This window comes from Labrus bergylta, chromosome 12, assembly GCF_963930695.1.
Source record: "Labrus bergylta chromosome 12, fLabBer1.1, whole genome shotgun sequence".
Taxonomy (NCBI): domain Eukaryota; kingdom Metazoa; phylum Chordata; class Actinopteri; order Labriformes; family Labridae; genus Labrus; species Labrus bergylta.
Window position 1 is genome coordinate 4,298,467 of NC_089206.1, and position 141,528 is coordinate 4,439,994.

Sequence of the window (141,528 nt, forward strand, 5' to 3'; positions counted from 1 at the left end):
ATGTAAAATATTGCAGAAATATAAAATAAATATTGCAAAGTATGAAATGTAAATATTGCAGAAATATAAAATAAATATTGCACAGTATGAAATGTAAAATTATTGCAGAAATATAAAATAAAATAAATATTGCACAGTATGAAATGTAAGATATTGCAGAAATATAAAATAAATATTGCACAGTATGAAATGTAAAATATTGCAGAAATATAAAATAAATATTGCACAGTATGAAATGTAAATATTGCAGAAATATAAAATAAGATAAATATTGCACAGTATGAAATGTAAAATTATTGCAGAAATATAAAATAAAATAAATATTGCACAGTATGAAATGTAAGATATTGCAGAAATATAAAATAAATATTGCACAGTATGTGTGGTGAGGGTGGGACGGTCAACGCATGGCAAAGCATCCCTGCAGAAGATTGCATGCACCTCGTGGAAGTGTTAGAAATGATTAGTTATTTCTTGGGGGCAGATCTGCGATGACAAAGGATGTGAAGTTTATTCTAAATCAATAAAATGTGCAATATTACCCAATTGCTGCTAACTGTTCAATATTACTTGTGCAATAACTTTGTAACTCACTGCTTTATAATTGTCCATTTATTTACTCAGTCACTGCACTTTAACTTTAACTGTCTATTTATTTATTCATTCATCCAGTCACTGCACAATAATAACTGTATATACTCTTTCACTGCACTATAACATCACTTATTTGCACTATATCTCTATATTTATATTTGTTTAATTAATCAGTCACTGCAAAATAATAACTGTATGTATTCTTTCAGGTACCACAACTGTCTATGTATTTATTATTATTATCATTCATTCACTGAACAGCAATTGCTCTGGCCACTTTTTGCATACTTCTCTGTCATATCACCACAAATATATTTTTGTTGTTGTTGTTTTTTTTGTAAACGCTTCTGTTTAAGATTGCTGCTAAAAAAGTTTTGTTGTGTCCTTGTATACAATGATAATAAAGATTCTATCTATCTGTCTATCTAATAAAAGTGTCCTTATTTTTCTGTAGATTTTATATAATAATAATAATAAACTTTACATGTAAAGCACAGGGTAAAAAAGTGCTTCACAAAATGATAATAAAATAAAAGAACTGTGAGGAAGTCAATGATTACAATTAAAAACAAAACAGTGGTAGATTATACAACAGTATTTCCACATTTACATCAGCATGCGTAAATATGGCCGGAAAATTGTGTTTGACTCTGAAGTGTCTGTAAAGTACATTTAAGGGTTAAGGCAAACTTTATGTAGCAGTGTAGAAATTGTGTCTGCCATAATTTGTGCAGCGAGGTGTTTTAGCTTTGCCAGTTGTTGTGATTGTCTGCAGGGATGCATTTCTCGTCATAACACCGACATATGACTGTTCTCAAAATAATAGGCATGATGGGTTTCCCTCTGGAAAATGTCCCTAAACGCATCTTCAAGTAGAAACATGAACGAAGGACAGTAAACGTTGTAAGCGACTGCCTGAAGCCAGATGAACTGGTTTTACCCTCTTTTCCCACCGTACACCACCAGAGGTCTCCCAGGACGAACAAATGTTTAATCCTCCCTTCATTGGTTTTTAATTCATTAATCTTTTAATCGATTACTACTCCTTCATCTGATGTCCTGCTCTAACCTTCCTTCATTGCTTTCTACTAATTTCTTTTATTCATCTGTTTTTACCTTTATTTTGTTTTTATTTTCTTTGATGTGACGTCGTCTTCTTATAATTTGTAAATCTTAGTCATTTTTTTCTGCTTTTATTCTTAGATTCACTTCTTCAGTTGCATTTATTTTACTTTTATGGCATTTTCAGACCTGTTGTTTCTATTTAATCCTCTATTTGCAATTACTCTGTCTTTTGTTTCTCTCTGTTTGGCCTGACTAGTGATGCTTAATAAGTTGATTTTTGCCTTTTCTTGTTTGTCAAAGCACTATATAAACATCTCACTTTAAAGGTGCTATATAAATAAAGTTGCGCACTAAGGTGTGTCATTTTTAAAAAACTATTTTTGTTTTTGATAGGAGTCTTTAAAGAGTTTAATGTCAAAGCTCTAAAGACTTTCAGAGTTTATTTTGATTTTTGTTTCAAAAAATAACTGATCTTCAATCATGATTTCAATCTTCTTGCAATAATCCTCAGAGAAAATTCCAACATTTCAAATAAAAAGTGACCTCCATTAAAGTGTTAAACTTCAAATGTTTGTTGTGTCTCTTGTTTTCTCAAGCCGACATCACAATGATCTACAGGAAACAAAAAAATAAATACAAAAATAAGACAATGCAGATATGAAAAATTTGAAAACAATTTATTATTTAAATCACAAAAAGGTTATAAAATGGATTGAAAACTGAAGCGGTGTTCGAATGATGCACTTAAAAGAGAAGAACAGGCCGTCTGACCACCAACAGTACAATTAAACACACGCAAGCTCAAACCATTCAACCAGAGATCGTAAGAACAAAACGTTTAATATCGTTAAATCAAAAAAACTGAAATACAAAATGGACTCCTCTCTTCAAACTTGAAGACATTTTTAATCCAGTTTAATCTAGAAGTTGTTACTCGGCCCTTATTCTGATTTATTACACATTTTCTGTTTCCACGGCCCAAAGTTTCACTTCTCCTGACTGTACGTTTGATGATTAGGACTTTTTTTAGATGCTGCGTTTAGATCAGAGCGGATTAAACAATAATGACTCTCCCCTGAAAACAAGCGATCCACTGCTTCACTGCTTCGTTATTGAACAGTCTATTCAAAGTTACACACTCAAACGAAGCAGAACCATCACCTAAGCTTTTCATATTCTGTCTGATTCGGGTTATTTCAGGTGGCTTGAAGTTTTATTTTCTTTAGATGACACAGACGTTAATCAGCGGAGACGAAACAGAAGGTTTTTTTCCCGTGAAGCAGCAGCTGTTTGACGTACGACTGACTGACTGCAGCTTTGATGTGATGAAGACTACGTTTAGGAAACAACAACAAAGAAGTGACAGAAATAAAAACTTAACTAAACATGCTTCGGAGGCTACAGAGGATCTGGAAAACAAAGCTCCATTCACTGATGAATAAGATGCTTTAGCAGGGATCGTCTAATTTACACCTTTTTCTAAAAGCTGTTCAAATGATCGGACACACCATCTATTCATCTTTGTGTTTAATTGTACCTTTGATTTACAGAGTCAGTACAAATAAGTGACACGTGAAGTCTTCGGGAACGTCTGTTGTGCAGCCATAAAAACGCTTTACAAAAAAAACAACAACAAAAAAAGAAGAAGAAGAAAAAAAAAAAAAAAAACCCTGAAACTTCATTCAAACATTTCCAAATCTCTCGGCACGCTTCAGTTTCTTCGCCTGCGGAGAAAGACACAAACACATAAAAACATTTAAGATGAGATAATACACGTTGTTGATCTCCAGAGGGGAACGTCGAGCGTTACAGCCGCACGAAGACAAGAAGCAAGTATGTGTACAGAATACACAAGATAAATATTAACAGGAATAAGAGTGAACTACACAGGACAGTAAAGACATTTATAAGCAGCTAAAGACACTGTGGGGAAATATGAGAAGAAATATTAGCTTTAAGTGCTGGGAATCTTTGGGTGACTCATGATTCACTTCTTGGGGTCACGACTCGATTCAGAATCTATTTTAAATTCAAAATGATTCTGGATTCAAAGTCTATTATTGAATGAGGACATACTCGAAGATCTACTCCAGTCATCTGTGAGACCGGCTGAATGTCTTGCTGCTCCATTTGTCTTTCTACTGAGTTAAAGAGCTAGCCTTAGCACTTAGCAGGGAGTGACTGATTAGCAAAAACACAAACAGACTTTTGGAACTAATGAATCGATTTAAAATCTCAGAAGATAAGAATCTCAATTTTTACGTAATTTTTTTCCCCCATCTCTATAAGCTATGGGGAATAAACCCACCTCGACATCAGGAGCTCCGGCTGCAGCTGGAGTTGCTGCGGCTCCAAACCTCTCCTTCCTCTTTTTCAGCTTTTCATCATCCTCGATCTGGAACAACGACAACACGTCAGTGTCACTGTGATGCCAGAATTAGACTCAAAAAGGGGCAGAAATATAGATCCAGGCAGAAAACAAACATAAGGGTGCATAGTGCACAACATGAATCTCTTTTCACACCTTTATCAGAGAGAGAGAGAGAGAGGACAGTGGATAGAGTCTGAAACCAGAAAGCAGGGGATTGGGGAATGACAAACAGCAAAGGAGCAGAGTGGGATTTTAAGGCACGACTTCTCCGACTATCAAGGGGCATGAAGAGGTGAAAACTCTCCAGCAACACTCGTAGTATGAAGATCAACTTTATTAACAAATTAGACCAACGCATTTCGGCTTGTGGCCTTCATCAGGGTCATCTGAAATTAACTAAATCTGGTTGGAGGGGGCGTCACTCATTTAGACCGTCATCCAAATGACCCTGATGGACGCGTCGCTCTAATTTGTTAATAAAGTCGACCTTCATACTAAAAGTGTTGCTGGAGCCTTTTCACCTCTTCACACAGCGAAGGAGCCAAAGGTCAGACTCCAACCCGGGCTGCCCCCTATGAGTTATGTATCCTCTGTACATGGGGCGTGCAAACTAACCGCTTGACCACCGGCGTCCCACAACGTGAATTTCACAAGTGCAAGAAAAAAGGTTACCTTCTGTGAAACGGATGAGACGTTCATGCCAAATCGTTCGGCTCTCTTCTTCAGCTGATCAACATTCACCTTCATAGAACAGAAAACAATCGATCACTCATCATCATCTTGAAGCTGGACGCAGAGTAATGAGGACTTCAGTCAGGAAGATGAATAAACTCAGAGCACAAAGACTTACAGGAGCAGCTTTACTGTTGGCGACGGGACCTGTTTGGACCACAGAGGGATTAAAGTGTTAGAGGCAGCTGATAGAAAACACACCTTTGACCTTTTGAGAGCGACAGGTCTCTCAAATTAAATTCAAAAAACATTATGCAAAAAAAATATCAATTAAAAAACTAGAGCTCAGAACTATTATTTTATTTTCTTCAAACTTTATTTAAAAAGGAGTATAAGTGAAATACTAAATCTTGATGAGACTGGTAAAATGGGGTAGAGTCGGGTTGAAAATATCGCCGTTTGCATTCACACATGCAGCTCACCGTGAACATTTCTGGACATTTTTTTTTACAACTTTTGTGTACAGTGTGTGTGAAGACAGAAAAAAGCCCCAAAGGTTAAAAGGTCTCTTGCCCGTCACTTGAGACTAAGAATAAATATTTTATGATTTGTCATCCAGACTTTTGTTTTTTAGAATATATTTACAGCCTGACGTCAAAGGACAGGAGTGATTTATTTCAGGGGACAAACTCATTTTCACATCAGTTTTCAACATTCAACTCACCTGAGGACGGAGTGGACTCATCGGATGAGCCGAACCTGAGGATAAGAAGGGGCATCATTAGTTCAACATCAACTTTGAAATAATCACAAACTTTAAATACAATTTCTCATTTTATTCTGTTCGGTTTAAACATTTAAAAAAGCTACAAATTAAAAGTAAAGAAAGTACAAAATGTGTTTGTGTGTAAGGTGCTGTCTTCCTATCTTGACCTCGACTCTGTCATAAAGGTTTTAACTGAATGGACAAATTAAAATTAAAAATACACATGCTTTCTGTAAACACTGAAGTAAATGGACTTTCCTTTAAAAGGTAGAGAGAGACTCAAATTTGATTTACTGAATGTTTTCTTTCCTTTTCAGTGTAAACTCTCAATAACATGTTTCCCAAGTTTTTACTGGAATCAACTTTAATGCTTTAATGCTTTAGTGCTTTAATCTGGAATTTAAGAAGGTATGAGGTTTTTTTGCGCGGTTTGTTTCACACTTTTATTCTCGACTCTCACCCAGAGGAGGGGGTGAATTATTTCTGTGTTTCTGTTGAACAAGTCCGGCTGAGTTTCTTAAATAAAATGCTAACCTCATGTCGTTATTCTCCACATGATGGTGCAACGTTTTTAAATTGTTTCCTACAGGAAACTGTCACTTAGAGAAGATGGGTGGTAAATCATAAAGTCTTACCTTGCAGCGCGTATGGCCTTTTTGCTCTCAGCTGTTGCGGGTAGGTTGAATCGTTGAGCTCTCTGCTGTAGTCTCTGTTTAACAAAAGTTTGAATTAAACCTCAGAGCACATGATTAGGAGCTTTTGATGATTTATGAGTGGATGCAGGCGAGTCATACGTACTTCAGTGGCAGTTGATGGAGGCGTTATTTTCACCACCTTCTTCTCTTCAGGTCTGAAAGAAAAATATGTTAATGACAGATTAAATATCTGTAAAAATCAATGTGGGACATTTCAGCATCAAATCTGGTGACGTCCACAACACACCAAGTGGTAAGAAATAAGCCGCTAAGTCTTGGCCTCGAGGATGAGTTTCAGGCGGTGGTTTACAGCGTGGACATGAGAACGATACTTCCCCCAAATTAAATAAACAAACATGATGACATTTTGGGAAATAAACTTAAGATTGGCAGATATCCAATTTTTGCAGCAGTAAGAAGAAGAAGAAGAAGAGCATGCATATTAGTGCAAATAAAATGTCTAGCTCAGCATAAGCAGGGAAAAACTGCAAGCCAGGCTTCTTTTCTACTTTGACATTTGAGCCAATCAGTCGCCCCAAAGCGAACTCGTGTTATTTGGTGTTTGTTTAAATAGCGTGCGAACTGTACGACAATGAACTCACGGCTCGCTCTCAGACTCCTCAGAATCCTTGATGACTTTCACGTTGTTGGCACTCTCAACTTTTGTGAAGTCCTGAAAGGAAAAGCGTAAACATTAAGCTCTTCTTTGTGGTTTGCTGTGATGAGATCCGAGACTGAAGACAAAGCGAATTAAACATTACCTCTGTGTCCTCTGCCAGAACATCATCAACATCCACGTCTTCTTCTGTGGTGGAATGAGGAGAATTCAAACAAGACATGAAAACACAAACAAGGCGAGCTCGCAGCATCTTTTATCAGAACTTGATCAATGCAGAGACGGGAGTAATTTAAGTGTTTGGCCTCACCATGCTCTTCCAGATAGGCCTGCAGCCGGGCGATGAGTTCTCCTTTGTTTCCCTTGGTGTCCAGACCTCGGGCCTCGCACTCCTGCCTCAGCTCGGCAAGCTGAAACAACAAGACAGAAACTTTTACTACAAAAGCTAATAAATTAATTGACACAAATTGTGTCAATACATAGTAGTCCAAGGGAAGTCTGTGGATTATTCACAGTTCACAACCATCAGCATCAGAGTTTTTTCCGTCAGCCTGAAGATGCCGCTCACATTTTAGAATAAATCTTTGCAGCATTATTCTTTTTTCTTTTTTTAAAGACACAGCAGCCTCTTTGTATTTTAACTACTGACAAACTTTGAACTGTACTGACATTATCAAAGTCAAAGTCAACTTTATTGTCAATATCAAAATATGCCAGACATACAGTTTGTCTCCATCCCGCGGTGCAATACAACCAAAATAAGGTAAAATAAGATAAATAATATTACAGTAATAAATTCTAATTTGTGCAAAAGGTACAAAACAAAATGGTAAATAAAATAAAACAAAATGGTGAATAAAATAAAATAAATGGTAAATAAAATAAAATAAAATGGTAAATAAAACAAAATAAAATGGTGAATAAAATAAAACAAAATGGTGAATAAAATAAAATAAATGGTAAATAAAATAAAATAAAATGGTAAATAAAACAAAATAAAATGGTGAATAAAATAAAACAAAATGGTGAATAAAATAAAATAAATGGTAAATAAAACAAAATAAAATGGTAAATAAAATAAAATGATAAATAAAATGGTAAATCAAATAAAATGGTAAATAAAATAAAATAAAATGGTGAATAAAATAAAATAAAATGGTAAATAAAATAAAATAAAATGGTAAATAAAATAAAATAAAATGGTAAATAAAATAAAATAAACATATTCGATTCATTTAATTCCTGTATTTATATTTTATTGTGCTTTTTTATGATTGATGATGTGGTCCTATGGATCTGAAAAACAAAGTATAACGTAAATAAACATTTTGTTTGCAAAGAGAAGCTTCTCTAAATATATTAAAATCCGGAAGTGGATAAATTAAATTAAATTAAATTCCCGGAGTGTGTTTTTCGGCGCTAACATGAGTTTAAAGGAGGATGTAGATCAAACAGGCTAAAACAAATAAAACACACTGTACCAAACAGTGTGAGCTTTCTTTTAGAGCTCAAACTGAACCGTATTTTATCCTAAAGTTAGTATTTTAACTTTAAATCTCTTTTTTTATCTCCGTTGAATGAACAACGTGAACACCCGGAGCTTCACACCTGGCGGACACATTTCATCAATCAACCCGTTCAGCTGTCCGTTCACCTGCTCTGCGCTTTGGCGGTAACCATAACGACCGTTGCTAAGTTATTTCTACTCGTAAGTGCGTCTAAATGTGCGCATTAAAAGCATATTTAAGGAACCACAAACCTTCAGTTTCTGTAGCTCTATTACTTCGGCCATCTTTCGTCGTCGTTTTAGCACTTCCGGTAATCAAAGGGTAGCGGATCTCCACTGCTGAATGATGTTATTTCACAGCGCCGCCCGGTGGACACTTTGTGGAACTGCAGGAGGAAAGAGCGACACACTGCACCCAACAGGAGGTAGAATTTTTGGACCGTGGACTTCTGGTTAAAAAGTGCAGCTCTGTTTCTACCATAGACTGTAAAAATAATTAAAAATAAATATAATATATATATATATATATATATATATATATATATATATATATATATATGTGTATGTTTTTATTTATTTAGTTATTTTTTTTATTAATTATTTTAGACTGTAAAAATAATTGAAAAATAAATATAATAAATATATATATTTATTTTATTTTATTTTTTAAATGTTTTAATTAATTATTTTAGACTGTAAAAATAATTTAAAAATAAATATAATAAATATATATATATATATATATATATATATATATATATATATTTTTATTTTTTTTAAATTATTTTTACAGTCTATGGTAGAAATAGAGCTGCACTTTTTAACCACCTGTCCACGGTACCAGGACATCAGAGACGATTCCTTCCCTCTCATCACAAACACGCAAAAGTTAGTTGAACTTGATGAACAACGACCAGAAACTTGTGTAACCTGCTGGGTGAGGTATACGTCAATGTGCAAACACACTACCTGTGAGCTGTTGTGACTGGAAGAGAGCTCTAAACCACCATGAACAATTCAGTCTAACCATCTGTGTATGACTGCAACATCATCTGCAAAACTTATCTCTGTACACACAAACAATAGAGCTGTTAATATAGTTTACTTAAAAAAAAAAAGAAGATCTATTATTGGGTTAGAATGCCTTTATTAAGAGATATGACAGTGGATTATTGCAACTCTCTACTGGCAGGTCTTCCTACATGCACTATCAAACCTCTGCAAATGATACAAAATGCAGCAGCACGACTGGTCTTCAACCTTCCTAAAAGAGCACATGTCACTCCGCTGTTCATCTCCTCACACTGGCTCCCAGTTACTGCTCGCATCAAATTTAAAACTCTGCTGCTCGCTTACAAAACAGCGACAAAAACAGCTCCTCCTTTAACTCTCTGATCCAGGTTTACACTCCCTCCTGCGTAGTGACGCTCTGCCAATGAAAGGCGTCTGATCCAACCTTCACACCAGGCTCCTAAGTCTCTGACTAGACTCTTCTCCTCTGTCGCCCCCCGGTGGTGGAATGAACTTCCAAACTCCATACGATCTGCAGAGTCTCTCTGCACCTTTAAGAAAAAGCTAAAGACCCAGCTCTTTCATGAATACCTACTAACTTAATGATGATGGTCTCCATATTATTGATGATGATGATGGTAATGACGATGGTTTTTGTTTGATAACGAGGACTTATAAGATGGTTTCTATACTGATTAGAGCTCTCAAGAACTGCCCTCAATGTTGTGCTTTGCCTCTGGTCACTTCCTGTCAGCACCTGTGTGTCCAATCAGACTCAAAGCTGATCGTTTGCTCTTACTGACATTGTTCCCTTTTTTCTAGATCCTTCCTTGTGTTGTTCTTACTCTCTGATGTACGTCGCTTTGGATAAAAGTGTCTGCTAAGTGAATTGTAGAATTGTAGAATATAGTCAGAAATCAAGGAGAGAGAGAATGGGGAATTAAATGCAGGAAAGGAGCCACAGGTTGGACCCGAACCCGGGCCTCTATCCTTCTCCTTCTTGCATCTCCCTGTATCACTCTTTTCAAGCCCCCTGGTTCTTATCGAGGTTTCTGTCTCTTAAAGGAAGTTTTTTCTTGCCACTGTAACCTCTGTTGTCATGTAACACTAATAAATGGCAAGGTACGCGAGGAGGTAGTGTAATGCTAACGCTAGCTGTTGTCTAACAAAATCTGATAAATATCAAATATCTTGTTTTATCTTTAAATAAGACCCTTTACTTCAGATTTTAACAACTGTCTTTTAAGTAGCTGATCAACTTGGGAAATAAATGTAGATATTGTCGAATTAGCTGCATTTATAAACACGATTAGCATCCAGAACAACGTAACAGTATCTTAGCTTTCCAACTAGAGAGGAAAATTAAACAATTAATAAAATATTGTTCTGTTTAAATAAACTCAAAACTAAGGGGTATGGTTAGCCTACTGTTTTGTTAAACTTCTACTTTTAAATTAGTAACTAGTCAATTTTAAGTTGTTAATCTGTTTGGTACATTTACAGAGCTGGGCTAGTTTAGCATCCTGTGTTTATGCTAAGCTAAGCTAACAGTCGCCAGGCTTTTCTTTCATATAAAACGTGGTTAATGAGATGTGAGCATTGCAGCAAACATCTTAAATAACTCTTAGCAACACTCCAATAATTTCATGAAATGTATTTATTGATTTTTTTTAGCTGCGTTTGCTTTCAGTAACTTTTTTAAATCTGGTTTATTACGACATTTTCTGCTGCATCAGTCTTTTTTAAAAAACTGTACTGAGTGCATTCATTTTACTTCGATGCTTACACTTCTACTTTCTCTGTTGTTCACTCGTGTGGAGGTCTGAAAGGAGTGAAAGGGTCCACGGTGACCACAAGATGAAACAGGTTTTAAGGGGGATTTGCTGTGAATGCTGACATTGTTTAAAAAAAAAAGAGGTTTAACTAGTGTCACATTTCGGCATATGATAAGGAGACAAAAAATGTTTTAACAAAGTCACTTTATAGTTCTCGGGGTACAAAGACAAAGCCGGATGAATTTAGGGAGTCACAAGCATTTCAATAATCCTCATTATCGTTGCATTCCTCTTTTTTTCCTGCGAGCACGGCCTCTCCTGGCAGCCGGAGTGACCCCTGATAACGACACAGAAATATAAAACTCTTATTTACAGTTAAATGTTTTTATCATTATTACAGCAGCAAATTCAGCACGACCAATTAGAGGTAACTTTCCTGAGACAAATAAAAAGCTGTTTTTCATGATGCAGATTGACTCAGAGAGATTTTCATCAGTAACAGCATCAATTTCTGAGTAAATCCGCACCGAGTCACGAATAATTAGACGTGCTGCCAAAAAATGAGTCAGATGACCGAAGCAGAGCTTTCAGTAACGACTCATATTGTATCTGAGAGCACATGCTTTGAGGAAACGACTCCAAACTCAACAGCACCCTCATGATCTAGAACAGATTCTATTGTTTTATATCTTTAAAAAAACATTTTTACACATTTTTATTTTTTATTATAATCACAGAGGCTTAAAATATCATCAAGTTATTTACACAGCACCTGTCACTTTTTTTTTTACTACAATTCATGTATCAGACACTTTTATCCAAAGCGACAAACATCAGAGAGTAAATAAAACACAATCAAGGAGAAAACAACGTCAGGAAGTGTAAACAAACAGCTTTAAGTCCGATCAGACACACAGCAGGTGCTGACAGGAAGTGACCAGAGGCAAAGCACGACATCGACACCTGACTTTATTGTGTATTATATTAAATTATTTAACTGTTTTCTTATGAACATTTGTACACTTGTATACTGGCAGGATTAGTATTTTGTATATTTCCATATTTATCTGATATTAGGCATTGACAGGTTTGCTACCAAATACAGGAGCGGAGTCAAGCATTGATTATTTCAACCCGCTCTTTTTTTCTTCTTTTATTGTAAAGGTTTATTTTTTTGGGCTTTTTATGGTTTTATGTAGAGGCAGGGCAGTGGACAGAGTCAGGAACCAGGGAGCGAGAGAGAGGAATGACCGTTCTGTGTCTGAAGGTTTCCTGGCATTTCTTGTTTATTTCTACTAAAGTATAAATGCAAGAGTTTCATTCATAACAGAGCACTTGTGTTGGAAGAGGGATGCAAGTTGTTGCAGTAGTTAGCGCTGTTGCCTCCCAGTGAATCCCCAAAAGGACAGGAGCCTCTCTGTGTGGTGTCTGCATGTTCTCCCCGTGCATGTGTGGGTTCTCTCCAGGTACTCCAGCTTCCTCCCACAGTCCAAAGACATGCTCGTTAGGTTAACTGCTGACTCTAAATTGCCCATAGCGGTGAATTTGACTGGTTGTCTGTCTCTATATGTCAGCCCTGTGATTGACAGGCGACCAGTCCAGGGTGTACCCCTGCCTCTCGCCCAATGGCAGCTAGGAATCATCTCCAGCCCCCCCACGGCCCGAACAGGAAAAGCAGAATAGATAATGGATGGATGGTGCTGGAAGAAGTACAAAATTTTTTTAAGTACAAGTCACCTCAGTGAGACTCATTCAGTATCGTACTTCTAATGAACGACTTCAGTAAAGATTTGTCTGCAGGACTTTTACCTGTAACAGCATCATGTCTGATGAACAGCCCGAAACGTCACATGTGGTGATAAGTTCCATTAAATGTGGATTCAAGAGGGGCGCGCTGGTGGCACAATGGTTAGGGCGCGCGTCCCATGTATTGAGACTCTCGTCTCGAGCGGTAGGCCTGGGTTCACTTCCACCCGTGGCCCCTTTCTGCATGTCACTCCCCGCTCTCTCTCCCTGGTTTCCGACTCTGTCCACTGTCCTCTCTCTGCATTAAAGGCATGAAAAGCCCAAAATAAATCTTTAAAAAAGTGGATTCGAGGAGGTGCCAGTGGCCTAGTGCTTAGTTTGCACACCCCATGTACAGAGGCTGTTGTCCTTGAAGTGGGCGGCTTAGGTTCAAATCTGACCTGTGGCTCCCTTCCTGCAGGTCATTCCTCACTCTCTCTCTCTCCTTAACTCTATCCACAGTCCTGTATCTAATTGAAGGCATGAAAAGCCCAAAAATAAATCTTCAGAAAATAAAGAAACTAAATATTCCTTTGTTCAACGTGCTGTTTCAGTGAAATTAAGAACTATGACGTGCATAATGGGCCTGCAGTGTCCTTAACTCAACAAGTCATGATCGTTATAATATACCGTTTGAGGACATTTTAATTTGACGTCTATCCTGTCGACGTCTTTGTTCAATATCTGATGTGTTCGCCAATCATGGTCTGCACATTAATGATCTCTAAACACCCCTCCCGCCCCCTGCTTCTTTACATTATGTGCATTTAACTATATGTGCATGTATTGTCAAAATCGTTGTGTAATATGGGCTGTGAAACGGATGTAAACAAAGGCTCTTTTGTTTGCATACTGTAAATGGCTTTGTCCTCTAATCTGACCCCGTGTCCGCTGTGACAGGCATTAAGTGAACAACATACATGTAGTCATGTTTTAGCTGATCTTATTTGCTTTTGTGGGTCACATCGATATTAAAATGAGACATTTATAAACTCCTTAAAGAAGCTTTAATTCATGACACCCACATTGTTATATTTGTTTAAACTTATATATTGATGTATTTTTATCTGAAACATTAACATCCGATGGTTTTCCCCCTTGCAGGTTAATTAATCAAGTGTTGCAAATGGTCTTAAATTGCACTTCTTGGGTGAATGCACTTGTTATTTCTTCCCCTGACTAAATTAATACTTAATAAAAGCTTAATACAGTTCACACTTACAGGATAATTTATTTCTTTTGTCCGCTTAATGCACACTCGAGCTCTTCTCGTGATTCCTTTCTGTTACTTTGCAAGAAGAACATGTGGAGTTTTTTTTTTGCATATCTTATGTGACTATGAAGTGCTTTGTCTACTGTATGTGTGACTGTAATCCTCAAGGCGTGCTCCTGCTGTAAATACACAAATTACAATTATTCCTGGAGCCCCCCTAAATCTCAGTGAAGGAGGGTTCTGTCTGCAGGGCCGTGCAAGGGGGCGTTTTCAAGCCTCATGCACACTTGTGAGGTCAAACGTTGGGGAGTTTATAAAGCCGGTTTTCTGTTCCCCTGTGCTCACAAAAGGGATTTTTTTCTTAAAGAAGAAGGGGCAGTAACAATGTGGACGTCTCTCGTGCTTTTGGTGTTGCTGGCTGCAGCTTCACAGACGGCAGCAAGTAAGTAGACACGTTGCATTTCTGATCTGAGCTTTTAGTTTATCTGTGTCTACAGAGGCCTGACAGAATATTACAGAGGTCAGAGGGAGCGGGGAGCGGATCCTTTATGCAACATTTAGAGCAGATTTTGACTGATGAGAAAAAGACAAAAATCTGGACAAGAAGTCGTTCAAACCGTGGTGCATGAAGTACTCAGATCCTAAACTGAAGGAAAAAAAGAAAAACTGGCAACAGAAAAACTTTAAAGTTAAAGTCTGACATTCAAACAGAGTTATTAATGTAGATATGGTTCAATTACATTTAAAGGTTTTCATTTTGGGGCTTGGAGAGAAGGAAATCAGGGAGAGAGAGAGAGGGGGGAAGGGAGCTACAGGTTGGATTCGAACCCGGGTCGTCAGCTTGGAGGACTGCAGCCTCCGCACACGAGGCACGCTGCACCACCAGCGCCACAAACTTAAATAGTGCAGGTTCATCAAATGTAGGATGATGATGTATTGGATGGATTCTCACTAGTGATGCATTATTTTGAAAGAAGCATTTTACTGATGCAGTTTGTGGATGTAGAGCAAATTTAAAATGGAGCTTTACCTTTAATTAGACGATGCTTTGTTTTGTATAAGCTTAATCTAACTAGAGACTTTTGATTTAAGCTGTTGAGTGAGTAAAGAGGTTTAATATTTCTATACAAATTTTAAAATGTGGCCTGAAACAGAAATACTCACAGGAAGTATCTTGGATAGTTACTAAGGTGTGACAGATGGGTAAATGTCACACAATGCTTTTTAAAATTCTGAACAGACAAGAAAACAAATCTTTATATCCCATAATATCACAGAGTTCATGTTTAGGCAGAGGCAGAAAGAGCACTAAAATATTCTACTCAAATAGTAAGAACAATACTTAAAACAAAACCAACTGAAGTAAAAGTCAAATTACAGATTTTAAAAACTACTTTAAAAAGTTTATAAAAACGTCATGTTCCTTCTTCTTACCTGGACCCTGAAATAAGACAAATAAGGGCTGATTTTTCAAAATAAAAGAGCTGGCCTGTAAAGTAAAGTACCATTCAGCTAAATGCTGAATATTTACTTCAGGCAATTGACTTTCCACCTCCGAGTTTAGGACAGAAATGACGGAAATAAGAAGCTGAATTTAAAGGATTTTCTAGATAAGGAAGCTGAGGAACGACAACAAAATGAGGAGTGAGAGGAAGGAGAAACATCAAATCAAAGGACTACAAAGTCAAGAATTAAACAGAAAGAGACAATTGTTGTAAAGATATGAAATATATCAGCTTGTTTAAGATGAAAAGAGCCGTACAGTGTTTGTCACCATGGAGGAGGGAATGTGCTCATGATCATGGATTAAGAAAATGTGCAGCCAAAATAATCCACGTCATGTGAGTTAATGTAAAGCCTGGTGGTCTTACACTGAGAGGCTTCAGGAGAAAGTCTCAAAGTTTTCAAAACATGGTTAAAAGTGCTTTACAAACTGAAAGTAAAATAGAGAAAGACAATGATTTATAATAAGAGGAAAAATAGTGAGAGAGATTATACAACCGGAGCTCCAGAAATTATAGAAATAAAAAAGGAAATAAAACAATTTAAAAGCAGAAAGGAATCAAATAAGAAAAGGAAAAAGTCAAAGTAAAAACCACCAAAAGATTCAAACAAAGGAAGTTGATTAAAAACCATGAAAGGGTTAAAGATCAGGGAGATAAAAGGTCAAAGAGATTAACGATAACGCCTTGATTAGGAATAAAAGCATTATCTAAGGAACTCCTTGAGTAACTTAGAGTAAACCTTCATAACACAGTTTAAAGTATCCTCTGTTCATTATAAGGTCTCATGTTTCAGTGATTGTTTGTATAGATGTGTGAGTGAGGCTACCTTTACCTTAGCTTACATAAATACGAATGATAAAATAAAGTTGTTTTTTATTTAAGATATGTTGACCCAGTTGTTCTCAGAAAGATCATCACATGTTCTGGTCTTTAGGATTTGAGTCTAGACTGTTTTTTTTTCTTCCCATGACCTCTTTGGTCAACCACGCATGAAATCAAGGTGTGATGTGACCTTTGAGAAGAAACCGGGTTATGTATCTCAATCCTTCAGATTTTCAAATTTTTTTTAAAAGCCTGTTTTAATCACATTAGCACATGACACAGAGGAGGTAAGACACAATGAAGGAGGATAATGTGAAGAAGTCGTCACACATGAACATTTTTCAGAAGGATTCTCCTCAAGGCCATTAAGGACAGAGAGGGATTTCTACAACAACCAATCAGCATATTTTTACACATTCTTAAAGGATGTAAACTTAACCTTGAACATGCAGGGGAGCGGGATGATATAGAAATGTGTTTGCATGTATATGAAACATGCAAACAGACTGACTTTGCAGGGGTTTGCGTTTATAATTCTCCGTTCACTTTTTCTGCAGCATCAAGATGTTAAAACGATTCAAAGGAGAGTAGAAGAAAAGCTTAATTAGTATAAATCAAGCCGCAATCAAAAGATTTATCTGATAAACCAGCGTGTTGTGTAAACCCTGATGCAGCCCTGTGACAGTTAATCTGTGACTGACTCATGCAAAACGCTCAGCTGAACATCACATGAGAGGGATTGGAGGGATGAGAGAGGTACACTGGCAGTGATTTGGGCTCTGGTCGGGCATCTTAAATCATCAGAGTATTAAATACATGTTTGAAAATGTGAAATATAATGAGTTTGATTTGGGTAAATGTTAAACACAGAGATTAAATGAATGTCACTTTTTTGAAATACAGTCTTCAGCTCGACAGTTTTCGCACCTTATTTTGCAAAAATAATAATTAGACTTATGTAGCACTAAGATGCTATAACAAGGAATAACAACAACAAACAAAACAAAACAATACAACGAAGAAGTCATGGAAAGGAAGGAGGATGAGAGATAGTGGTTGTAGGCGATGTTGAAGAGGTGAGATTTTAGGGATTTCTTGAAGAAGTGAGTGTGGGGGAGTCTCTGATGTTTTTTGGGAGTGAGTTCCAGAGAGTAGGAGCGGCAATGGAGAAGACCCTGTCTTACTGGAAAACTATTGGGAATTTCAACTTCTACATAACACATTGCAGAAAAATAAGTGTATTTTGACAAAGTGTTTTGAATACAATTTAGATCAACTTTGTGTTTTCAGAGCCCAAAAACCGTTTCACCCGCTACCCATCATGGAACAATAAGATGTACCCGGTCTGGAAAGAAGGAGACGCACGATACAAAGAGGCCTGGAAAGGTACACCTGTTGATGCATTGTTTGCGAATTAAAAGGAATCGTATCATAGCACATCAGTTTGTTTTATGCAAAGTCGTTTTTGGGACATTTTTTGGTAGACAGGATATAGCTTATTGAGAGTTTTTTATTTTGTTTTTGGATTTCATCATGTTATGTTCTTCTTAAACCTCTGAGCCATCATCTTTTTTTACACCCTGAAAATGGCAAAATCATACATTTAAGCATTAATAAAGAAGTTTTGAGAATCCAGAAACATTTGTGTCCTTTGCTCAGTGTGTTTTTTTTTTCTGTCCTCTTTTAGGTGGAAGAGTGACTTTCAATGTGGGCAACGATTCACCAACACTGACAGGAGCCAAAGTTACCTTCACCATTGAGCTAGAGTTCCCGAAGAACCAGAAGGTCATGCCAGATGGAGACGTTGTTTGGGCTGAAGACTGCGTTGTCAACGGTAACACACTGCGTACACAAACAAACACAAACTCAAACACAAACTCAAACACAATGCTATATCACACATTTTAAGCCATAGTATTGTCATTGGTGGATGGCAATTGTTTTCCCCTGAAATATCTCAACAATTATTGGATATATTGGCATGAAGTTGGTGCAGAGATTCTTGGACCCCAGACGATAAACATTAGCGTGCCATTATTAGCCCATTATTTTAATAGTTTGGTAAAATGTCTCAGCAGCTACAGGAGGAAGTTAAATGAAGTGTGGTACATAGTGATTCATGTTTCCTTCAGGTTGAATCCTGATGTTTTTGTTTTGATCTCCTGTTTGGTTTCCAACTAGCGCCATCACCAGGTCAAAATGTAACCCAAAAACCCCTAAAGACTTCCTCATCAGCCTCAGTGGCAATTTAGCTTTTTGTGTTTTTTTTTTAAAGCAACGATTTCTTTTTCAAACAAGACAGTAAACCTCCTGCAAATTTGCGCTGGTTTTGCACTGTTAGCAATATTGACTTTAGCTTTAAGCTCAATGAAATGACCACATAAAAAGTAGTGGTTGTTGCAATCATGTCACCCATTGGCTATTGGATATGTATGATAATGACATGTTGAATGGTTTAAACTTGGATGCTAATTTTGGTTAGCATAAAAATGGCTTATAACTACACAGAAAAATCACTGAAAACAGAAATTTGACTACAAATGGCAAAATCAACGACATCTAAGAACAACAACAAAAGTTAATTTTGTCATAGGTTTCTACTTTATCTACCTAATTTCCCGCAAACAGTTGGGTCGCCCCCTGCTGGCCATTAGAGACTAAACGTTGCCTAAAACACATGAATAAAGGCATGGCATTAGTTTTGTCTAAATCTCTTTGTCACAGCCTCTAACAGTCACACTTCTCCGTCTCATGCTTCAGGAACAAAGCACCACGAGTCTGAGCCAGTATACCCAGCCCCCAACGTGGACTGGGAGGCAGTTTTCCCCGATGGAACCCCGATCAAGAAGGACAAGAAGCCAGCTTACGTGTTCGTCTGGAAGACCTGGGGTGAGTGGAGCTGAAAACCCTGATAAAATACCTCAATTATGTTTTCTTTGAAGGTCAAAAGGTTTATTGAGGCCTTGTGCCAGGGCATGAAATGTGACCCTGGATTAAAAATGAGCTTTATCATATGATCAGATTAAGGTACTTACTTTTCCCCACATGTGCAAAGAATTTAAGGCATTACATTTTGAAACCTTTTATATCTTGCCCTATGAGGCTTCAGCTTTATTACATTAGCAAAGTGTCAGATCAAGAAGCCAATGATTGTAGACATTGGATGTGTATGGTGAGGGGTGGGGGGCATCTTGAAAATATATGAATTTGCCTAAGGGGAGACCTGCGGAGAAAGTTTGGGAACCACTGATTTAACATTAATACATATGAACTCATTAATATATATCTGAAGCAAACAGGAAGTAAAGTGTATTTCATATGTTCTCACATGGTCGCGTATTGTTTGCAGGTCAGTACTGGCAGGTAGCAGACGGCCCATCCTCCTCCCTGACCATCAGCACAGACGACATCCCGCTGGGCTCCTACGTCGTGGACATCGTTATCTACCACTTCAGGAGCAAGGAGAAGTTCATTCCTCTGGGATATGCGTCCACCCAGTTTTCCATCACTGGTACGTTGAGGCCTGTAAGCACCTGATAGTAAAATCCAGACAAAACCCCTAATAAGTGTTGTGCCCTTCCAGATCAAATCCCCTTCGCTGTCTCCCTGGACCAAGTGAACGACATCGTCGCCGGAGACATGCGATTCGTCCAGAACAGAGCCATCGCCTTCACCATCAGCCTCCACGATCCCAGTGGTTACCTTAGCAACGCAGACATCACCTTCAACTGGGACTTTGGAGATGAGAGCGGAGCCCTCATATCCAGAGAGTTGACCGTCACCCACACCTACGTCAGCACCGGACACTTCAAGCCCCAGGTGGTGATCCAGGCGATGATCCCAGACAGGGCCTGCGACCCCATCGAGAGCCCGACCAAGGCCCCGGCTCCACCTGCTGATCAGGGCACCACAGGTGAGACACAAACGCTGAAGATGGTCAGAACATAGAAGAGCATTTACAAGGTTTTCCAATCTATATCTGTACATTTCATCAAAGCAAAAAACCTAACTCAGAATCTTTCCTGCGCACAGTGAAAGCGCCGGCGCTGATGTCTGCTGTCCCCTTGATGGTAACCACCAAATCGGCTGGTCTGAATGTCAACATGGTTCCTTCGGACACAGAGGAGGACAACACTGAGGACGAGGCCTCCACCGCCTCAAACGCTCAGCCCGCTCCGGAAGCACCTCCAGTTGCCAAGACTCCCTCGCCCGTCAGCCAAGTCCTGCCAGCTGACAGCGAGGCACAGACCGGACTTGTAGCAGGTAATGTTTTCATTATTATTCTACCTCCAAAAGGGTCACTTGTTCAACCTTGGCAAGATGTAAAACAGCAGCAATATGTCCTGATAACATTCAAGATACTGAGTTGATACTAGCTGATTGACTTCCTGATGACCCAGATACAAGGACGTGCTGATTTCCTAACATGTAAATGTGATGTAAATCTTTGTCATTGTTCAGAGCAAGCAGAGCAGGTTGCCTAGATTGAATCACTTTGTTGAGAGTCTTCATTTGAATCCAGTTTTGCATGTTGATATGGTGCAGGCAGGTCTCCTTTTTTATTCATTACTGGATCAGGAAAACAATCAAATCCAACCGGGTCACATGCTGGAGAAAACGTGTAGCTGGAATATGATTTCATTTCTGTTACCTTAACATGGAAATCAACATCTTTTCCACAGTAGAACAGAACAATAATAATAATAATAGTGTATGGCCCTATTTCCAAGAGATGTTAGCTTGTTTGCTAGCTGATGTATCATTTAAAAAAAATACTAACTTAGCAAAGAAACTATCTTGCCATATTTCTAGCTAATGTGAGCGACTACTCTCATTTGTTCTGACAAGCTGAGGAGGATAGCGCTTCGTATCTAACATATTCAAATGGTGGCAAAAGAAACCAACCAGAGTGTAGGCCTACTTGCTATCACAACATCAGCTTGGGGCTTTTATAGAAATGTCATTTTTTAAAAAATATATTAAAACCCCCTTCTGTTGTTTATTGTCACCAGGTGTAAAACGACCTCTGATCCTGACAGGCCATGCCCAGGTGGTCTTAGTTGCTAAGAGAGATGTTGCAGACAAACCCTCCGACGATGACTGTGTGATTTATCGCTACGGCTCCTTCTGCACCGGCATTGAAGTTTGTGGTGAGTTAACTTTTAATGGAGTTCATCAAGATGAATGAAATACAAATTGGTAACAATAACAATCGTTCCCTTTTTGACTTGTGTTTTCAGAGGGTATCGAGAAGGTAGAGATTGTCCAAATGAGCAATGCCTTGATGGTAGCACCTCACCTGGACAAGAATGTTCTGGATATCACCGTCACCTGCCAGGGAAGGTGAATCCTCCAGCACTTGATCCCAGATTTATAATTTCCTTTTTTGTTATTTTGTGTATTTTAACCCACTGGCGCTTCTTCTTTTTTTCCCAGCCTTCCAAAAGAGGTGTGCAGTGTGATCCTGGATGCACAGTGCTTGAAACCCATTCACACCGTGTGCAACATGGTGGAGCCCTCCGGAGACTGCCAGCTGGTTCTGCGTCACTTCTTCAACGACTCTGGTGTCTACTGCATCAACGTGTCCATGGCTAATGATGTCAGTTTGGCCGCCACCAGTGCCAAAGTCAACGTTGACATGGGTATGCAACAAAAACCGCCAAACATACAGGAATCATGTGTTGTCTGTTTAGGTTTGACAGTATGGTGCATTTTTTCTGTTGTCCCAGTTTCAGATCTGTCTTCTTCCGGCACCATTGCCATGGTCCTGGGCGTCATGTTTCTCGTTCTCGCTGTGGGAGTGGTGGCATATTCTTACAAGTAAGAACCAACCATCAGTTTTCTACTTTAAATGCACAATCTGAATGATTACGCTGAGGGATAAGCGTGTCGATGTCCTGTAACCCAAACCAACAAAAACAAGGCTGTTCCTGATATTTTTGCCCATTCCATTAACATACATGAGCGGAGCAAAATATTAGCAACACCTTTCAATTGATGCACTCTAGTTCCCCAACGACAGTCACTACAACTTCGACAATAAATGTAAGATAGACTTATCACCTTTCTGACCATTCAACAAAAACTGAAGATGTAGAATCAGTGCAAAAGTGGTGGAATTGTTGTATTGGGGGAGCACTGATGGCCTAGCGGTTAGGCCGTGCCTCATGAATGAAGGCTAAAGTCCACCAAGAAGGGTTCAAGTCCAACCTGTGGCTCCTTTCATGTCATTCCCCACTCTCTCTCTCGCGCTCTCTCTCAAGTTTCTTGCTCTATCCACTTTTCTATCCAATGAAGGCATAAAAGCCAAAAAATTAATCTTAAAAAATAAAAACTGTCGCATAGGTGGTCGTAATGTTATGGCTGATTGGTGTAAGTTTGGTGTTGGTCTCTTCATTGGATTTTGTGGAAAATAAAAAGCTATAGAATACTTCAGGCAAGAAAATGAATTCTGAATAACCTTTCTGGATCTTGTGATTTGCTTCACAGGCGCTTCAAGTCCTACGATCCCCTGAAGGAAGACATGATCGTGTCTGCCGTCCCGCAGCCCGGCCGGGCTCACAGCTGCTCCGGAGCCTCTGTGTTCTGGAACCTTCTGAACAGACGGGGAGCTGTCGATAACTGCCCCCTGCTGCAGGAGAGGCCGGTGTGAATCCTCACCGACGTAACACAAGCACAATATTTGCAACATAGTCAGCAAGCAAGCAAGCAACTGGCAACTTTTTGTACTTTTTTTTTTTTTTTTTTAAACATTTTTTCTACAACAAACTTCATGAGTGTGTAATATTTGAATCAATTCAAATCAATCAAAACAAATTCTGGAATCACTCCTTAGACATGCTCTGATCTTTTGTACCAACATTGAAAGAAATCAGGTAGGAAAAAAAATGTACTTTTACTTGGACAAAACTGAATCTGAATGTTTTTCCAATAAACTTTGCTCAGTACAGATGTGTCCTCTGTTTTTCTTTTTTACAGTAGAGCTGCTGACAGCACAGATACAGATGGTGCAGTTGAGACTTCCTGATATTTGACTCATTTATGTTATATAAAACCAAGAGATTGCAGATAGTAACTCGACTCTCTGATACTGACAGGCACGATATTCACTCATCTGTTAAATATACTCATAAGTCATGTTGATTTAGTTGAGTTATTTCGTTATGTATTGATTGGAAATAGCTTGACATCTTTTTTTTTAAATACAAATGTATATGAATCAAGTTGAATTAAATCAGGGACCCATTTCTGGACATATTTTCTCAAAGCCTAAACATGAAATAAGCTTTTACCACATTTTCAATCCATATTTGACATTTTTAAAGTATTTTTTATTGTAACCTGCATAAATTAAGATTTAAATTCTTGGTAATATAGTCTACAATTTAACATTCATGGGATAGCTAAAGAATAAATCTGAATTTCAACATTTTCTAGGACTACTCACAGTAAAGATTTTGTATGGAATAATGAAAGAAGACAGTTCACAGGTGACAGGAATTTTATTTAGAACAGAGCCCAAATTGACATTTCCAGGTTTTTCTTCAGTCCAAACAGCCAAACTGGTGATTGACACACAAACATTTCTGTTTGGAATGTATTCAAGAACACATTGCAATCAATTATTTTCTGTTAAACTTCTGCCTTCATGTTCTATTTAATACTCCTCTCCTTCCTCCTCTCCCTCGCCCTCGATGGAGTCAACACCCACCTCCTCATAATCCTTCTCCAGAGCGGCCATGTCCTCTCTGGCCTCAGAGAACTCTCCCTCCTCCATACCCTCACCTACATACCAGTGAACAAAGGCACGCTTAGCGTACATCAGATCAAACTTGTGGTCAAGACGAGCCCAGGCCTCTGCAATAGCAGTGGTGTTGCTCAGCATGCACACAGCCCTCTGCACCTTGGCCAGGTCACCACCAGGAACTACAGTGGGAGGCTGGTAGTTGATGCCAACCTTGAAACCAGTGGGGCACCAGTCCACAAACTGGATGGTGCGCTTGGTTTTGATGGTAGCGATGGCGGCATTCACATCTTTGGGCACCACATCACCACGGAAGAGCAGGCAGCAGGCCATGTACTTGCCGTGGCGAGGGTCGCATTTGACCATCTGGTTGGCTGGCTCAAAGCAAGCGTTGGTGATCTCAGACACTGAGAGCTGCTCATGGTACGCCTTCTCTGCAGAGATGACGGGGGCGTAGGTGGCCAGAGGGAAGTGGATACGGGGATATGGCACCAAGTTGGTCTGGAACTCTGTCAGATCAACATTGAGGGCGCCATCAAAACGAAGGGAAGCTGTGATGGAGGACACGATCTGACTGATCAACCTGTTCAGGTTGGTGTAGGTGGGACGCTCGATATCGAGGTTTCTACGGCAGATATCGTAGATGGCCTCGTTGTCGACCATGAAGGCACAGTCAGAGTGCTCCAGGGTGGTGTGGGTGGTCAGGATGGAGTTGTAGGGCTCCACCACAGCGGTGGACACCTGGGGAGCTGGGTAGATGGAGAACTCCAGCTTGGACTTCTTGCCGTAGTCGACGGACAGACGCTCCATCAGCAGGGAGGTGAAACCAGAGCCAGTACCACCTCCGAAGCTGTGGAAGACCAGGAAGCCCTGAAGACCGGTGCACTGGTCAGCCTGAAGAGAGAGAGGGACAGACAGTCAGCACTTTTGTGATAGAGATATGTCTTTCAATTTGATATTTCTTATCTAAATTAGGAGTGAATACCTCCTGACATCAAGTTACCCACCAGTTTGCGGATCCTGTCCAGCACCAGGTCGATGATCTCTTTTCCGATAGTGTAGTGTCCACGGGCGTAGTTGTTGGCAGCATCCTCCTTACCAGTGATCAGCTGCTCAGGGTGGAACAGCTGGCGGTAGGTACCAGTGCGAACTTCATCTAAGGAGATAAAAACAAATATTTAATTCAAGGTGGTTGGAACATTCTCATATTTCAACATTATTTCCCCAAATGAATGTTAATCCAGTAGAGCTGACACTAACCGATGACAGTGGGCTCCAGGTCCACAAAAACAGCTCTGGGGACGTGCTTTCCAGCTCCAGTCTCACTGAAGAAGGTGTTGAAGGAATCGTCTCCTCCTCCGAGAGTCTTGTCACTGGGCATCTGTCCGTCCGGCTGGATCCCATGCTCCAGGCAGTAAAGCTCCCAGCAGGCATTGCCGATCTGGACGCCAGCCTGACCAACGTGGATGGAGATACACTCACGCTGTGGGAAAAGAGAACCAAAATCAAGAGAGGTTAATTTCGACCTGTGTTCATTTTTGTCTAAATTCTACATGCATTTCTTTTCTGTTCCTGCAAGTCTTTATTGCACACATGAATGCATCTAAAAATAGGGAACGTGCAGTTGCTCCCACTGTCTTGGATAAAGAAGCAGTGCAGCAGGAGGCACCTCCCTCCCTGCACCACAAACCCGCAGGGGGGGGGACAGAAATGCCTGACAGCAGCCCCCCCACCGAGGCAGGACGCTGTTCTTCTCTTTCCTCCAGTCTCTCTTTTTGTGTGTGTGTCCCCTTGTCTTTTCATCCCACTCTCTCCCTCTTTTGCAAGCCTAAGCACGAATGCAAATTCAGTTGCGCGTGCACATCGGCAGTCTGGAATATTCCACCTGCTCTCGTGCCAGCAGGAAGATGCACGATTACATTCATTTTACCAAAATAAAATGTCATTTTATGAGATTGAAATCCGCATATAATCCAAAATAAATCAGTAACGATGACAACAGATTCACTCAATAGTAATATGAACCCTTTATATGCAATGCGATGTTTAAAACAGAAGCTGCGTGATACACCGATGTTTACTTTAAACCTGAATAAATGCATTTGCTTCTTGATCTAATGAATTAAAAATGATATAGCTGTGCAGGCTTCATCCCCACCCAATCTGCACCTCCCCGCATTGAAACAAGGTAGGGCATAGTCAAGGTGTTCGATGTTTTTGACGTATTGACATTTAAAATATGCTAAAAAAATAATAAAATTATGAGTAAACAGTTCCGCTGCTTTGTCGAGAATGACATAATGTATTCTCACGAAAGTCTTTCGGCTGAATTAAGCCAATCAGTGCATTGTTCTCATCTCTACACAATGACAATCACTTCGTGCCAATGCTGCAGAACAATCGGTGTCAACGACAAGATCAACGATTCACTTTCCCCCTAATCACAACCTTTTGATATTATCACACAAAGATACAGCTGTAATATGTTATAATTAATAATGATATTAAACATGTAGTGATGGAGGACCCTGGACGACGCCGGCTCATTCTTAACCTTCACTTTCACCTCGTTAAATCATCATACACATGAAGACGAGAGGAGTTCATTTAACTTACCATGCTTTTCGTTTGAGGTTCAAAGAGGGAGAGGAGAAAAATATGAAGAAAAAAGCTTTTAAAAAGCAGGGGGGTTTGCGTCGCGTGTTGTACCCAACGGGGTCGATGCAACAACTGCTGAATGAGAGGGCGGCGCTTTCAGATTTATACACGCAGGGCAGGCTTTGCTTCTGTGCGTTGGGGAGGGAAAAAAACTTTACTACCACCATTTGGCATTGCTGTTAAATCCTGTTTTTTTGCATTCAAATTTAAACAAATAAATATTGTGAAACATGCTCTCAAAATGCTCTGCAATAATATGAATATTACTGCACTATATGGCTTTTTGATAATGTAATCAATGTGATTATTGCATGTTCTATTTATAGCTTTGAGCCAATTAGCAACATAATATTTCAGATTTTTTTATTTTATGCAGTCATGTGAAGATTTCTGACGTCATAATCAAGCTGATGAACATAATTACTAAACCAGATTGACAATAAAATAAGACTGGTTGCATTGTAGGTATCTTTATCATTGATGTGATTAGGAATATGATTGTCCAAAACTGTTACTGTATGCATTAATTTGAAGCCTTTATAAAGTGGATGAATGGCAACTGCAAACAAAGCTAATTTATTATGCATGCAGAAGGATGATTCATCCATTATTCAGGTGTGGCAGACTGAAAAATCAATAAAAAGGTGCTCTAATTGCAAGCTTTACATACTGGTGAATACAAGTAAATTCTGTGTGAAAATCAATTCTTTTTTTTTGCAAGAGTTCAGTGCATCTGATGAATTATCGATGATGCAAAATGGCTGCATGCTTCTGCAGTACAGGATGCCTCCATCAGCTGGGAGTCCATGTTGCAGCTCAGACCTGCCATGATGGTATACGCCCGCCCGCCCGAGCATGCCAGCTCTCTCCAGCTCTCCTCCCTCTTTGTCCCAGATTCCCTGCAATGATGTCATTCAGTGGGCCGATCACGTGGCTGCATGTCTGCCTGTCACTGACTGCCTCTGCTGTTCAGCTGCACCGAGGGCTGGGGTGTGTTCCCTCTGCTTAGGTCTTGTTTGAGGAAGTGAAATTAACTGAATGACCAATTTTCACACAGTGGCCATTTTATTGTGTGATGTAACCCTCAAAATGGGAAGCAGTTTTATGTTTTAGTGCTGTGCTGCTTCAGGTTTTTTAAATCATTTACGCTGGGAACTTGACAAATCATTCTCATATCAGTGTTTTTAAATCGATAAGCAGCTAAAAAGATAATGGATGTACTGTACCTACTGTAAACATTGGATAGGCAGTTGCTAAATGATGTCCTACATTACCCACTAGGTTTTTAAATATGATGTTTTTAGCTTGAAATATGGCCCCTTTGATTTTCACTCATTGTCTTTTCAGTTACTGAAAAGCAGCAAAATTATAATATGGACCAAACTAGTACAACATTAAAACAGCATTTGAGGTTCCCACTCTGAGTGAGGACTACATCAGAGTCAGTGTGAATATGGCTGAATGTAGTTTATGTGATAAAATAAGTGCTCTTTGGCACTTGAACTGGATGAGGGCCTTAATTCCCAACATTAAATCCCGGCCCTTGGACATGTTTAAAATCCTGCAGGGATTGACAGAAATAATTAAGAGGTTCCCAAAGTATCTCAACTGTCAGACTTGAAAAATCCTCAATTTAGTATGAACCTAAAAGTTCCCCTTTTGTCACAAAACCAACCGCTTTGTGTAAGTTAGCGTCATTTATCCCGCACTGAAGTCCGGATGCATGATTTACGAGCAGCTTTTTGTGGTTGTTGTACTTAATGTGAACTGCAGGGGATGAAAGAGGACGACAGGAAGCAGCCAGGGATTCCAGCCAGGGCTTCTTCAGAGAAAATTCTCCAAAACCCTGCTCCCCCTCCTTCCCCTCCTTCCCCTGTTTCTCCTCCTCCAGCAGCTGTGAGACAGACGGGCTGTGAGCAGCTGCACACCAAGAGGAGAGAGGGAGGGAGGCTGGGAATGCTAGAGAGATGGGAGTGGTCCTCAATGGCATGAAACTGACACACTGCATCCTGAAAAGAGAGAATATGAGACCCAACAAAGTGATAAAGCATGTTTTCCATCTGCCACCGGGGAGTCCCTATGTTGTCAGATAAAAGAACAAGGGTTTGCTGCCTTGAGCTAAAACACAAATAAGATGTTGATGTAATTATATGTTCTGGGCTGGTGAAGTAACAAGCTAATGTGGGACACAGGTTAAAGACAGTTGAGTCAAAAGGAAATGACCAGATAATAATGAAAAAAAGTTTTTGCTAAACACTTTCAGTGCAGCTCTTATTGTTGTCTTCATGTTTTGATGGTGCATGTTAATGCAAACTCAAATGTACAGATGAAGATCATGGGAACATTACAATTAAATAATATATCTACATGTGACAAGATTGGTAAGTGTGGTGTCATGTTTGCTTTGCATGTGGGTAGACGGAACAGAAGAGAACGATAGAGGGCGAGGAGCTGAACGTGTGCAAACAGGAAAAGGAAATAGCACATTATCAACCAACAGAATCAAGGATGAAAGTGGCTGCTGACTGAGTCATCAGGGGAGACAAAACAGGAACACACATAAAAGCTCAGAAATACATTTATATTGTTCAGTACTTTCATTCTTACACAATAATATATGGCTCTTTAAAAATATGTAATGACTGTTTCATATAATTGTGTGATCAGCTGCCCAAGTGGGTGAGATTACAGACTTAGAGGCATCAGACATCAGATCAGAAGAATAATAAAAAAGACACTGAGGGCATTCATTATTATAAGAAATGTCTAGATCGTTTCATGGTACCCAAAATTATTGTCCAAAAATAACTGATTGCATTTTCTGCAAGTAACAAACTGAATCAGTATCTATAAAGAGTATCTGGCTGTTTTTAAGCAGCCCAACATTCAATAAAGCTTCATTCCTGTCGTTGTCACAGTGTTTCCTCTTGTTGTTAGCAACCAAGCTGCTTAACTGTCTGCATTCCCCGGGCTATTCTTTAGGACGGCTGTAGAATAATTTATAGCCTCTGTTACTGAACTTTAAAGTTTGAGACACAAACAAAGCTGCTGCTGCACACACACCAGTTACATTACTGTCTGAATGCTTTTAGAGCTGACCCACAATGATGGATCTCGGCTGCCGCAGAGCCACACCCCATCATCCTTATTATATTGTGTTTTTCTTTCAGTCATCAGTTCATGCATTTGAAGGTGAGAGCAAGTGTTTTCCATGTAGGCCTTAAGGGCATCATGGGGGAAGATTTTGGAAAAGAGGAGGCTGAGGAGCCCCCCCCACACACACACACAGAGACAGCTGTCCTGCAGCTCCCTGTTAATGCTGCCATTTAAGCTAGGTCATGTGACCACCAGATAAAGGCGGTCTATGTGGATACTAGGCTGTATCCAGGCAACTCCGTTTTTCATTTCCTAGCAACGGTTAAACCTTGGGAGGAGAGCTGGGGGTTGGGTGTCTGCGGCTCTCCGCGGCCTACATGCCCCTCAGATATGACTGGTGGGCACTGTGGGCACATTGACCTCTTTTATCTTCACTGGACTCAAAATGAAATCATGATACAGACTTTTCAATAAACTGCTACCAGTGTCCATCGATGAACAGATATTTATAAAAAATATGAAATAAGATGCACTGCATGGTGTAGCCTATAGGCTGTGACAGATGAACAATTTTGAAGAGGAAAAATGTTCAGCACAAGATCATAAATTATCTTTAAAAAATGTCGATCTGTAAATATGGTATAAACTATTTTCGACTTCTTGTATAAACCGCTGAGAAATTATCGCTTGATTTTGTCTTCAGGCAGTTTAAAATGACAGGTAGGGTACTCGTGTGTTTGTTATTGAGGTAAATAATTGCCATTTTTCATGCAAAGATTTAAAAGGAAGATAAGCTGAGTGACCGCCTGATTGAATTTCTACTAACAGATACTCAGTCATCAAAGTATGCATGCGGCCTGACCCAAAAAAAATGTTATTTTAGTTGAGATTGTGCATTTAACTGCAATGGACTGTATTCTGTTATATTCTCACCAGTTCTGTCTTATTACAGTAAATTCTTCAAATAATTCTGGTTATATTTAGCAGGTTTATCTACATTTTTTTTTTTTTTACAGTGGATGGTTATGCAAAGGGGGGGGGGGGGTGACTTGGTCTGTCGTGTCTGGTACCAGCATGCTAGAAATTACGCAGCACTTTCCTCTGATGAGTGACGCCATGCTTGCAGCACAGTACCGGAGGATGTCGGGATTTTGGGTGGGGTCTTGAAGGCGGGGATTGTAACAACTGAGCCACTTTGTCCAATAGAAAGCAGCGAGCGTCAGATTGACAAGGAGTTTGACCAACAGCGTCTCGGCTGCCACTGTCTCCAGTTCTGCACTTGCATATAAACCACTATCCATCCTCCAGAGTGCCATTGTGTCTTACATCGACCCCATAACTGTCGACTTGTAAGACCCCCCCCTGTTAAGGAGCTCCTGCAACCCTCAACCGCGTCCATAAAATAACAAAATGGTAAGGCATTTTAAATATTCTTGGTAAACAGCCATAGTTGAGATTATGTCAGTGTTCATCTGCTTTTTTTAAGGATGAGATTTATGGGGATGAGTAGGGGATGAGGTAACGTTGCAGAGCCGGATTGGGAGGTTGAAGGATTATAAAGTTATTGTAACGGTCTTAAATTAGTAAATTGTATATTCCTTTGACGTTATAAACTTGATTTGATGAGAGGGGGAGTTCTTGCAATAATATTGTGTTGGAATATTTCTTTATAAAAATGGTAAATTGGCTCCCTCATGCGGGAACAATAACATGGAAACTCTTGGAGTAGATTTTGGTACCCGGCTGGCTGGCTTGACAGACCTGACGTCATATTTAATAGTAATAAGGAGGACCAGAGGAAATGTTGGCTTGATGCTCATAGTAATAATAAATAAAATGATAACATTTAACACATATTATTTTTTTTTTAGCGTGCATATTGTTTACAAAAGTTTTAAGAATGACTTTACTGGAGTTGTTGGCGCATCCGAGGGACAAGTGAACGCAGCATTAAATGTGACGTGCTGACTGAACGATGTTTCCAGAATTAATAATGTCAGCTTCGGTCCAACTACAAACTCGAGGCTGAGTCATGCCGGGGGAGAGCAGAATTTCACTTTTCGTGACAGTGGCTGCCTGGTAACTTAAAGCTGATTCAATTTAGAGACAGGGAGGATGGAGAGCAGCACTTTGTCCCACACCCACAGAAACCCTATCCGCCCGAGGAGTGGATTAACTGCACTGTTAGATCCACGCAAGGCATTAAAGATTCATGTTAGGAATGGACACTGCATTACACGCATTCATTTTTCCTCAAAGACTTACCTGAACTTTACCTCGGTGTGTTGAGATTCTCCATTTAACGGTTTTAACTGTTTAAAAAAATTCCCTGAGTGAATGGCCTCGTCGCTTAGCAACGGAAAGAAAGTTGAGACCGTTACTCAGACGGCCCCTGATTGGTTGTCGCAGCAGTCAATCAAGATTTCGAACGCCATTAAAACGGAAACAACTAAATAACCGTTGATATTTCAGAAACACATACCGGTACCGATTCCACAATACAGATGTGATGTTTTATTTTAATTGAGTCAATATGAAACTGTCTGTTTTGCTTAGATTATTACAAAACTATTTAATACCTAATACAATTAAAAAACATTTTTAATCATTGTTCTGTGTTGTTATCTATCCTAAAAAAAAGGAGGACTGATTTATGTGTTGTATTTTCTTTTCTTTTCTTTTTATACATATTTTTTAAATTCTTATTGGTGTGCATTAGTCTCTCAATGATTTTATAAACTACTTTTTGTCAACAACTTTTCTGCACTCTTGTTAAGCACTTTGAACTGCAATTTCATTGTCTGAAAGGTGCTATATAAATAAAGTTTGATTGATTGATTGATGACTAACATTTCTTATTTTTTTGTGTTTCCACAGCGTGAGTGTATCTCCATCCACGTTGGTCAGGCCGGCGTCCAGATCGGCAATGCCTGCTGGGAGCTTTACTGCCTGGAGCATGGGATCCAGCCGGACGGACAGATGCCCAGTGACAAGACTCTCGGAGGAGGAGACGATTCCTTCAACACCTTCTTCAGTGAGACTGGAGCTGGAAAGCACGTCCCCAGAGCTGTTTTTGTGGACCTGGAGCCCACTGTCATCGGTTAGTGTCAGCTCTACTGGATAAACATTCATTTGGGGAAATAATGTTGAAATATGAGAATGTTCCAACCAATTTGAGTTCAATATTTATTTTTATCTCCTTAGATGAGGTGCGCTCTGGTACCTACCGCCAGCTGTTCCACCCTGAGCAGCTGATCACTGGTAAGGAGGATGCTGCCAACAACTACGCCCGTGGACACTACACCATCGGAAAAGAGATCATCGACCTGGTGCTGGACAGGATCCGCAAACTGGTGGGTAACTTGATGTCAGGAGGTATTCACTCCTAATTTAGATAAGAAATATTAAATTGAAAGACATATCTCTATCACAAAAGTGCTGACTGTCTGTCCCTCTCTCTCTTCAGGCTGACCAGTGCACCGGTCTTCAGGGCTTCCTGGTCTTCCACAGCTTCGGAGGTGGTACCGGCTCTGGTTTCACCTCCCTGCTGATGGAGCGTCTGTCCGTCGACTACGGCAAGAAGTCCAAGCTGGAGTTCTCCATCTACCCAGCTCCCCAGGTGTCCACCGCTGTGGTGGAGCCCTACAACTCCATCCTGACCACCCACACCACCCTGGAGCACTCTGACTGTGCCTTCATGGTCGACAACGAGGCCATCTACGATATCTGCCGTAGAAACCTCGATATCGAGCGTCCAAGTTACACAAACCTCAACAGGCTTATTGGTCAGATCGTGTCCTCCATCACAGCTTCCCTTCGTTTTGATGGCGCCCTCAATGTTGATCTGACAGAGTTCCAGACCAACTTGGTGCCATATCCCCGTATCCACTTCCCTCTGGCCACATACGCCCCCGTCATCTCTGCAGAGAAGGCGTACCATGAGCAGCTCTCAGTGTCTGAGATCACCAACGCTTGCTTTGAGCCAGCCAACCAGATGGTCAAATGCGACCCTCGCCACGGCAAGTACATGGCCTGCTGCCTTCTGTACCGTGGCGATGTGGTGCCCAAAGATGTAAACGCTGCCATCGCCACCATCAAAACCAAGCGCACCATCCAGTTTGTGGACTGGTGCCCCACTGGTTTCAAGGTTGGCATCAACTACCAGCCTCCCACTGTAGTTCCTGGTGGTGACCTGGCCAAGGTGCAGAGGGCTGTGTGCATGCTGAGCAACACCACTGCTATTGCAGAGGCCTGGGCTCGTCTTGACCACAAGTTTGATCTGATGTACGCTAAGCGTGCCTTTGTTCACTGGTATGTAGGTGAGGGTATGGAGGAGGGAGAGTTCTCTGAGGCCAGAGAGGACATGGCCGCTCTGGAGAAGGATTACGAGGAGGTGGGTGTTGACTCCATCGAGGGCGAGGGAGAGGAGGAAGGAGAGGAGTATTAAATAGAACATGAAGGCAGAAGTTTAACAAGTGTTCTTGAATACATTCCTATGAAAAAATGTTTGTATTAATTTCGCTGTCCAGACTAAAGAAACACCTGAATGTCAAGTTTGGATTTGTTCTAAATAAAATCCCTTTCACAAGTTAACTGGTTTGTCTTTTATTGATCCATACTGAGAATATATTGTGTCTATAAGCCTATTAAATGTTAAAGTTGTTAAGTTTGAGTTATCCTATAATCCCCCTGGACTTGTAACTCTTAGCTATTAAATCTTAATATATGTTGCCTTCATAAGGAACATAATCATACTTAAATGAAACCTAGAAAAAATGTAGTTTATTGACTTATATAATTTCAGGTCATCAACACCTACCAAATGATTATTTAAATTTTTATTTATAGGATTCATAATTAAAATAATCTTTGTCATCTGAACTCTGAAGCTGTACATTAATGCTCATCATGCATATCCCATAAATCCCAACATGACTTGGGAGGATTATTTTTGACTAAATGTTTGAGCATCATAAGCCTGTGCGGACCACAGAGCATTTCTTTAATTGTTCCATCCAACTCATAGATGGATGTCAGACCTGTGAGGGAATGTATGCGCTGGTTAATGGAAAATAAAATGTCAACAGACTTCGACAGTTACAAGGCAGAAAACCTCAAACAGGTGCTGCGGTGACTCATGCGGCCTCGCTCGCTTGTCTCACATCACCATCAATGGAAATGTTCACTTTAATGTGGATCTAAACTGCTAAGTAGACATTTAAAGTATGCTGCAGAGTTCATGTTGCTACATGGAAGAAGTCAAACCACAGACCTCACTCAACACATGTAATAAGAGGGGTTTCTGCATCACCAGTTTCTGTGACATGTATGCTATAACAACCATCTCACTGTGCATCCCTTATAGTATAATAATAATAATCTATTTTATTTAAGGGCGCCTTTCAAAGCAGAGTTAAAAACAGCAATACATCGATAAAAATAAACATTAAAAAGACAAATTATCAGGATGAAGAGGATTTTTGAGACCGGATGGAGAATGATCAGACTGAATGTTTAAAAAGGTGAGTTATGAGATGAGATTTAAAAATGGAGAGCGAGAGTCAATATTACGGATGTGTGGTGGGAGGGAGTTCCAGAGGCTGGGGGGGCAGAGCGACTGAAGACCCTGCACCCCATGGTGGACAAGTGAGAGGCTGATGCAGTGAGTTGAATGGAGGAACCTCCTGAGAGTGAGGGGTGGGTGTGTTATTGTGCAGGAGTTCAGAGAGGAACAGCTGAGCGAGGTGATGGACGGCCTTAGCGGTGATTATAAACTCACATAGCTCTTAAGAACATTACTACACCAACAGCTTCCCACTAACTTTGTTCTTTGATTTGATTTTGCTCTTGTAATGTGGGTCCATTTCTTCGAAAAATGGATTTGATGTTAAATTAAACATCCCACTGACTGTCTTCAAAATCAAACCTTTCTTCCAAAATCCATATTGACTGTAAACAAATGTGAAAAGTCATGGGAGAATTATTTCACTTGTGGGAAAACGTTGAAGTGGCATTTCTTAGAGACAGCAAACGCAGACATGTCTGACCTAGATACCCCCCCGTCTACTCGAGTTAATCCAATATATGCAGTGTGGCTATGGTGTCAAATCACAGCAGAGAGCAGCACAAATGAAAGAGGGTCATTCATGCTATCATCAAACAGACTGTACTGATAATAAAGGTTTTTTTGTTATGCAAGGATCAGGAGAATCCATAGACACATGCAGCGATGCCCTCGTGTTCTGCAGTTCATTTAAAGGGGATCCAACAAAAATCCTGTTCTATCTTTGGAGAGCTTGCACCCTGGTTTGAATGGCCCACTTGTTAGAACTTTTTCCATTTCAAAGTGTGTGTTTCTATTTCAACAACGAGAGCTGTTGTTTTAAGTGTGCAGATGGCTCGAGGTTGAAAACAAATCTGTAATCCAAATCTGCTTTGCCTGCCCGCCCCCCCCGCTGTGAATGTATCTCTCCATCCACTTTGGTTAGGCCGGTGTCCAGATTGGGGTTGACTGATGAGCTTTACTGCCTATATTAGACCTAAGGATTCAAATAGCATTTCCAGTTACATGGAGACCTCTTGTGGCAGTGATGGGAGAGAGGAAAGGAAGGGGAAAATGGAGTCAGGGGAGGGTTGTGACCACTTCTGTGCTCATGCATGATGCAGCAGCTGGGGTGGTAGATAGGCCTTGATATAACTCTCTAAGAGTGGTAATAAATATAAGAAAAATAAACAATAGTTACAGGGCAAGACTAACTACAGTGAGATACACAAACATCCATTTGACATCAGTGTGTTTGATATGAATTTGTAATATTCTAAGAGCATATTGTTTTTAACTCTTTCTTCATCTGCGTCTATCGTGTACACATCTTTTTAAGACTTTATTTCACAAAAATAAATAAATATTTATTACGTCAGGCACAAACAAGTAGCCTACATTAGACTATATGTATATAACACCATAAATCTAAATGGTCTGACACAAAAAGTTGCCTTTTCTTTTTTAAAAGCGAACTCAAACAATATATTTTATCAATTCAATTTCTAATCAAATAAAAAAGCTACTTACTTTGAATCTGTGTGTTCAATGTTTGATGTTTCTGTGAGCTGAAGTTGTGGCCGTCTTTTGTTCTTATTGTTAATTTGTGATGTCTGGCTGTCTCTGGTTTCCCCTGGCATTGTTGTTGTTCCTGTTTAAGTTTGTGGACATTTGTGGAGAAGTTATGAATAAATAATGATTTAAAAACACATCTGTTTTAACGACAGGGCGTCTGATATGACTAAGTGTATAGGCCTACATCTTGTTCACTTAATAATGTCGCTATTCTGTATTATGTTGCCCTTAATACCATGCACTGCGTATTATTGTCCACCTGTTATTGATGTGTAAGGATACATGCAACCGATCATTAGGCAATTTAATGTTTATTATACTTTATACCAAGCAGGATATAGTTTTCTTCAGTGTTAATAACGTTTTATAATGTAGTATATGTAGGCTACTTAGTGGTGTCAGGTGTGCCTCCTTTGTTTAGTTTTGAGTTTTATAGTAACCTTATGTGGGACTAACCTACAGATGGGAATTGAGTCTGGCGCAACCATCTTTTCATTTTTCTTTGTATTAAATGATCAATGTCGCTGCACACTGTCCCCGGGTAGACAAATTAATAAATAAAAAAAGACCAGTGTTTGGGAAGACAAATGGGAAGAGAGCTCGTGTGGCTCTCGACGAATGAGACGCGGCTGCGCGTGCCCCCACCCGTTAGTCGAGTATAAAAGCTTCAGTCGGAGGATTTTTTTGGGAGTAGCTTCTCACACAGGACTCCTTGATAGCCGCGTGTGAGAGTTCAATTGTTCCTCTGCAGTCTTTGTCTCATCCTCTTCGGACACAGCACCAGGAATCATGGTAAGATTCACCGTATTACATTGGGTTGGGTTTTTTTTTTTTTTACTCGCTGTTTTCGCGCATTATTTCCTCTGCGCAGTTTGCAGGCTGGGCAGATCGGATTTATCCGTAGTCTCGTCACGTTCCTCTGATCCACCATCATTGAAGGGGCCTGGCTCCCCACCCATCCACCCCAGGGTTTTTCTTAATAAGATCTATGAATCAAACACGACCTGTTCTTTGGGTTGCTCTTGTTTTTTTGTTTTTTTTATAAAGCACATATCTCTGGATAAATATATTCGGTTTGGCTTATGTAGGATTTTATATATTTTAAATTTTTTAATTATTTTTATTTTTATCTTTAACTCTTAATCTTTTTATACAATACTCATTTTTCATCGCTATTTTAAATGCTTTTATTTATCTTTTAACTCCATCTTTAATTTGTTATAATAAAAGGATTATAATTTGTTTTAATTAAACATTTTTTTGCTATTGTTGTGCATTAGTCTCTACATCTGAATCCATTTTTGTTTGCACCATTTTTGTCTTTTTTTAAATTCCTAGAACGCACTTCGAATTGCATTGGATTTGAATGAAATGTGATTTATAGATGACGCTGTATTTTTTTTTCTTAATTGTGACGCATGCGCCTGGTGACTTGGTTATGATGCTGTGGTGTCTGCGTCTTCACAATGACCTCATTATTCCCTCTTTCCTTTTATTACTCGGCTTTAGAGCTGGCATTAACACATGATAAGTAACCTGAATCATTAAATTAGACAAGGGAGGTATTATGTAGACATGTTTGAATTTTGACCACTTGCCTTTGTTTCCACAGCGTGAGTGTATCTCAGTGCACGTTGGTCAGGCCGGCGTCCAGATCGGCAATGCCTGCTGGGAGCTTTACTGCCTGGAGCATGGGATCCAGCCGGACGGACAGATGCCCAGTGACAAGACCATTGGAGGAGGAGATGATTCCTTCAACACCTTCTTCAGTGAGACTGGAGCTGGAAAGCACGTCCCCAGAGCTGTTTTTGTGGACCTGGAGCCCACTGTCATCGGTTAGTGTCAGCTCTACTGGATTAACATTCATTTGGGGAAATAATGTTGAAATATGAGAATGTTCCAACCAATTTGAGTTCAATATTTATTTTTATCTCCTTAGATGAGGTGCGCACTGGTACCTACCGCCAGCTGTTCCACCCTGAGCAGCTGATCACTGGTAAGGAGGATGCTGCCAACAACTACGCCCGTGGACACTACACTATCGGAAAAGAGATCATCGACCTGGTGCTGGACAGGATCCGCAAACTGGTGGGTAATTTGTCAGGAAGAATTCATTCCTAATTTTGATTAAAAAAATATCAGATTGAAAGACATATCTCTATCACAAAAGTGCTGACTGTCTGTCCCTCTCTCTCTTCAGGCTGACCAGTGCACCGGTCTCCAGGGCTTCCTGGTCTTCCACAGCTTCGGAGGTGGTACCGGCTCTGGTTTCACCTCCCTGCTGATGGAGCGTCTGTCCGTCGACTACGGCAAGAAGTCCAAGCTGGAATTTTCAGTTTACCCAGCTCCCCAGGTGTCCACCGCTGTGGTGGAGCCCTACAACTCCATCCTGACCACCCACACCACCCTGGAGCACTCTGACTGTGCCTTCATGGTGGACAATGAGGCCATCTACGATATCTGCCGTAGAAACCTCGATATCGAGCGTCCCAGTTACACCAACCTGAACAGGTTGATCAGTCAGATCGTGTCCTCCATCACAGCTTCCCTTCGTTTTGATGGCGCCCTCAATGTTGATCTGACAGAGTTCCAGACCAACTTGGTGCCATATCCCCGTATCCACTTCCCTCTGGCCACATACGCCCCCGTCATCTCTGCAGAGAAGGCGTACCATGAGCAGTTAACGGTGTCAGAAATCACCAACGCTTGTTTTGAGCCGGCCAACCAGTTGGTGAAATGCGACCCTCGCCACGGCAAGTACATGGCCTGCTGCCTTCTGTACCGTGGTGATGTGGTGCCCAAAGATGTAAACGCTGCCATCGCCACCATCAAAACCAAGCGCTCCATCCAGTTTGTGGACTGGTGCCCCACTGGTTTCAAGGTTGGCATCAACTACCAGCCTCCCACTGTAGTTCCTGGTGGTGACCTGGCCAAGGTGCAGAGGGCTGTGTGCATGCTGAGCAACACCACTGCTATTGCAGAGGCCTGGGCTCGTCTTGACCACAAGTTTGATCTGATGTACGCTAAGCGTGCCTTTGTTCACTGGTATGTAGGTGAGGGTATGGAGGAGGGAGAGTTCTCTGAGGCCAGAGAGGACATGGCCGCTCTGGAGAAGGATTACGAGGAGGTGGGAGCCGACAGTCTGGGGGAGGAAGAGGAGGATGAGGGAGAGGAATACTAAAGCAGCATGCGTCCCCTTCTTTAACTGTAACCTGCAGTGTGCTTAAATGTCAAGAATAAAAATCCATCATGACTGCATTTTTGTTTGGGTTCCATTATTGCTCTCTGAAGTTAATGATTGTATCGATAATAGATTATATCAGAAATACTTTATTATTAATCCCATTGGGAATTTGGTCATTACAGTTGCTCTAAACACGATATAGCAGTAGAAATATAGTTAAATACAAATCAAATATTGATAAAATAGAATAGGAATTTAAGATATCAACCAATAAGTACAATAAATATTTACTGAAAAATGTTGAAACCTCATCAGTTTTAAGATATGTTGACTGTCCCATTGATTTTAAGGGCGTGTCCAAGAGGATCTAAAATGTAATTATTCTAGATATACTGCTGAATCACTTCAACAAGCCATTACTCTAACATTCAATAATTGCAGATGGTTTGTTAATACCTGAAGTGACACGTAAAGCTTCAGTTTTTCCATGATTACTTGGAATATTACTCACTTTTACCATGTAAAATGTGAGTCATGTTAGGTAATGCAAGACTACATGTAACACACTAAAAACATCAGTCATGCAGTCAGTTACTCTACACCCTATGAACAACTTTTTAGCCAATCATTTAAAAATGTAGGATGCAGTTTTAAAAATTCATTACATGCAACAAATTCAGACTAGGCTAATTTCTCAATAACTGGGATCCTCTGATGGTGGAAGTCAAGAGTGTTAATATCGAATGCAGAGGTAAGATGTTGGACGATAAAACCACTAGATGTCATATTTTTTGTTTGAGACTGGTGACTGCAAATAAATGTTTAGTTTTCCTGATAGAAGAAATGTCATTGCAAGATTTTCAAGAAACAAAGAAATCAAAGTCAATTAAAAGAATCTGATATTTACATGTTTTCCATTAATGATCTTTATATAATAAAGCAATACCACATGAGAGGGAGGGGTGTTGTACTTCTTTATATCAGCACTCATGGGATGCCTTTTGTCCAATCAAATGACTTGATTATATATTCACTAAATGATCCCTCGGCTGTTAATTGAAACCCTTTGGCTCCAACATGAACCAACAGACTACTTAGTTGGTTAAAAATGAAGTTCCATCTGGATTACATGTATCTGCAGCTAAATGAAACAATACAATATAAACTCAAGGCCTGATGAAATATCAGTCTGAGGAGCCATTTCTCTGGAGTACTTGTACTTTATCTACCTTTAGATGATATCACTTTGTAACTTTAACTTTAGTATACACCTGTATGTATAGTTTTACAACATTATATTGTATCCCAAAAGTATAAGATGCAAGCACCATCAATGAAACAAGTTGAAGAGAAAGAAGAAGTAGCAAAACCACGCCTTAGAAATACTCCGTTATCAGATAACTAAAGGGAAGTAGAGAAAAGACTAAAATATTTCCCTATGAGTTGGAGTTGAATTAGGTAGAAAGTAGCGGAAAACTCTACTTCAGAACTGAACTTATAGGCTATCTAGTTACTCTTCTCACCTCTGTTAACTTCCCCCTCCTCCCCTGTGTGTTGGGTGAGAGATAAAGTAAACGAGACGGTTTAAATAACACGCCTAACTCTGTCACAGTTGAGTTATTGTTGTTTTGATGGGTGCTATGTGAAACAAAAGTCCATAGATTAAAAAAAAAAAACACCTTAGTCACCACCCAGTATGACTCAACGTGTGTGTATCAGGTAACAGGTGTTTCTATCGTGATGTGCTGCTCTGTGTCTCTGTGCAGTACGGGAAGCTTCACTTGATATGGGGCTATTCGTCTTACGAGATACGCTTCCTCTAAAAATCTTAAATATTTAATGAGGGGACTATTAAATTTCACTTCCTGTTTTCCTTGGCGTGCAAATGCAGTGGGGGGTAGTGGTATGTTTTAAGTGATTCTGTACTGGGAGCACTGGGCTATCTGATGGGCGTGGGGGAGGTTATTGTCCTTCGAGATCAATCAATAAATCTTTGTTTGTAAAGCACCAAATGTTAATAAATGTTATCTCAAGACACTTTAGAAAAGAGCAGGGAAAAGACCTTACTCATTGGTATATTAGCGCCTAACACTTTTTATAACCTTATTGTACATTTTATTATAAACATTTGTACATCTGTATATTAGCACGGTTAGTATTTTGTATATTTATATATATAACTACTGATATAAGGCTTCTAGACCGACAGTATTTTTCTGTACTTGTACAGTGACGATAAAGATATCTTATCTCATTATTATAATCTACAAAGACACAACATTAACCCATAATGAGCACAGCCCAGAGCAACATTTAGCACAGTTAAATCCTGGTTGTTTATATTCCCATTCTTAGTTTTGATATTTTTAGTGCTTATTTACTTTGTATTTAATATCATATTGTGTTTAAATTTGCTCATATTGTGTGTTTGGACAACCTGCTGCTGCAGCGCCACAATTTCCCAGTTTGGGATCAATAAAGTAATTCTATTCTATTCTAGTTACAGTGGCAAGGAAACATTTTCATTTTAACAGGCAGAAACCTCGAGGAGAAGCAGAGTCATGATGAAGGACCATCTGCTGTGTTGGGCTTGGAGAAGTGGGACAGAGGGAGAAGAATAGACAAAAACAGAGCAACAAAAACAACAATATATAAGATATATGCATAGCTACAATGTCAGAGATAATAATAAGAGTTTGTGTAATATTAGCAGAGACAGCTCAGTGTGATAATAGGCTGATGAGTCTACACGGGGAGGACTGATTTTCTTAATTATAGAGGTTGAAGTTGAGCAGCTCTAAAGGGGGAATAGAGAATAATAGAGTACCAAAACGTGCTCCTTATACTCTGACAATTGTGTATGGAGTGAGTAGTGACTTAATATAGAGATATTTGTCCTGTTAGCATTATATCAGGGGGGCTACTGATAGCCTCTGCTATCCTTTTGTGCTCTGGTAGCATTTTTCGACAAGGCAGCCCATCCACCGGCACACTCATCCCATCGTTGCCCCACTTTCCTGCATAAGGCAAAGCTCCTTCCACGTCATTGCGAAATGGAACGGTTTGATTTTAACCAATGGGAGCGCTGCCCACCATGTGACCCCGGGTGAACCAATCAGATTCCGCGACACTTGTCCTCGCGCGGAGAAAGTATAAATAGCCCCGCCTAGAAAAAAGTCGGCAGTTACTTCTCACACAGGATTCATAACGGCCCAGCTGTGAGAGATAACTTTGTCTCTTCCTCTTCTTTTGTCTTAACCCCCCTCCGACTTTACACATCCGGGAAACATGGTGAGCATGAAATAATTCGTTATTCCTCCCTGTTCGTGAAATAATTCGACAAATGTCCGAGCAAATGTGAGTCAGCTGTACGTCATTTAATTTAATTTGACTGTTTAGCATTTTTTTTTTTCAGTGGGTGGTTTTAATTATATATTTTTGGTGGATTTCAGGTTGATATAAATATATATAAAAAATAAATAAATAACTGATTCCAGTCGAGTCCAGTTTCCGGTTTTTTCCAGTCTGCACATTGACCCACTTGGCAAAGACCAACGTGCTCTCAGCCTGAGGCATTCCTCTTTTACCGCCTGTTTGTCTAAAAGGGCTTGGCCTTTTTTTTTTTTTAAACCAAAATCTCTCCACTGAAAGATTTGAATTAATCTTTCATGTTCTCATTGTGGGCCCACGCCTTGTTTTTCTTCTATTACAATCGCTATCTGCAGCTGTGTTTGGTCTGTGTGACCACATTATACTTTGATTCGGTTTTGTTTTCAATACATTACTTTCTGCCTTTTAGTAGATTGTGTGTGTGAGCTTTACCTTTTTTGAAAGGCGGTTTCTGTCAAGAGGGTGACTGTGAAATGAACATGTCATCAGGTGACCTTAATCATGAAGCTCTGGTGTCTGAGTCCTGACAAAGAGCCTTTTCTCCTCCTCCTCCTCCTCCTCTTCCTCCTCCTCCTCGTGTCTTCCATTAGCTATATGACAAACCTCAACATGTGATGGGTCGCCTTAAGCGTCTATTTAGTCACACTTTGTACCATAATTCAAAATAAGAATTTTTCAGTCCAGAAATTATTTTCATTAATAATTCCTTAACACATTTTTTTTGTGTTTCCACAGCGTGAGTGTATCTCCATCCACGTTGGTCAGGCCGGCGTCCAGATCGGCAATGCCTGCTGGGAGCTTTACTGCCTGGAGCATGGGATCCAGCCGGACGGACAGATGCCCAGTGACAAGACCATCGGAGGAGGAGATGATTCCTTCAACACCTTCTTCAGTGAGACTGGAGCTGGAAAGCACGTCCCCAGAGCTGTTTTTGTGGACCTGGAGCCCACTGTCATCGGTTAGTGTCAGCTCTACTGGATTAACATTCATTCAGGAAATATGTGATGATTTCAACCCCCTTGACGTCATTTTATTTTTTCCTCTCCTTAGATGAGGTGCGCTCTGGTACCTACCGCCAGCTGTTCCACCCTGAGCAGCTGATCACTGGTAAGGAGGATGCTGCCAACAACTACGCCCGTGGACACTACACCATCGGAAAAGAGATCATCGACCTGGTGCTGGACAGGATCCGCAAACTGGTGGGTAACTTGATGTCAGGAGGGATGCATTTGTAATTTTGATGAAAAATTTTGACGGAAATGACAAAGTGCTGACTGCCTGTCCCTCTCTCTCTCCAGTCTGACCAGTGCACCGGTCTTCAGGGCTTCCTGGTCTTCCACAGCTTCGGAGGTGGTACCGGCTCTGGTTTCACCTCCCTGCTGATGGAGCGTCTGTCCGTCGACTACGGCAAGAAGTCCAAGCTGGAGTTCTCCATCTACCCAGCTCCCCAGGTGTCCACCGCTGTGGTGGAGCCCTACAACTCCATCCTGACCACCCACACCACCCTGGAGCACTCTGACTGTGCCTTCATGGTGGACAACGAGGCCATCTACGATATCTGCCGTAGAAACCTCGATATCGAGCGTCCAAGTTACACCAACCTGAACAGGTTGATCAGTCAGATCGTGTCCTCCATCACAGCTTCCCTTCGTTTTGATGGCGCCCTCAATGTTGATCTGACAGAGTTCCAGACCAACTTGGTGCCATATCCCCGTATCCACTTCCCTCTGGCCACATACGCCCCCGTCATCTCTGCAGAGAAGGCGTACCATGAGCAGTTAACGGTGTCAGAAATCACCAGCGCCTGCTTTGAGCCAGCCAACCAGTTGGTCAAATGCGACCCTCGCCACGGCAAGTACATGGCCTGCTGCCTTCTGTACCGTGGTGATGTGGTGCCCAAAGATGTAAACGCTGCCATCGCAGCAATCAAAACCAAGCGCTCCATCCAGTTTGTGGACTGGTGCCCCACTGGTTTCAAGGTTGGCATCAACTACCAGCCTCCCACTGTAGTTCCTGGTGGTGACCTGGCCAAGGTCCAGAGGGCTGTGTGCATGCTGAGCAACACCACTGCTATTGCAGAGGCCTGGGCTCGTCTTGACCACAAGTTTGATCTGATGTACGCTAAGCGTGCCTTTGTTCACTGGTATGTAGGTGAGGGTATGGAGGAGGGAGAGTTCTCTGAGGCCAGAGAGGACATGGCCGCTCTGGAGAAGGATTACGAGGAGGTGGGAGCAGACAGTGTGGGGGATGAAGATGAAGGAGAGGAATATTAAGTTACTTTGATTCCAATGTACTGATCTCTGGTCTGTGCCTTTTTGTACACATAAAGAATAAAGTGTGTTCATAACTGCATTCTGTTTGTTTTAATTTTAATGTTGCCCATCTCAGAGGTCATAAGAACAGCATTAACTGCTTAACAGCTCAACTGTGTAGGAAAGCTTTGGATGCATGTTTATAATGATTAAAAGGCCCAAAGGTAAATTTTAACTAATATATCCATAGTATAAGAAGATAAAGGAATATTAATAGTGTTGGAAAAAACATAGGCACCACATGTGACCTATAGAATGACATAAAATAGTGATGGAGTCATGAAGTGAGCAAAAAACCAAACGAGCAGACAGACAAAAGACCAGATGGGATAATGCATTTAAAAGGCGGGGCAGGAAGGGTGGGGGTGAGGCGGGGGGTCCAGCTGCACACTAAAGAAAATGTCAGCCAAAGCATGTCGGGGGAAAATGAATCTGGTGGATGATCCTCTCATCACTTCAGAAAATGAATAATACTGGAAACATAGGCACTCTGTCTATAGATAAGAAAAAAACATTCAATAAACAAAAATGTCAACAACAAATATTTAACTTTTTCCAATCAGAGGAAGAATGAAACAGAAGAGATTTTTACCTACTTCTTTAGAAACACAGGGAACTATAAAGTGTCAGATCGGAGCGTCTGAGTGAATCATTTGTTGTATAAGGACTAAAAATGTTTTTAGACAGTAAGGATAATTAACACATCTGACAACAAACATCAGGGAGCCAACTGAGTTCATCTAACACTGAACAGTGATGATGTGTAGAAGAGAGAATAACCTAGTATGAGCAGTGTTAGCGTCTGCAGAGTCTCTTAGATATAACATTAAGGGGATGAAGTTTGAGAGTTTTAGATGCATTTTTGTTAATAATGTCAATAAAGTCTTTTATTGGTCAGATGAGTTGTGAGAAAAGTTTCTTTTTAACGTTCGGTGTGAAACAATGGAGCGATTTAGAGCGCCAGCACTGAAATGTACTTTTTGGATGACATCATCAATGTTTGGTTTTTAAAGAGTCGAGCCACACCGAGATATTTCACATGTTCTACCTTCTGAAGAGCTCCACCATCAGTACAAGATCAAACCAAAGCATACGTTTCAGAGTTGAGGTTCTGTCTCACAACAAAAAGCTTTGAGCAGACATTTGTTTGCTGTCCGATTTTATTTTGAAAGCTTAGACCTAAATAAGAAAGAAAGGTTTATTTCACTTTCACTAAACATTTTCAAACATGGATTATAGTTTAAAAAAACAACAAATGTAGAAATTACAGAAAGATTGCTCTCATTGTTTTTGCTTTGTTTGACTGTATATTATAATTATTTTCTTAAACATAAAAAATTAATAAAAATGAATGAACTCTGTTTAAGTGTTTAAACTTTCTACACGCTTACAAGCTGTGAAATTCTGTGGATTTATTTTAGTTGGTGTAGTTCCTCACTTTAGTCACACGGGGGCAGTGCTGCAACACAGATGTTTCAGCTCCACATTAATGCTGAAATGGCAAAAAACTCTAATTTCAAATACTTGCTGTTGTCGTTAAACTGCTTAATAACCTGTAACAGCACCACATATTTTTAGTACATAATTTTTAAGTCATTTACTCTGTTAATGGTTCTCTTACATCAGAACAGCCCGAGAAGAACCGGGGCCTAACTCCGGCCTGGTTTTAAAATAGGGTGTGGTATTCAGTCGGGCCCAGGGGAGGGATGGTGGGAGTCTCATGCTGGCAAACAGGTGCAGTTTAAAAATACTTAGTTCTGCCGTGACTAGACTGGATTGTTCTGAATAATAATGAAAGTCAGGAGCGGCTGGATGAGTTCACTAAATCATAACACGTTCACAAGTGTTGTAAAAGTCTTTATTCCATTTTTAGTGTGGTGATTTTTTTAACCAGATTTGGCGACACAAAGGCATTTACTCAAACACTGTAGATTTCATTAAATGCACTTAAAGAGACAGAACACAAATGCTTCAACATGACCGACTACATGAATACTGTTTAACTGCACCGACCTTTGAACTCGTTCATCGGTTCGACTACTAATGGATGCATCGGTGGAAAGAAGAAACCGCCCCTATGAGATAATGGGAGATTTATTTGACAGATTTTTCCTTTTTTGTGCTCTGAAACGATGCACGACAACTTGTCTGTGTGTTTTCATTTGCAAACTTCAAAGGCAAAACCTCTTCATCTAAAAACCTATTTTTCCTCCTTTTTATTTAAACCAACACATTCTCAGTGTAAGACATGGAGTTAAGAACAATTCACTTTTTTTTCCTCCAATCTCACAATCACGAGGTAACTGGACGTTTGGGAAAAAATAACTTCATTTTGGGGTTGTGTTGTTCTTGACAAAACAACCTTTGACAGATAATCTTTGAATGCTTTGAAAGACGTGCTCTTCAAAATGGTACAAAAACACAGACACAAACACACAAAGTGCCCTCATGCGTACAAAAGTTGAACTCGTATTTTTGGCTCTGAAGCACAGCAGGCCCTGAATGTAACGCAGGTGAACAGTGGTGATTAATATCCTCCCAAAACAAACCTCTGCCCCGCTGCTTTTTGTTTGCATATACATAAACTGTACCACTAATACAGTGATTGTCTTAAACCAGATGAAGCCCAGCCTTCATTTCATGCTAGCTCAGACTCAACTCTCTGCTACACGGTACACAGACAGAACATTAACATCAGCAGTGACACTCATAAGCCTCCTAATCTTATATTTGGTTCATCAGCTCCCAAAACCAAAGCAGCAGATTGACAATAAACGCACACACATCCCAGTGAATATAGAATATTTCACAGTGTAGTACAACACAGTCTCAAATACACATTCTGATGGATACGTTTAGCTGAAAAAAATAAAATAAAAAGCAGTGTGTGATGCTCTGAAGTCCTTTTTTTTTCTTTAAGAGACTGGAGAGCAACAAGATGCGAAGCGGGCTTATCAGCAGAAGCGTTTGAGTTTATTTTAGCTCTATGTTCTAGCAGACTTCCTGGTACACACATATCAGGTTATTAAAGCAACGCGCATGACGGTTAACACCCCGCATCTGCTGCAGAAATCCAAACATTCAAGTTTAAGGCGTAGTGGAGAGATTCTTCATGTTTTCAACATTCCTTCAGCCGGCGATCGCTTTATACAAACTAAAACATTTAGTGACTAAACACAATCATCTAACCGTCTAATCTGGCAAGTTTGCTGTTTAATCCAATTAAGGTTTGAATTAAAAGCCTCCTTTTTTAGCTAAACGTTGACACACTTGTGACACACTGTGACAAAGCAGGAACAGACATCTTCCAGTGCCAACAACATGCTCCATCACATCCAGCCCCCGACCCTCTAACACACAACCATCTTCATATCCAGACGCTCTGAATCTTTCCCTCATTCATTGTCCTTCTTTTTATGTCAAAACCCTCTGGAAAAAGAGAGGAGCTTCACAGAGCCTCACACAGTCACACCAACACAAAACCTTTAGAGGAGCTGCAGCTGAGTGTGTGAAGCTTCTTTTTCTCCTCAGCGGTTTCTCTTTGATCTCTGCTCCAAAACTGAGGAGGAGGAGGAGGCAGGCCGTCTCTCTCCAGCACTGCTGGTGACCTGCAGCAACACAACATTGGACTTTAATGGACTCCTCTTGCTCACCTGCGGCCATGCTGATACAATGTTTAGTTTAATTTTTCATTGCAGCACTTTTTTGTGGCATGCTCCAACATAATAACGACCATATTGTCATGGCAGTAACGTTTCTCTGATATCACACTCTGGGCAGGAGTGCCGCAATAACGTCGTACTCCTGAACAGGTTTCATAAAAATAATCGATTTTTTTGGGGCAATTTGTGCCTCTATTGGAGACGACAGCTGGAGACAAACAGGAATTATTGGGAGCCAGTGGCCTAGTGAGAGTATAGTCCTCCCAGAGGGCGGCTTTTAAAAAAAACCAAGTCGAATCAGACCTGTGGCTCCTCTGTCTCCTGTCCTATCTCTAAATAAAGGCATAGAATACCCCAAAAATAAACCTTAAAAAAAGAAAAACAGGAAATGTTGGGGGTGAGAGTGTGGGTTGACATGCAGCAATGGGCCAAGGTTTGATTCCAAATCACGGCCGTTGCCACGAGGAGTATATCTTCAGTACGGGGCCCATCATCACTGCGAGGCTATCAGGCGACCTCAGCATGACCTCAGAGACAACATGGCGGCTGTGTGAGAGCGGTGAAATTCTTACCTGAGGTGGTGGAAACGGTCTCATGACAAGATGTGTACGAAGAGAATGGCCAGGCCGATGTTGAGCAGGATAACCATGCAGATCATGATGGTGTTTGGGCCCTTCAAAAGACGAGAGCAAAGACGATATGAGACCAACGAATGAACCAAATAAACATAATATATCATTCATTTAAGTTTTATAAAGAAGTAATTAGTGGAGGTTTGGGAAAAATAAGTCAGATACCACTAACATCAACCAGCAACTGGGACACAGTTAGCTTAGCTTAGCATAAAGATGTAAGCTAGCCTGTCACAAGGCTCTCTATCACTCTTTTATTCAACATTTAGAAATAAGAAAATGTTTTTGTGAGCTTCAGAGGTGTTGTGGGACTTTTTCTGAAGTTTTTTTGGAACATGTGTATTCTCTGACTGACGAGGAAAAGAGCAACGGGGCCGTTACGACCCTCAACTTTTCCTTCCATAAAATAATATGACGGTGAAGAGAGGCTAAGGTTAGCATAGCTTAGTATAAAGACAGGAAGTGGGAGAAACCTCGAGTTTGGCTCTGACAAAAAATATTTGTGTCTTCTCTGTGAGCTGCTGAGTTTTGTTACATTCACATTGTGTTGAGTGTTGGCGTGCAGCAATTTTATTTTAATTAATGAATCTGTGAAATACGGTTGTCATGGTGATCCGATTGAAATTAGGGATGACTTGGAGGGTGAGGAGGAGCAGATGGATGAGCCAGCTGTTTGGTGTCAGCCGTGCGTTCTTCATGATTACAAATCAGGACTTTGATTTGTAATCATGCTGTGATTTTCCACGAGTGATGATAATTTCATCCATACAACAACAGAATACTGTTCAATTAGCTCTCGTTATAGATGAGCTCGTGACTCGATGTCACCATCGTTCTTATTTTACACGAGCTGTACTTAAAGGCTGCAGCTGTTGTTATCATCCAATCATAAAAAAATACATTTTCATCGCTGTTTGAGGATTAACAGAAGTTAATTTCAGCCGTTAATCTGTTCAGAGACAACAAGGCACGAGAGGCAGCGCTGTCACTGATTGGCCGCAGGAAATGAAAGCATCATATCTGAGAAAATCCTTTGGTTAGTACGGAAGTTACACTTTACTGTGTGTGTATGTGTTTGTGTGTGTGTGTGTGTGTGTGTGTGTGTGTGTGTGTGTGTGTGTGTGTGTGTGTGTGTTTGTGTGTGTGTGTGTGTGTGTGTGTGTGTGTGGGGGGCAAACATTGTATCCCCCCCGCCCACTCACTCCACATTGACCTTCTAAAGGCTTTTTTTTTTTAATTCCAGGGTAGGGTACTACAGCTGAAAATCTGAGGTTTAGTTTCCCTTTAAAATGAACTTTAAGTTTCTGTGATGCAAACAAACAATGACGACTTAAGTCAGGACTTAACTAGTTCCAACGTAGAGTTTAGTGCCGACTTTACACCCACACTTAAGACAGAACTTAACAGGCCACAGCATTTATGAATTAAGAATGTGTAGTTCACTTTCCAGATTTCAATTTCTGTTTAAAAAAATGATGTTTAACAAATATAAAAGGTCGGTTTGATTATTTTTTGTGAGTGTGACTTCTGTTTTGTTTTTTGTTCGTTTCATTTGTTTTGTGTTGAAAGAAATTCTTGGAACAAATTTTGTTCTGATATGTTTTTTTTTGTATCCAAACTAGTTGTGTCTTAAATAATAAGATTTGTAAAAAGGGTAGTTGTAATAAGATAAAGCTTCAGCCTACACCTTTTCAGTCAAAATGTTTTTGTTTTTTCTTGTGACCGAAATAAATGATTACTACTTACTACTAAAATTTATCCTCTGAGGACTTTTACTATATGGACGAAATAGGACTGCAAACAATCAACAATTATTGAATATCATGAACAGTCATGCTGCTGATATCTATTTTCTGTCTTACCTCCAGCTCCAAAGAGTCTGCAGTCCCGTCGCTGCTCGGGCTCGACACCATGGCCTTCAGTCTGGCTTCGGCTTTGGGATCCACTTTCGGTGCTGGTTTGGCAACAACGGCTTTGGCTTCTGCTTGCTTTGGTAGTGTTTTAGGTTCGACAGCGGGCGCAGGTTTCGGGGACGGGGATGGAGCTGGGCTGGGCTGTCGTTTCGGTAAAGGCTTCGTCTCTGCTTTGCTTGACGGCCTGCTCGGCTCTCTGGAATCCACTTTGACCTCGGGGACGGGCGTTGCTCGTTCTTGGACTGATGGAACTCGTTCGGGTTTGACCTCGACGGTTTTGGGCTCGGGGGTGACCGCTTTGGAGGACACTCTGGACGCGGGGCGGGGGGCTTCTTCTTCATCTGGAGCGATGAGGCGATTCCTTATGGGGGCGGCGGGAGGAGCAACTTCTGGAGCTTCTGGCTCGGCGTCAAACTTCTGCAGGGGCTTTATCTCCAGGTCGGACCCCTGCTCGTTCTTGTTGCTCTGACGACTCGAGGAGCGGGAGGGGCCACGACTGCTGGGGGCCCCTCCGCCCTCAGGAGCAGCGACAGAGGTTAAAGGAGTAGTGGGGCGACTATTCGGCTTGCTGTTTGGTTTACTGCCACCACCTTTGCTGCTTTTGTCTTCGTTCCAGTTTCCTGGACTGAGGAGTTTGGGGTCTTCCTTGCTGAAGACGCCGGGGCTTGGGGAGGGGGTGCGGCCCGGAGACGAGCCGGGCATGAGGCTGTCCAGTTCGTTCATGAAGGGGCTCTCGGGCGGCGTGGGCAGGGGCTCCTCCTCGGCTAGAAGCGGCTCATGCATGACGATGTCTGTGTTCTCGCTGCCCTCCGCGACCTCCTGCATCACTCTCTTCTTCAGGTACTCTGGACCTGTGGGACACCAGATCAATCAATAAATGAGGGATTTATTTACGGGTCTTATCCCTACTTAAAATATTCTTCCACTCTTTCCCAGTTATAAGAATTATGGGCTCTACTTTCTTCTAGGTTCTGCTCTATTTATGAGATTTAAAGATTGAAAGAAAATGAGAAAATACAGATAGTAGTTCCTAACATTGGGCACTAAAGTGTAGTGTTTCCCTCTACTGATACACCAGATGGTGCACACACTGACATGGTATGTGTGTGCTGTTGTGTCCTTGGGTGAGAGATCGTTCTTTCATGGAAGAATGCAAAGCAGGGCTGAGCCAGGGATTGTCCATTTGTAGTGTTAGCCAGAGACAATTTGGGCGGCGGCGGTTCAGAAAACTGGATATCTTTCTGTCTGTGTCTGATTCCTGTAATCTCCTCTCTGCTGACGGAGAAATAAAAAAAAGAGGCTCCTGCGTGGCTCGAGAGCTTCTGCGTGAGTGTGAGTGTCTGTGTGTGTGTGTGTGTGTGTGTGTGTGTGTGTGTGTGTGTGTGTGTGTGTGTGTGTGTGTGTGTGTGTGTGTGTGTGTGTGTGTGTGTGTGTGTGGTCGACAGACTCGCAATGAAACTGATACGATCCCCCTCGACCCAGTAAGATGTTCCTTTTTTTAGACATTCAAATCTGACTCCCCTTGTGGGCCTCAGATAAGAGCCTGTAAGATCAAGATGAAGGCATGAACCGGGGCATGTTTTAAATTTACCAATCATCAAATTATATTTAAATAACGGGATTCTGAATGGAGTACAAAACCTAAAGTATGAAATATAGAAGTGGCTTCTGTCCAAAAGATGGGAAAAGGCAGCAAATATCAAATGTAAAGAGTCAAGGAAACAACCCTGATTTAAAAAAGGTTTGGGCATGGTTAAAGTAAACAACATATTTAATCAATGTAGAATATACTTCATAATCAGCAAGTTACTGCATTTACTTTTATATTATATTTTTGTAGTAAGGGTTTGCAGACATGAATGAAAATTTTGAGTTTTATTCCCTTTGGTGTGTTTTTGTATCGTACAGCCTCTAAATACTGATGTGTGTGCAATCAGTGTGGATGACTTTAAAAATGATTATTTAGCAGGAGAAGGTTTTCTTTGGTTTGCATGTTGTGGTGCATTCAAGGCATTTGGGAAAATGGTAAATATCAGCCTTCTACAATAAAAAAACATTCATGATATTCAGTTTCAGGTGCTTGAATACATCTGGCTCAGTTGGTGGAGTTGGTCGTATCTCAACCGTAAGGTCGGGGGTTCGATCCCCAGCTCATGCAGCAACATGTCTGACATGTCTTTGGGAAAGCCTTTACCATCAGTGTGTGAATGTGAAGTTGTGACCTGCGGACTAAAAGCACTTTGAGTAGTCAGAAGACTAGAAAAGCGCTTTACAAGCTTAAGTCCATTCATCCATGACTTTGCTTTGGGTCACAGAGTTTGTCACATAGTCGATCCCATCCTATATTCATTTGTCCTTCTTTACCGCCACAAATAGCCTGAAAGTTTAGAGGCTTTGCATGTACTGATCTGTTTTTAATTTTCCCCCTCAGATGAGACGTTCACTGACCTGGCTGGTAGAAAGAAGGGGAGAGTTCTTTGGCGACGAGTCGTGCGATGCTGGACTCGCTGTTGGACGCCTGAGCCGCCTGTTCAGCCCCGTCTGACTTGGCCTTTGAATGAGTCGTCCTGCAGGAAACAGGGGCAACATGGTTTACAAACCTGTGATTTATATTTACAAAAGCTTCCTGGTCAGTAGAGACACAATGGATATATAAACAAACACTTGTAAGGAAGCGTAAATACAGAAAACATTCACTACTTTCAGCTACTCAAATGTGAGGATTGCACCGTGTCTTTGTGTAAGTTATATGGAATTGGAAATCGTTGAGTTTTGGAGTTTGTTGCAAAAATCTGATGGCTGTAATGGATGTGAAACTGTGATAGAACATTTTATAAACCAAATCATTGATTAACTTACATTGAAACTGATTTTCTGATCAATCAATAAAAGAAGATGATGTTAATTTGAAGCTTTGCTGGTCAATGATAAAGTTGTAAAACAGGAAAAAGCAACATTGAGAAGGCCGCCAGTAGATGAAGGAACATTCAGGAAGAGAGAATTATAATGCATGTGTTTTATTTTTGTACGATCTGTTTTTACATACGTTTGTGTTGGCTTGGTTTTTATGCACTTTGACCCTGATCTTGAGCTTTCTAATCCAGCATAATGTATAAATATCAACCCTGAGAGATGATGGCATGGGGAACTGTTTAACACTGGCCCAGAATACGACAGCACTGGGCGTGTTTATGGTTCTCCATCAATTTGAAATGGCTGGAGGCTGCTGGTCATATGGCTCATTAGTATTATTAGCTATCAACAGAGGGGGTCGTCCTTCTCTGCTGTTGGAACAGGACAGAAATAAATGATTCTTTTCAGCCTTCGGTAAGACGATGAGATACCGCCCTCTTGGGCTATAGGGGCTACATCATGGCACATATTTCTTTGTGAGCGGTCGAGAGAGGAGTGACTAGAGACGGTAAAGGGAGGAGGCACACAGCTTCAGGAGAGTTAAGAAGACAAACAGCTAGAATACATAATGCAACACTTTGGGCCTTTTGTTTCTCAAGTATTCAGTCATCACAGAACAAATCTGGGCACATACAGTAGGCCATACAATCAAAGACAGTTCTAGAGTCTGGTGGGAACCCTGGCAAAAAATGAACAGGTGGCCCCTCCAACCAGCGTTCCTCTCTATGATATTAAAAGTAATCAAATGATTCCTCTTCATTTTCTTTTAGTTACTTTCATTTCGTTGAAGGCAACATGCTGCCCTCAGGGAGGTTTCCTACTGTCATTGCAAACTTTTCATATTTTGTGCCACTGCTGTGGGTGAAAATTTGTCAGCCCTTGGGGGACCCCTACTGGCCTGGGGTCAGTAGAGGTAATGGTTGATACAGCCTACCATGCGTCCTTAACGTTCAGTTCAAACTGTAAAGCTCTGTCCCACCATTGGGAGTTGTATTCTCGGGGAGACTGGCCTGCTCCAAGGCCATTCTTGTTCTGCTCCCACGCTACCTTTGTGTTTTTATCATGCAGAAGTATAGTAGATAGTAGATAGTATACATTGCATCTTGATAAATAGATAACAAATGTGATTCTGTGAGAGCATGTATTATTTTCTTTTTGTTGTTGTTGGGCTTTTGTCTTTATTTTGATAGGACAGTTGATAGAGTAGGAAATCAGGAGAGAGAGAGAGAGAGAGAGAGAGAGAGAGAGAGAGAGAGAGAGAGTGAGGAATGACATACAGGAAAGGAGTCACAGGTCAGACTTGAACCTGGTCCGCCCACTCGAAAATGTTATATAATTTTGAAGGCTTGAAGACATAGAGAGTGAAGTTCATCAAAGTCCATGTATGTGACAATAAGGCTGACTCTGATACATCATGAATATCTGTACCCAACAGTTAAAATCTGACCAGGTAGTAAAAAGTAGGATTACTTCTTGGGTAACTGAAACGATTTGACCCGCTGGTGGTGACATGAAAAGGTCGGGGGGGATCATCAGTATCAGTGGGCTACATCTACAGGGGGCCATGAATAAATGAGCTCTGATAGCTGCAGTGATATTTTAATCTGGTCTGACTTCTAGTTTTTGGCTAAATCTCGTCATCTATGTGCTCACAGATCAAGACTAATGCTGTGACCTGTGAGAATTACTGATTGTGATTACTCTGTGGATACTTGACATACTGTAACTTTACCCTGAGCTGAAAATAGCGTCCTGGTCCTCTTAAAGAAGACTCAGAGGGGAAGCTGCTTCCCGCTGGAACAATCAGAGCCTCCTGAGGATCCCTGTTAGAGATGGATGAGCTCCACCTGTCCACACACCATCAGCACCTCCTCTTAAAACAACCCATCCACCCTGATCTCTATACATATATCATATATTCACAGCTATTTTCAAATATTACGCACACAGTTATAATAAGAACAGCTGACATTTAGCATTGAGCTTTCAGGTGAACGGAGCAATTTAAAGGTACATTTTGTCGTTTTAATAAACACCCACAGACCATCTATGACCAATAACGTAGATGTCTGACTGTGTCAATGTGTAATTTACCATCGTATCTCACACTTGCAGAGCGCCAACATTATAATTTTATACATCCTCCACTGTTGTTAGGTCTGCTAAAATTGGCTAGCATAGCAGCTAATAGTATGCTAGCTGGCAGAGCTAATAAAAGGATTGTTTTGGCTGAACACAGTAAGGCCCGTTGTTCAGCTGTTGGAGATTTCTAATTTGGTTCCAATGGTCAAATTAAAGATGGAAGCCATTTTAAACACTATGATATATCACTATCAGCTACTTTATGAACTGCTGAGACAGCGTTTTAAAAGTCCATACAAAGAATGTCAAAGAGCACAAACATCTGAATCCTTGAGTGCTGAACACAAAATGTATACAAAGGCAAATCAGTCAGTCAATACTGTCCATTTACAACTCTGTTTCACACGTTTACATTTAATCTTCCATATTTAATCTTCCTATTTAAGACTAGTAATGCTTAGTTAAATCATGGTTGTGTATATTCCCATTCTTAGTTTTGATTATTTGCTTATTTACTTTGTATTTAATATTTAATTGTGTTCAGATTTGCTAACATTGTGTTTTTTACTCATATTGTGTGTTGGATAACCTGTTGCTGTAACGCCACAATTTCCCAGTTTGGGATCAATAAAGTAATTCTATTCTATTCTATTCTATTCTATTCTATATAAATGGAAGACCAAGTCCACAGACCAGAAGCTGCTCCAATTCACATTTTTTAAAGGTTTATTTTTGGGCTTTTTATGCCTTTAACTAGAGACAGGATAGTGGGCAGAATCAGAGAGAGAGAGAGAGAGAGAGAGAGAGAGAGAGAGACAGAGAGAGAGAGAGAGAGAGAGAGAGAGAGAGAGAGAGAGAGAGAGAGTGGGGAATGCCATACGAGAAAGGAGCCACAGGTCGGATTCAAACCTGGGCTGCCCACTGTGAGGACTATAGCCTCCGTACATCAGGCTACCAGCGCCCTCTGCAATTCACATTTAACAACTTGTGATGACACATCTTCAAGATCTTCAACCAGTCCAGTTGCCTTTGGATGAACTTCACGACTGAGAACGTCCTACACAAACACCACATGTGACTTTTCAGGCCCTAGCCGGTCATCAGACATGATGCAGTTACAAGTAAAAGTCCTGCAGCCAAATCTTTACTTAAGTCTTTTACTAGAAGTACGATACTATATGTGTCTCATTGACGCATATGGACTTCTTCCAACACCAGTATAAAAAAAGGAAAAAAAAAGTGTATAACTATTATTGCCTCATATATGTTTTCAAATAAAACTTTTCTTAACTGCAGAGGAATAGAAGTGTTAAGAAAGATAAATACGACTACAGCGATGTTCTTGGATGTTTTCCATCACTGCAGACGAGCACACAGAGTTAGTTCTTGAGATACTGTAAACACAGTGAAATGTCTGTCTCATGTTATAAACCCTCCTCCTTCCTCCTCTGCATCAAAACGAAAGGATCCAGGTCAAAATCCACCAGAGTGTTCCTCCAACTGCTGCAGCTCTCCTCTGCAACCACACATGACATCTGACACTGTGACCTAAATACCCCTTTATGCGCTCAGGGCCACCTTAAAGCGACGCTTGTTTGTACTCTGAGAGTAGTGATGAGACGTCAGCTGGAGGAAGAGGCTCAGCTGTGAGGAGAAACTGTTTTTTCAACACCCCAAAACTGTGAGATCCCAGAATAATCTGCACCTTAAATATGAGCACAGAGACAATGCGTAAGAGTCTCTCTGCAAAGGCGTCCTACTTTTTTTTTTGGCTGTTTTGTTGCCCCGCAGGCTGCTGATGGGGACATATATTCTGTCATATGTGCGACTGGATCTGTAAGGAGAATCTTTTGAAACTGTTAACTGAGAGCGTCTGTGATTGAAAGAGGGATTTAGCTGCTATAAAAAGACGACTAAATGTTTCACAGTTTAATTAAATAACCCGGCCAAAACACACATACATTAAGAGCTAATTGCAGCCTCATTATTGCTACATTGCTATGAGGTGACATAAGAAATAGCTGCAATAGTTCTTTAATTACTGCACAGTTATTTTCTCCGCTGTCTGGCTCATTTTAAATGAAAAACGAGCTGAAGTAAGAAGTGCACTGTGTTTACAAATGTCCCCCCCCCCCGCTGATCATTCACAAGCACAAAACGCTCGTCTCAGCAGTACAGTATGTAATCCAAGCTGCACAACTAAAGCTAGGTGTGGTACATGTATACACCGACCCTTTATACCCCGGCAACTTGCTTATGAGCTGTGCCATATTTATATCCGTGGAACCATTTGACACCGCTGCTGACGCAAGAAGGACCCAGATCTGTGAGCCTGGACTGTTGTCGGCTAGTTATAGTGGAGCTAAATCACACAGCGGGTGATAGAAACAATCGGAATCTAGATGAAACACTTCATCGCTAGTATAAAAACTGAAATGAAAAGCTCTGGTTAATGTCCACTTAACTTAGAACTCAATGTGTGGGGTGCAGATGGCCTAGTGGTAGGTCGAGCCCCATGTATGGAGGCTATAGTCCTCCAGGCGGTCGGCCCAGGATTGAATCCGACCTCTGGCTTCTTTCCTGCATGTCATTTCCCACTCTCTCTCTTTCCCAGATTTCTGACTCTATCCACTGTCCTATCTCTCTAATGAAGGTATAATAAGCCCCCCAAAAAATTTGTATGTACAAGTTTGTACAAATGCAATGTCTGGAGCAGAGATTGGTCTAGCTAGCGGCAGGTCCGGCCCCATGTACAGAGGCTGTAGTCCTCCCAGCGTTTGGCCCGGGTTCAAGTCCGGCCTGTGGCTCCTTTTCCCACACACAATTCCCCACTCTCACTCCTGATTTCCTACTCTGACTATATCCACTGTTCTATCTCAAGAAAGGCAAAAAGCCCGAAAATGTATCTAAAAAATAGAAAAAAAAAGCAGAAAGAAATTTTGTATTTGAGCAGAGTCAGGTCATTGCCTCTTGTCCTTCATGTTTTGTTTCCCTTTGTTTACATTTTCTTTAAAAACAGGTTTGCATTTTGACCAGGTTGCCTTAAGAAGTGGATCATCTTAAGGGGCCTCCTGGTTAAATTAGTTTGGATACTTTGATTAAAAATCAGAAGGCAGATTTTTTAATTAAAGTATTTAATTAACTGATGAATAAAAAAGTGAATGAAATGATGTGAAATATTTGAGTAGAAAATGCTCAACACTCTCTCATAAACTGAAAGCACTGAGAGTGAAGGTACTCCTTAAGAATCATGCACAGCGTGTTAACACTGTATTGTAGTTTTTGATTATTATTTGATCACATTTCCAGTGAGTAAAGTTTTGCAGTGGGGGTTAAAACGTACTTTTATGAGACGTTAATGAGGGACAAATGTGAGTAGAATTTGAGTCTGAAATAAACGTGCAGAAACACAAAGAAGCACTTTGATTCAGGCTGAAGAAATCAGGCTGTGTTTGTGTCTGAGAGGGGCAGAAGAGTCTGGGTTTGGACGCGGGGGAGGGGGGGACAATCAGCTGTTGCATTCCCCTGTGATTGTGATACAGCAAGAGTGTGCCTGTCCATATTTAGTCAGGGCTCCTCAGTGACCACAGGGCCCCCCGTGTGTGCGTCATTTACACCCCGTCCTGCCACACAGGTCCTTCTCCAGATGCCCGGCTGCCAGCTCAGGACAAAGAACAATGTGCACAGAGCATCTGAACGTCCATGCGAGCACTCGGCACACCGGACCTGAAGAGGTCAGGTCTGGTCGTCCCGTACAGTGCACAGGTTGTGTGAGTATTTTTAACCGTCGACTTCACTGCTGAAAGATCACAGAGTGAGGATACGGCTGCCAGGAACAGATGTGTCATGTCTCCACTGCTTATATAATCACAGATTTCACATTTCAACACTCAAGAGTGGCTGTAGTTTAGTTTGTGTGATTACAAAAGTATCTGTAACTTACATAAAAGTACCAATATAACAATGACAATACTCTCCTTCACAAGAAAAAACAACAACCCTCTAGTAAAAACAATTAAATAAAATCAACTTATTTAAAGTATCGAAAGTAAAAGTCGTGTTTCTGCAGGAACAGGCCCCTGTGATCAATATCTTATCAGAAATAACATCAGGTTGTTTATTAGTCTGCATTTAAGTGTTAGATAAATCTTACTTGTTAGGGTTGTGAAGGTTCAGCTAGTTTTTACTATTATTTCTTTGTTGTTAGGTAGATTATTCCAATGGTTCCCAACCTGTGGGTTGCGCCCCTCCAAACGGTCCGCAGATACATCTGAAGGGTACGGCCGCCCATAAGGGGGGAAATGGAGAAATCTTTCTTAGGTCCAGGTGCATAGGGCGGAAAGGAACGCATGCTGAGTGAGAATGTTTTTCCTGTTTCTATAAAAATAAATGATCTTATTTATTGCAACAAATTCAGATTTGAAAACAAAATAAAAACTGTACCAAAGTACCAATTTACAGTACATAAGTTATATATTCAGAACTGGTCTTCCAGCAGTTAGGAGTTTAACATAATCTGAAGCAGATAAATAACCATCTGGGCTTTGTTTTAGTTTGTGAAGGTGTTTGTGAACCCAGGCAGACATAAAGTGTTTGCTTCCACTCCGGGCTCAGTGCAGGATTTACTGTGGGTGAACTGAAAGCACTGACACAACAAACAGCGGCCCATTACTCATATATTCTGCTTATCCTCGGAGAACAATATTTAGATTTGGATCTGCTGGGACGGGGGTCTGCAGTCCGTCAGAACGAGTCTCTCTGCTGTAAACACTGAGCTTATTTCAAGGCGACTGCAGACAAAAACACACCAGCACCTTGTACGGTAACAGACACACTCAAGGTAGATGAGTGTACTTATGAACAACAGGCATGAAAACATTATAGATAATAAACAAAGGTCTGTCAAGCAGGTAATGGTGGCTATAACTCACAATCACCTCTTCCATTGAACTGGACTGTCAGGGATTTAAAGAAAAAGAAGGACATTTATTGATACTGCTCTTAGAACTTATAGTTTACCATGAGGCTACAGAAAGCCACTGGGAAGCTTAGCTTAGCTTAGCATAAATACACAAATAGGAAACCGCTAACCTAAAAAGAAATCCCTCCTAACACATTTAAAACGTTACTGCTCGTCATGCTATTTTGAAGTGTCAAAACGTGTCATTTTAACAAGTAAAGTTGTGGATTATGTTTGTGAATATGTATTAGCCTATCAGGTTTGTTTCCCCTGATGAGGGCTAAGCTAACCTTCTTTTTGCGTTAGATTTATATTCAGCATTCAAACAGAACGGTAATATTGATCTTTTTATCTAAAGCGTAAGACTTCATGAAATGACAAGCTATCTCTTTAAGGATAACATCTAGAGTCCGCTGAATCAGGTCGGGTCGACCATAAACATTTTTCTTATGTAGTCTTAGTTTGATGTTGTCATACAGAGGAGAGCCACAGAGGCATTTCAACAAACAATCAAGGTGGCTTCTGCTGATGTGTGATGTTCTACATCGAGTTCTTCAGCATTCTTCAGCGAGTTGACGCTATACAAATAAATTGAATTGTTATCATGTCACAATTTCACAAAATGGACAGTAGTTCATGCTACTATTGTCACATTTTTTGATACTTCAGTACTTTTTTCAGTAAAATGTGTTTTAAAAGGATCCAACTCTGTTATTTTAATGATCGCTAGAATGGAAAATGTACCAAAACTTCCAGAAACTACATCTATTTTCATTGGACAGTTGTGTCAAAGAGGAATGAATGCATCAAAATTTGCCGGCAATATCCTCCACATTGTCTAAATTGCACAAAAACATTGGCAATGTTTCGGTTCTGAAACATTTTTAGTGCAATTTCGACAGTATGCAGAATTCCCCCGCCAGTTTTGATAATTGAAATTAAGAAATTACCCAAAATTGGGTGCCTAGGACTTCTATGTTTGTTATCGTGGTAGCAAAGCAGGAATGTTACTTTGTTTTTACTGGTATGAAATCCAAGTTCAAAATTCTGGTATTGTGACAATCTTAGTTCATTCATGAAAGCTTTAAATGGTTTAAGCTGACCACTAAACAACGCCATGCTACATGCCTGTTTTTTAATGTTGAACTTAAAATCATATAAAAAGGATGTTGGCACTAATGCCAAACTGTTCTTTACTCTGACTGGTTGAAAAACAAAAGTTTCTCCAGAATGGAAGCTAAAACCCCCTTGTGTTTGAAAAAAGTTTCAAACAGAAACTGAGGTGAAAGTCAAACAGAACATTCCTCCAGTCCAGAGACAGAGAGGGGAAAACGGTTGTGATGAAAGTCGATCCTTTGGAAGCATTCTGTTCAAATGGTGCAATCATTGCAAAAGCAAAACTGGGAATAAATAGTTGAGCAACAAAATCAAAATACTTGAGTCCTAACAGCTTCTTTTCAATCCAATAAGCAGAACCAATTTGGAGCTGAGTGTTTGGTTATCTAGAGCGTTTCATGAAATCCTGCGTCCAAACAAAGAAACGCTGCTTTAGCCTCTTCACTCATTACTTGTTATCTGTAATTCTGCATGAAATACCATAATGGCTTTCTGGTTGTGTTTCTATAGTGGAGATTATTGAGACCAGCAGACACTGAGGGAGTCAGAAGCTCTGAAATAATGAAGTGCCTCTTTTACAATTATTGTTTCAATAAAGATATTAAAGGCTTTATATGTGATTTTTCACACTTAAATGTAGAAATCAAGTATATCCTCTGAAAATAACTCTGTGAGTCATGACTGTCTACAATGGGTGTAACACCCGAGTCCCACTGTCTGTGATGTTTTCAGAGTTTTCAGAGTCCTATCTTCAGCTTGTTTACATCGACGGGACGGCTGGCTGGCTGACTCCTCCCCTCGCGTATAAAAGTTGTTTAATTGAGGGACTAGAGAAAAGAAGAATAACATACTGTACTCACTGCTTAACTGTGTTTCTAGATCACGCTCATTTCAGGTAAATTTACATGCAGCGTGAAGATACGAGCATAATAAAGATCGCTAGCATTAGCATGCTAACACAACAATGCAGCGCCAGTTGTTTTGGTTTCATGCTGGTGCTCAAGGGCGACATCTGCTGGATCAAAAAATCGCATATAAAGCCTTTAAGCCTCACACTCCGTCCTTTGAGTAAACCCTATTTATAGCCATTAGATTTGATCGACAGCATTGAGCAACAGTTCCTCTCCAAAATATATTTTCTTTTATGCTTGGAAAGAAAACCAGAAATACATCTTGAACAGTTTGTGTTTAACTTTCTGATGAACTCACCTGGAAGCGGCGATCTCCGCTTTCTGCTTGCCGATGGCCGCAGCTCTCTGAGCGCCCTCCACCGCTCGCTCCACCTTCTGCTTGATCTTGGTTCCCTTCAGCTGGATCATCCTCTTCTTCACGGCCTTCACCAACATGTTGTTCAAGTACTTGCCCTCCTCCTTGCCTCCCTCGGCGAAGGTGGTGCAGCCGTAGCCGTGTCTCTGGTTGTTCAGCCACTCGCCTTCATACTTCAGCCCGCTCGACCTCTCGCTTATTCCGTATCCTGAGCGTTTGTCGTTCTTCCACTCTCCCATGTAAACCTCTGTGGTGGTGGCGTCGATGTCGGCCTCGACCGGGGGGAAGTCCTCGGCTCCGGCCAGGCTTTCGTCCATGCTGATGGTGGAGTTGGTGTCGCTGGCGTTGGAGCTGAGAGCTGATTCCGTCCTCAGGAAGCTGAGCTTGCTCTTCTGGCTGGACAGTGACGTACTTGATTCAGATTTTCTCAGTTTACCCAGCAGGGAGCCTCTGCGAAACAGGCCCTTCTTCTTTGGTTTCACAGCCTCTGGATCCACCTGCAGAGTGAGGGCGAAGCCTCCACGGGACGGTCCCAGCTGGGTAGGTGTGGAGACGGGTGTCTCCTCGCCTGAGGCATTGGTGGTGGTGATGACGGGGATGTCTTGCTGCAGAACGGTGCCATTGCTGTGCTCACTGCGAAGGGAGGTCAAGGATGTACGAAGAGGGGAGCGGACGACTGCTGCCATGCCATAAGGGACACTCTGACGGACACCGTACCCATGTCGCATCCCACCAGTGAACTGACCCTGGAAAGTTCCTGGAAACACCAGAAAACAAGCATTCATTATTTAATAATTCAGCAAAGATCCATCAGATGCTCCTTTTCACCATTACTAGCAGCTTGTTGCTAGGAAATGATATGTCAGTCTGCTGGTTGGTGGGTCCACCACTTCCTCCAACGTCCTCCATGGCCTGAGAATCAATCCTAGAGGTTTAACTGACCTTCTGCTTTTTTGTCTAGCGCCACCTGAAGAATAAAGTTGACTAATCTCCTGAAATATCTAAACTTACCCTGGAAGGATTGGCCAAACTTTAGCTTACAAATATTCATAGTTCATTGATAGCAAATCATACTGTGTTTGGTGCCCGTCTGACTTTCTATTTAGTTCCATAATCACCATATTCCCATTTAGTCCAATGTGACTCTCAGGGTAAGAAGCTCCAAAGCTGATTAAATGATAATGTGCTCCATGTTTGCAAGTCTTATAGATCTAGGGAATCAAACAAATCATATGTACAAAAAGACAAGAGAGTACAAATCTAAAGAGAAGTTGGGCCATATTTCAAAGTATAACAACATTTTTGATAACACATTAGCTACTGTTAGACTGATTTTGTTAGCATTGCTTTGCTGTTGGTGGAAGGAGGGGGCTAAATTTCATGCTCACCTTGGCAAAGTGTGCTGACAACATCACATTTCCTGTAACATATTCAGATGTTGGCTACGTTAGAGTTGGGTGCTTAAAAAATTGTATTCCCCCCCAGAATTACGGCCAAGTGTCCCTCAACATTTTCAACATACATTTTTTTACTTGTAATATGTTGAATCAGGTCAAAATGTTTGTCTTGTACTTTGCATTGATAATGACAAAACTAATGTAAACCTTGTTAGCCTTTGATTCACTTTGTATTTATACAAATAAGAAAATGCTAGAATGCTAACATTCTAAGCTAAAGGTAAATACTTTTCAGATATTAAACATGCTCAAAATTAGCATTATGGCATTGTAATTCTAAGCATGTGGGTGTGCTGATGTTAGCATCTAGCTTGAGCTAACACCAGCATGGATGTACACATTCAAACATGGCTTCTTAAACTATGGATCCAATATACGTGTTTCAAAATAAAACGACCTAAACTAGTATTTCTGCTGGAATGTCACTGATGTCTTTACTGTAAAAACTCACTCGCTTTCCCCCCTTTGACAGGACCTTTTGGTGTCATGCTAAATCTGACATGAGTGTGGATTGTAGTGACAGCTAGCGAGGCCTCAGCCCGTGAGGCCAGGAGGGCATGTGGGCTATTATTACATCCTGACATCTGGTGCGATCTACTCCCCCAACTGCAACTTCCACTTGGCTGATGAGTCAGCTGTCAAAGAGGGAAACCACGGCTATCGTACAAGCAGAGATCACCGCAATCGTTTCTGTTTGTCCCAATAATTCAATTTCCTCGACACGGTGTAATGGATGAGCTCAGGGTCGATATCTTAACACCAGAGGCCTCGTGAGAATACTTTGTGTGTTATTTTTAACCTCATTTTAAAGACCTAATTTCATGCTGCACTTCATGCAATTCCACTGCAAGTAAGAGGGGGTATTGTGTTTTTTACTTTGAAGCATAGTCTGATTTTTTTTCAGCTGAAAGTCGCTTTTTATATTTTAATTTTAATATATACACAAATTGGCTAAGTTTAAAACAGAAGTTGGTTTCAATATTGATCCAGCGTATTCTTCAGGCTTACCCACCTTTGATCAAGAGGGACTATTTTGTCTGCACAATGACATCTCTTACTTTTAAAACTTTACTAAATTCTGCTTGTTTAAATGTTTTTAAGATAAGATTGTTAATGCAGAGCTCTTTGGTTTTCATGCTTACACATCGCTGTAGAGATCTAAGTCCTTCCTCCACCTTGGTGTAGTTAAACAAACTGGAAGGACTCCTGAGGGCTTTGATTTCCAACAGGCTTTGACTGACAGCAGCAGGGTGTTATTTTCTTCTGCTTACACAGACAGACAACATCAGTGAACCCGGAGATAATCAGTCTGTTCTGTTTTGCTTTCCGTCTCGTTGATTTTGTCTCGACGTCACCTGCCATCAATAAATGATCATACTTGACTTTATGCCTGAGGGAAACTCTTGTTTTCTAGTGCTCAAAGGGACCTTGGCAGTGCTCAGCAAACTTCTCCAGCTTCCAACTTCTATATTTGGTTCGCCCCAGGACTTGAACCGTCAACCCTCTAACCCAAGTCCCTGCAGACTAAGCTACTGCTGCCCCCAGTATGTTGAACTGTTGTACATTTTAACAAGTTTCCTTTCATTAAACAGCCTTGTTACAGTGTCTCCTAGTCCTCAAACGTACATCTGTGGATTAATCTGTTTTGTCAGTTCACAGTTTTTGACACGTGTTGCTCTTCTGGTCTGTTTTTAAGAGTTGCTCTGAGAAAATCTTCTATCAACTGCATTTTTTCAATAATAAAAACTCTTTCCACAAGTGGAAGTGTACATACCTGGTATTATTCTATTATTGTATTTTTTCTCCCCTTATTTAACTGATGTACATATGTTTGATTTTTAACTTCTTGTTATTTTTTACAATTATATTCCTGTTTCCTGTTTTCTTGAGCTGTTGTAATGAATTTTTTTCCCCCACGGGGATCAATAAAGTTTATCTTTATCTTTATTGACATGGCAGCAAATTATCTTTATTTCTTATACTTATACATTCTTTAGTTTCCTAACATTCAGGAAACACTGAAATTGTGTTGTGAGGTTTAAAGATGGAATAAGTACTTTTTCTCGAATTTAAGATTCTTTCACTTTCACTATCATTATAATAATAAGGTATTATTATTACAGGTAAAACTACCCAATGGAATATTCAAATGTTTCAATTATCTTCACCTTGACTTGGATATAACCCTTTAAAGTAACGTTTACAATCAAACAATAGTTCAGCTTCTTTTCAATTTGAACTTTTGCTCTTGATATTCAACAAAGTGCTGAGAATAATGAATGTGTGACATTTACAAAAACAGATCTATTCATTGTAGTAAAGGATTTATTTAATCTGCAGTGTCTTGATTTTTTAAAGTCGAGGACTTGAACACTTTCTCCACTGCAGAGCTGCAGTCTTCATACACCATGACATGAGAGGAGGAAAATAACTCCAGTAATGTTCAGTAAGAACTTATTATAATTATGAGATATTTAAACTTTCCTCGAGGACTTTCATTTACTCTTCATACTCCAACTCTCAGCCTACATCTTTTCAGAGGCACATACTGTACCTTTGACTCAACTCTATCCGATGCTTTCTTAATAAGAATGTTTTCAAATATAATTTAAGGTGAAGCTTCCAAAACAGCAAAGACATACATTCAACATTCAAGTGATATTCCTGCATCCAAAGATATTCAACTAACAGATGTGATTAATCTACATTTACCATTGGTGCTTCTATTTTCAGGTTTTGATCTCAGTATGTTTAGTTCATTTAAATTTTGAGATTCCCACACTATTATTCATTTCATTTCAGTAAAGGGTCTGAGTTCTTCTTCTTCAACTACTGGTGTTATTTTAGGAAGTTAATCCAGAGCTCCATAGATAGAATTTAATGAGGAACATTTACTCAAGTAGTGTAACTGTAATCAGTCGTTCAATACTTTCAAGTACTTGAGAATTCCTTAACTTTTGGAGAAAATGGAAAATGTGAAGGTATTGTTATAGATTAAAATAGTTAACTTCCCAACAGTTTCTATAAAAAGGCTTCGATTAGCTTTCCCTAAACCACAAAGACACAGATAGACTGCTTAAACTACAATACTTTTGTAGATTTAATTAATTGGCATTTTCAATGTATGGCTTTGAAATGTAATTAAGCATTTTTATGCTGCAGTAGAGCAACCACCTTAAAGGACCCAAATTCCTTTTTCACTGCTGGTGGAGGCTCAGAAACTCGATACAGAGCTCCAGAGAAGGAACACAGCAGAGTACATCGTGGTACTAACTGCATAAGAATAATGAACTTCCTTACTGAACTGTAACAAAGTCCAGTTAACGTCTGCCTCACTGAAACTCAGAAGGAAATAACTCACAGTATTTCTAGACTTTGGTACTTTTTCGCAGTTCCACAATGAAAAGTAAAAAAGTCTCACTTTGTAACGCTCACCTCCATCAGCATAAGTTTCTGTTCCGTATCCATCCTGAAGCCCATTATTCCACGTGCCTTCATACTTTGCTCCGCTGCCAACACTGATCCGGACCCCGTACCTCCCTTTGAAGCCGTGAGTCCATTCCCCTTTGTAAATCCAGTGTCCTTTGGTCTCTAGTCCCAGACCGTGACGCTTCCCCTGCGACCAGTACCCCTCGTAGGTGTTCCCGCTGGGCCAGGTGTAGACCCCTACCACCTCGAAGCCGTAGTTCCAGGAGCCGGAGAACTCGCCCTGGCCTTTGGGTCCGGTGCAGATGCCGTGGCCGTGGGCTTTGCCCCCCTCCCATCCTCCGCAGTAAGCTCCACCATCGTCAAACTCAAAGCGACCTCCACTCATGCCTCAACGCTGCGCAATTACGCACCGATCAGAAAGTAAAAGCTGTTTTTACCTAGCTAAAGATAAACTCTCCGTCAGCCTGACTTCACCTTCACCTGACATCAAAACTGATTGGAGATATCCTTGGTGCTGAACTTGTTGGGGTTTCTTCTTCTGGAGTTGGTTTGAGGATTTCTCTGCGTGTCCATGAAGCTCCGGAGCCGCACTGCAAACTTTATAGAAACTTTATTTTGTCGTCTTCTACTTTGATTCGTCGATTCCACTCATGAAATCCACCGATGATTTGTCCTCCCAAAATAAACGGCTGTGTGTTACAAATTTGCATTTCAGGTACTTGAATTTGAATTATTTCTGTATTTTCGCCTTGAGAAGCCAGGGGTCTTGCATGGCTTTTTCCAGGCGGCCTCAGAGAAAAGCCCCTCTCCCCCTGTCCATTGCCACCCAGCTATCTCCTGACAGTCGCTGCTGTTGGAAATATTTTCGCAGACCTAACAAGGCGACCAATCCACACACACACACCCTTCCAAAAATACAACCCAATCCTTACTCTGCTGCTGCTGCCTGGCTGCAAGGAGCCATGCCAGAGTCTGAAGAGAACATGCCATTCAGGACTCTGCTTTCCACATAGGTTACAGTTTCAACATCCTCATTCTCTAATAGGACTATTAAACTCAATGGAAGAAATGTCTGACAGAAGATAAATCTCTGTAATGTCCCATTGTTGCTGCTGTGTGGTCTCATTAAGTTAAATGGGAACAGAATAATCTGTCTATAAATGACAGCCTTGGTGTCAAAGGTACAATTTAACAACAAAAGGCACAAAATACACCCACTCAATCATTCTTAGAATTTAAACTGCGACCATTAAATTAACAAGCTGTGTTTCTCATCACGGGAAATTGCAGCGTTGTCTGGGTATGCTTCATTATCTGGACACCCTCTGCTGGCAAATATCAGTTACTGCATCAAAGATAATTAAAATCCCTCAGGAAAAAAATGCTAAACCTTTTGCATACTAATAAAAAGCTGTGGAAGAAGTTATCAACAGCTTTAACTTAACTAAATGAGTGCTTATACATAATTTAACCAATGTTAAAAATACAATATTACAAGTAAAAGTCTTGCCTTCAAATTATCACTTTAAGTGAAATGCTGTCAGGTGGTTTTGGTTTCTTAATAGCTAAAAAAAACACACCGGCTTCACCTTTATTTAAGATATTGTGTTGTGTGATAAAACTGCAGATTTTTAGTGGTCTTACATTGAGCACAGCCCAAGCTACACCTGCGTAATTATCATGCTGTTTAAGTAGCATTATGATTGAGCTTCACCAGTGAAATAAATGGAGTATCTTGGAAAAGACGAAAGGCTCAATATCACTGATTTAAACAAACTGGAAGATTTTAGATCAAAAAGATGTTGGTGTGTGAAATATGATATTCAGATGTTTTATAGAAAGTCATGAAATACAGGAGCCAAAACAAAAATGTTTCAGTTATATATTGTGCATATTATTCTTTGAATATAAACTACTGATGGGGTTTAATCCAGATGTTGTTTCTCAGGATGTTTGGGGTCCCAACTAGCAGGGGCGTGTCCAGATTTTTTTTTTCTGACTGTGGCCCTGACTTGTGCATGGGTGGCATGAAGTTTGTTTAAATACAAACATATGAATGAATAGCATTTACTTTATAACTTCTTAGCTTTAACAAGAGACACAGTAGAGTATTGATGTATAAATAATTCTTTAGGTGCTCAAAAAGAAGATGTATGTCAAAAGTCACAATTTAAACTACTTTTACCCCCCGGGGATTAATTAAGTATTTCTGTTTCTGAGTTGAAAGATTGCAAGCAAACTTCTACAAACTGTCTGACTGTCAAAAATTACATTCATACGCAACATTTCAATATATATAATATTGCCAAATGTTTTTTGCAGATTGCTTTGCTGCCGGAGTTTGCCTGCAAAATTTCACGGACTAATTCCTGTCTCATGAAATAGACAGAGAGTTAAAGTATGTTTCTAAAAAAATTCCAGCATAAAAAGGTGCTCCATTTGAATGCACGTTCTGCCTCTGACAAGGCAATAAACCAATCATTGTTAAGGATTTGAGGGTGGCACCTGGGTTGGCCAATTAGATTTCAAGGTGGGGCCATGCCAACCCCTGGACAAGTCGACACCATATTGAGGGGGACCACATGAAACAAATATTGTAAACTGCTACTTTAATACATAAAAATATATATATAATCACAAAATAATTATGTGAAATCTAAGATGCCCAAATATAGACCATGTGAATAAAAAAGTACAGCACATAAGTACTTAACAATCTAACGATATCTGCTGACACTGTGCTTTTACAGTCAGGTGCAAGTGCATGCATGCATATTGCATATACATTTAGCACGACTGATTCATGACACGAGCCATTTTAGTTTATTGCCTTTATGTCCTTTCAGAGAGCAGCTTGACCTTCCACTGACGCGGCTCTCCAACGCGCATGTTTGCGTGGAGCCCTTCGTGTGATGTAACGCGGTCGCACGTTGGTTTAATTAAAGTGAATCATACATATAAAGGAAGTTATATGTGTGTGTATATGACTGTGTGGGGTTATTGTATTGGCCTGTCGGTTATTATTCGGGCGTGAGGCGGATTTCAGCACCGGGAGCTGTCCGACACATCCGGATGATGCCGCGTAAACCGACGATGCTGAGCTCGATCTGCTGAAATCCTCTCTCTCTCTTTCTCTCTCTCTTTCTCTCTCTCTCTCTCTCTCTCTCTCTCTCTCTCTCCTCTTCTCTCCCTCCTCGCTCCTCTCCTCCACACGCACAAAACGCTCTGTCATGGCGTCTTCCAACAATGTTACCCCCACCAACTGTAGCTGGTGGCCCATCTCAGCCATGGATGAAGACGGCAAAATCACAGACGGGGAGGAGTGCGAAGAACCGACGACGGAGCCCACCAAACCCTTCAACAAAGACAGGCTGGTTTTGTACCACTGGACGCAATCGTTCACCTCCCAAAAGGTAAGGGGGGAGAGGGAAAAAAAAAAACAGACAGCAGGAGGCTGAAAATGGAGGTGGCTCCACGTCTCTCTGCATGATGTGATGCTGAAGCATGGAACTGCCTGTGTTTGTTTGTTATGATCAAAGCATGTTTGTTTGTTGTTGTGCACGTTTACTCGTGCACAAAGCTCCGGAATATGAATCTGATCCTGCAGCTGGGCAGATCTCCCTCATATGAGGCGTTCAGGAACGCTGCAGCATGGGGCTTGTGTTCCTCGTCATATAGCTGGATGGATCTGTGGTCAATATTCTGTTGTGTGTGTCTTTCCTCTCTGCATTCATCATCCCTCACATCTCTTCAGCTTCCATCTTTGATTCACAGGCTTTGTCTTCTTGTGGCTGATTAATGTGGCTACTACCTTAATGTGCTCTGAAACATGACATCTTAAATAATTGATTGAAATGATGAGCAAAACAAACCAAAGGCCATCTTCCCCCCTTCTGCAGCTGATGCCTGACATATGTTGTTATTCTATGGCTCCTTGAAGTCTACCTTTGACTACCTTGGCAGGGACTCACCTGTGCCTGTCCTGTTCAAAACACAGGTGTCAGGAATTATGTGGAATTTCATCATACAAAGCTTTTTAAAACAACCAGAAGTAAGGAGAAAGCTTTGTAGGTAAATGTGTAAAACAATATCTTTCCTTCACAAACAGACTGTAAAATAAAGGAGTAAGCCACCAATCTTACACATCAGAAAAGTTTACCAGTCACCAAGAGAAGCACAATACAGAAGCCAAGAACAGCCAACCCTGCAACCATGTTTTCACACCATCTTCATCCCTTGTGGGACGAATAAAGGAGAATCTTAAATGTCATCTTTAAGCTCTTTTTTTGTGATTACAGAATCATTTCTACCGTAAGAGAACAATCGAGCTACTTTGATGCTTGTATAACTTTTCACAAGGAGAAAACCTAGGTGTACACTCAGGGTGATAAAGGTGCAAAAGAGATGACATATCAGACACAGAGGGTGTAAACTGAAGCAGAAGTCAAGTCCAGGGTAATCTCTGTTCTGCCTCAGCTCATATCACCAGACCATTTCACAAATGTGAGTGATTTATTCAGCCCTTCATTTCATTCTGATTTCATTATCAATGGATGCAGGCAAAAATGCCTCTGAATGACACTGACTGGATAGATTCAAAATCAGTTAAAGCGACAAATTTGCTTGAAGAAGCAGCAGGCTGCGAAGCTAGTCAGCTAGATCCAACATATTCATGTGCCTTTAGTTCAACAATAGAAACAGATGTTTGGCATGACGTGATTTAGTTTATCTGTATGTGATATGAAACACGGTCTAGTTGACGTGATAGCAGAATGAAGAAAGCCGCATTCCTGGTTGTTTATCAAAATGCATCAACCTATAGCTGCACATAAATCATATTATCATATTTATTATTTGATGAATGAATGAATGAATGGGGATTGACCTAACTAGACCAGGACAGCTGGAAAACAACAACAAGAGCTTGCATATTTTTCATGATTTTTAGGCTAATTCTGCTTGATTCTATATCTTATTTTACATTTCTTTCTGTGGTATTTTTGGGGTTAAATGTTCTTATTATTAGACTTAAGTGCACACATGACATCACTTAAACAGAAGCCATTATAATTGAACACAATACTCGTTCAGCTGAACACAGAAAAACTACACCTCTGATTTTAATGTACCAGTGTGGATAATGATGACACTGTAGCTGTGTTTCAGTTAAATATAAAAAATGATTATCATTCCCTTTAGAAGTTTAAAATGTCCTCATTTTTGTCCAGTCTTGATTGTCTACTGTCTGGGAACATCTTCAGTGTTTGGTTCTGTGTGCCCAGCTGTTATCAGATACAGCTGCAAACATCAGCTGGTTAAGCATTTGCATCCAGTTTAATATTTGATACCTGCATAAAATGCAAAAAACCTAAATATTTTCTGGTTCTTTTCTCTTACTTATTGCAATTACCTGCACGCCTTTCAGGTTTAAGGACATCCCTTTAGGCTCTTGGGAGTTTTTGATGGACATGTGTCAGTGCATGTCTTTGACTGAACTAATTAATCATGTCCCCTCGACTCGTCTGTGGACCCGCCTCTTTTGACATGAGCTGATTAATGGGGGTTGTTCAAAGTCCCTAAAAAGCATAAATAAGCGATATTAGACTGTTTAAAAAAGAAATGACCATCCTGATGTAAAGATACGGGATAAACAACGGGACATGCAGCTGAGAAAAGTGTTGTCACTTCTTTCTACAGATTTAGTTTTCTTCACTACATAGACAATCTCATAATAAAGCAAATCTACAGGAGAGTGGCACACAAGCTCCTATTGGTGCACAGAGCAGAAAGAGGCGGGAGTTAGTAGTGTTGTAACTTTAGCAGAAATTCAATCTTCAATGTGATTTAGAAGTTAAAATCAAACAATATTTATACCTGTTACGATACCACGGCCTCAAAAATAAAAGTTCTGGCAAGCAATTGAGAGTGATGATGCTTGTTGTAATCCGTCTAGCACACTTTGCTGGTGACAGCCAGAAAAAGAACTGCTAGTTTAATTCAATGATACTCTAATAAAATGCTATTTGACTGATGGATGAATCTAGTAATATCGGTGCATAGCTGCAGAAAAATTTGGTGATAGCAATAGACACTTAATCGGCTGGCTGATTAATCGGTCAGGCTTTATTTTTGACAACCTTAGGAGTTAAGAAGGGCGAGTATGAAAGTATTAATTAGCCTGTATGAGTTTGACACTATAGGATTAGTTAACTATTCCTCTCATGAGAAGTGGCTAAATGCATCCTCCGGCCCTGCATATTTCCCAGCATGCACTCAGAGCAGCTTCAGCCTCTATGAACTGAAGGCTGCTGTTTCAGTATATTTCTCTCCACTTTAGATCCACATCCTTGAGTTGATGCTCAGCTTGAGGTTGGTATGTCACTTATTAAAGCCTCCATTGTTGGCTCAGGGCCACTCGAGTCTGAGACGCTGATTGTCACTCAGCAGAAGGGTTAACACCGCGCTCACTGTCACGATTATCACTTCAATCCTGAAGCCGCTAAAGTGACTCCACCATCATGTGTGTCTCTGCTGTCAAGGAATTGACTATTTTGGGGCACGCATATTTGGAACAATGCACAAGGAAAGTCGCAGCACTGAAACGCACAGCAATCCCATTAAAGTTATTTTGTAACAACGCCGTATGACAGTTATTGTTATGCAAGCTGATGCGTGCTTTAAATGCCATGCTGGGGATTGCTTTCATGAGATTAAGAGGCCGAGCACCGGGTTTGCCGACTCCGACAGAATTGAACTGAATCCTTTTGTGACTTGGTATAAAGCAAATGCTTGAAACACGACTGGTCACGATGAACACGAAGCATCTTTGCAGCACTTTGACAGACAGTGTTATATTTAGTCGATCTTGTGTAACTTGAAAAACTTGTTTTTTTTCACTTGAAAAGACCAAAATGAATCTGACTGCAAACACTTTGAAAATGAGACATTGAGGAAACGATAACGAGGGAGGAATCACTACTCTTTCTGTAGACGGTATCATCAGTGGGATTATTTACACGTCTGTGTATGCCTCAGCACGTTGGTGAGGAAAGAGGAGAGCCGAGCAGCTGAATTTCTCCTGCACTGCATTTTCAAGACTCACTGTCACTGTGCTACCATTGCCTTAGGTAGGTCACATAGCATAGTCATATAATTCAAGTCAGTAATGTACTGTGAACACATGGTGATATGAAAAAAGATAAGAGACATATGGAGCTTGATACCTGGAGAAGCAGCAGGTTTAGAGGCCAGCTTCACAGATCAATACAGCACTGGCAACCCTGAAGGCCAGCAGGTTAGAGATTTCCTCTTTGAATACACCCGCTGTGACACTGCTGCTGTTTTCTGTGCGTGCAGAGAGGGCAGTGTGTCAGCACGCTAGCAAGAATCTGCTCAGTCATTTAAGAACAAACTTCTTCATGAGATCATTGGAACTATTCATCAGTGGAAAAACACCTAAAAAAGTGGCTTTATGTTCACTTGAGTAGTGACAGTTGTAACAGACTGATATAGTTGAAGTAGGAGGAGTTTGTTTTGTGCTGCCCCAAGCAGCTGAACTACTTGGCAACATTACTGATGGGTGACTAATATTGTTATATAACATAAAGCAGTGAGTGTGTTGTTGTGGGCATCACTGAGGGAGACCTCAGCTGTGTAAGACTGGGACAGAAAACGTTTGACAGTTTGATATAAAAATCTAGGATTAAATGAGCAATATAGAGCCACACTGATGGAGGTGAAAAAATCTATTTAACTTCTCTGCATCATAGAGTTGTCCCTGTTGTCCTCAGCAGTGGTCATTGCTTGTTGTGTCACTAAATCATTCAGTTGTATTTCATAAAGCCTGGTCATGTTCAGCAAAATGCCTGTTTTTTCCTGCTGCTCCCCCCAAAGCATGCCAAATGTAGCACTTTATAGCCCAGGTGTCATCTCCTTTCATTAATCTTGTTCCCGCTAATAGCTCTCTATGGACCTTGGTTTATCCTTCATCCTGCTAGCAATGCATCCCGACTGTCTGGGAAGGATTTTGGTCAAACTAGAGCGCGCTGTAAAGCTTCTCATTATCTTGCAGGACCACCCAAACACTAAGCATATCCATGTAATAATACAGCCGTCTTGGCTGTTTTAGGTAACTTTTCAAATCATTATATTTTCTGTTTTGTGTTTTTTTCAAACTACAATCATACGTCTTCTTTTGTTTTTAAGGGAAAAAGTTCCTAAATTCATCCATTGCATAACAACTGATGCACACATATCTAAGTCTAGCATGCTGTCAGTTTCAGTATTTTGTCTTCATATCCTGTGTCAAAGGGAATACAGTGCATTAAACGACTGCTTTTATATCTCATCCCTCTTCCTCATTAAATGGAGCATCATTTCATGCAGCATATTTTTCTGATTGCAGGTACGTCTTGTCATAAACGAGAAGGGTCTGGTCTGCGAGGAGAGGGATGTGAGCTTGCCCCTGCAGGAGCACAAGGAGCCCTGGTTCATGAGGCTGAACCTGGGAGAGGAGGTTCCTGTCTTCCTCCACGGGGAGACCATCATCAGTGACTACAACCAGATTATAGACTATCTGGAGAAAACCTTTGTGGGAGGTAAGGAGGAGTAAAAAAACAAACTACTACAAACCAGCTCACACACATTTAGCAGAATCTTTTTGAGGCAGTTGTTGCTAATCCAGCATACAGAAAATATCAGGCTGCATTTTTCCAGTTTGGGTTGCAAAGACTATTGGAAGCAGTTCGAGGCCATCTGTCGTTCTTGTGCAATGTGTGTCTGTGTGTATAGTACTGTGAAACTGTGTTACAACATTGTGTCTTTGCAGCAATGTCACCGAGATGGACTCCTATGATTAGATTAGATTAGATGAAACTGGAATGATCTCTTGAGGGGGAAATTCACGGCAATCGAGGACGAGACACAGATACAAACAAGACGAGTGAGGGACTTTATAATCAAACAAGCGATTGTCATTAAATCACCGAGTGCGACAAAGAAAAGATCTGTCAATATGTGAATCCAGCAGTGTGATGAAGTGGCTCAGAAAATGTCGTCTACTGCCTCTGCCAAGAGTAAGGAAGCGCTGAGATGAAACACTTAATCCTGTTATTATCTGTGTGTGTGTGTGATACATTATCTGTGGGCGTTGTGTCATATAGACTTGTCAGCCGAAACATGATGTTATGTAAATGTTCAAAGAGCCTTGAACCAGTGAAGGCCTCAGGGAGAAGTCTTAGTTTTAGTTGTGGTCAGCGACGCTTGAAATCTCTGCAGAAGATCTGGTTCACTGCCTGCTCGATAATAAGAGGCTGAGGAGGCAATAACTGACCCTGGTGTTTGATGTCTTCTTCTTGTCCTGACCCGATAATTTGAGATTGTTTTATAGTGTGCTCTATGCAGGTTAATGCATAAGTTTAAGGTAAAGGATCAATTTATTTTTTGTTTTAGTGTTTTTTTTGTGGTGTGTTTAATGTCAAATAATTGCATCACATGGGTTAAAACCAGAACTCAAGCTAGACATGCTTTTAGCCAGAAGCTAATCTTCAGGATCAAACTTACAGACGTGCTTTTCTTCAGCGTGTAAATGCCTAATGCATGCTGGCGAACTGGGCTGCAGCTGGCCTGGAAAGTGCAGATGCCTCAGAAAACAGACTCCTATACCATTTCAGAGCATGCAGTGTGATGCCAACTCAGAATACTTTACAGTGTTGTTGGAGGTGCCGCAAGAGGCTCCGGTTATGTGAAATTCTATCCTCGACAGTCAGACACACCTCTTAAAGTTGCTCTTATACTTTGAGCATTGTTCTTTACTGTTGGAATTTTGCTGCAGCAGGACACCTACAGGATCTCTGCATGGCATGTCCAGACCGGCATGCTGATCCCGGGTCTGCTTACTCAGCTTTCTGGAGCTCTGCCAGGTGCAGCTCCACCCTTTCACAAGCACCTCTGAACATCCTCAAGCAAGCCAAATGACTATCTCTGTTCTGTCAGGTTCGTCCCTGCGCTGTGCTGGCTGTGACCCTGCACTGAGATAAAAGCTCACTCTGCTCCGTCTCATCCTTAAATACGGAGTCTCAGCAGCAGGTCATTAAGTTGAACACCCGTCCTTCCCCCGGCCGAGCAGCATGCAGCCAGAATGATGAGAGTTAATGGAAGAATTGGACGGCAAAATATTTCAAAGAATATATTTACAACTCTGGTTCCCCAGTATTTTTAAAGGACTAATTCAACACTTTGGAAAATTGGCTGCACAAAAAAAACAAAGTGTGAGGAGAGGTTTAATGCTGAGGAGTTAGATGAGAAGATCGATACTACTCTGACATCTGCCTGCTTGTATCGAGCTTGGTCCAGCAGCTGTAGCTTTCATGCGCTTAACGTAAAGACTGGAAACAGGGAGACAACTAGTCTTAGTCTTGCATCTAACAAAATCCCTAAAAGAGCTTCTCTAAAAACCTCACAGTGTAATGTTTTGAGAGTTGAATCCCTTTGAAATTGATCGTCTATGAGCCGTTACCTGACAATCAGCTGAGGCGGTAGGATGTAGCGACAGAATAATTAACATTTTGACAGTTTTTAAACAAAAAAATGATATGCTAATAATTCTGCTCAGAGCATTTGGTTCCCTTAAGTCCAGCATGTCAGCTGTTTCTACCTGCCTCAGTTTATCTGATAATACTTTCATTAATTAGTGATGAAGAGTGTTACATAGTCTGTTAGCCTGGAAACTTAAAGTTTAGTCGCATGTTACAAAGTAGATGCAGAGATCATCATGTTGAAGTTTACTAGTCAGAAATGATTTATACATATACAGTAATATACCCGCCCTACTGTACTTCCAATGGCTGTTAATACTCTGCTGTGTTGGCTGGAAAGGCCTTTATGGATGAGCCTTTATGAAGCCAGGAGAGGTGGTCTGAAAAAGTGCTGGGCAATAAATCCAGTTTCAATTTCAATTACGATTTTGGCTTCCCACAAACATGAAAATAAGATAATCGAGATTAAAGGGCAAGGCAAGTTATCGCACAATTCAGCAACGAGGCGTTTCATAGTGCTTCACACAAGACAGCAGAGCATCGTCGTTATTTTACAAGTTAAATACTCAACAAACAATGTGCCGCATGTCGTGTTGGGCTCATTTTGTCTGTAGCTTTTGTGATGTGTGGTATTTATTTGATAATTATTGCTTGATTTTTTCAAGTGTTCCGAACGTTTAAGTTTGATAAACCCATAGGATGCAGATCCAAACGTAATGAGTCATTGTGTTTAATTTCAACATCAATCAAAAATAATCGTGATTATGATTTTTGCCCTAATCTGACGCAGGCCGGCACAATATAAGAAAAATATGCAACATGAAGAAGTATGATAAATAAAAAAATATTAACAAAAAGTTTATCTTCAACTCACAGCTCTAGTCTCTCTAATTCTTCCTTTACACATTGCACATGTTTGCAACATATTGCTCCTGAATCTTAAATAGTTGAATTGGCACCAAGTAATCTGAGAGTAGCTGACAGCTAGCCTGAGCTTCATCTGACTGCATCACAATGGTGGGAGAGCTTGGCTATTATGCAAGACTTCATCCAATGGGTGAGATGAACAAATGCTGGGTTGGAAAGCTTGTTGATATAAAATCACTTTTTTAAAATGTAATGCACTTTTGTGATTTATTGTGCAGTGCTAGTATTAAGAGCAGCTGATGTAGGTTACATCTTTGTGACAAAGCATACTTTCACACCACACATACTTTCATTTTCCAACCGAATATATTCTTTAAATATTTAAAGCCTGCAGGAGATATTTTTCTTATCTCCGATTGCTTCAGTATTGTCTAAATGTCATGCTTTGTGAGACAGGGTTTGTGGTGTGTAACCGTAACACAGAGCAGGAGGTGTCATCCGTTACCAGGTTACCGTGCATTGTGTCTGTGTGACAGCTGAAGCACAGAGGATTGAATTATTTTTGGGGAGCAGAGAGCTTTATAACAGTTGCTTAGAAACCTCAGGTGTTCTGTCTGAAATGAGGCAAGAATACCAGTATGCAACATGGCTCTACATTTCTACTCAGTTGCTTAGTTTCAGATCATATAATTATTTTTTCGGTGCAAGTTTGTCCTCATAGTGAGATGAGTTTTCTTTGCTGTTTTTACATCCGTGTCTCTCTCCTGCAGAAACGGTGTCTCAGCTGGTTCCTGACGCAGAATCACCTGTCCACGAGCGCGTGCAGCAGTACCGTCAACTACTCGACGGTCTGCCCATGGACGCTTACACACACGGCTGCATCCTCCATCCAGAGCTCACCACTGACTCCATGATCCCAAAGTACGCCACTGCAGAAATACGGAGTAAGTCCAGCCTGCACAACGTGTTTTACAGGCAACACTGTCCGTCAACAACATGAAGAACACTGATTGTATGTATCTTAGTTCTGAAAATCATATTTATAACATGCTTCACACAAAGCAGCAAACTGATATCAACTTAAAATCAATTATAATATTCAATCAATAGATCCAAATTATAATTATGATAATAAAAAAGATGAGACAGAGCCGTTCAAACATCTCTTATACAAACTCTCATAAAACCACGTTCATACTATAGCCTGACCGATTAAACGGCCAGCAGATAATATCGGAAGATATTTGTTTATCCAGTGACTATCGGTATCGCCTTATTAATCACAGATATAATTAATCACCAATATAACTAGATTTATTTACCTGTCAAATAGCATTTCATTGGAGTTTTACTGTACTACACTAGCAGTTCTGTTTCACCAGCAGAGGGTGCTACATGGATTACAACAAGCATCATCACTCTCCATAGTGTCAAGTGTTGATGCACGTACATGCACAGTTACCTTCCAGTTGAGTGACCATCTTGTCTTCATTATATATCTTTTAAGTGTTTGATCCACATTTGAGTGATCAAGCAATAAATGTGTTTCTATATCTATCTCTACAGATTTCATAATATAATATATCGGGATTCTCTCCCAAATATCAGTGTTGATATTGGCTCCAAAAATCTCATATTAGTTGGGCCCTAGTTCATACTATTGTTCCTAAAAAACACAGAGAGTAAAAAGACTCATAACCATCTGGTCTCTCAGTAAAAGCAAAACAGAAACAGTCTGGACTATAGATAGTCGAAGAGTGTATAAGCAGAAAACTCTTAATTCAGCACATTGTGGTGTCAGATCTATACATCCCAGCAGCTGATAAGAGAACTCACAGTCTGAACTCGAGTCTTCCTCTTTCCATCAAGTAATGGCCTCAGTGTGTAAATCAAAGCAGGGAGATGGACCGAGCAGCAGAACGGCAGGAATTCACAACAAAAAACTGCAAAATCTTTTCAAATATTAGCCGCACACTGTAGTTTTGAGTGTGTTGTTGTTGTTTTAACACACTTTGCTTAACAGGAGTATTTAATGGTTTCAGTGGGGACTATTTTTAGTGGAGAATAAACACTCTTGTGTGTATTTACAGCAGCAGGAGACGTTTGTGGGATTGGCACAAAATACATTAGTGTGTGTTCAAAATAAACTAGAGTGTGTTCAGGTCATGGTAAAGAAGGAACATGCCACCCAGTGCAGGATTATGGCTCATTTATGTGATATATGACAACGTACTTGCTTTCATGAATTACACTGTATTTTGTTCTTGTTCATTCTTTGTTGTAGAATAAACCAGACTTATCACAACTGACTTTTGGTCTACTTAGAACTAGCTTTCTGCACGGTCCATATCTGCTTGAAGAATGAAACCAACTGAACCCTAAAGTGTCTGTTCTCTTCACAGTATGAAACACACATTATGATCAGGAAATGTAGTATCTTACATCTCAAGACTAGCTTCTTTGCATTGCATACAAGTTGTTTTTTATGCAATCAACTTTGTCAAAATAACCTGCTTTAAAGTATACAGACTATAAGACACTTTGTGTGTTTGTGTGTGTGTGTGTGTGTGTGTGTGTGTGTGTGTGTGTGTGTGTGTGTGTGTGTGTTCAGGACACCTTGCCAATGCTGCGACAGAGTTGATGAAGTTGGACCACGAGGAGCCTCAGCTGACAGAACCGTACCTGTCCAAGCAGAAGAAACTCATGGTGAGTCTAAGGATCAATGTTTGTAAGTTAAAATAATTAATAAATCCCCTTACCTGATTACACTGGATATACAATCAATGTGGGAGAACACCCTTTAATCTTTATTTCTTTCATTTTAATTTTGAGTTGATTACATTTGTAATGTTGGGATAATTGTAATTTTAGTATCAACTTTTCAAACTGCCAGGCACCAGCTGATTAGATTATCAAACATTTTAGCCAAGGTACATTTCATCATGAAATGCACATGCAATAAAACATTGCATCAAACACATAGAAAAAAATAAATGAAATAAACTAAAACACAAGATTTAAATCATAGTCAGCAGAAAAAGCGCCTGTTGTTTTATAAAACACTAAAGTAAATAAAAAAGACAAACCACGTATTTGCATTTAATTATTATTATTATTATTATTATTATTATTAATAATAGTAATTAATATTAATTATTTGTATTATTATTATTATTAATAATAATAATTCACATTAATTAATTGTATTATTATTATTTAATTATTTAATAATAACCACATATTTGCATTTAATTATTTAATTATAATTATTATTATTATTAACAACAACAACAACAACAACAACAACAACAACAACAACAACAACAATAATAATAATAATAATATTAGTTAATTTTAATATTATTATTACTATTATTTAATTATTTAATAACGTATTTGCACTGACTAGAATCGAATATGCGGTTTCGTCGAACGTTGTCATGGAAACAGCAACAGACAAGCCAAGCAGCTATGCGCTAGCTAGCTGTAGCTAACTGAGGCACGGGAGGACAAGTAGCTTACACTCAGAATACTGACTTACGGTGTTTATGCAGCTCGTCCAGATCTTCTTCTTCGTTCCTGTCCTCCTCATCGTTTATGTTATCCTCCATGTTTGGTAAAAAAAATATATATATCCACAACGTTAGCATCCCATTAGCTGAAATTAGCGCTTTTGTGACCCGGGGTCGTAATCAACATATTCCAATCTTCTTCTTTGTTTTTCATTGATTACAAAAGAAACAGAGCTCATAGTAAACTGATTGGTACGAAGTTTCTCTATTTCACCGGATCGACTGAACAGTAAAAGTGATTTTTGGGCTTAAAACGTTTGTTTATGTTGTAACAAATTCAAAACAAACGAAAGCGACACGAACTGACCAATCACACCACAGAAGGTCAACGGTCACCGTCACTTGCGTCACTGAAACGTCATCACGTTGGCTAACCTATTTTTTTTTTTTATAAATAATAAATAAAATAATAAATATTTCATTTTAATAGCATTTCGTTTCATATAGATGTAAGCCATTTTATCTTACACGTATTTGTAACTCCAAATCTCTCAATATAATTCATCACAAAATTATTTGGTCTGAATTAAATGATTGAACAGAGTTTTTTAAAGGCCTTCGACAGACAGTGGTGAGCTAAGATCATTTTTATCTTTATTTTCAGAGCATTTCATTCACTGATTGCTGTCAGAATGTGAATGGACTTTTAAAAAAAAATTGTAAACATTTGATCAATAATGTTTTTTTTTAACAATTTTCAGGCAAAAATTTTGGACCACGATAATGTGAATTACCTTAAGAAAATTCTGGGGGAGTTAGCGATGGTACTAGATCAAGTGGAGGCTGAACTGGAGAAAAGAAAACTAGAGTATCAAGGTATGCCAAAAATATTTAATACCATACAATATAACAACACCAATTCTTTCCAGCAATATCTCAACTGAATGTTTGTTCCCTTGCAGGTCAGAAGTGTGAGCTGTGGCTATGTGCACCTGAATTTACACTAGCGGATGTTTGCCTCGGAGCCTTGTTGCACAGGCTCAAGTTCTTGGGACTTTCTAAGAAATACTGGGAGGACGGCAGCCGACCCAACCTGCAGTCCTTTTTTGTGCGTGTGCAAAAACGCTACGCTTTCCGCAAGGTCTTGGGCGACATCCACACGACGCTCCTGTCGGCGGTCCTACCCAACGCCTTCCGGATGGTAAAAAAGAAGCCACCGTCCTTCTTCGGGGCCTCTTTTCTCATGGGCTCCCTGGGAGGGATGGGCTACTTTGCCTACTGGTTTTTAAAAAAGAAATACATGTAGTGAATGCCCTCTTGTTGTGTTAAATGTCTGTGTATTTGTGTGATGTTTCAACTTTTCTGTAATGTTTTATGACTGCAGGAAAACATAATGAATCTATATAGAGAACACTATTACTTACCTGGGTGAACAAAGAATATTAAAACATTCCATAATAAGAAATCCTTGACAGCACATTTTCTGGGAATCAAGGCCTTCATCCACTTTCATTTTCTGGCAACTTGCAGCTCTCAGTGTCGGCAAGTCCTTGTTTTAACTTAAGTTGGAGGCATGCATCAGGTCCACTTTTACTGAAAACTTTTAAGTAGAAACCCAGAAATGTTAAACACAGTAACACCAACAGGGGTTAACTGACCTTCGCATGCCACTATTATAGTCATTACTCATCGTACCTGCTCCTCACTCCTCCCATCAGCCTGAGGTTTAACCAGTAAAACCGCAGGAACACGTTCATGACAAAGACTCTCTGAAAAGTGCTGTGCTGCCAGAAACTGCCAATTATAACCATGAAAGGATGGAGGCAAACTGTAAGGGAGTAGTTTGACATTTTCGGGAAATTATTCTCCTCACTTTTTGCAGAGACTTGCATCTTTGAGTTGATACCATCTCAATTTCTGTCCTTTTTTAAATGAAGCTACAACCAGGGGATGGTTAACTTAGCTGAGGAAAAAGACTGGAATCAGGGGCGATACCTTACCTGGCTCTGCTTATCGCTGCCTAGCTGCATAAGTTTGCTAAAAATGAAGCTTGAGTTGCATTGTAGCATTTTACAACTGCAGAATAAATCAGAATCTAACAGTAATCTGCTGACTGCAACCAATTAATGTCCATTCAGGGCTACTGTAGAAGAAATGGCTGTCAAACATTACATGCTCCAAGACAGATGACCCACTCCCTCTGTAGATATTAAGGGCTTATTCTAAGGACACAATATACAGTTTGTTATAAAACACATGTGAAGATATACTTTGGTAAAGTTTCAGAAATAACTGAATATATGGGCTGGCTGCTGTTTTGATTTCCCCCCTTCAAAGTAGCATATACGTGTAGCTAGGCTAAACATAGCTGAGAACAACACAATGAGTCTCTCTCATAAAATAGCAACTTTATACTCAAAATATTACAACTTGATCCTCCGATGACTTTACTAATGTAATATTAAGGCTTAATTCTCTTAATACTTTGTCTGTTCTAATGACTCGTAATAAGTATTCTTCACATTTTACAAACTGAGAAAGGAGATTAAAGCTACTACGCTTGTTTGCATCTTGGAAAAAGAGCTGCAAGAGAAGCACCACAACGTGAAAGTAACAATTTGTTAGGGTCTGTGGTTTAAGACTTGACCCCTTAATCTGACCCCGATTGGGAGCACATAACCCTCATTTAAAAAGATTTATGCTTTTAGATGTTTTAGTAAAGAAACATCACTCATTCTGTCATTTTGTGAAAGTGTGTCCAGTGTTCATGCTAAGCTAAACCAACAGAGGAAGTAGCTTCATATTTAACAGACAGACAGGAGAGTGGTATCAATCTTGAAATGCATCTTTTTGCAAAATGTGAACATGTGAATTTCCCCAAATATCAGACGATATCTTTATGAAACTGTACACTTACACACACTCACACACACACACGTGCGCTTGGAGTCCGATTATTTAGAGCACCACAGATCACACGGCACACACTGATCCACTCTCACTCTTCTTTGTCGCGGGAGCTGAGGTCCAGGCTGTTTGAAAAGTTACACTTGGCTGATGTGGTAGTAAAAAAAATGATAAATTCTGCATCTTCTTGGCACAACAGTGTAACAGTAGGTTTAGGATGTATATTTCATTGCATGGAGTTATTTCTTATTGTGTAAGCGTTTCGTGACAGGTGGAGGAGTTTTGTGTCGCCCAGAGGCAGAATTTATGATCACTACCGAGCACAGAAGACGCTAACTGTAACCTTTGAATCACCTGCACTGTACAGTGTGTTGCAGACGGCCCCTCAGCCATACTTAAAAAAACCCCACTGCTGTTTGTTTGTGACTCCTCCTGACAGATGCAAGATTGTTTTCACAGATAGATATTTTTAATTAAACAGTGTCTCATTCATTTCATTGAGCTTTTAATGAGCTGAAAGGTTAAATAAGGGGAGCAGGGGAGGAACGCTGACTCATCTGGATGGCTGAAAGGCGAAGGAAAAGCCTTTCACTCCTTGTTGTTTGTTGTGTACTTTTCTCGCTCCTCACTCTGGTCACCCTTAATGGGAGCATTTCAGCTTTTCTTAGTCACTCCTCCGGGGCTTTAAGAAGTTACAATTCAGCTCCTGCAGCGTGCGCTCTCATTCTTGCGAGGTACTGGCTGGAGTTGTAAGCTGCTTTTGTTTTTTTTTGTTTTTTTTACAGCTGCTGATACAAGACATTCTTTCAGTTAAGGACTCAGTCATTAAAGGGGGATAACTGTGTTGAGCCTCGGACAATGTAGGTAGTTTATGTTTCCAGTTAGGAGGTCTTTTCTCCTGCTACATACAGGAACACGTCTCTGCAGGTGGAGTTAAGCAGCAGATGATGCAGAACATGTTGAACCAAAGACGACGATCAATGCTCCTCTAATAGCAGCATGTTGTCGCTGCGTCACATCTGCTAATAAATCAGATTTTATTTCAGAGAACACAAGTGCAGAAGTATCGAGGGTTCACATGGAGCGTGTGTTATAGCCATATAGACTAAACTATTTGATATCAATCCTTTATGCCTGTGAAGAAGAGATTTAAGATATATGCATTCAAGGACACAGTGAGGTTTTTATGGTTTCTGTTCTTGCATGAACAGCGGTGATGATGTACCTGTAAATGGCACAAAAGAGAAGATGTAGAAATGTAAACCTGAATTTTTGCTGAAGAAAGTAAGAGGACATTGAAGTGTAAATTACTCTCTCCTGTTGTGTTTTAACCATCGAAATGTTATTTATGTTGATTTTCAACGCTCAGATATTCATGAATTTTTTGGTTTATTCTTTTGGGAACCGTCAACATATACGTCATAACCAGCTGATCATTGTGGACACTCGGTACATTCTCTGCGAGCACTTCACGTTACAACTCCACCGCTTCTTCTGACCAACACAACGCAACCTGAGGGGGGACGGACGGAGCTGTGACTTCTTGGAACACACCAAGAGTTCAAGTCGAGAAATCCTAGTTGTGATTTGTGGCCATTATATTTCACTATAGTATTTTTTTATTTTTTAACTTTTTATTTTTTATATTTCTATATATGCATTTATTTATGGTGCTTTTTATGATGTTTGTTCATGAGCCTTAATTTATTCAGTTGCCATCAAAGACAAAATAAATAACAAAAATGGAATACACACTTCCTGGTTTTCTCTTTTATTGAAATGTACCAGTTACCTGCCTGTAGTTACTACATTACCTGCTCTGAGGAGCCTGTAGTTACTACATTACCTGCTCTGAGGAGCCTGTAGTTACTACATTACCTGCTCTGAGGAGCCTGTAGTTACTACATTACCTGCTCTGAGGAGCCTGTAGTTACTACATTACCTGCTCTGAGGAGCCTGTAGTTACTACATTACCTGCTCTAAGGACTCAGCTGCAATCTCACTTGTTCCTCCCGGGGAATTAAAAATGAATAAACAAATCAAACTTTATAAAATAAAAAGCAACACACTAAAAGATTAAATCTGTTCTCTGGTGGTTTTTTTTTTGTTGCAAACTTTACTCAAATGATAGATCAACATTTCTTGGGTTCTATTTTCACACATTTGGTAAACGAGTGAGTATCTATGGCAACAGCACAGTATACGTGCGACGGAGAAGGCACTCCATTGTCCTTGTTAATCATGAACACACATTTAACAGATTTTTGAGACACAACGCAGCTCTGTGGCACCGAGGAAAACTACGAACAGGCTTTGGTGATATCTGAAAATACTTCTGACTTCAGGTGTGGTCTTTTCTCTGTGTTGCTGACAAAAGATTACAACTGAAAATAAATTAGCAGATTAATCAATCAGAACACCAACAGAACATTTGGCTAGAAGCATTTTTTTGTTGATTATAATAAATCATAAAAGCTGAACAGGTCTTCTCTGACCTTCTTTGAAAGTCATCTGAAGTTTTTATTCTGGCATTAAGAAAAGTGTGAAGGATATTTTTCACTTTTTTTTAAATAAGCAGCAAACCATTAGGAAGATAATATATTAGAATCCTATTATTCAAACTCTAGTTTTTCTGTTGACACACAATTACATTAACCCCAAACCATGTATAATAAGAGATGCAAAGCACACATCAATCCTACATGTAGGATGAAATGTGGGTCCACTAGAGTCTGACTTTGTTCTGATCTGGTAGTGTAGTAGTTTCCTATAAAAACAATCAGTATCTACTTAACATTGGTCTGAAAGTTTACATATTGTCAGTGCTATCAAATTGGAGCTGTAAACATTCCTAAGTGTTCCCTCACAAACATCTAAAACTGTGATTCCTCTGAGTTAAACACTATAAGGCAACGGACTGGGAGACAAAGGACGGTGTAGCATGCGAGCCTCGGAGGCTGAAGGTGAGAGGCTGAAGCTGGGCAGCAGAGCGGCGTCTTGCTTTTGTCTCAGATTACCAAGAGTCATTTTGGGAGCAGCAGCTGCCAAACACCATGGAGGAACTGCAAGCCGAGTCATCCTGTACAAAATGAGCCCCTCTGGGAGGAGGGAATAACTTAAAATAGCTTCAAATAGCTTTGGCCTGCTTGGACCCGTGGGCAGATAACGTCAACTGTAGTGTGATATTTGGAGGATTGTTGATGCTCTAGCATTGGAATTGTACAGGAAAGTATGGCTGCAGCTCAGGCGTGTTCTTTCTGTTCTTTCGGGTGGCGCTGAGGGGGGAGTCCAGGTGACAAAGGATTCAAATACCAAACCCGATATGTCAGATGCCACCCCAGGAGGCCACAAATGGTCCCAAGCAACTTGTGAGAGGGGTCATGGAAGTACACAGAGGTACAGGCAAACATCCACACCCAAATGATGACGATCAGATTCAAGGCCACGTACAGGAGGTTGAGGACCGTCCTGGGCAGGGAGGACAGGCTGGCTGTCTTCAGGGAGGCCATGGGCGCCGTTTCCTCCACGATAAAGAGAGCCGAGTAGGCCAGGATGAAAGAGTGTCCTGAGATGTCGTAGCCATGCCAACGGAAGCCGGCCCGCCTGCAGCCGGCTTTGCTTGTGAACTCATTCTTGATAACATCCATGGAATCAGTTTCATAACACGAGCCGGTCGCGTCCTCGATGTAGAAGAAGGTCTCGGTGCAGACGTACCAGACGACTGTGGCCACCACCAGAGAGAGCAGCCGCCGGCTGAGGAAGGTCACGCTCCTGCTGAAGGAGGAGTTGGAGAGGAGGAGGAAGGGGGTCAGCAGCAGCAACGTCCATCCCCAGGACACTTTGACAAAATACCTGCAAAAAGGGGCGGGGCATACACATTAAAACTCAGCCATTAGTATTTATCACCAGACCTTTGTTTTAACTTCAGCCTGTCTGCACTTTAATATTGTAGAAAACCAAATCTCCTCTGCACTAGGAACGGGAAATGAATCCAGTTTTTCATTTGCAGTTACGGTTTTGGTTTCCGACAATCAAGATTAATCGATTACTGTGCTGTGATGTTTCGCTCGTTTTGATCATAGATTTGTCATGTGTGTCATTATAATATATTTTAAGTGTTTAGAACGACGTTCAGTAAATGCTTGTGATCCAGATGTTTATGAGTAATCATGTTTAACAATGCTGATCCATCAAAATATTTGTGATAAGGATTTTTGTCATAATCGATCATCCCTACATGGAGTGTGAATTCATTCAAGAATACTGGTTATTCAAGAATACTGGTTATCTGATTGGTTGATTTGAGGCCCAAACAGGCTTACAAGACAAGATTATTAATACACAGAGACCAGAAACCAAAAGTAGACACGCTGAACAATATGGTAACAAAACAAACAATCCTGTCATCATCTGTGCTCCAAAACATTTCAGAAATTTAAACGTACATTTCATTCATCAAAGCTGTTCAAAAGTCAACATAAAGGGGACAATACAATCTTCTCGGCTTCTTCTTAGTCACACAGTTTACACAGTCTGTGTTCCTCCGGCATGCTTTTAAATCAGAGCTGGTTTCAATTTGGAGGTATCACGACATATCCACAAAGATGCCACTGATCTGGCTTTGGAAGGCCAAAAATGCGTCAAGACTATCAATCAATCAATCAATCAATCAATCAATCAATCAATCAATCAATCAATCAATCAATCAGGCTCTGTGTATATATATTTATTTCTCGTTTACTGCACATAGTTCTGTTTACATCTGTTAGTCCGATCACTGTCCACTTATATCTACTCTTTTTATATTTTGTATTTTCAAGTTAAGTTTAAGCTTTAAGTTGTATTTAAATTGACACTTTATATTTAGGTTAAAATGTTTCGTACTTGCACTGTTGTTAATTTACTGCTCTGTGTGACTTTGAATTCCCCCCCGGGGATTTTTTAATTGAATTGAATTGAATTGAATTGAATCAATCAATCTGTATTTGTATAGTGCCAATTCATGACAAATGTTACCTGGAGAAACTTCACAATAAGAGCAGGTCTTACTCTTTTTTTTACGTTATATATTATATGATGCTGATGAGGATGATTTTTATTATTATTATTATTTACAAAGACCCAACCTGAGCACAACACCATGAGCCCAGCACCAAGCAAAAATATCAAACTAACAGAACTGCCTCTGCAAAACCAGACTGATACTGAACAGCCATCTGCTGACTCAGTATTTCTTAAATCATCTTTGACTCTTGTTTGGAACTTTTCGTCTTGATGTGAGTTTAATAACAGAGACATTAATCAGTTTACACCACAGACAACCTTTGACCTACATAACCGCAGCCTTTGTTACCATGACAACACAGTCCCAAAAAGAATCTGAGCTGTTCACTGCGTGTCATCAGCGGCACTCCTCTCAAAGTAAGCTGCAGGTGAACACACAGGTGAACACACAGGTGAACGAGCTTGTAAAGGTGGCAGACCTGAGCTGGCTCACGACACCATCAGCAGTACTCACACGTTCAGGGCGTTTCTGCTGCTGCTGAAATAAGTCTGCGGGACGAGCTCCAGCTCCTTCAGGATCGAGCCCACGGCTGAGATGAGTAGAAATATCCAGGGGAAGTTTTGTTTGACGGCTGGTATCCTCCAGAGAGTCGCCAAGTTGTCCACAATGACATCCACCGCCGCCATGTTGACAACTGACCAGACGAGCCGGACTGGGTGCACGCTGACGTCACCGCGGTTCAGCCAATGAGGCGCCTCGACCGAGTGTTCGTTTGCTTCTTCTTCACTTCTACATGAGGCAGACCGGATGTTAAAAAGACACATTGCTGCTCTCTACTGTTCATTTTGAATCAGAACATTTACACATACAAGAAATGAAAGGTCTTCATTTATATACATATATTATTGAAAAAGATTTATAAGCAATGGGACTATTTAAAAAAAAGTTAAATTACAGAAGCATTTGTGGTAACCTTTTTATCATAGTGTGAGATTCTACTACTAATTTATGAGGGACAAAAAAATGACTAAAGTATAAATAAATAAATAAATGTTGGGAGAAATGCATACAATAATGTATAAATAAATGAATAATTAAATGAATGGATCAATACATATATAAATAAATATATATATGAATAAATGCAACAATTCATATAAAAATTAATATATAAATAAATATATTCATATTTATTTATGTATTTCTGTGTCCATGTTGTACAAGGAAAAGTAAATATGTAAATTAAGTGGGCGGTCCTAACATTACTGATGTAGGATTGGTCAATTTTGAAAAACAGACAGAAGCAAATTTACATATAAATACTTTTCCTCTTACGACCTGGACACAGAAATAAATAGATGTGTAAATGTAAAAATACGGAAATAAATTAATAACTTAATTAATGTGGAAATGTATGCATTGATACATATATAACTGTAGGAATACGCTTATAAATGAATAAATACATGTAAAAATATATAAATAGCCTTTTTCATTAACAAAGTGTATTTATTATTTATTCATTGATGTATTGTTTTCAGCATTTATATATTTATCTATATATTTATTGATGCATTTATTTAATTATTTATTTATTTATACATTATTGTATGCATTTCTCCCAACATTTTTTTATTTATTTATTTATACTTTAGTCATTTTTTGTCCCTCATACTAATTCTACTACTACTGATAATAATAAATAATACTAATAAAGTAATGGAAGCCGAAATGCAAAAAAAAAAAAAAAAAAAAAAAAATCAAACTTTAGTCAATTAATTTTTAAAGGTAATGTTGTTGATCCGTGATAAATATTAATTATTAACAGCAGTTATATTGAAGTTTAGTTTAAAGGTAACATTGACAACATAAAGCTCTTTCAATGGGTCTGGTTCAAAGTGAAGCGATGATGACCGTTGGTCTTACCGTTTGTTGTGTGATTTGAATTATGGGGCAACTTAAACTTACTTTTAATGTTTGTAGTCAAAGAGTTACATCAAGTTTCGACTTGTTTAATTGAAATACAACAAATTCGTGCTAATTAGACGATTATGGACCAACAACTTTACTTTGTTATCGATCAGAAAATACTTAGACAGGACGATGTTATCGATGGTAACAGACTGCTAACTCTAAAAACAACGACGAAGATGATAACTTTGTGGATATATCGTGTTTCCAAACATGGAGAGCAAAGAGGAGGATAAAGAACATGTCTTAACTAAACGAGACGAGCTGCAGAAATGCTGTAAGTTAAGTTAGCTTCGTTAGGTTAAAGTAAATATTAAATAACTTCTGTCATATACTGTGTACCTCAGGCTAATGTTAGCTAGCTAGCTAAACTTTTTTGTTACCAAGGTCTCAAAATGAGATCGTTTGATTAGATAGAAGATACTTTATTGATCCTGAGGGAAATTCATTCAGTTTATTTATTGATTATGACTTTGAGGTTTATTTTTGGGCCTTTATTTAGAGATAAGACAGTAGATAGAGTCAGAAATCAGTGAAGGAGTGGGGAATGACTATATTTAAAGTCTATAGACTGTAATGATGGTCTTTACCCACCAGGGGCGCCGCCAGGAACTCCGGGGCCCCATGAAAAGATATCACATTGGGCCCCTACCACGGTCCAAACTAACCCGGAAAATTTCTATAACCGCACCTCCATCACACAAATGACCCATAAAAACTTTGAACAGCTATGATTTGTTTTACACTCTGAAAATGGAAGATAAATAATCACTGTAATATTTCCTCATAGTTTAAAGATAATTTTAACTTTGTAATATTTGCACCTTTCAGACAGCTGAAGAATTTCCAGCGGCATTATTTAACTTATTAACTTGCTATAGTTAATGTTCTAAAGGCTTTTATTCTATAAATTGATCTTATTGGTTATCTTATTAAATAAAAAATTCTACTGGCATTAATGATAAAATGTAAACATACAATAAATCTGAATTAGATTGACTTTAAAATGAGGCTCTAGTTCTTCGTAGTTCTGACTTCACTTTAATTCTTCTTCACTGCATTATCATTTGTCTCACCTGACGTTAAAATATTGTTTTTTGGGCTGAAGTAGCGGACTCAGTTTTGATGCTAGCGCGACAACATTGGTATCATACGAACTGACAGTTTACAAAGAATCTCTTGATATCAAATATGTTGTAGCTCGCTGGGAAAGATGCTCCAAAGTGGACTCTTTTTACCGCGATGTAATATTTTTACAAAATAGGGTCATATGAAATCGTATCTATGAAGGGGATTCATATAATTAATTTATACATAAAACACAAATTGAACAAAACAATATTCTTGGCTGAATTTCTCTAAAAACAACAGGTTTAATCTGCAGCCTGCCACATCTCTCGCTCTTGACTCGACTGACCGCCCACAGTTCAATCCAGTTGAGAGGCGCGGGGCGGACTAAACCATTCTGCGCATTCAGAAGGGGGGAGAGGGGCCTCGGAGACAGACTCCACATTTTTTCCAGAAAGGAATTCTGAATGTTTGTTTATTTATTCAGACAATTTTAGTTATCTTATAACTTAGAGAAAAAAGCAAATTAACAAACACATTTTTATTTCAGGCCCATGAAGGGCCCCCCTCCCCACTGGGGCCCTGTGTAGTCAGTCCCACTTCTCCCCCCACTACGACGCCCCTGTTTCCCACTCCATCACAGATTTCTGACAATGCTTGGAGGACTACATCTTCTTTACTGACAGCCCTAGTATGAATCTTAACATGCGATGCTTCTCATGAGAAAAGTGTTAGTTTCAACCACAGCTGACACAGTTTTTATCCACTGTTACACTAATAACGAACCTTGCCTTCAAATTTAGAGGGTTGTATGTCATGTGTAAGTACTGCTGTGTATGTTTAGTGGCTCTGACAGACACCAGCTGCTGCTGTGTTGTTACTCAGATGGAGCTGAAAGGCCAGACTAACACCTGAAAAAGCTCCGGCTCAGGATCCTTAAATACTGTTGGTACATGATTGGTTTTATGTTCCCTCTCTGGTAAATACAGGAGGCCTCTGAGTTCCCTTCTTTTCTTCTTTCGGACACGACAAGGTCACAGTTTGCATTCAGCTTTTGTATGCAAGCAACCTGCAGAGTTTCAAACCAGACAGATGATGTCATGCTGCAGGGGGGGAGGGAGGGTCTCGGGGAAAAACTGTCTGGCTGGAGAATCATCTCCTCCCTGATCTAACCCACTTCAGACAGTTCAAAAGTTTCTGTGTTGGGATTCCTTCAGAAATATCTACTTTTACCACAAAGAAACTACATTTTGTTTAATATTTTCTGAGAATTGTATCACAAGCTCTTTAACTCACGACTGACACAAAAACCTGTCCCAGTCATTATATCATTAAAGGTGCTGTCACAAATCCCTGTGATGATATTCACACACCACCACAAATACAGTTTGAGCCTCTGGTTGGCAACAATTGGATTGACAGCCACAGAATCCAGTAGTACAGCTATCCATCCATACTGTAAAGTGGGGCGTATGCTGAGTAATTTGGGGACCTTGTGCCTTTTATTGTAGCGCCTCAAGCTTGTCAGATTATCTATGCAATCTTTTTAGCATAGCTTCATCATCTGTATTGAAGAAGTGGAAAGGGCCATTGTGACTTTGAAGACTTAAATGTGGTCTCTTGGCTGTAGCCTTGCTAGGAGTGACCACATTAGTTGAAGGAGTTGGCAAGCGTTGCTACATGTGTCTCCTGAATGAAAAGTTGCCTGCACTTAGTGAAAGTTCAATTTCAAGGTAACTTTGTCTGAAAGCACCTCAAGCATTTATGTAGTGACTCATATCCAATGTCCAAAATGTTTAAATCAAACTTTTAGTCACCTGCACTGGTGCATAGACTCGTCTTTATCGTGTCTCCAAACATAAACAAATGTCCAAAATGAAATTACTGTGAGTGACAAACCTGTTTATTGCAAGGGGTATGAAGCAGACAAAAAGTTACCATGATGATGAAGATATGAAATGATGCTTGTCCATATTGCTCAATGCTGTTTCTGAGATTAAATTAAGAACCTTGTGTTCCCTCCTCCTATGCCAACAGACTTCCTGTTGAAGCTTGACCCACATTATCAATTATCCCCATCTAGTGTTGAACTGTAAGTTAATCAATAAACAAAAAAAAACCCCAAACATTAATACACAATTATACACACACTAACTTAACTCCTACAGTTTATTTACTTCACATTAAGAGCATGATTAACTGAATGGACATCATGATTTCTAGAGAAGGCTTGAATCTGCAGCTTGAGACCGGTTAATCATGAGGGAAATAGAGAGGTAATCAGTCAAGTGAGAAGAAGGCACATTTTATCCCTTCTGCATTGGCTTCACTTGTCATACTCTGAGGCTTTATCTGTTTTCTTTATTTACTCAACCGTGTCCACATCTACTCAATGAATTGGCTTAAAATGTTCTATTTTGCACAGACATCATCTGTGCTTCCTAAAGACTTTTTGTTGATCCCCTGAATGTTCCTCTAGGTGCACCCTAAGGTTCATATTTGTGGATTTGAATGAAATATCTCCCCAACTATTGGACTAATTGTATCCGTGTCTCCTATAGGATGATTTTTTCTCTGTGAGTGGGAAGCAGCTACTAGCAGCTAAGTTAGTGAGAAAAAATTCCCTTTCTGATTAGACTGCTTACCTTTTCCTTTAGATTTTCATATTCTTTAGCAGTCATGTCCAAAAAGCTTAATTCACAAGCAGCACTCCTCAGTCGAACACACAGCAATCTGTCACTCTGTCTGCAAGCCTTCAACAGTTTGCTGGATCTGTTTAATGTCGCAGCTTAACATTTCTGGCCTCTTTGACCTGCTGTGATGGAAATATTAACTATGTGACAGAACTGACACGCATGTGGCCATTGCTATATTTAAAGGTTTGAATCTGCTGGTACAATGGTTCACTCTCAACAGGGGGAGTGAACTATGACATGAAATCCATATTATTAGTAAATCTAGAATGAAGAGTCACTTCTTTGTTGATCGGGATGAGGTAGTTGAGATAGTTTTTTCTTTTTCTCTTTTGATAACCGGAAAAGTAAACCCCTGAAGTTCATGGTTGCGTCTCTAGCTGTATGCGTTTTTGACCTTCTGTATGCTGAAGACACTCAGAGACTCTTTGATGGATCGTCTGTGAATTTTAGACACAAAGTCACAAAGTCTGACGGCACTCTGCTGACTTTGCTGTAAGTCTTTGAAGAGTCGACTTCAGAGAGCTTACCCGAGAGATCAGGTGACACAGAGAAGTCTTCAGAGCCATATTGTGTTCATTCATATCTCTTTGAAAAAGACCAGAATTCTCACAATTTTATGGGAGGTTTGAATATCTGAATGTCCCATATTAGAGTTCTGCATGAACATGTTCATCACCAATGGCTCTCACCAAGGGTTCACATTTAAAAGTTAACTTTATTTTTCTCTTAACCCCCAATGTAATAATCTTTGAATTTATTGGAGCTCAGGGAGTTGTGGTTGTCCTGCTAGTTTTATAAATTTAAATAGAAAGGAGAGCAGGTAGGTAGGTACACTGAGGTTAAGATCTTTTTTCTTCAGATTCCTATTTCACTTTCATCTTCTTTCTCTCTCTGGTTGTTCGTCCGTCTCAGAGATGAAGGTGGTCCAGAGGGAAAAGGCGCCGGCTGGCCAGGTCAAGATGAAGGACAACCTCAGGTATGTGACAAATGTGTGTGTCTTTACATAAGATAAGATGATACTTTATTGTCAGTGTACACAGAAATGTATCTTGTATCACGTGATGCTCATCACAATCACGTCTCATATAAAAAATTACCTTTAAATTCAACAAAACAATTTCTATTTTTATAGGTTAAGTTTATTTTCGGGCTTGGAGGACTCCAGTTCTATTCATGGGGTCTGCAAACGCAAACTAACCACTAGGCTACTGGCATCCCCCCCCCAGAAAACAATTTCAAACCCAAATTGTATTGAGTACATTTCCATTTTGCAAAGTAACTAACCTCTGAGAAACAAAGAACAGGTTCGTCTAAGAGAGTCGAGTCAGCTGGTTAGACGACTTTTCTGTCCGACTCTGTAATCTTCATCAAAATACTTTTGAGGCAAAATTGTCCAAATTTTAAATCTTTAAAACGGCAACAAGTACGGACTAAGGTACCACTTAGGACTGAGAAGATAATCATGTATTATAAAGGATTATAGAAATTTAAAAGTGGGATGGTACCTCGGGTGGTCAAACAGATTTCAGTTGTTTCATTCACTGAGAAGAAATATGAAACTAAAAAAACATGGACAGTATGTCACAAGCTGAAGTAACCACCGTGAGGATAAAGGTAGTGAAGCCCCTAGAGTTTTTCATTTTGCCCACTTTCAACTTTTATTTAACATCATGCAGTGTTGAAAAAAATATAAAAACAGTGATTGAGACCATAAAGTCGTTAGGAAAACATCGACTGAGGTTATAAATCAACTTAGAAGTAGACACATTTTCTCATATTCTACTATCAGACTTATTTCTGCAACCAGTGGAGTCGTCACCCCGAGGAAGAAGTTCACCACGAGGGGTTTTCCTTTCACCAGGAAGCGTCTCAGCCCAGTTTGAACGCTCCGTCTCCCACACAGAACAGACACTTTTGTTTGCAGTCAGAGCGAGGGTCTGCTCTGTGAAAGGATCCTCTGATGAAGGTAGGAGACACTCTTCTTCTCCTTTTAATGTAAAGACTGCATAGAGGCTGTTCTTTTAAAGTGACAGACATATATTTATGATTAATCGGTTAAAATAGTTAACAGCTCTCATGGTCATGGTGCATGTTACGTTTTGAATGAATCTACACTATGAGGAGGATTTGCTAAAATATTAACTAGAATTAACATTCGCTGTTTGTAAAAAATGTTTTGCTTGAAACTAATCAATAAAACTGATTTTTTTTCACCCTGTTACTGAATCTCAAATGGATTAAAAGTCATTTAATTTTTCTTTATTTGATTTGAATTCCAGATGAAGTGAGTTTGATGTTGTATTTTGAGCTTTAAAGCAGAGATGCATGTGTTAGAGTGCTAGACACGGTCTCAAATATTTTATGTAGCACCTGTAAATCATGCATACATTTCTTAATGAGTAATATTTTTTTTACTTTTTTCATATTTATCCGTTTGTCTTTGTTTGTTTCTCTCTGAATTTTGTTAACCCGTATAAGGTGCTTTACACTTACAGTTATCCTTTGATAATAGAATCACCTGTTGTTTTGTTCTCCATCTTGAATCAGGTGAAATCAGCACAGGCGGTCTGTAATTATCAAACTCATTTCATTCATCTTTATCGTCTCCTCAGAGTTGTGCAGAGAGGCGGTGCAGCTGCAGCCTCTTCCTCCTCCTCAGCTCTCAGATGGGTGCTGCTTGTGTTCAGCTCCTGTTGGCTGCCACCCTGTGGACGACGCCCTGCATGAGAGCCACTGCTGCTGCCCCCTCTGAGCTATCGAGCTCCACAGAGCTGCTCAACACAACTGAGACGCAGACGCAAGCTGTGGGTGCTCCTCTCAGGAGACACAAACGAGCCGTTTCATCCAGAGAGATCAACGCCCTGCTGGATTATCACAACAGAGTCCGCTCTCAGGTTTTCCCGCCTGCAGCCAATATGGAGTTCATGGTGAGGAAACAGAGAGCAAGGAATAAAACAGAGACATAGTGTAGTTAAGAGTTTTATTTTGTTTGTTTTTAAACTAATTATTAGAGGAGATAGCGTTAGATTTGAGGGGTAAAACAATAAACTTAACTTGAGATAATCCACTATTGTCCTGGAGACCTTGATATGATCCTCAACGGGTTTTGAAAAAGGTCTAACTGACCCAAAATATCCATTCACTATGAAGGAGAATTAAAGTTTGTGACTTAAAGTAATAATATTATACATACCTAATATAACACATGACTGTTTTTGGTGTTATTTTAATGCTTTATGGACATTTATATTGTTGAACATCTACATGTGTTGTGTTTGATCACTTGTGTCCAACGAACCCATGATTTGAGTTTTTCACTTACTAAAAAGAATGAAAGAAAAGTCTTGTTTTGTGTCTTTCTCTGTGCTCTTTCTTGGCTCAGCAGCTCTGGGACGAGAGTCTCGCTAAGTCAGCTGACTCTTGGGCGTCCCGATGCGTTTGGGATCACGGACCGACACAAGCCATGAAATACATCGGACAAAACCTGTCAATCACCTCAGGAAGGTAGAACAAAGAATCTGTGACTAACAAAACAACTCGCAGAGAAAGTTTTGGCTGTTTCTTACCACAGCATATGGATCAATTATATTGTCATGTGTGTGATAGGTACCAGTCCATCACTGATCTGGTGCGGACTTGGTACGATGAGAGGAATCACTTCTCCTACCCAAACAGATGCCCAGGATCTGTGTGCTCTCACTACACACAGGTACGGTCACTTTTATTTTCTCCTTGATGAGGGAGTGAGGTGGGATGGAAATGTTTTTATCAAAGGGAATGCAAAGAAGTTAAATGTTCACAGTGATGCTTTGGCTTTGTTGGATTTTATTGCAATGATAGGATAAAAAACTTCTCCGCATGGGCAGATGTGTTCATAAATGCATCAAACTGAACACTGATGATGATGATCAGTGTCCCTTGTATTTAATCTTAATTTTGTAATAACTTTATTTTGGGTGAAAACGATGAAGAGAACAATGAGGGAGGATTACGGTTTCTAAATCCTTAATGGATGAAGAGCTGAATTTTATTTTGTAGGGCTGAGAACTTTCTTTAAGATCTAAAATTAGCATGTTCCTTAGTCATGTTATTCTTTTCCAGCATTAGGGGGTTACATGAAATGAATACCGGCATGTCTTCCTGATTCCTGAAGGTGTGTTTGAAGATATGAATGTGATCTCTGTCTCTGTTTTTGGGTTTTATTCTCCTTGAGAAGATGGTAGCACCAATGTGTCAGTTTTTAGGAACAGAAAAGTTTGTGAAATATAGCATCATCAAAAATAGTAATATTTGAATTCTTTGAAAGTCAGAGTTTGATTCTTAATTTATCCACCGGCTGCCGGAGACCAAAAGTATACTTCTAGTTTGTTTCCATTAATCTAACATTAATATTTAAACTTCTACGTGAAGGAAGCAGTCACAGCAGAATACATGCTATTTATCATGTTTTTAACATTTGTTTTGAATGTCCTCAGATGGTTTGGGCGAGCTCTAACAGAATGGGATGTGCCGTCAGAAGATGCTCAAACATGTTTGTGTTTGGGAAAACTTGGAGGGAGGCGACGCTGCTCGTCTGCAACTACTCCATAAAGTAAGATGAACAAAGTTTCCTGAAAACTACAACTGGAAAAACTACAACATCCAGCTGTTTTTAGGACATTATGGAGATGTATTTTTAAACACAAAAATATGACCCATTTAAAGTTTTACACCTTCAATAGGAAACAAGAGTGCTGCATGTATTGTTGGTTTTGCTCTTTTCACGGGATGTGTGGTGACAATGGTGTCTTATGTAGAAAATAAATGAAAGCAGATCAACGCCTTCTGGCTAACTGTTTGTTTGTTTGTTTGTGTTTCAGAGGAAACTGGGTGGGAGAGGCTCCCTATAAGAGCGGCAGGCCTTGTTCTGTCTGTCCGTCGAGCTATGGCGGCTCCTGCTGGAGAAACCAGTGTTCACCGAACACAAAACACAAAAAACACACGAGATAATAACACAAAAGAGAGATTCAAATGTGCTTTAATGGAAGACAGAAGAAACACTTTAACATAAGGACTTTCAGTTTTAACAAACACTGGGCTGTGCAACAGAATGAAACAGCAGTCCAGTTGCCACTATGACAACAGAAACCTTTATTAATGTGTACAAATGTTTATGTTTTTTTACCTCTGTTGGTCATCAACCTGTCCATTTCTAAGTAATACTTGTTTTAAACTTCTTAAGAGTGTATGCACTGTTATTGTTATTTTATGCTCAAACTGAAGCACTGTTCTTGTACAGATTAAACTTACTGTGACTGTAGACGACTTCTTGATTCTCTTTCTAATCTGACTTAACTTTTTTGTCTCTGTCATTGTGAGCAAACTGTCTGCTTATTACTGTAGTAAACCTGAATGAGTGTATTCCTCAGCTGCCTGATTGAACATTAATGCAGTTATAAATAACCAATGACGCTCGATGTCCCTATAAATATTCAGCTGTCTGTTATTTTGTGTTTACTCACTGCTGCTGCAGGAAATTTTCTGTCCCGCATTTCACCTCATTACGTCTCCCAGCTTTCCCTTCAGAGGCTCTCTGTGCCATAAAACTGGAGGCTAATGCTGCTTTTATGGTGTAAAATACGAGGAATCAGCTGTGCCTCCCAGCAAATGCATGAACACACACACTCACACACACACACACACACACAGCAACATATTTTGATATGGAAAACATTTCTGCCAAGCAAACAAAGAAAGTTCCTCTCAAACAAGCACTAAGAAGCAACGAGCTCAGCACTTCACTGACTGAAACAAAAGTTCATTTTCACAACCTTAAATTAAAAAACCGTCAGAGGATGAAAATTATTTTCTATAAGAGGTTAAGTTTATCATACGCTGCTTTTGTTCAGCTCTTGTTACTTATAAAAAAAGTGCATATTTGTTGTTTTAAAGCATGAACTAATTGCATCATTCAGGTTATCATCAGCAGACAAATAAACTCAGGAGCTGTCTTTTCCACTGAGAGTTAGATAATTATAGTTTACCATGATCATGTCAGTTCATCAAATTTGAAGCTAAAGCCACAAACCCTTAGCTTAGCGTAGCATGAAGACTGAATATAAAGGGAAATGGCTAACATGACTCTGTACAAAGACTAAAATAAATGTGCCTAAAGCTCACTGATGAGCACGCTTTATCTTGTGTTCATCCAAATAGATCATCTAGTGTGTAAGCAGCCTTGGGGAGGAGATGGGATTGGATAGATGGGTTAAAAAAAATCAAGTCTTTCCCCATAGTTGGTGATGATTTAACTTAAGAGTATGTATGCTTTCTGTAGTTTTATTCCTGTTGCATCACACACATATTTTAACTTACATAGGTTACTTTACTCACATCACTTCCATACTTATTGTAACCCCGACTTATGAGTTTTTTACTGAACCCATCCAAGAAGTTTTGGTCCCTGAAAAGTAAACCCAGAACAGCATTATAAATTCTGAGAACGACCTGACTGTGAAATGTAAAAGTTCTGTCTGCTGGTATCTCTCAAATGATGACGAATTTCCTTTTATGAGGTGCAGAGGACCAAAGATTTCCATTTCTGTTAGGAGAAAATGGAAATATTATTTTAAAATGAGCTTCCGGCTGTTGCCTTGCTGCCCCACAGCCTGCTCAGACCTAACTCTACACCTGAGAGCTGGCAGACTTTTCCCATCAGTCAAAACAAAACCTCTGACGTCACTCATCACACTCAGTCTGCCGGGCTGCCTCCCTCAGTACATTCTCCACTCCTCTCTGTCTTTTATGCCCTCCCCACCCTTTGCCTTTCACTCTTTTCTTTCTCTATCAACTCACTTTTTTAAAATTATAATAAAACTTTTTCAATCTGCATGTGGAGAATCTGACATTTGGTGATGAGAAAGAGGGGAAAAGCGCATGATAACTTAATGTCTATTTGAGTTTCTATCATCACGTTGCCGTAGTTACAGCTGCTATATAGATTGGTGTCCATACGAGCCTGGTTACTGTTTAACCTCCCCACCCACATTTGCCCAGATTAGGAAAATCAATAAGATAACAGCGGCAACAGCGGCCTTACCTTGCACCAACAACAGCCTTCTCACACTGCAGCACCCTGCTGCCAAACTTCCACATTTTACACCTTATGTTGAGGAGGGAAAAAAAGTGGATTTTAAATCGCATGTTTGAGAGGAAACAGAGGACGACATGGTCAATGTAAACACACAAGTCAGCTCAAGCATGGAACCTCCATTAGGTGAGTTTTTGTTTTTAGCATCTTGGGACAGAAAAAACAGCTTGAGCTGCTTTTCTTTCTTCTTTGTGGTCGGTGTTCAGTGGAGAAGCTGTTGCTCCCTAGAGCTTAGCCTGGATCATGTCATCGCCATTTGTGTCTGCCTGTTTCACACGGCTGCAATCCAGGAGGTGTGTCTCAGATATGGAGGCTGTTAAAAAAAGGCCTTGGGAGTCGGGCCTGATGGTGAAGATGGTTCAGAGTTTTTAGAGATGTTAGAGCAGCCGGAGAGTCGATCTGAACCTGATGGTGGTGTTACAGCTGATGCATAAAGTCAATGTTTGGAGATGTTGTTGTGCAGGTTAAAGTCAGACACTTTTTTATTCTCAGTATTTCAAAGAAGAAGTCATATCCTTCTGAAGTTAAAGTAGTAATAGCAAAGTCCAAAGTAATCACAAGTTTTAAAATGAATTGAGTCATAAATGGTATTGTTTGTATCATCAACTAAATGTACTTAAATACAAAAGAAGATCCAGAATGTATTTAATCATTTTGTTAGATTAGATGTAAGAGCATTTTAAAGTTGTACTTTGCCGATGTGGAGCCGGTTGTGGATGCTTTGTGTATTATTTGGTGCATAAGTAATACTGCGGGTGCATCATATCATACGGGAATATATTACAAGCTGTAAGAAAACTTTATAAGAATCATCATCAAGAACCAAAGATGTTTTTTTTTATGCAAAAAAGTAACAAGAAACTTAAAGTCTTACTAAAATGCATCAAGCAGTACTTGAATATTCTGTATTAGTGTATAAAATAACAAGAAACTGTTAAATAATAGCATCATACAAACTGCATCATATAGTGAAGCAAATTGTGTTTTTCTGGTATTTTGAAAAGTAATTTTGTAAAGAACAAAAAACTAGTAACTAATAATTATTACCCTGCAACATTCAATCCACTGCATCATATTCTTTTCATAAGATTTTATTGTATTTTTTTTATCATTTACGTAACAGACACACTGACACATGCAATGAGTATGGCTTCGTATGTAAAATAAAAAAATAGATGCCATGTATACAGGTTTGTAGCCATGGCTAATTTGCGACCCATGTCCTGGGTTTGGATTTAATGATTCAAAAAGACTTCAATCAGACATTAGACTTACAGAAATACAGAAAGGCTTTTTTAAATGTAAGTGTTTATAAAGTAAAAGTAACTTGGAGCTGTGCAAAGTAAATATTGATGTGTAAAAAGTGCAATATAATAATGTAATGGAGTAGATTTTGAATATCAAATTTGTACTTAAGAACAACATTTGTGTTTTAAAGGGGGATTTTCAATGCTTTGAAACATTGTCCGTGTTCAGTGTGAAGAAAACAGCACTATAAAAAGCAAAGATGAGGCTCTGATGAAGCTTACTTGTTGTCATGGCTGCAGGATCTGTTTCTGCACAAACAGTAAACTGTGTAAGATCACAGAAATCCCCATTCGTCACAGAAGCTGCTACTACATGCTCCATCTGTTCCTGTGATGTTTTGAACTCTCTCAGTTTTCACCTACAGCAGTTGATGTTGGGAGGGGAGGTGGGGGGGGGGGGGGGGGTTGTTTTTACTCCTGTGGTCATTCATTGGATGGTTTGCATGTCACAGTGGGATGTGGAGATGCAAATTCATTTCCACTGGCTGAAATGACAAAAAAAAAGCGACCAGTAAGGCTAAACAGCAAAACCCTATTATTGAATAGTTCAGTGGCTGCTTTAAATTTGACTGCTTAGCTTCCCTCCCCATCACTCTACTGCAGCTTTTTTTCTACCAATTTGTTGCTAACGTCATAGTACGAGTATTTTACTCTGCTCATCTCTTCACCAGGTGCTTTTGTTTCCACTTTAGCAGCTTTGTGTCTTCTTCGTGCAGATGTCCCCATGATACCTGATCACACTCTCACTGACTTGATCTTGAATCCTGAAACAGGATATAAGATACCTTTTAGGATTTTAAATAACTGAAGCTTTTTATGTTTTGTTGCACAAGTTTGTTGGCACAGTGGCATTTTAATAATCTTAGGGATCTTCTTTGCTGACCAGCTTGATGCTAACCTGCTAGCACCCCCTCCCTTCTCAAATAAAGATCTTAGTGCATTTCCTTACTGATATGGGGATAACATCTCTGCAGACGAATGAGCATGCTAAAAAATTGCAGGACAGTAAACAAACTGTTGTTGAAATGAGGTATTTGTACCATTGATTCCTGCAAACCGTTTCTCATTTTTGTTGCAGCAGTTAATTCTCTAGCAGAGTGTGTTTAATTAAGCTGCATGGCTGAACACATAACATAACATTTCCACCTTTAAAGTGCCAGTGTGACTGCTCCTTGGTTGGTCCTTGGAAGATAAATGCAATCATAATGATCAGTTGAATTTGCCAGTTGAATAGTCATCAACATCTTTATTAATCCCATTCAATGCATCGTCCTGTTACAAGTTCATTGATAACATTTTGTACATGAACACAGTGATGTCTTTGTATAATCATAACAAACCACCACAATGATATGCATGCATCAACATAATAAAAGCCTTAATCAGTGTCCTCTGACACGACAACATCTTTATTAAGACCTGAGCAGCCTTATAAAGATCTGATGGTTTTGGCTTCAGTACACAGACATCAGATATGACAGATACTGAATATTTATTGCATATTTGTAAATTCTAAGTGCTTTGACTATAGTCTTTAAAAAAACACTTTATAGTGCATTCACACTTGCACAAAGCTCCTGATATTTGCAGCTGCATGTTTTAAAGCACAAGTCAAACTTCATCCGGGGTTTCTCCTGCCAGATCCCTAATATATTTCATAATATATATTTCATGATAGCATTGTATATAGGGGACTCTGTTGCCTCGTCTGCCACTTTCACCGTCTTTCTTAATACTTCATGTCTTGCCCCCCCTCCCGTTGGACGGGGATAGATTCTCGCTATGAGGTGCATCTGTGAACAAACCAATCAGGATTTCACCTACAGTCCTCCTAAAATTCTCTAAGATAAATTCTTTATCTTCAGACCTCCATGCTACAAATAACAAGTCCAGACTAGAGGATAAGTTTGGGGGTAAGACAAAAATATCAATATGGCAATATATCGTCGCGCCAACTCAAAATACAACCGTATCCCTTGTGACAAATATCCGTATTTTTATTCTTTTAAAATGTGAAGCCCTAAACCGATTTCCCTCCTGCTTTGACTCACCCCGTCTCTACATCATGACTCCTGGTGATTGCCCTTCTGAAATAAATGAGATGACATGAACAAAAGTTAGAAGCCAAAGACGAAGTTGAGAGCAGGATGATAGAAGACGAAGATCACGTCAAACAGCTGTGAAAAGAAGCTAAGAGATGAAATTGAAAAAGAGTTGAAACTCCCAAATTTACAGTGAACAAACACAGTCGTCATGCACTTTACATTTTGAGGGACATTTTACATTCTTCAGGTCATCAGATATCGTAAAGTATCATGATATGATTGTCATGTAGTATACTGTATATGAATTATTCCAGAATCTCTGTATGGTGATACTATCGTTACTGTGGGCCACATGCTGTATGGGGAATCTTATTGTATCGTATCGAGAGTTACCCTGGATTCCCCACCCCTAATGTCTTGAATTTTAAGAGTGGATCCAGTGCATTGAAAATCAAAATAGTTGAGTTAAACTAACTTGTTAACCTGAACCGCTAATTTTATCAATGACCTGAAAAGTGTGTCACCTCGAGCCCCAGCTCTGAGTCGACTGTTTTTGAACACAATTGAAACATTTTCTGAAAGGATTTGTTTACCAACTGTAGTATACGCTTAACCAATCTTCCATAACCAGGACATTTATGTTACAAATACATTCTTTGGCAGCCGCCTGCACTAAGCTCCTTTTTGGCCTAGATTGGGTTATACTATGCTTCTTTGTCCAAAACAAACTGCTGACGTGATGTCTCCAGCAGGCATTACCAATGTAACCATTTATTCCAGTTTGTACATGATGAGTATAGGGAAACATTTTTTAGAGATTCAGGTTAAAGTCTGAGCTGGCACAATTCTCCAAAAAATCACATTCACTCTTCTTGACTGAGGCTTACAAACTGTGTTCTTAGCAGGTAACTGAGTGTGAGACACTTGGGATTAATTGCTCAACGGTCACAACCTGGACAAACTCTGCTGTTGGCGGAATCACATGTTGAATGTAAACATGACAACAGCCCTTCAGCGGCTCCTCAGCAGATCTCTGTTTGCCTACAGAGCTCAATGACGAGACTGTGGGTCACTGAGAGGCCTCGTTCCTTAAAATGCACCGTCTGAGTGACAGCGTTAACCGCTCAACTTTACTCAACTACTCGCACGGGAAAGAAACGGCCACAACACTGCTCAGTTTTTCTGTTTTTGTGTTTTTATCCTGAGTGTCACCTGGTAGCTGCTGTTTGTGTCATGGTTTCTTGATTTGCTTGATTTCTTCTTCTATCATTTCATTGGTTGAATGGGATTTTGCTGTTTAATATAAAGCTGTTTCTGCAGAGGAGCTTCAGAGAAACTCATGACTGACTGCAGCTCTTAGAGAGAGAGAGAGAGAGAGAGAGAGACAGAGAGAGAGAGAGAGAGAGAGAGAGAGAGAGAGAGAGAGAGAGAGAGACAGAGAGAGAGAGAGAGAGAGAGAGAGAGAGAGAGAGCAATGCACCAAATAGTGTCAGGATTGGGAGTCAAACCTGCGACCAGCACTACAAAGGACTGTAGATTCTGTACATTGGGCGCCCGCTCCACCAATTGAGCACCAACAAAAAGGCTTATTGGCTATTTATCCTCTCCTTACAATGCTGGAGAGGAAGCTCTACATTTCGATGCATGAAATCATCACACCATCATTTTTATTTTATTCATTTATTTAACATGTGATGAACATGGCTTCATATGTAAAAAACAAAGTAGAAGCCATGCATACAGGTTTCTAGCTGTGGTTACCTAGCAACCCCTTGCTCGACTTTTAGGAGCCATATGTGGATTCAATCGAGGTTATATTGATATATTAATCCATCTCCAACCTTATTTTGTACATTTGCAGATGTAGTTTTCTTACATTTTGTCATCTGGATGAACTGACCTTTGAGTGTAAACTCAGAGGATGCAGCTTCATACGTTCCAACATGAAACGTAAAAGAGAAAAAAGTGTCCACCAGTGTTGATGTTAAGCTACTTTAACTTCATCCAGTCTCTGATACTGCTCTGTTGGTCGTTAAAGAGTCACTATAGTACATGAACTTTATATCTGAAATGATTAATAATAAAAATCTGGATCATGGTTACAGGGATTATGATGGTGTAATGATTTAATCTGGATAAGAGTTTTAATAACTGCAGCCATATAGAGACTATGAAACTTGTGCTATAGAAAACGGACAGCACATTGTTCTGCTAAACAAATTCCTCAGCTAATGAAGTGATTTATAATTTGTACTCTAATTAAATATGTGCTGTTTAAGTGGAGCAGGAAGCCCAATTAGCTTGTTTCTGGGGTAGGTTTCACACTCTGCTCACTTGACAACATTAATCCGCTGGTTCAGGTCTCCAATCAAATCTCATTGTGACAGGCATTAGGGGATAATCCCTGGGTGTTGTGGGTCCTAACAGCCGGCCCCGGCGGCCCCCGGCAAACAGCTTCAGTGCAGTGACAGTGGCCCTGCTTCTCCTCCCAGCCTGCCTCAGCCTGGCCGGGCCTGAGAGAGCCGCCGCGGCTCATGGGCCGTCACTCAGCTGGCCGGCTCACTGTCAGGGCTCGGCCTTCAGAGGGATGTATGGCCAGGATGGGACTCTGCACTTCAACAACACAGGTACAGGAATCAGAAAAGAACCCTGAGAACTAGGCGAAAGTTTGTCCTGAATCAAGTGTTTGTGCGTTAAAACCTCAGAGCCGTGGGAAGAAAAGCTGCTGAGAAGCAAACAAAAGGAACGCGGTGCTTATGCGGATATGTTTGCCGTAGTGTTGCTGTGTTTTTCTGGTTTTACAACAGTGTTGGTCTTTGAAAATTATTGTGTTGTAGAGTTGTTGTTGTTGTTTTTGCAGAAAAAAAAGCTTTAAATGTTGACGGTTTACAAGAGCTGCAAGATTCACAGCTGCACATTCACAGTAAAGTCATGCATGTTGGGTTAAAAAATCTTGACAGACACAGTTGTTGGATTCTTTGTGGTGAATATCTTCAGCTGTTTGTGCATGAAGCTCAGTTATGAGGCAGGTTAACTGCAGAGTAAGACAGCTATGGTTTCATGCTGTATGTCCACATGATGGCAGTAGTAAACAGTGATTTCATGTCGTCTGATTGGCAGTGAAGGTAGCACAGTGTGCAGTAAAATGGTGAAGTGACCAGAGTCATTTTATTTATCGAAAACTCTTACTTCATCAACTCAATTTTTTACTACTTTGTTCTTCTGCTCTTTGACATCTCAGGGGGAAAATTGTACTTTTAAGTGCGCTGCATTTGTCTAGTTAAGCTTAAATTGAATTCATTTTATGTAAAAAGCCTGTCTTAAGCCTTTGAATTATGGTGCCTTAGTAAGCTTTATATGCATAGTAATGCATGTGGATGGAACATTAAGGGAAGCAAAGAAACTCTGAGGCACTGTAAAACTGATTGATGCACTTTTATGCATAGTGATTCCTACTTTTTGATTCTCTAGTTTCAGTTTGTTGTTGTTAGGTAAATGTTTGTCAAGTGGAATTTGAGGATCCGTTTGAGCACTGATGTTTTTTAGTTTTATTTATTGCAGTATTTAAGTAAAAGATCTGAAATCTTCTGCCACCATCGAGCTGGAATTTGTGTGCAAAACCTACACTTTTCTTTCAATTAGTACTTTTCCTAGAGAACAAAATATGGTTTGTGAGACATTTATCAGATGTAGAGAATTCTTTTTTTTTTTTTACTGTATTGCTCCTTTTTTTCATTTTCTAGAGGATCTGATGTCTGCCACTACTGCAGAGGTCTGCAGCAGCAATCTGAATGCACAGCCACTTTTTTCTGACATATGGAAGGTCCCTTTAAGAAAATAGTGTAAGTCCATTACAAACTGATTTTAATGGTGTTAACGGTCTTGTGGCTGATGCTGTAAACCTAAAGGTTGGCCTGGGTTATTAGAATCAATAATAGAGCATGATCAGATTGAGATTTGTCCAATCAGAAAGAGACCAGTATGTTCAGTGTTTGACCTCAGCAGAGCAGCCAATAGAAACAGAGAGAGAGAAAAAAAGAGCTGATAAAGAGTCTAAACTGTCCAAATTTAAAGCAGTATCAGCATTCAGCAGGCAGCTCACAACATTAATCATAATGAAATTGTCCTCTAGAATTTAGCAAGAAATCAGAAATATTTAGAGCATATTTCATCAGTATTAATCGGTTAATCAGTCTGAGATTAATTCCAGTTTGATTTAGGCGACGAAGCCCTTTACTGCCGGTGTGAGGAAATAAGAAAAGTTCCAGTACGTCATTGTAGGGGGAAACTTAGAAAAAATGACTGACAATCTTGGAATAGTGCCTCGGTATTTAAAGAATATAGAGAATCTCTCTTAAAATAAGGACAAACTGTCTGTAAATAATGACATTTTTACTACTTAAAGCTACTACATCATTTTGAGATTGTAGGTCATTGTGTCAGGACAGGTCGGTTGTAATGACCTGCACATTTTAAAGAGAGTAAATCATTATTTAAAGATCCGTCATTATGATGAAATGCTGCACAGCTGAGTCATTTAAAAAAAAATACTAATGAAGTATTTTGCAATGAAACGCTATTATTGTACTATAGTGAGACATTATTTAACAACAAGTCATCAATCAGAAAGATTTTATTGCGATAAGTAATCATTATTTTAAGAAAGTTACCAAGTCTTTAACCATTTAACAACAATCATTTTAAAACACTACGTTACTTTACTAGTTCACTTTTTTTTTTGTTTAAAGATTTATTTTTGGGCTTTTTGTTCCTTTAATGGAGAGGTAGGACAGTGGACAGAGCCGGAAATCAGGGAGAGTAGGGAATGACAGAGTAGGGAATGACATGCAGAATGGGAGCCACAGGCCGGACTTGAACCTGGACCGCCCGCCCGGAAGACCACAGCCTCCATACATGGGATTGGCGCACTAACCACTGCGCCACCAGCACCCCTTTATGTGATACTTAAGCCGTTTTCAAATATGCACTCCTGAAAATAACTAGATAATTTTGGGAGGACTGCTCTTGAGATTTTCCCGACCTGGTTGTTCACAGATAACGTCACAGCTGGACAATGATCCCTGTCAGACGGGAAGGGGTGGGTGGTGGTTAAAAAAGACTCAGAATCTGCTATACCATGCCATAATGAGAATATTTGCCCTCACAGCAATGTTATGTGTAGTTCAACAGAATCACAACATCAACAAAAGAGCAGAGAACAACATTCTGATTAACAGAAAACGTAATGCAGCTGTTTAATTATGTGCGCAGAGATCGTAGAGGTAGCATGCTTACACACTATGCACCGTGCAGCAGTTACAGTATACATCACTCCCCCTTCCATTGGCTCGAGGGGAATTCTCCGGAGAATATCCTGCAGCGTTCTCCGGGTGAATTCCGAGCGAAAAATGTGGCTGCTTGCGTTCACATATACAGCTCCTCCTGCAAATAACAGGAATTTTCAGGAGTTTTCTGCAAGTGTGAAAGCACTATAAGTCAGTTTTTTGTGATACCAGGTTAATTATTTGAGGTACTTAATCAATATCTTGATTATGCCAATTCAAATTTTGCAATATTTTGCAATATTTAGTCCCTTTTTTTGGACACTACATCCATTTTTCCAAAAAGTTTTGTAAATCAAAGCAGTTATTTTTTTAATACTTAGTTTTTACTTTTTAAGGTAAACTCTCTCATTATCATTTGCATGATCTATTTTGTCTCACGTTGGCAGAAATGAGCTTCCATACTGTGCTATTGGGATAAAGTTCTAAATATTTGGAGCGTTGTTATTGAAGCCGTGGAGGTTAAACGTGTATTGATTGTTGCGATGACTGAAGGACCTGCAGAGAGATAAAGGTGCTCAGAGCAGAGCTGCTGACAAGAGGAGATCAGGCCTGCAGTCAAAATGAATTCTCAGCAAAACAGAGTTAATGATTACAGAGTCTTATCACTAACTGTGATTGATTTACGTCTTGCATGGCTCTTCATGTTTATTGATGCAATTGTTTACTTATTTGGTGCACAGAGGCTACATGAGTTGTTCAGTCTGGCTGCATGTGTATCAAGATAAAACCTGTTTTTGTGAATATGGCCTCCAAACTGAGACGTTTTAAAGAGGTGATCATTGGTGCTTTTGGCTTCAAGCATTATCATGAGGCATGGACTAATATTTGCAAAGATTGTGCATGAGATACAAAGTTGTAGACTTTACCAAAGTATGCAAAGAAATGTGTGAAATCGTTATTACCAAAGGAAAATCAGACAGAAAGAATCTAAGAAGTAATTTGCAAAGACATTTAGAACTGCATCAGTACTTTCCCCCCCATTCTTCCTACATTATGACATACCTTTAAATCTTACAGGTACTTTAAGTTAAAAAATTACCCTTAGGCTAAATGCTCATTGTAATATAAAAACTATCAACTTTAAAAAACGCAGATACATTTTGCCTTAAAAGTCGAGTCATGTGGCTGAAAAGACACCAGAAGTCACATGTAGTGTGATACTGTTTGTCTCTTTATGCACGATCAAAAAGCCTTTTAAAGGATGTGTTTAGTCACTTGAATATATCCATTATTAAATGTGACATTTTTGCATAAACTCCAAAGAACGATGTAGCTAACATCACAAGAAGGGCATGAACTCGCTTTGGTTAGCGGGGATTTTTAGGCCTCTGGACAGATTAGCTTCACTGGAGGTAAAGCGATGGATTATTATTCTGGAAAAAAGGGAAAATTAGATCCCTCTTTGAGCTATATAAACGCAATTTCTTCTTAACAAAACAAAGAAGGAAAAAGTGTACGATACATTTTCCTGTCTAAACATAAATTGAACACATTTAGGGGATTATTAATATCGTAGAAAACAGGTAATTTGATTTTGATTTAAAAAATAAAAGGTGTATTTTTGTTCAATGAACGTAAGTGACAAGCTTCTAGTGACACAGAACGTATGATCTCCCTGCGGTCAGCCACAGGGGCTTGCATAAGCGGTGTTATTTGCAGATAGTTATCTGTTGACAAGGTCTTTGCCATGACACTCTACTCACCTATCTCCTCCATTTCCTGCAGGAAAGTGGAGCAGCAGCCTTTTTTCTGCTGCAGCCAGCACATTGTCTCCTTCTGTTTTACTCATATCGAACACAAACACACTCCTGGACGAGCTTTTAACACACTCTCCTGTGGTTCAGCTCGCCCAGAAAGGAACAAAATAAGTCCACAGACAGTTTATATTCCAGTGATATTATTAACTCCTCCAGGCCTCCATAGTCGTCTTTCTTTCCTCCATGCTGTCAGTTTCTGCATTTTGATTTTACTGTGTTGCTTCCCTGCCGCCTGCCTTACAGATCGGACTTGTGGTAATGAATTGTAGTCATGAGGAGAAGGTACAAATAGGCAGTGGTTGCAAATGGAGTTTGGTCAGTGGTCGGAGATTCCTATTCAGAAGATAGACAGGACTTTGTTCACAAACTGGAGTTTGAAGTTTCAAAGGGGAGAATCACACAAGTGTTACATCAGGTCTCGGCGAGCCTTTGACTTTTAGCCCCGGGGCAGAAGTTTGGGTGACTGATTATAAGACAGCTCTGTCTGGACCATCACATTTCAACATGGCAGCCTCACACTCTACTCTGCAGGTGTTTTAAAAGGTTTAATTTCAGCTATGACCATAATCATAGAGCTGTGTTAAAGCTCTGCTTCAGCAAATTTTTTCAACAATTTATTTTGAGCTCACAAACATAAAAATGAAACAGTTGTAAAAAACACACACTGAACCAAATAATCACAAAAACCGACACACTCAAAAAGGAAGAATCAAGAAAACCCTTAAATAAAGTAAAAAATAAAACCATGAAGCACTTAATTCGTTGTGCAATAAACTAAAGTACAGTGAAGATTAAAAACACACTAAAAGAACATAATTCCATCTTGGCCATGACAAATCAAATAAAAGTTTGTTGCAGATGTTATTGATGTTGTCAGTACATTTATGCATTTCTATTTTCATTTCTCACATTAGTTCAACTTTTAAATAAAACACACTTGTTTCTGGTCCTTAGTTTTGATTTTACCACGTAAAAAGTGTTCAAATATAAAAGACAGATACCTGCTGCTACAAACCTGGCTCTATAATCAAATTTAAAACAATATAACTAACTAAATATATATACTAACTAAATATCTAAATAAATAAATATCTAAATATTAAATATCTAATATTAAATATATATACTAACTAAATATCTAATTTCATCTTATTTTGTGTCATCTTTAAGCGGGACATTATTCAACCATGCGATCAGCTCTCTGAGTCTTTAAGAAAACCAAAACCTCGAGTGTTGAAAAATGAAGGCAAGTGCAAAAACTGCAGTTCCTCAGGTGTCCACTTGAGGCTGGCTCCAAAAGCAAAGGAATCTCCATTAGAGCCCGCGCTAAATCTACCAATTTTGCAGCAGATTTTTAGATTTTACAGCCTGGTTCAAAGTTTAAGAGGTTTTGTTCATATTTTAACAATTGAGGGGTGTGGCTGAGTTGACGGACAGATGGTCCCGTTGTAGCTGTTTTCAAGAAGGCTTAAGGCCCGACACAGCTTCACCTCTTTGCCTCTAACTATTGACTGAAGTTGAGTCAGCATTTCCAGTATGGCGACCGTCATCTTTTGGCTTTTATTAGCTATAATGTTGAGATTCAGATGAAAAAGTTGATACCTCTGTCCTGTTTGTATAAAGCTACAACACACAGCTGGTGAGCATAGCTTAGCATAAAGACTGAGAACCAAGCAGCAACCTCAGGTGTTGATATATAAAGCCAATGCTAAAGTGCAAAAAGGTGCAGTTCCTTGAGTGTCCTCTTGAGACTGGCTCTCCCATATTAAAATGTTTATTTTAACAGCAGAAATAAACGTGTTTGCATCCTGGTTTGAAATACAACATGTTGTGCCAATGGCTCATTTCTTTATTCTTAAAAACTGTACGAGGGAAGACTTATTTTAAAACTCATCTTCTCTGTTTGCCAGGACACTTAAGGCTCACCTTAGTTCCAGCTCTTTGCCTGTTAATAGACTGACTGAAAGTTTTGTAGAGTCAGCTTTTCCAATATAGCGACTAGCATTCCTGGGCTTCAAAATGCCTCTTGAAAAACCGAATGGGTTACGTCATTGAGACTACGTCCATGTTTTATACGGCCCATGGTGAAAAACATGAGGAACAGCTAGCCAGGCTCACTTAAAGGTAACAAAACATGCTCACCAAATGCTCAATAACCCATAAATGAACATGTACAGTTAGCCCATATTATCCTATGATAAAAGTTCACATCACCTTGTGGTTAGCTAGCAGGTTTCCTCCAGTTTCCAGTACACCAAATTAAACTGTCTGCCAGCTGAAGCTTCATATTGAGTGCAAAAAGGGAAAGATCTTTCTCATCTCACTCTTGGCAAGAAAAGTAATAAAAGTATTCCCCAAAATGTTACGGTGTTATTCTAAGAAGGCCTTTTTTTTAGTCGACAGGATTTTTAAAGAAATTTTAAACTTCCCACAGCAGAATTTTATGAATGGGCTCCAATAACTAAACTAGAATGTTTTACCAGAATAATAATGTGCTGCTTAATTCTGTTCATAGGCTTTATGTTTTATAGCCTCCTGCACGTGTCAATCCACTGTGGGAATGTAGGTACAGCATGTTAAGACAACCCCTCCCCCCACCACCACCACCACCACCAATACTGCCATTAGAAAAAAGTAGATAAGTTATGAGAGAATCTCGAGCTAACGTGCCCTATCCCTCCGATCAGGGCAGTTTGTCAGTTCATGATTAAGAAAGCTATAACTGTGCAGATTAAACTTTACAGTCCTGTATATGACTGTTCCTTGAGGAGTTCACAGAAATGTTTAAGATGGGAGCAGCGATAAAAAGCACTTTAATGACAGGGCAGATAAGATTTGCTCTGAGTGACTCATTCATAGCTCCACACTGATTCTCTCATCATCACCCCCTCCTCCCCCTCTCGTCCGCTGCTTTGAAATAATCAGCGCACTTCTTGAGCAAATATGGGCATTGCAGAAGAACCGATCGAACATGGAGAAATGTTGTAACGGATGACCTCTGTACACACAAGGGAAACTACACGAGCATCGCAGCAGTGTGTAATAAGCTGCTAATCATCTTTTGATCATGGGGCGTAGTTTCCATTGAGTTAATCAGGTTGTTAAAGATCCTCACTCAAGATCCGCATTTATTTTGTTTCTGTAAGACTCGAAGATCAATGACTTTAAATCTGTCTTCTGTAGGTTTTGATCACTTTCATTTTCATTTCTGATTGGATCACTGTGAGTCGTCAGTATTTAATCACTGAGAGTCGTGCACAGGAGCCTCCCCGGGGGAATGTTACGGTGTTTACCTTGAGGTAGAAAAATAATTTTATGAGCGGCCCGTATAACTTGAGTGTGTGGTGAAAGGATGCACGTACTCGGAGGGTTTACTGCCTCTGAGGTCGGGATGAACCTGGGATCGTTGACCTACTGCTATGTACTGGCACTTTCTCTTCAAATACAAGACTACTGTTTGCTGTGTGACATGGAAGAGGCGGCCTCTTTGCGCAAGCGAAGAATTTTATTTTTTTTGAAAAAACAATCAGATTCAGGATAACGTCCTTCAGAAGTCCCCTCTGATAAAACACCAGAAAAAAAACTTCAAGTACATCATGGCTTTTTTGTTATTTTTTGGGGGGATTTCAAATACAAGAAGTTATTTAAAGATTTCATTAAAAGAATTCAGGAAAAAATAACACATTGCTTTAACTCTCCCAGTCAGGATTAATATCCGCATACCAACCCTTGAATAAATAGTTTCCATACACTACCTGCATCAGTTTTAAGCACAAAGAACTTTGGCTCAGCACCTTTAAACGGCACACTAAAAGAAAACCCATTCACTGGAACATTAAATGTCTTTAAAACGCATGAAATCATATTTAGTTTAAAGTTCCACATCATTGACAGCCATCGTGGTTGTTTACTGTCTCATTAGATCTAAACCTGCCCTTAATTAGATAGAAGATAGTATGATCAGGTAGGTTGAAAATCTGTGGCCCAGATACATCTCTGCAAAAACAACATGAACTTTGCTGATTCTTCTGGTCTCCAGGCTAATAAACATTATTCCTGTTTTCAGGATTTTAAATTACTAATTGAAGACGACAGTTCAACATGAGTCTGGTTGTGAAGACGACAGTTCAATATGAGTCTGGTTGTGAAGACGACAGTTCAATATGAGTCTGGTTGTGAAGACGACAGTTCAACATGAGTCTGGTTGTGAAGACGACAGTTCAACATGAGTCTGGTTGTGAAGACGACAGTTCAATATGAGTCTGGTTGTGAAGACGACAGTTCAACATGAGTCTGGTTGTGAAGACGACAGTTCAACATGAGTCTGGTTGTGAAGACGACAGTTCAACATGAGTCTGGTTGTGAAGACGACAGTTCAATATGAGTCTGGTTGTGAAGATGACAGTTCAATATGAGTCTGGTTGTGCTCGAGGTTTCTGCCTGTAAGGATGTGTTTCCTTGTCACTGCAACTTTGCTCAAGAGTTCAGTCTAGACCTGCTCTTTTTGTAAAGTGTCTCCAGATAACATCTTTTATCAATTGAATCATTGAATTGAATGATTTATATGCCTAATATTTCACCTCTGCTCAAATGTCTATAAATAGTCTCGCTGGCCATTAAGACATTAAAACACATGAGCTGCTGCTATAAATGTTACCCTACTATCAATATGTAATCATTCCCATAATTTAGAACATTTTATTCTTTCATAGGATCTTCCTCTGGAACATGTCTCACTTTGAAACAATCGCTCCCTTTAATGTTACTTCACAGTATTTGAACACTTAAAGGTGCACTATGGAGTTTTGGTAGAAAAATGTGAACGTTGGAGAAGTGAACAGATTCTGTGATATATGGTCATAACTCTATACACAAACTGTCCTCAGAGGTAAATGTAGTCCCTGTAACACTGTTCGAAGATAAAATGCTATACGAGACGTTATAGTGGAGGACCGCTACAGGGAAACCTTCACTCTCCTGGTAGCTTTTAAGCTCCAAACAGTGTTCAGGGACCCATTTTTTTCTTTGAGTAAAGTTTGTGTTTTCAGTTCAGACAATATTTTATAGAATTGTTTCACTTCTCCAACTTTTAAATCTCACTACCAAAAACCACCAAAAACCATTAAAAAAAATCTATTACAGCAGCTGCAGTTGAAACAAACATTACAAATCTTATTGGTGTTATGAATATTCAAACTTTATACTCACAGCTGTATAATCATATACTGCTAATAAATCAATAACTGTTTACACTGCAGCTGCACTAAAGAGCTATATGGACATTATAATCTCTTTGATTTTATAGATCATCTTTGGATATTATAAATCGTACATTCAGCATATAAATGTTGCTAAGAGACACTTAATAACTGGCCCTTGTTTCTCCACTGGGATCATTTTCTTTTTGCTTTTGGATTATTGCACAAAATAATCTCCGTGGCATACAACAGTTCATGATACTCTTGCATTTTATTAAGCAAGATAATCTCAGATAAATAGTCAAATGATCGGCCTTTGATTCTTCAAGAGTGAAACACAAATATTAAAAACGGGTTGTGTAGACCGGGATCATGTTGAGGCTCTTTTTAAAAGTCAAATCTGCATCTGAGTCCACCGATCTTATAAACAATATGCAAAGCGTTTATTTTGTCTTTAGGAATTTTTTTTCTTTTACCGATTTCCTGAGATGATTCACGTTATTTTCACATATACTTTTGCAGCAGCTGAAGACCTGAGAGCATTTTTTATTGCAAAGAACAGCAGAGAAGAAGTGTCACCTGTTACCTTTCATCTGCAGAATAATTCCTTTGAGATGGAAATAATCTATGCAAGTTAAACGTTGATTAAATATACTGTTAACCATCCAGGCTGTCTCTCCGAGGAGCAGCGGTCGCTCCAAGTGTTGAGCTTCTGGATCAGCCTCACGTGCTCCTTGCATTTTCACAAACAAAGAAGTCTTTGACATAAATGCATCACTTTGCTTCAGCAAGACTTATAACCCGCGGTAATATGCCAGACTTACCTCCGTCTTAAGCATTACACGTGGAAGTAGGTCTAAATATGACGGACTGATATGATGGGGAAAGTGAGTTTCCTGTAGAGAGGAGAACCACGGAGAACTGGTCCTTTAACACACCAAGCAAATCCACGTTGTCAAAATAAGAGCTGTAATTATTGCTGCAACTTGATGAATGTGAATCTGTTTTAAGAATCATAAGATCGTGCACTCTTTCTACAGCTCTGGTGGAGATAATCACTTTTGATATATTTCTGTAGTTTAATTGAGCAGATTTAATTAATATTTGTCATCTATTCAACTGATCATATTTTGTAAGAAAATCTTATTTTGAAAGGGAAATACAGCTCTCAAGATGGAGCAATTAATGTATTAGTTAAATTTGAAGTGATTATGATTTGTATGTTTGAAAGTCTCTTAGTTAAAAATCAACTCTTTGATTTTATTTTTCTTGCTCCGCATTAAAATCTGTTATCATTCAGAATCTGTGAACCTCTGCATCAGTGGATCTCAACTTGTGGGTCGGGACCCAAAAGTGGGTCGTTTTTCAGTGGGTCGCTAAAGTGTGCCTGGAAAAATAAAGTTTCAAAAAGTCTAAAAATCACTTTTAAAACATGTTTGTTTTTGTTTCATCTCTTTGTACTGATATACTTTGCATAGTCCGAGGTCCAAACTGCGCCATTTTTCATGAAAAAAATCTTATTGGTTAAAAAATATCTGAAATTTAGGTCGCGATTTGTTATTAAGGAGTTGGTGGTGGGTGGTGAACCACTTCACTACATCACTTTATTCTCTTGAATTAAAGCTGCCTGCATATTAAATAAGGATAAAAAAAATCTGTATTTTCAGTCAGCTCGAAGTCAGTGTAGCTCGGGACGTTTTTTTTTATGGTTTCCGATGATGACATTCTGTGTGCTCTGCTGGATTGTTTTGTATGATAGTTGTGCATAGACATGTTGGTGCGGATAAACTTTTGCTTTAATATTGTTTTACCTATTGTGCATCTAAAATGACTAAAGTTTAGGCTCAGCGTTTGACCCTGATCATCACCTTGGAGATCTTCTTCAGAACCACTTAAAACAACAAATCGGTGCCTTTGAGTCACTGGGTTTGCTCAAGTTTGTCTAATAAATTTTTTATTTATAGAGTGCCAAATCACAAGGAATATATCTCATGTCACTTTGCATAAAGACCAGACCAAACTGTTCATATTACTCAGGAAGACCCTGCATAAATCCACCTATAAGCAGGAATCAGCAACAGTGGCAAAGAAAATGTTCCATTGAACAGGCGGAACCCTCGAGGACAACCAGACTTATTTGTGAACAGCCATCAGCTGCGACTGTTTGGGCCGAGAAAGTGGGTTAAAGAGAGAGGCAGAGAGAGACAAACAGACTGTGATAACAACAGGTACAACACACTTTTAACAACTAATAATGCAAGTGAAAACATGTCTTACATAAGCAATAACGTCTGTAAGAAGATGTGCTTTGCTTCGATAAAAGTGATTTCAACATGCAGTTGACAGAAACTCTCCAATCTGCAGACACAGGAAGGTATGAGTATGAGGTGTGTGATATGTAATGAATGCATGCTTCACAAAGTGTTTGCTAAAAAAGGAAATGGTCTACAGTGGTGCAGCAGTGATTTAGCAAAGGACTGACTCTGACACAGCTTTCATTGAAGAATTGTTGATCGTTACTGAGAGAGAAGAGGTGGCCGATATCAAAGCTGTGCTACTATCTCTTCTAAAAAAAAAACAAGGCTGTGATTTGGCAGTGGGGGGGGGGGGGGGGGGGGGGGTTAGTTAACCATCAACCAGGAGAGAGACACTCCACCTCTGCTCTGGTTAGCGGCACGAGGGAAGGAGGAGAAGGAGCTTTGGCTGTCAGTCACTCGTCTCCAGCGAGTCGCCATCACACTCAACTGGGCCAAGGGGAGCTACCTTGTCAGTGGGCGGAGCTATGAGCAGGAGGGGGTTAAGGTGGGGGGGTGAGGGGGGTCAATGGAGGTGTGAGAATGGAAGGAGGAGGAGGAGGAGGAGGAGGAGGTGGGGGGTGCATGAGCTTCTTGGACAAGTCTTCTGCTCCTCTGTCAGGTAGTTGAGAATTTGTTGGTTCCAAAGCGCCGGCAGACATGGACATGGCAGACTACAGCGAGGCTCTGGACCCAGCTTACACCACGCTGGAGTTCGAAAACATGCAGGTGCTCCCTTTGGGCACAGGTGAGTCCCCCGTATACTCAGCTCTGAACTTTGAAACTTTTACTGAGTTTAAACTTTGGTCGTGCAGCAGAGAGGGAGCTGTAGCGTGCAGTGATAAAGAAAAAAAAAAAGGGGGGTAATTTGTCCGTCTGCTCGCGCTCATGCAGTGGTCTTGTTTTTTTATCACCAGTAAAACATTAAGAGACTTTGATTTACGAGATTCTCACTCAGGGTCACTTAGATCGGACCTTGTTTCAGCCTGTGGAGGGGATGAAGAGTCAGACTGATATTCATCCTCTAATGAAGCAGAAGTATCTCTTGTTACAAACGGTCTTTTTCCCACAGAGTGTAAAGTGAAGAAAAAGAGTCTCACAGTGACACCAACTTATTTATGAATGCACTCTCCCATGACTTCTGGCTGGGATCCTGATTCTTCAATTCCCAATGAGACAAAAGCAAAAGTAAAAACCGCACTTTGAACAAAATGTTTTCCTCACTGCCATGTTTTCTCCTCCATTATATAAAAAATTATGAGAGTGTTTGTTGAGTCAGCCTGCAGCCTGTGTCATGACACACACTGTGATTGATTGACCCGGTCTGGTGACTGTGTGGGTGACTCAAAAGGAAAGCTGTCTCCAGTGATTGCCTTTTCAGTGGTAATCAAGCCGACATCAGTGACTCTCTGTTGACTCTGTTTTGAGCCACTCAGTCCGGTAACAGATCCTCCACTCAGGGTCTCATGAGGGTGGGTGTTGATCAGCTGTCAGTGATCAAATCCCCGGGCCGTTCACACCTTTTTAAAATCAAATCAGCGACAAAACAGTACTCAGAAGCTTTTAAATATGTCTTGATGCCTGCCATTTAAGCTGACCTGATGAGCCATTTCCCTCTTCTTTCTCGCTCTGTCAGACTCCTCACCAGCTGAGAGCGCCAACATGAACGCCCCTGGCCACCTGGGGGCAGGCAGCCTGTGTGCCATATGTGGAGATCGAGCCACTGGCAAACACTACGGGGCGTCCAGCTGCGACGGCTGCAAGGGCTTCTTCAGACGCAGCGTCCGCAAAAACCACATGTACTCATGCAGGTGAGGACAGATCCAGAAAGAGGAAACTTGAGTCCATGAATTTTTCACAACTTCTGATCTGTGACACTGAGCCAATCACGGCACATGCAGCCCTCAATTGTATCTACACCAAGCGCTGATATTTTGCAAAAGATAAAACATAAACTTTCAACACTAGATTGCAGAAAAAAGCTTAAGGTGACATCTGTAAATCTATACTTTTGTCCATTTACAAAGTTATCTTACATTTAGTTTTTAAAAAGGGCAAACAAATGCTGACATCTCAGAAGCTAGATTTGCTTTAAAGAATACTAAACGAAGTCTTCTCTTCTTAAATTGTCAATTCAAGCATTTTTTGACATTTCAAGTCTGCAAAACTGGAATTGCTCCCCTCGTCACAACCGTGTCTCCCATATTTTGCAGGTTCAACAGACAATGCATTGTGGACAAAGACAAGCGAAATCAATGCAGATACTGCAGGCTGAAGAAATGCTTCCGAGCCGGCATGAAGAAAGAAGGTGGGATACTTTAAACTGACTCAACCTATTTTTTTGTGTGTGAAAAGATTCTCTTATAATCTGAATTTCCCATTTAATCAGCAAATCACTGCCGCTCTGAAATCGAGTGTGTTGCAATCCCCATGAGAGGAGCACTTTGTTAATGTTCACTCCGTGCAGCGGCCGAGTCTCTAACCAGCTTATGCTGAGCAAACAGTTCAGAGCAATAGCAGCCATATACTGATAAACATGACAGCCTCAGAGAGACATTTTTTCTTTCAAGTGAGTTCTTTGTGCAATGCAGAAATAGAGAGAAAGGAAGACTTCAACTATTGTTTTTCTTGGATTTTGATTTATTTTTCCTGCATATTTGTCTTGTGCAAACTGAATAAAATCTGCAATCTGTGTTTCTGTAGCCGTGCAGAATGAAAGAGACAGAATCAGCACCAGGAGATCCAGCTATGAAGACAGCAGTTTACCATCCATCAATGCACTCATCCAGGCAGACGTTCTGTCAAGACAGGTGAGCTCCACTACATCATTCGACTGTGATGAATCACTTATCACACCGTCAAATGACTTCACACTTTTCCCTCCTCTTCCCTCCACTAGATCACCTCCCCTGCTCCCATCCTGAACGGCGACATCAGGACCAAAAAGATCGCCACCATCACAGATGTGTGCGAGTCCATGAAGCAGCAGCTGCTGGTCCTGGTGGAGTGGGCCAAGTACATCCCGGCCTTCTGCGACCTGCCCCTGGATGACCAGGTATAAGACTCATTCAGACACACAGAGTACATGGTTGTATAGACACTCTGGTCACTCATCAACCAGGAGGCTCTAATACATCGAGTGAGCCTGCAGGATAGATAGACTCTGAATGTAGACATCTAAATGCAGACAATAAAAAGCAGATCATTTCTAAAGATCATGAAGCAGCACATGTTTTTTTTTCCCTCAGGCAAAACCTCCAATTGTTCACCCACAGTGGTTAATGTATTTTAATCCTGAGTTAGAAAATGATGAGCTGGTTTTAAAGAAGAATCAGTGCAGAATCATTAACAGTGTCATCACCAGGCCTTGGTAACTGATTTGCTGATGTTGTATCAGCGAGGAAGCCAGTGTTTCCCACAAGATTTTTCTAACATTGTCTTTTGAGTTAAGGAAAAGGATGTAAACAATTTCAGACTGTACTTGTACTCAGAGTTAATATCACTCAGCTTAATTGTTAAAAAAACAAATTCCCTGTGTTTCAGGTGGCGTTGCTGCGAGCTCACGCTGGAGAACACCTCTTGCTCGGTGCTGCAAAGAGATCCATGCTTTACAAAGACATCCTCTTATTAGGTAAAACACACACACAAAAGGAGCGATTTCACCGATCTCATATCGCTGCTGATTATCCACCAATTCACCAAAAAAGGCAAATTCATTGCTTCGGTTTTTAAATCTCACCCTGAACTTATTTTCTCCCGCAGGAAATGACTACATCATTCCCAGAAACTGCCCGGAGCTGGAGGTGGGCCGGGTGGCGGTTAGGATCCTGGACGAGCTGGTGCTTCCCTTCCAGGAGCTTCAGATAGACGACAATGAATACGCCTGCTTGAAAGCCATCGTTTTCTTCGACCCCGGTACGACTGCTGACTCGTCTCTATAACTGTTTGGGCCAGCGGGAAGTTCAAAAAGAGAGTTTGCGAGACGCTACATACATATATAACACATCTCCTGCTTTTTTATTTATTTCTGCACAGATGCTAAAGGCCTGAGCGACCCCGGAAAGATCAAGCGGATGCGATACCAGGTCCAGGTCAGCCTGGAGGACTACATCAACGACCGGCAGTACGACTCGCGGGGACGCTTCGGGGAGCTGCTCCTGCTGCTGCCGACGCTCCAGAGCATCACCTGGCAAATGATCGAGCAGATCCAGTTTGTCAAACTCTTCGGCATGGCCAAGATCGACAACCTGCTCCAGGAGATGCTTCTGGGAGGTGAGACCTGTCAGACCATGTGGACCACCAAGTCTTTGGTTGACATCTGAAGCTTTGGGTCAAGAACAGTATAAAACTGTATTTACAAAAGAGAAAGTCTTAGTCTTCTTTCTGCGTGAGTTAGGGTCTCATCTGTGTATTCGTAAGCAACATAAACGTATTAGAATTTAGAGATTTGGTCAATCCTGAAATCAACATTTTGCAATTGAAGTTTGGTAAACTTTCCTTATACTGTGTTCTGATTGGGCGTCGTAGGGCTCAGGTATTTATGATGTTATTAATACTTTGATGAAATCACTAGAAGTAGGTAGCAGCGAGTAGCACGAAGCAGCTAGTTGGTAGTTTATACCTAGCATTAGCATCACCCGCTAGCCAAGTATTGCTGGCTGCAGGGCGATTACTATTCGGGGGGGGGGGGGTGGGAGGGGGGGTGGGGGGGTTGTAATAACTCTGTAATAACTTTGCACCGAGCAACAAGTTATGATTGCATTCACAGCTTTGAGAATAAATAGTTACATCTTAGCGAACAATGACTATGTATGCTTTCTGCTTACTATGCTAAAGTTAGCTAAGAGGATATTTCACCATACAGCGGCCAGTTTAAATCATTATTTCCAGATGGCAGGGCTGCTGACTCAAACAAAGTGACGCTGATTGTCACGTGCACAGATATTGCATGCGTAGCCAAGGAGACGTGAACAAACAAATGATTGGCCACGCCCACAATTAGCTGTTTTTTTTTTTTTAAATCTAGGTTTTCTTGAAAGGATAATTTTCTATCAAAATCTTTGTGGATGCTTAACTTTCATATTTTGAATTTGAGCTTTTCAAGCCAACCGTCCAGAGGCTTTAAGTGTCTGTGTTTTGTCTCTCAGGTTCTGCAAACGAGGCTCAGCATGCGCCCCACTCTCTGCACCCTCACCTGGTTCAGGAGCACCTCAGCAGCAATGTTATACTGACCAGCATGCCAACGCCCATCCACAACAGTCAAATCTGTAAGGAGCAAATACATGATGTTCTAGTTTTTTTAATGCTACACACAGCAGAAGAAGTTTGTCGTTCTAGTCTACCCACGTTTGATCAGAAGCTTTGAATCTAGGTGACCTGAAATCACAGATATTTAATTGAACAAACTGGTAAATTTCCCTCTCACTGCTCTGTGTGTGTGCAGCCTAGTCAGGAAGCTGGAAAGGAAAAACAGGCTCGGCAGAATAATCCTCTAAATGCTCATTGGAAGCTAATCTGGCTTATTTTGTCAAAGAAAACTTCTGTTATTCTTTCTTAACATGTTTAATGCTCTGAGAAATTTCACAAAAGTGCTTATTCCTCATCTGAAAATAATGTTGCCCCAAGTTATACCAGCGACCTGTGAATATACACCTGCTTACGCTGCAGCTTCTCTCTCTCTCTCTCTAACTCGCTCCTGTTCTACTTTTTCAGCCACTCCTGAAACCCCGATACCATCTCCGCCCACTGCCTCCAGCTCAGAACATTATAAAATGTCTCAGGGGGTCATAGCCACCGTGCCCAAGCAGCCCACCTCCATCCCTCAACCGACTATTACAAAGCAAGAGGCCATCTAACAATCCTCGGTGTCCTTAATCCTTCAGTTTTTTTTTATTGTGTCAAACCAAGGTGTTGATATGTACGTACACTATCAGCATTGAAGCTGTAAACTCGACTGAAACAATAAAACTAGCTGAACATGTAGAGTGTGATTGCATGTGTTTCCCTTGCAGATTGCTGTTTTTTTTCTTCAGGGATCTATTTGTTCACACGCGAAGCTGCAGTTGAGCTCAGCGACAGCCCGACAAAATGCCAGCATTTAAACTGTTCAGATATGTTGTTGTTCTGTAAGATTAACGCATAGAAATACATGGTTGTGTATATAGTTTATTATTGGGAAACGACTCTTCTTTTAGTGCGGCCTCAGTGTGTGCAGTAGGGCTTCAGTTAGACATGGTGACATGATCATGTCAGTATTTTATGAATGTTACAACAGACCTTACTTTGTGGTATATTTAGTGTTGCACAGTCTTTTTATTTAAGCATTTTCATTTTATCAAAGCTAAAAGAAAATCCCTTGTGTAACTTCAGCTATTGGGGGGGGGGGGACTTTGAAATATTCTGTGACAGGACTTAAATATCTGTGGTTTGTTTGGTGTGGTGGAAAGAAAATTGAAAACCAAGAAATCTTGGTGCATTAATGAACGCTGCCGGGTGTCACTTTGTAAAAGTCCCAGGCAGGCACACTGAGGAAGTTTCCCAATAATATGTTGTATTTGTGTATGAAAAATATATTCTATTTTTTGTTTAGTACTCTGTCATGGTTTAACTGATGGACTAAAAGTGTGCCTTGTAACCTGTACTGCCTTACAAAAAAAAACAGGATTTCTTTTTGCCTTTTAATGTGAAGATGAATTAATAAATGTCAAGGTCTATTTTTACATCCCTTTTCTGCACATCGTTTTTTTTTGTACCAGCTTGACTTTTTCAGGAAAGACTTCTCTTCTCTTGATATTGCAATGACATAATGAATAGAATAGAATCACTTTATCGATCACAAACTGGGACATTTTGGCAACAGCAGCTTATCCCAACACACAATATTAGCAAATAAACACAATATGATACTAAATACAAAGTAAATAAGCACAAAAAATATCAAAACTAAGAATGAAAATGAGAAATCAGACATGTTGGAAAAGTGTGTGGAGGAACAAGAAGGGTCCAACGTGGCAGTGCAGCTTGGTCACTGATAACCACATGTTGCTTCAGACTGATAAGGTGTCATATAATCATTATAGATAGCACTGATTCCAGAAGATGAGAAAAGGGATTTATCTCAACATTAAAACTGTTGTTGATGTGCATTTTAATACGACTACAACTAAATGACATAAATGTTTGACTTGGTGAAAAGTTAAAAATCTTCAGACATGAAAGAAATCCAAGTTCAGTATTTGTTTTGATACCAAACCATCAAACAATAAGAAAGGCTACATGAAGAGAAACGATGTTTTTAATGATTCATTGTCAGAGTGAAGTTGAAGACAAACCTGTTAGTTGTTGAAGCCTCATGTTAAACTACTGAAGGAGTGACAGGGACAATAAGGCGGAGTAACATGCAGACAAACTCTGCCATCTACCGCCTTCATGTGTAACTGAAACAAATAAACAAAAATCAATTTCAAATGTACCCCATCATGCATAAAGTTGAAGTCGTAAAAAAAAGTGTGCGCACAAGATTTATGTTTTTTTATTTTTTTTATTTTGCCACTTTAGGTCTGAAAAGAATTACGAGAAAAATATTATTTCCAACAGTAGACAATATCGGATTTAATTTGTATCTTAATACCTTAAAACGAGTTTTAAAAAGAGGACTAAATACAGTCGTTATGCTTTAGAAAGGTTGTGAACATGTTTGTCATTATTATGTGTGATTCAGTTGCACTGAAGTCCCAAAGAAAAGCTGTAGGAAATATTAAACACGCTGTTTGTTTTAGCAAAGAAAATCTTTCACGTAGTAAAGTCATTGAATAAAGGAGCTTCTTCAAAAGAAACTCAAAAACACTCAACGATTCTATATTTGCCTTCCCACTCTCCTTTTTTTTAATTTTCTAATTCGCGGGTAGGTGTTGTGTATTCTCCGAGGGGACGTGAAGGCATCATCATCATCATCAAAACAACCGACGTTCGAATCGAACGCAATGGAACGTCAGCGGCGCCTCACGTGGCCGCATGTGAGCCAATGAGAGAGAGCGGAGTTCACCAACCCGGAAAAAAAGGATTTCTTTCCTGACAGGTCGGTTGAGATTTTTTTTCGACTCTGTGTTTTTTGTTGTTGTGGGTGTTTGCAGCGTGTTTTTTGATGACACTTCATCACTTTCCAATGAGTGTTTATTAAAGACGACCATGTGTTTCCTGTATCGATGATGCGTTTGATGCATTTTCGGTTTTTCAGTCATTATTCTGACTTCAGTTCTGTCGCATCGGTTCTGCTCCTGATCAGGTTGTGTTAGTCAGTCAGCTGAGACTGTGACTCAGTGATGAGCAGACACATTTACTGAGCTGATGTTACTCCTCCACTTCTATTCTAATGCATTAAAAAAAACATTTAACCTCTAATATCTGTTGTCCAAGTTTAATTTAAAGAAGTTACAAAGCATGTGTGTGACACAGTCTGCAAAAAACAAATCTAGCCTTGTCTTGTGTCTCCTTCCCAAACAGCTTCATCCAGTCAGTCCATGGATGATCAGCATGAGTCCATTGATCTCAGGTCTCCTCCGGTGGACCCATCAGCGGCTGCGGGACACTGCTGGTTCCCTGGACCCCCTCCTCCCATGTACTCCTGCACCCTGACCCCCGAGCTGGTGGCCAAGGCCCGGGAGGAGCTCCAGGAGAAACCAGAGTGGCGTCTCCGGGATGTCCAAGCGCTGAGAGACATGATACTGAAGGTTTCACTTTTCACAGACATGCATCATAAAAAACAGAAAACAGTCTTTATGTCAGAAAAATGTAAATCAGGAAAGGACAGCTCAGTAAAAAAAACACTAAAATGAGATGTCTTTGTCTCTGTATACCCCCAAACCTCGAGTGATTGGTTATTCCTGATGCTGTTTTAAATTCTCACATTTGTAAACTAAGTTATCTCTGCAAGTGTGATACTGTTTACACCTACGAAGCTGTTCTTAATTATTTACTATGAAACTTTAACCGAACTTGATGATGAGACTGATCTTTTTTTTTAACCTTCTGGAGGGATTCTGGGGTTACCATGCGAGATAAACACCTTTCCCTGCTCCCAAAGTGTGTACTTTTTCTTTTTTTTTCAGCTCTTTTTACGCAGTGTGCATTTAGTCTGGACACACTACTTTGCCATAACGTTTCTGTCTGGGAACTTGGAGATTTAAAACCACCCTTAGATAAGTTGTCTAGATGATTCACTGCTCAGAGGATTACAATACCTACCAGAATAGTATAAAATAAAAAAACCTGCTTGGATTGCGCTCAGTAAATGTAACCAGATAAAGATGGGCATCCTTTTATTTTATCATTCTGCCTTTGACAGACTTGTATTTGAATATACTTGATTTCTTTCTTGAATATAATTCGAGAACAAAGTATGTCTACTGGAACACTTCCTTCATCTCAGATACATCCTGACTTCTTCAGACTTTTCTCTCCTCCTTTTTTGTTTTCATTTAAAGATTACTTTTTGTTTAAAAAAAGGTCACGACATGGCAAACATTCTTATTAAACAAAGGGTTAATGATGTTCTCAGCTGGGTACTCAACTGAAGTTGTTTCCAAACATCACTTAAATACAGTCGTAAATAATGCATTCTAGATTGACATTTTCAGCCACTTTGTACTGTGGGATGGTTATTGTTCAGAGGAGTAAAAACAGAAGGCTTCAGACAGGCAGACTAGTCCAGGTCTTTCCTTAGGCCTTGGTGACAGTATAAAAACATCATCAGACTGACCCTGATGGTATTTCAATGCTCAGTTTTTCACATGCAGCCGACTGAAACGTCTTTTTGCCTCTGATCTGTTTTCAATCCGACTCTTCAGGAACAGCCCAATCTGAGGACGAGGCTGGACGACACCTTCCTCCTGCGCTTCCTGCGGGCCAGGAAGTTCGACTATGACCGCGCCCTCCAGCTGCTGCTCAACTACCAGGCGGGGCGCAAAGCGTGGCCCGAGGTGTTCCAGGACCTGAAGCCGTCCACGGTGAAACACGTCCTGGACCTGGGCTTCCTCACCGTCCTGCCTCAGCCCGACCCCAACGGGAGATACATCCTCTGTCTGCGGCCCGGTGGGTGTCCGCTTCATTCTCACAGGGGAGTTCAGGACATTTGTTGTGAATGAACTTTTCTGTTATTATTGCCTTTCATTTCCCCCTAACACTTGTATTGTGAATTATTCTCTCATAGTTTTTTTTGTATTTGTCTAAATGATCCCATTCCTGTCAGGATCAATTAGTGATTTACTTTTTCAGGATGGACTTTTCTTAATATTGTACGCTGCTGACTCCACTCTCTCTCCGTTTCCAGGGAAATGGAAACCAAACGACTATCCGTTCGTCGACAACGTGAGGGCCATCTATCTGACTCTGGAGAAGCTGATCCAGCCGGAGGAGACGCAGGTGAACGGTATCGTCATCCTGGCCGACTACACCGGAGTGGGAATGTCACAAGCGTCCAATCCGGGCCCGTTCCTCGCCAAGAAAGTAGTGAGCATCCTCCAGGTGAGAATCTCAGCATCTCAACCAGCATGAAGAAGGAAACAGTCAAAGAACAAAATAAACAAAACAACAGCTTCAATTTCTAGCTCCACAACTTAACTGAAAGTGACCCGAAAACATTTCTCTGCACTCTTGCTACCTTGTTTCCAGGGTAACCACAGACCCAGCTTCTTTGTATGTTTTAATGTATCGTGCAGCTCATTAAAAGAGAGTCTAGAGGGCGAGATTAATTAGAAGAAACTCTGACTGCTGTGATGTCATCTGAGGCGGAGTGATACGCATGGTTAAAAGTCTCAGTGATGTTGTGTTCTATCAGCACTCATGGGACGCCTCTCGTCCAATCAGGATACTCGACACTAGCTGTTGTATTATATCTAATGAGCCAGTGACACTTTTTTTGTTAGAATTAGTTGTGTTCTCAAATTGAATCAGGAAAGATGATTTGGATTTTTTCTGCTCAAATGATTTTATTTATGAGTAAATACGTCTGACTTTATAAAAACAATCAAAAACATTTTGATTTACAACAAACTCTCGTGAGCACCGCCTGATGAGCTGTGTCGTGACTGCAGAGTGTTTCTATTTATACACACACACACACACACACACACACACACTCACTCACTCTCTCACACTCTCTCTCTCACGCACACTCACTCACACACACACTCTCTCTCTCTCTCTCTCTCTTGCGCACACACACACACACACACACTCATTCACACACACATTCTTTCTCACGCACACACACACACTCTCTCTCTCTCTCACGCACACACACATACACGCACACACACACACTCTCTCACACTCACTCACTCACACTCTCTCTCTCTCTCTCACACACACACACTCTCTCTCTCTCTCTTGCGCACTCACACACACACACTCACACACACACACACACACACACACACACACACACACACGAGCCACTTGAAAGTTTTGTCGAGTAAGCGCTGTGACTCTCTTCTCGTTTGCAGGACGGGTTTCCAATCAGAATCAAGGCCGTCAACATCATTAACGAGCCGCGGATTTTCAAAGGCATCTTCGCTATAATTAAACCTTTTCTGAAGGAGAAGATGGCAGAGAGGGTAACTACGTCCTTCAATTATCTCTGACTGTTTGAGTGTTATCATGTAGAGTGTGCCTCCCTCTTTCTGCTCAGCCTTTGTAGGAAAAAAAAAAAAGTTTATTTTCAACTCAGAAAACGGAAGAGAAGCTTTCTCTTTCCAGAGGTAAGAAGTCAGAGTACCAGAAACAACAGCACATATAAGATATAAGAAGGCTTTATGTGTGCACCTGAACCAACTCACCATCATTTATAACACGAGGTTTAAACAGAACACTGACATGTTATCAACTGAAAAGTTCTTATGGTGAACTTTTCACTAAATGCAGCAAAAACGGGGGGTTGGTATGGGTGATGTAGGATAAGTCAGGGGATGCAGATACTTTAAAAAAAAGATAATAAACTTTAGCAATAACTGCACAGAAAAGAAGAACATGGAGAGAATTTTTTATAATTTGTTTATTTTAGATAATAATTTTTATTATAGTAACGCCCAAGAGACAAACAAAAACACAAGAGGTACACTTCACCTCTCCATAAAGCCAGGACAAAACAAAACACAGTAAAACAAAGAAAAAAGAAACAAAACAAAACAAAAACGACCAAAAGAAAGAGCATTTTTAATGAAGAATTGAAGATCAAGAAATGGCATATTTGTTTGTTTATGTGTATGCACATGTTTGGATGTTGTTGGGGGGGGGGGGGTCAGGGTCAGGGAAGGAAGGAAAGTCTAAGGGAGAGCATGTTGGCTCGAAAACATCACTTAATAAATCCTTCAAACGGGGAGCTTCTTGATGTGCAGATCTTGTTTTGCTCTCCTCACCTTTAGTGTTTTTTGGATCCAGCTTGAGCTTGTCTTTTTTTATATTTAATCAGGTTAGGGCAGGAAGACCTTGAATCATTTAAAAATATTTTTTTATGCAGGCTTTGTGAAATCAGCAAATATTCTAAAGTATCCTAAGTACCGATACAATTTAATATCATAAAATAACTTTGTTTACACAGGATAAGAATGAACTGAATACCCTGGCGGCTGTATAAGATAAACTCCAGCGCCCTGCAGGTTTCAGCTGGGTTCATTATTAAGAGTGACACCTTTAATACGACATGAAATATTGATCACTTAAAGTAATGAGGCTGTCTGAGACGGATGATATCACCGACATGTTATTGACTCCCCTCTCCTCTCGCAGTACGTCCTCCACGGCTCAGACCTGCGCTCTCTGCACCGAAACATCCCCCGCTCGGTTCTGCCCGAGGAGTACGGCGGCACGGCGGGCCAGCTGGACATGCACGCCTGGTCCCGACTCCTGCTGGACTGCGAGGAGGAGTTCATAGTGGAGTTCTGCCAGCCCGATCCACTAGAGGGCGTGCTGCTCCCAGACTCCATGCTGTTTGATGGAGAGCAGGCCGGCGGGCAGGACAACGACGACACCTTCAGGGGGATCCGCTCTCAGCTCTACTACTGTTACTGAAGCCATCGCCGAGAGGACTCTGTCTGTGGAGACTTTTAAAAGGGCACGTTGCCAATATTAGACAGGATTTATTTTAGTAACAAAGCAGCACTACAGGTGGATAGTCTTTTCTAGTTTACACGTAGCCCAGCATCTAACCCGGGTGCACAGGCAGCTGCAGGCTAAAGCTGGAGCCGGTGCATGTTGGTGTCCTCTGTGGATTCATATCTGGTATTTAAGGGTTAAGTTTACATTCTTAAAAAAGTCATCCATACATTGAATCCGTTTCTGCTTTGGGATACGTCCCTCCTGTCTCACTCCCATTGGCTGTTATGTCAAAAAAACATTTCCTCTACTGACCACACACGCTGGTCTGGGGCTTCTGATGTTAGCAGAGTTTACCTGAGTTATCTGGATATCTGGGAGAAGACTTCCTCTTCTACGCTGTGGTCTTTTTTTTTTTTTTCAGTCTGATAAGCAACTTGAGATGTTCACATGGAGTGGCAACATCCGCAGTGTGATATTACATGCAGATATTAACGAACTGATGAACACAACCTTTCCCTTGAGAAACAGCTGATGGGTTCCTCGATTGCATTTTGATCCAAAGCATTACCGCACATTTACTCACCACCATTGTTTTCCTGTAAACCCTCTCAGACCGATGAGACACAAAGTCTCGCTTCAGTCGACCCCACACACACACACACACACACACACACACACACACACACACACACACACACACACACACACACACACACACACACACACACTGTACACGCCAACCCCTGTAGTTTTAATCCTAAACCTTACTAAGTTGTTTTGTTGCCTAAAACATGCAGTTAGCGTGTGGCCTGCAGGCCTTCTTTAATAAACCTCCGACTACAGATACACTCAGAACTGAAACCAAAACACTGCTAATGGCAAAATCTTTCTCCTCTTCTGCAGATTCTGATCAAATAGCTGATTTTAAAATACTTTTTAATCAGTAATTCAAAGATAGTGTTTTATTTGTTGCCATTTTAATATGTCACTTTGAGAAAGTAAGGTTAGTATGTGGAGTGACATGCACCACGGTGACACACCTGGAGTTAGATCTGTTACCTCTGTACATGGGGCGTCCTCTTTTACCAACTGAGCCAAACCAGGGTCCCTGAAAGTTTGTTTCTAATACACTTCCGATGTGAGAGATGGGGAACAAAGCCACAGTCCTCGTTTTGTTACCTAAGCTTCAGCAGAGTCGGTTCAAATGGGCGTCAGAAACACTAGCTGTTTAAAAACAGTGGAAGTGTCCGATATGTTTCGATACCATGTGGTTTTTTTAAAGCGATACAATCTCCAATATTTGAATGATTCATAGTATCCAAAAAGTTCACCCGCTTCATGAGACAGGCGCCTCAGAGAGGAGTAAATCCATCAAAAAATAGCAAGCAAACATCTGCAAACTGTCTAAATTGCACTATTATGTTGGCAGTGTTTCTGTAATGATGCCTTAATGAAACAAAGACAGTTTACAGGTGTTTAGTTGCACTTTCTGATAACCGAAAACAAGAAACTACCATTATTGGTTGCCTAGGTCTTCTATTTTTGGAATCAAAATCATTTTTCACTGGAATAGTATCAAAGATTATTTAAATTCTGGTATCATGACAACCTTGAAACAGTTTATTTTAACTGTATTGTTTTGCACATTGTTTGGCTAACTGGTGGACTACTGATCCTCCATCTTTTCTTTTGGAAGCACGTTAGAAACGATGACTTTTACTGTCGGTATGATCACATCCAGCAATCACTGTTTCAACGTAAACATAGTTTTCAGACGGTCATGGAAAAATGTGAACTCACCCCTCCACTGCGGAAGGATCTAAAAAACATTTCTTCCGTTTGTTTAGTATCTGCATACCGTCCTTCAGTTTGAGTTTATATATGACTCTTGTACATTCAACTCTTGTTAGCAGTAGATTAGACTCTGTATCATAAATCATGTTGGACTTGTGTACCAAAGCAATACTCTGAAAATGTGTATTTTCATGGTCTTGTGAACGTTACATTTTAAGGCCTTTGTTTAGCTGATGCTCTAGTTTTTTGTTGCTTTAATCTTCTGGGAGGATTATTTTTCTAAGTTCAGTTAAAAATAGTCTGCCTTATGTGTGTGTTTTTTTTTGTTTTTTGTTGGTGACCTTGTTTGACCTGTTTGCCATCACTCAGTCTTAACACAGAGGCCATTACTGATCACACGAGGAGGAGAACATTCAGTCCTGACTTTTGAAAACACGTCTGCTTTTGCCAAATTTCACACCGCGCCATCATGTACAAGATATGTGCAATAATGTTGGATCTGTTTTCTTGCCGTAGCCTAAAGCTCACTTCAATGATTGTTATTTTTTTTATACTTTTATTTTGCGCATGTCTGTGACAATGAGCTGTATTGTGTTACAGGATATTTATCATTGGTAGTGAAGACAGTAAAGTACAACTCATACCGAGGAGAGAGTGCTATTTGTGTCTTGTTTGCTCTGTGGATGCTGATGTTGGCAGAGGGTGGTGGTATGCTGCAGGCTCCGGGGAAGTTGAGGGTATTTTCACAACATAATTGCAGCTTGAGCAACGTTTCCAAAAGTAGGCTCACGGGTCCCTGAAGACATCAGAACTACGGCAGAGGAAGAAGTATTCAGATTTAGAAGATGTAAAGGTCCTTTATTTGAAAAGTACTTCAGTAACAGTGCAGATGTCTTAAGAACAATATGAGCTTTAAGTATCCAAGGATACTAAATTCTATTATAACCTCCATAAAGGAAGGATTTTTATTTTCTTCAAAGGTTTTTTGGGGGCTTTTTGTGCCTTTATTGGAGAGATAGGACAGTGGATAGAGTGGGAAATCAGGGAGAGAGAGGGTGGGGAATGACATGCGGGAAAGAAACCACAGGCCAGACTCGAACCCGCCTGGAGGACCACAGCCTCCACACATGGGGCGCGCACTAACGACTGCACCTATAGAGCAAAGGAAGGATTTCTTGCAGGATTTTGCACGAGACTGAGTGGATTTAATGTCATTTTTCCTGATTATCGGGTAACTTGTCATGGCATGTTGGCAGAGAAGATTTGGCAAGTTTTTTTATGGGTGCAACCCACATTCTCAGCTCTGCTGCTCATCCCACAAATGCATGTTCCTTACAAATGTACCATTTAAAAGGGAAATAACCAGGTTTTCCAATGGTATAAGATTTATTGCCATTGTTGCAACAAATTAATAATCTACCAAACACAAATGTCCTTATTTTTTGTGATATGTTTATGTTGGACCAAATATTCAATCAGCACAACTTAGAAACTACAGCTGTCAGAATATTGTAGGGGAGTAGAAAGAGTAATATTTCACTATGAAATATAAAGAAGTACACTGAAAAATTGAGTACTTCAGTAAAGTTTAAGGCCCTAAAACATTTTCCTTGTATGCAGTATTTGTAATATGTGTGTATGCATGTCCTCTTAGGGCTTCCGTAGAACATATTCCTGACCTTTACATCCTATCAGGTCAAATTGTGCTTAACATGAAATTAAGTTGACTTTTGATTATTTCAGTTAAGAGGTGAACTGTAATGCAAGGCTGAGAATCAGGAGACAGCAAAATATACGCAGGTTAAAAAAAAGCAAGATTAGTGATATACAGTGAATGATGAAAAAAGAATCGGAAGAATCCGATGGATCTGAAACATTTACACAGAACTCATGAAAGTGTTTCTTTTATTAGATTCTGAGTTTCTTTAAACTCCTCAAAGCCGATGCTGCTGGATATTGTCAGGCTGCTGTTTCCATGACATTATTCTTGTGCGCAAGACTTTATTTTTATACTTTAAACTTATTGAGACAACAACAAAGAGCAGAAAAAAATTAAAGGGACACTTCACCTTTAATTTACACATAAGGTTCACTTTAATCCATAAAAGGCTACTAGGGATTTAAAGCCTGTTTCTACTTTAGGTAATTAATTAAATATATGCTGTCTAAAATCATTTTGATAAATGTCATTTACTTTAAATAAAAAAAAAAGAAAATTTTTGGTGCTTGCAATATTCTGAATACAGCCTACTTTGGAGGCACTATCTGGGACTAGAGGAAGAATTGCATTATGGGAAATGTAGGATCCAGCAACTTGGGGGCTTGACCCAAAACACCTGACTTATGGTCCTCTGATCGCAAAAGCTGGAATCGCCCCCTGAAGTCGGAAACTTGGAGGAACTTCAGTAACCTGAGGTAAAATCCAACATGGCCGCTCAGTGCATCAACATGTTGTCATGTTACTTCCGCGCGCAAACTACTGTATCACGTAGCGTGTTGTTATCGTCTCTAGTAGCTAAAAAAAACAACCAAACCAACTTGTTCCTGGAACACGGCCAACTTGGGTGGGACGTCATATGCAGCTCCGACTTCATTTCAAACAGCCAACTCGGATTTTCCGACTTCTATGATCAAAACGAACGCACCAATGCAGCCTTCATAGGACACACAATCTGGGAATAGAGGGAAAATTGCATTATGGGAAATGTAGGATCCAACGTCTTTGGGGATTGTCCAAAACATCTGACTAAAGTCGTGGTATCTTGGCCTTAAAGGTCCCATATTCTGCTTTTTCTGGTTTTATCTGCTCTTTAGTGTGTTTTCCAAGTGTCCTGTGCGTGTTTAGGAACATCTGTGTGCAAAAATTCAAATGCAGCTTCTCCTACGTCCTCCTGTTAGCTGTAGCATTAGCTGCATGTAACGCTCGGTTCTAGCCCCCCTCGAAAAAAATGTGTCAGTGCGACGTCTTGTCAGTGTGAGATCACTGATCTAAGCCCATTGGCTCGTTGTGGCAAGACCTGCAGCTTATGTTGAAATTTCCGAGACGCGTGCTGAGCAACTGACCAATAACGACAGAGCGGATCAGCAGACCAATCAGAGCAGACTTGGCCCACGTGGGGTCTAACAGTGTGGGCTCAACAGAGTACAGCTGACGGACTCAGAGCGGAGAGGGAGCAAGGAGGAGCAGTACATGAAAACAGACACTTTTTTCAGACTTTATCTATTGTGAACGTACAAAAGTAGGAACATAGATTAAATATATGAACCCCAAGAAAGAGCAGAATATGGGCTCTTTAAACCCGATAAATCCTGATGTAAACTGACTTTGGTGAACCCCTGAACTTTATGGAAGAGAAAGGCTAAATTGTTGTAGTGCCCCTTTAATATTCTGCAAATGAAAAGGTGTTAACATGTTTGGTTTACCAGCACACATGGCCACCCCTCCATGTGCAGGGATGAACATTAGACTCATCCGAGGTTCTCCCTGCAAGGAAATCTCACCAGGTTGGGATGCCTGGTGGTTTTGATGTTGGTCTAAATAAAGCCTTCGTGACAATGAATCATCCTTTATAAAAAAAAGAAGATGTATAATGTGTGAGTGTTTGATCTCCTGAGTGCAGTGTGGTGTTCAGCCCACAGAGGAGGAGTGGGAGCCTCCACAGCCTGCCTGTGATTGGC

General features: G+C 40.1%; 13 protein-coding genes across 15 annotated transcripts in view; 9 read left to right on the top strand and 4 right to left on the bottom strand.

The window, feature by feature from the left end:
- Positions 1-2,315: 2,315 nt before the first annotated feature.
- On the bottom strand, positions 2,316-8,664 carry sarnp (SAP domain containing ribonucleoprotein). The gene is made up of 11 exons (XM_020650261.3): positions 8,539-8,664; positions 7,090-7,189; positions 6,925-6,968; positions 6,766-6,836; positions 6,267-6,318; positions 6,104-6,177; positions 5,427-5,461; positions 4,881-4,909; positions 4,703-4,771; positions 3,968-4,054; positions 2,316-3,383 (listed from the first exon to the last, which is right to left on the bottom strand). The coding sequence occupies exons 1-11, from the start codon at positions 8,569-8,571 to the stop codon at positions 3,342-3,344; spliced, it is 636 nt and encodes a 211-aa protein (XP_020505917.1). The 5' UTR covers positions 8,572-8,664; the 3' UTR covers positions 2,316-3,341.
- A 5,700-nt stretch (positions 8,665-14,364) lies between these two features.
- On the top strand, positions 14,365-23,154 carry pmelb (premelanosome protein b). Its single transcript, XM_020650282.3, has 12 exons — positions 14,365-14,512; positions 17,688-17,783; positions 18,085-18,231; positions 19,158-19,286; positions 19,747-19,908; positions 19,981-20,310; positions 20,430-20,660; positions 21,410-21,547; positions 21,638-21,740; positions 21,834-22,039; positions 22,127-22,217; positions 22,887-23,154. The coding sequence occupies exons 1-12, from the start codon at positions 14,455-14,457 to the stop codon at positions 23,047-23,049; spliced, it is 1,854 nt and encodes a 617-aa protein (XP_020505938.1). The 5' UTR covers positions 14,365-14,454; the 3' UTR covers positions 23,050-23,154.
- A 726-nt stretch (positions 23,155-23,880) lies between these two features.
- On the bottom strand, positions 23,881-26,918 carry LOC109996244 (tubulin alpha chain). Its single transcript, XM_020650285.3, has 4 exons — positions 26,758-26,918; positions 25,402-25,624; positions 25,149-25,297; positions 23,881-25,035 (listed from the first exon to the last, which is right to left on the bottom strand). The coding sequence occupies exons 1-4, from the start codon at positions 26,758-26,760 to the stop codon at positions 24,055-24,057; spliced, it is 1,356 nt and encodes a 451-aa protein (XP_020505941.1). The 5' UTR covers positions 26,761-26,918; the 3' UTR covers positions 23,881-24,054.
- A 4,248-nt stretch (positions 26,919-31,166) lies between these two features.
- On the top strand, positions 31,167-34,488 carry tuba1a (tubulin, alpha 1a). Its single transcript, XM_020650283.3, has 4 exons — positions 31,167-31,308; positions 32,773-32,995; positions 33,100-33,248; positions 33,362-34,488. Exons 1-4 carry the CDS (start codon positions 31,306-31,308, stop codon positions 34,340-34,342), a joined length of 1,356 nt encoding a protein of 451 aa, XP_020505939.2. The 5' UTR covers positions 31,167-31,305; the 3' UTR covers positions 34,343-34,488.
- A 3,156-nt stretch (positions 34,489-37,644) lies between these two features.
- Positions 37,645-40,270, top strand: LOC109996243 (tubulin alpha chain-like). The gene is made up of 4 exons (XM_065961100.1): positions 37,645-37,804; positions 38,625-38,847; positions 38,952-39,100; positions 39,213-40,270. Exons 1-4 carry the CDS (start codon positions 37,802-37,804, stop codon positions 40,191-40,193), a joined length of 1,356 nt encoding a protein of 451 aa, XP_065817172.1. The 5' UTR covers positions 37,645-37,801; the 3' UTR covers positions 40,194-40,270.
- Positions 40,271-43,326: 3,056 nt separating this feature from the next.
- On the top strand, positions 43,327-45,938 carry LOC109996242 (tubulin alpha-1C chain). Its single transcript, XM_020650284.3, has 4 exons — positions 43,327-43,487; positions 44,322-44,544; positions 44,637-44,785; positions 44,885-45,938. The coding sequence occupies exons 1-4, from the start codon at positions 43,485-43,487 to the stop codon at positions 45,857-45,859; spliced, it is 1,350 nt and encodes a 449-aa protein (XP_020505940.1). The 5' UTR covers positions 43,327-43,484; the 3' UTR covers positions 45,860-45,938.
- A 1,804-nt stretch (positions 45,939-47,742) lies between these two features.
- jph2 (junctophilin 2) lies at positions 47,743-70,183 on the bottom strand. The gene is made up of 6 exons (XM_020650281.3): positions 69,335-70,183; positions 64,386-65,199; positions 54,554-54,672; positions 52,055-52,956; positions 50,133-50,233; positions 47,743-49,506 (listed from the first exon to the last, which is right to left on the bottom strand). The coding sequence occupies exons 1-5, from the start codon at positions 69,711-69,713 to the stop codon at positions 50,153-50,155; spliced, it is 2,295 nt and encodes a 764-aa protein (XP_020505937.2). The 5' UTR covers positions 69,714-70,183; the 3' UTR covers positions 47,743-49,506; positions 50,133-50,152.
- Positions 70,184-72,183: 2,000 nt separating this feature from the next.
- Positions 72,184-88,900, top strand: gdap1l1 (ganglioside induced differentiation associated protein 1-like 1). The gene is made up of 6 exons (XM_020650275.3): positions 72,184-72,741; positions 77,733-77,925; positions 81,501-81,674; positions 83,342-83,436; positions 85,004-85,118; positions 85,205-88,900. Exons 1-6 carry the CDS (start codon positions 72,559-72,561, stop codon positions 85,546-85,548), a joined length of 1,104 nt encoding a protein of 367 aa, XP_020505931.1. The 5' UTR covers positions 72,184-72,558; the 3' UTR covers positions 85,549-88,900.
- A 4-nt stretch (positions 88,901-88,904) lies between these two features.
- On the bottom strand, positions 88,905-92,888 carry fitm2 (fat storage inducing transmembrane protein 2). Its single transcript, XM_020650276.3, has 2 exons — positions 92,668-92,888; positions 88,905-91,001 (listed from the first exon to the last, which is right to left on the bottom strand). Exons 1-2 carry the CDS (start codon positions 92,838-92,840, stop codon positions 90,392-90,394), a joined length of 783 nt encoding a protein of 260 aa, XP_020505932.3. The 5' UTR covers positions 92,841-92,888; the 3' UTR covers positions 88,905-90,391.
- Positions 92,889-99,539: 6,651 nt separating this feature from the next.
- r3hdml (R3H domain containing-like) lies at positions 99,540-102,889 on the top strand. The gene is made up of 6 exons (XM_029280475.2): positions 99,540-99,855; positions 100,502-100,816; positions 101,275-101,393; positions 101,496-101,598; positions 102,365-102,480; positions 102,749-102,889. Exons 1-6 carry the CDS (start codon positions 99,850-99,852, stop codon positions 102,876-102,878), a joined length of 789 nt encoding a protein of 262 aa, XP_029136308.2. The 5' UTR covers positions 99,540-99,849; the 3' UTR covers positions 102,879-102,889.
- Positions 102,890-105,017: 2,128 nt separating this feature from the next.
- hnf4a (hepatocyte nuclear factor 4, alpha) lies at positions 105,018-129,683 on the top strand. Of its 3 annotated transcripts, none has more exons than XM_029280474.2 (10): positions 105,018-105,144; positions 124,601-124,775; positions 125,178-125,272; positions 125,668-125,774; positions 125,864-126,019; positions 126,508-126,595; positions 126,727-126,879; positions 127,000-127,236; positions 128,112-128,231; positions 128,677-129,683. In XM_029280474.2, exons 1-10 carry the CDS (start codon positions 105,096-105,098, stop codon positions 128,817-128,819), a joined length of 1,323 nt encoding a protein of 440 aa, XP_029136307.1. In that variant the 5' UTR covers positions 105,018-105,095; the 3' UTR covers positions 128,820-129,683. The 3 variants fall into 3 exon arrangements, with proteins under 3 accessions (XP_029136307.1, XP_065817174.1, XP_020505960.1); XM_065961102.1 differs by lacking the exon at positions 105,018-105,144 and adding an exon at positions 110,863-110,997; XM_020650304.3 differs by lacking the exon at positions 105,018-105,144 and adding an exon at positions 123,547-123,712.
- Positions 129,684-131,466: 1,783 nt separating this feature from the next.
- ttpal (tocopherol (alpha) transfer protein-like) lies at positions 131,467-138,498 on the top strand. Its single transcript, XM_020650295.3, has 5 exons — positions 131,467-131,693; positions 132,810-133,053; positions 133,292-133,485; positions 134,466-134,576; positions 135,748-138,498. The coding sequence occupies exons 1-5, from the start codon at positions 131,484-131,486 to the stop codon at positions 136,027-136,029; spliced, it is 1,041 nt and encodes a 346-aa protein (XP_020505951.1). The 5' UTR covers positions 131,467-131,483; the 3' UTR covers positions 136,030-138,498.
- A 2,965-nt stretch (positions 138,499-141,463) lies between these two features.
- The window catches only part of pkig (protein kinase (cAMP-dependent, catalytic) inhibitor gamma), a 28,734-nt gene continuing 28,669 nt past the window's right edge, over positions 141,464-141,528 (top strand). The window contains exon 1 of the mRNA XM_020650299.3: positions 141,464-141,528. This exon is cut by the window's right edge and continues 311 nt beyond it. The gene's annotated coding sequence lies outside the window, so the exon portion shown is untranslated.

Coding starts and splice junctions, on each gene's coding strand:
- sarnp (XM_020650261.3), bottom strand. CDS start 8,571: ATGGCCGAAGTAATAGAGCTACAGAAACTGAAG. Junction 6,178..6,266: donor CTCCATCAACTGCCACTGAA/GTACGTATGACT, acceptor TTTGTTAAACAG/AGACTACAGCAGAGAGCTCA. Junction 5,462..6,103: donor AAGGCCATACGCGCTGCAAG/GTAAGACTTTAT, acceptor TCTTATCCTCAG/GTTCGGCTCATCCGATGAGT.
- pmelb (XM_020650282.3), top strand. CDS start 14,455: ATGTGGACGTCTCTCGTGCTTTTGGTGTTGCTGGCTGCAGCTTCACAG. Junction 19,909..19,980: donor CACCCAGTTTTCCATCACTG/GTACGTTGAGGC, acceptor GTGCCCTTCCAG/ATCAAATCCCCTTCGCTGTC. Junction 20,661..21,409: donor ACAGACCGGACTTGTAGCAG/GTAATGTTTTCA, acceptor TATTGTCACCAG/GTGTAAAACGACCTCTGATC.
- LOC109996244 (XM_020650285.3), bottom strand. Junction 25,298..25,401: donor CCTGGAGCCCACTGTCATCG/GTTAGTGTCAGC, acceptor TTATCTCCTTAG/ATGAAGTTCGCACTGGTACC. Junction 25,036..25,148: donor TGGACAGGATCCGCAAACTG/GTGGGTAACTTG, acceptor CTCTCTCTTCAG/GCTGACCAGTGCACCGGTCT.
- tuba1a (XM_020650283.3), top strand. Junction 32,996..33,099: donor CCTGGAGCCCACTGTCATCG/GTTAGTGTCAGC, acceptor TTATCTCCTTAG/ATGAGGTGCGCTCTGGTACC. Junction 33,249..33,361: donor TGGACAGGATCCGCAAACTG/GTGGGTAACTTG, acceptor CTCTCTCTTCAG/GCTGACCAGTGCACCGGTCT.
- LOC109996243 (XM_065961100.1), top strand. Junction 38,848..38,951: donor CCTGGAGCCCACTGTCATCG/GTTAGTGTCAGC, acceptor TTATCTCCTTAG/ATGAGGTGCGCACTGGTACC. Junction 39,101..39,212: donor TGGACAGGATCCGCAAACTG/GTGGGTAATTTG, acceptor CTCTCTCTTCAG/GCTGACCAGTGCACCGGTCT.
- LOC109996242 (XM_020650284.3), top strand. Junction 44,545..44,636: donor CCTGGAGCCCACTGTCATCG/GTTAGTGTCAGC, acceptor TCCTCTCCTTAG/ATGAGGTGCGCTCTGGTACC. Junction 44,786..44,884: donor TGGACAGGATCCGCAAACTG/GTGGGTAACTTG, acceptor CTCTCTCTCCAG/TCTGACCAGTGCACCGGTCT.
- jph2 (XM_020650281.3), bottom strand. CDS start 69,713: ATGAGTGGAGGTCGCTTTGAGTTTGACGATGGTGGAGCTTACTGCGGA. Junction 54,673..64,385: donor GCGGAGATCGCCGCTTCCAG/GTGAGTTCATCA, acceptor TGTTTCCTGCAG/GACGACTCATTCAAAGGCCA. Junction 50,234..52,054: donor CAGACTCTTTGGAGCTGGAG/GTAAGACAGAAA, acceptor CGTCTTTTGAAG/GGCCCAAACACCATCATGAT.
- gdap1l1 (XM_020650275.3), top strand. CDS start 72,559: ATGGCGTCTTCCAACAATGTTACCCCCACCAACTGTAGCTGGTGGCCC. Junction 72,742..77,732: donor AATCGTTCACCTCCCAAAAG/GTAAGGGGGGAG, acceptor TTCTGATTGCAG/GTACGTCTTGTCATAAACGA. Junction 83,437..85,003: donor CCAAGCAGAAGAAACTCATG/GTGAGTCTAAGG, acceptor AACAATTTTCAG/GCAAAAATTTTGGACCACGA.
- fitm2 (XM_020650276.3), bottom strand. CDS start 92,840: ATGGCGGCGGTGGATGTCATTGTGGACAACTTGGCGACTCTCTGGAGG. Junction 91,002..92,667: donor AGCAGAAACGCCCTGAACGT/GTGAGTACTGCT, acceptor CCCTTTTTGCAG/GTATTTTGTCAAAGTGTCCT.
- r3hdml (XM_029280475.2), top strand. Junction 101,599..102,364: donor TGTGCTCTCACTACACACAG/GTACGGTCACTT, acceptor GAATGTCCTCAG/ATGGTTTGGGCGAGCTCTAA. Junction 102,481..102,748: donor GTCTGCAACTACTCCATAAA/GTAAGATGAACA, acceptor TTTGTGTTTCAG/AGGAAACTGGGTGGGAGAGG.
- hnf4a (XM_020650304.3), top strand. CDS start 123,625: ATGGACATGGCAGACTACAGCGAGGCTCTGGACCCAGCTTACACCACG. Junction 123,713..124,600: donor GGTGCTCCCTTTGGGCACAG/GTGAGTCCCCCG, acceptor TCGCTCTGTCAG/ACTCCTCACCAGCTGAGAGC. Junction 128,232..128,676: donor CATCCACAACAGTCAAATCT/GTAAGGAGCAAA, acceptor CTACTTTTTCAG/CCACTCCTGAAACCCCGATA.
- ttpal (XM_020650295.3), top strand. CDS start 131,484: ATGGATGATCAGCATGAGTCCATTGATCTCAGGTCTCCTCCGGTGGAC. Junction 133,054..133,291: donor CATCCTCTGTCTGCGGCCCG/GTGGGTGTCCGC, acceptor CTCCGTTTCCAG/GGAAATGGAAACCAAACGAC. Junction 134,577..135,747: donor AGGAGAAGATGGCAGAGAGG/GTAACTACGTCC, acceptor CTCCTCTCGCAG/TACGTCCTCCACGGCTCAGA.